At 40.3% G+C, this 125,761-nt stretch overlaps 2 protein-coding genes across 3 annotated transcripts; one reads left to right on the top strand and one right to left on the bottom strand.

Annotated features, from left to right (window-relative positions):
- Positions 1 to 6,518: 6,518 nt before the first annotated feature.
- tmem218 (transmembrane protein 218) lies at positions 6,519 to 12,995 on the bottom strand. Of its 2 annotated transcripts, XM_044222000.1 has the most exons (4): positions 12,820 to 12,995; positions 12,434 to 12,535; positions 11,288 to 11,390; positions 6,519 to 7,449 (listed from the first exon to the last, which is right to left on the bottom strand). In XM_044222000.1, exons 1-4 carry the CDS (start codon positions 12,855 to 12,857, stop codon positions 7,315 to 7,317), a joined length of 378 nt encoding a protein of 125 aa, XP_044077935.1. In that variant the 5' UTR covers positions 12,858 to 12,995; the 3' UTR covers positions 6,519 to 7,314. The 2 variants fall into 2 exon arrangements, with proteins under 2 accessions (XP_044077935.1, XP_044077937.1); XM_044222002.1 differs by having other exon boundaries at positions 12,434 to 12,937.
- A 1,301-nt stretch (positions 12,996 to 14,296) lies between these two features.
- pknox2 (pbx/knotted 1 homeobox 2) lies at positions 14,297 to 120,011 on the top strand. Its single transcript, XM_044223575.1, has 20 exons — positions 14,297 to 15,062; positions 39,254 to 39,332; positions 73,770 to 73,876; positions 76,672 to 76,808; positions 77,625 to 77,636; positions 94,724 to 94,895; positions 97,998 to 98,183; positions 98,363 to 98,498; positions 102,199 to 102,296; positions 106,102 to 106,221; positions 106,532 to 106,608; positions 107,248 to 107,426; positions 107,945 to 108,206; positions 112,437 to 112,492; positions 112,594 to 112,629; positions 112,963 to 113,057; positions 113,344 to 113,536; positions 116,462 to 116,604; positions 117,351 to 117,565; positions 118,151 to 120,011. The coding sequence occupies exons 3-20, from the start codon at positions 73,790 to 73,792 to the stop codon at positions 118,992 to 118,994; spliced, it is 3,048 nt and encodes a 1,015-aa protein (XP_044079510.1). The 5' UTR covers positions 14,297 to 15,062; positions 39,254 to 39,332; positions 73,770 to 73,789; the 3' UTR covers positions 118,995 to 120,011.
- The last annotated feature ends 5,750 nt before the right edge of the window (positions 120,012 to 125,761 follow it).

The following is a 125,761-nucleotide window of genomic DNA, read 5'->3' as shown; positions in this document are numbered from 1 at the left end:
CAAACAAAAGTACCAAGTCAACCTTGTCAGAATGTTCTGCTTTAATTTCACACACAGTCACTTTGTCTGGTTGGAGTGGACTCCCAGAGTGCACAGAGATCTCACTGCTTCGGGCTGCGTTTTATCTGCCCGGAAACAGAAACAAATGGGCTTCCATACAGAGTCTACAACAGTAGACAGGTCGAGGCTTTGGCCATTTTTCTCCGTCGCATCAATTCCTGTATACCCTCACTTACAGACAAAAGAGACGGTACCTCATTGCAACTGAAACCAGGGTCACTTGGTCGTGTTCATGTAATCAGTCTTTTAAAATAAGATTATGATCGGACTTCCTTCTAACAATATATTTAAAAACACTCTTTTGCACTTCATGTACAACGTTTCACGGTTTCACTACGTTGATCTGTTTAGTTGACGGAGGAGGACAGATTTGTATATCAAACACAGAGTCTATAGACTACAAAGCAGCAGCGCTTTGAGTAGTCAGAAGGACTAGAAAGTACAGTCCATTTACAAATATGCACTTCATCTTAGGCCTAGGCCAGTGGTAGGCAATTAGTGGCCCATGGCTCAAATCCGGCCCTCCAACAAAAATATTTGGCCCCCTGACAAAATTTCTCTTTCATAGTTTACATGATAAAAAAACGTACTGTAGATCATAAAGTTAATACGTGGCTCATGTAAAGCCCAATAAATACAACCTCATAACATCTAAAACTGGCATGCAAACCACGGATACTGTGTCTCATTCCGTGCCAGGCTGTTTGAACAGTGGATGGTGCTGAAATGAAGTCTAATAATTCAAACCCAGTTTAAATTCCACAACTTTAGCCTGTTTCATGCGACCACGAATAAACCAGCCAATCAATTATCATCTCTTGTCTCATAGAGTGCAACACAGAACATGTGTCTGCATATAAGAGTTATTTTTTGCCCAATGAATATTAACATAAGCAGCTGTAACTCTAGCCCAAACTTAGTCAATCCAAACAGAAATGTTTTATATCTCAAATGTATTCTTAAATGAATTAAAAGAAACTAAACATATTGAAAAATAGAGGCCTGTGTTTCTACTGCACCTCTAAAACATAAACCTAATTGCTGACCCGGCCTATGTTAATAGCTGATAACTGAATTGCATACTTAACTGTTTGTACTGGAACAGTTCCAATCAACTGCTCGATAGGTTATTAATAGAGTTACAGCATCCATTAAAATTATTCCCTAATAAAAAATACATTGTTTAAAGAGAGGTGGCATTATTTATTTATTATTACCATAAAAAGGAAATGCCTCTAAAGGGATCGATGCAGTGAGGTGCTGCTTATTCACTGTTCACTGCAGTCTGTCTGCAACAGAGCAGGCAATTTAACTCAGAATAGCAGGAAAAGCACAGGTTTAACTAATAACCATGATGACGGCGCTGTTCTGTGTAGGTGTATTAGTAAGCCACGTCAGTGAGACGGCATACACAACAGGCCCTTTTCACAGCGCACATTATGATGTCATAGCGGGAAAAGCGCAGGTGTTACTAATAACATTAACAATACCTCTGTTCTATTCAAGTGTCCTAGTAAGCCATGGCACTGTGACAGGGAGCCAGTGTGCACAATACCACGACCGTGAAACTGAGGCAGCTAAATGGAATTTAGCCATCACTCATTGTATTATTTATACCTGTGCTTTTCCTGTGTGACATGTTAAAATGTCTGCTGTGAAAAAGGTCTATACCAGGCACACCTAAATTGAATGGAAGCATTATTCATGTTATTAATTACATTATTATTATTATATAATATTAATTACATCTTGACAAGTTAAAATGTCTCCTGTGAGAAAGGTGTATGCTCTCCTGGAACCTGCAACTTGAAGCTATGTCCTATGATACTGCAGTACCAGGATGTTAAGAATCAGCAGTGGCCAGAAACATGACTCCAAACGAAGGACGTTGCTCTGTAACTGCAGGATTTGTAAATAAGCTTTGCTTTAAGTTTGACATATCAACTTAAAAGGTGATGATAAAGAGATCCCTTCTTAAAGTGATTTTAGTGTAAGTGATGGGGAGCAAAATCCACAGTCCGTGTTCTGTGCAAAAATGCATTTTATCTGAAGCTAATATGAGGCTTCAGCAGTGTGAGTCAGACAAATCAAGTCTTCCAAAGTCAGTGTTTTTAGTGCAAAATTCCCTCTTTGTTACTCTCCCTCCACTGCAGCGCAACTAGGAGACATAAAGAGGGAATTTGGTACCAAATAGACCTTAACTTTGGAAGATAAACACTTGATTAACTAACAGAGAATGCTGAAGCCTCATATTTGCTTCAGATAAACCTTTGAATATATTTTTCCACGAAACAAGAACTGTGGATTTCGTCCCCCATCACTTACAATGGAAGCGCATTATGGGTCTCTTAATGTCCAGTATGAACAGGGGGAATGGTTACAGCAAGCAAAATCTATTGCAGTGTTCATATGTGCACCTGACTATTGTTGTAAGACAGACATGAAAAACTGTGAACCTATTCTTCAGTGTTGCTGGTGGTGACGATGATGAGGTACCGGCATATTTCTATAGTGATACTCAAAGCTCTTAACATTTTCATCTAATATTTATAAGCATCGTCATTGCATATTTTTTGAATCACTTCACTTTTGCTACTGTTGCTCTTCTGTGCCAAACTGTAGCTAGAGGTAGGCCAATCCAAAAGCTAAATTCTGTGGACCGCCATGTTCTGTGGACCGCTGTGGCCACCCATGTTCAACTATTGTGAACATTTTCTTTGATCAGTGTAGCCACTGCCTTTCTATGCCTGGCAAATATTCAATCATGTCTTCAGCACTGTCAAAATGGAACCCCCCCATAGAGCCGAGCTTCGGCCCGCGATGGGGTGTCGTGTCCAAGCAGCAGAGGGCTATTGGTGAGCGACCTGACCTCTAATCCGGGCCTTCATCGTCCCCCCGAGAGGCACAGCTTTAGGGTAATTCCTTCCCGAGAGAGAGGTAAAAGGCGAAGGCGACACCAGGATCTCAGTTTGAGGATTTTGCCCCCCTAGTTTGTGTTGCAAGCATAGCATAGCATCCCTTGACTACATACAAGTGCATAATAGAGCACGACCAGGCAGTGCTGAGAAAAAACTCTTCTTGGCCCCCAAACTGCATAGTTTGTTGCTGGGGCAACAAGGCCCCGGTTCATTTTCACGTTCTATCGCCAGCTCTTTCCCAGCTTAGTGAACTACCAGCCAGAGAACTCTGATGTCTTCAGGTTTGTCAAACATCCACTTGTTGGCTAATAAACAACTTTTATTTAATCCAAGCCTGTATAAGGATTTAAAATGATCTTGTTCATTTTTAGTTTTACCCCACTGAGCCCTCATCAAGTTTTATTTACCAAACGTTTTGAAAGGATGGCAAACATTGCCATCTGCTTGATTTAACATGAACTGAATCACATTCTTTTGGGATAAGTGCACCAACTTTGCCCGAAACCCTCAATGGATTTTCAGAGTTGTGAGCGCTGGGCGGGGCGGTGACGGGATCCATATCACAAACAGGGGGGCGAGATGGCCGAGGATGTGAACGGCAAGCCAGAAGTTCTGCTTGAGTGCATCTGAATGCACGATCTACCAGAGAGGAGCACACCCCGTCCCCTCGGCAGTTTCAAAACCAAGCACCCTGAGCTTTCTGCTCACACCTCTTTGCCCTTGCATTGCTCCCCCTTTCTCTACCTCGCCCGCCCCCATCTCTTTATATGTCCAGCTGGCTGCGCCACAAAGACTCTGTCTCACAGTTCCAAATGATCCTCAAACCCCCACATGCTTTGTTCTGCTCATTTTCCCACTCCCCAGAGACGGAGTTTAGTCTCGAAAATTAAAATGAGGAAAGGATAGAGAGAGAGAGAGAGAGAGAAAGATTAAAAAGGTGAGGTAGAGTGAGAGATCGTGTGAGAATGAGAGAGTAAGCCAAGGAATACTGTCAGATCTTCTAGACCCACACTTCAGGGATTGCAAAGACCTTGAATTTGCATACTTCAAGACAGCGAGGAATTGATGTAAACATCGTTTGCATTGTGACCTTGAAATATAAACTGCATCCGAATGTTCTCAAGAAGGCCATTTTGTCAACAAGTCGAAGTGATCGAACCAAAACGTTGCTGTTGAAGTTAAAGGGAACATCTTTGCCAGCTCTCCTTCAGTTTCAGTGCACTTTTCACTCGTTTCTCAGTGTCACTTTCTGCGGGGGCTAAGATCATGTTTTGGGGTAATCATGCGGTCAATTACAGGCAACAAGTCCCTCTAGTTTGAAAGGTTTTAGATCCCCTATCCCAGCCTGCTGAAGCCCCCCAGTTCCCCAGCTTGTGTGAAATCATGCTGTGGATTGTTGTGCAGAAAAAGGGCCACAGTATGGAGATGTGGGCCAGAACTAATAGGATTGGTTTTGATTCATTAGATTCTTTTTCATCATCCTGGTTGGAATTCCACTCCACGTCTCCTCGGGCTTCACACTTTTAAAATGGAGGTGGGAGGGGGGCAAGTGTTTATAATTGAGCCTCTAGACGGCAAAAGCTCATTACTCTCTATGGAATCATTTGCTTATTTATACAGCATGGAATCAGCATCATAACCATGTGAATGCTGCACTGTGTTTGTCAAAGAACTGACAACACAGTACAGCATGTGATTCAATGGTTGGCAAAATGTGTAGCCAGAACGTAGAATCCCAACGCACAACAGCAAAACCCAAACTGCTGGTGACATGTGGCATCTGTTCTGTGAAGGAAAGTGAGATGTTCGACAAAAGTGCAGCCCAAAGCATGCTTGGCCTTAGAAGCAGGTATTTTCCTTCTTTATAAATCGCCTGGCCGATCCTCACTTAAACCTCTGACTACACACCTTCCTACCAGCAGAACCAGCTGGCGCCTTGTTTCCTGATGAGCTTAAAGGAGTAGTTTGACATTTTGGTACGACTCTCATGTCTGAGTGATAAATACGAAGCTACAGCCAGCAGCTGGCTAACTTAGCTTAGCATAAAGATGGGAAGCAGAGGGAAACAGCTCGCCTGGCTCTGTCCAAAGGTCAAATCTACCTACCAGCACCTCTAACATGCCCTCTCACATAACCCACTGTAAAATGGCAAATTGTCATGTTTTAGTTTAGTTTAGGTTTTGTATGGACTAAACAAACAATATAAAACGTGTTAATTGGTGAGCTTTATACTGTTAGGTGGATGTTGTAACGTTTGGACAGAGCCAGGCGAGCCGTTTCCCTGTTTCCAGTGTTTATGCTAAGTCAGCTGGCTGCTGCTGGTAACTTCAGCCTTAGCGTACAAATACGAGAGTGGTATCAATCTTCTCATCTAACTCTTGTCAAGAAAGCAAATAAGCGTACTTCCCAAAATGTGGGATTATTCCATTAAAACATGCAACTGCTCCGACCCTCTCAGATTCTACCCAGACAGCAATATGCACCTGCAAAAGGTGCCATGACATCCATTTGGCAAAGCTCACAAAAGAACACAGGAATGCCTGTCAAGCAAACAACAAAATCTAAAACAAGGCGCTAAAAACATTTCTCCTAAGAGAGCTCAAGACTTAACAGATGCAGATTCAACAGAGACATTTCTCTACATAGGAAGTGGTTTCATGCGGCAGTGTTGTCGGATACTTAATAGGACTATCAGACACCACTATCACCCTTTTTCATGAGACAAGGAACAAGAGTGTGTGTGAAGTGTGGAGAACTGAAGGCTAGCCCATGAATTAAAACTGAACTGTCACCAGGAGTTGAGCATAAACAGCCACACATCATCCCCCTCACCAAGGGGATGGTAATGAACCACACTAATGTAGACGGTTGCACACACAGGTTTAACTGTTGGCTGGAGAGCAGTGACGCTAAAAAAGATTTATATACTTTGCATTATAAAGCACATCCACATTGTCAGAAAACTGTGAATAATTCAACAGGATAAAGGGACTAATCAAAATGCTAAAATATAAATAATGTACCAAACATATGAACCAACTGCAAAGCACATGAGCCTTAATATTTAAATTAACAGGCCAACACAAAACACAATAAAACATACTCTCCCTCTTACCCAGAGAGCTATTTATCCATTCAGATAGTTTCACATAGTTTCACAGAAATGAGGATGTGCTCACTCCTCCCCGTGTTTTATAGCAGTTGGAGGCAGAGCCTTCTCGTAGTTTAATGAGTGGTTCATTTTTTGACTAGTTGAGTCTGCTTGTACATGTCCATTCAATATTCATATGACATTCTGATATCAAAATGAATGTGTGGAATTAGAATGTTTTTCAGGCACCATGAATTTGAGCCATATGGGCCATTATTTAAGGCTAAAAGACAGAAGACACAGATGAGGTAAGTTAAAGGTAAAATGTGAGTAAAAATTAAAACTTGGAAAACCCCTGTGGCCCTTTTTTGATTCCCATTTGTTGGCATTAGTCAGAATGAAATTGCATGACAATGTCAGACAAACTACACACTTGTTTGACCACTCAGTCGACAAAAAAAATGAATTTAATGGAAATGCCTCTAAAATATCTAATAACACCCAGCACCAACTGCAACATTAGTGTTCTTTAGTCAGTTTTCAGCATTTCAGTGCAGAACAATCTGGGGAACCAGAAACATCTAGTTGTCATTTCGTTACCAGTGCTGCATATTAATAATGCATTTATGCATACTAATAAAACACTAATAAATAGGTTCAGTGATACAAATACTGTATGTCAACTGCTTTGATGTGTCATATTATATGATGTCATGTTTTTCTACGTGAGTGCGCACTGGGTCATCCTGACTTACTGTAAATGTGTGCCATGTACTGTCACTAACACTGTAACTCGTTCCGTCACCTTGATAGTACTTCAGGAATCCACATATTAGGAGGTCAAGCGACAAAAACAAGACAATTCAGTGTGGCAATGTAAATATTTCTCTCTTTCTAAAGGTGGAGGGAGTGTTTCAATGCTGGCTGACTAGCAATTGCTGTAGTGCTGTACACATATCAAATAAAAAACTATTTATTCATCTCAGGTATTAAATGATACAAAATAAAAACACAACGACCTGGGTACTGTTGGATATCTCATTCCTGTTGGTTGTACATAAACAGCAAACAACCTGCAAAGAGTTGGCCATGAAGAGAACACTGGCTCTCCTGCTGTTTCTGTTTGGGATGCATTCTGTAGTCTGTTTCCACATGAAGGAGAGGGGGGCCTCTCATTGGCCCTGCTTGTCTTAAGTTGTGTAGATCAGCGATGTGATCCTGGTGCCAGCTCTGACCTTGGCAGCTCTAGTGTGTTCTTAAGGCCTTGGCATAGACTGGCTCCAGGAAATGAAAGGGGAGCAGCATAAAGAACGCCCCCAGAAAGACTGCACTCACCACCGCCAGCAGTACGTAGCGGCCGATGAACAAAGTGTCCACTATCTGTAGAGAGAAAGAGAGTGAATCCGCTCACTGTTAGGAGTTCTTAATAATTACACACTAGGTATTTTTAACTTAGCAAATAGTATCTAATGCATGGGGAAAGCGGCTGTTCATAAATTCAGTATTTCCTCTATTAGCCACCAGATGTCAGGAGAGGGCTTTCACAAAAGGCTTTGTGTAGAAGCAGAGTGATAGTGTGGCACTGTGTGAGGCCCTGAATGGGCATTCTGCATACAGACAGACAAACACACACACACGCATGCACAAGAAAATCTAAACAACATGTTGCCTTGAACGTTTCAATTAAAATTATAACAAAATATGTTAATTGGGCTTCGGGAAAGGAGTGCATGTTTGGCTACAAGGATGCACAGTTAGATTTAATTTGAGATAATCCTGAATGATGAATTGCCTAACTCTGTGCTGCATTTGGCCGGTTTGACAGTTCCGTCTGTTGTGAAAGTGACTAACTCAAACATACTATGAATGATACATTTTGGGTCCTAAATGGTAGAAAGATGGCAGATAAATAAGCAAATTCCCAACTGTCCACTCACTCTAACTTCAATCTGCATTTGAGATCATAGTTTATTATTTACTGCTAGTTTACTATTTGGTGACATTAACATTTACGATAAGTAGTGATGCATTAATTCAGTGTACAAGATCTGTATCTGCGCTGATACTGACAGCCAGACATGACTTGATCCACATTAAATACTGTCTCTTACTGCCTGTTGTTACAAAATTGGAATTTTATAACTTTAGGGAATGTAATTAAAATTTGCAAACGCCAAAACATAATAAATTCCATGTATTAACATCTCCACAAAGTTAAGAAGTAATGTGTAGTTACAGCCTCCTGTCATCTTACACACAGAAAAATGATCCCAGCCAATTCCCACAGGGAGAAAAACAGGCTCTGACACGTGCAGGTTATTGATTCATACAGGAAGGAGACCTGTATCAGGGAATAACTTGTGCAGAAGAGTATTTGAAGACATAGCATGTTTGTTGTGTCACTGTTCTCAACTGCTGAACACTAAATACTGATTCTGGGGTGCTGGTTAATTTCTTTATCTAGATGGATAATCAGTGGGACAACAAACCGCACAACACTGCAGCTCGCCTGAGTAATACGTCGATTAACAGATCCAAAGCAAACAAGGCGCAGGAAAAACAGAGCCTATAGACTGGTATTGGTGTTGCTTAAGTTAGGAGAAGTTTAGAGTTCATAAAGTTGCAATTGATGGATTTAATCAACACTTCACTGATAGCTCTGGGTCTGTGTTAATATTTAGATCACGAGCCACCCGTGAATACGTGAATACAAACTGAGAAAACGCCCTTAAGCCAGATAATACCAGAAAAGCATCAGCCCTACTGCTGCCTAAAGAGAGATTTCACAGGGACTGTTGTGGAATGAGAGTAGGTGTGTGTGTGTGTGTGTGCGCATAAATCTGCTGGTGTCTAGGAGAGGTGGGGATGATGTATACCGTCTCTTATGGATGCATTTAACACATCTCACTTTTTAATTTGCCAATTACACAGCAAGCAGGATCCCAAAGTGTGGGCCATGTTTTATTAATGTGCCACTGAGCGCACGGGTGGGAGCAGGCAGGCAGGTGGGTGGAGGGGGGAGGATGTCTAGTATAAACCACCCCCACCACTAGTCTGGGACTGGCCTAATTGGCACTATGATATTTTACTTTTGTTTAACAGCGAGAGGTTAGACATGTCTTACACAGTCTGCACACACACGTGCACAGTGACAAACACACTCAGCCATATACAGTACCTCTCTGCTTGCAAGTAACATTTCAGGCGTTTGTGTGTGTTCACTGCAAATGAGTCTACAACAAAACATGTCATGGACTGTCCCCAGTGAAGCAGTTTTTCACCTTCACATGCATTTTTAGGTTTGATTAAATACTGTTTATATGATCATATAGGTGAGGATTTTTAATATTTATAAAATCTGTTTTTCTAGTACTGTATGAAAACTGTCTATTGACATTGATTTATGTCAGTTTGAAATAGATGAGTCAAAGAGGAACCTTCACATTCTCTGTTTTCCAGATTAGAGAAGCTGAACTGTGGTAGGTACTGCAGGAGGCCTCTGGCTTGTCAGTTATCCCACAGTTACTCAGTTCTTACACACTCAATTTTAACCGTTTTTCTTAAACGTATTGTATTTTATTACTTGGAGGATTCATACTGTCAGTGTTGTTGTTATGTGGTGTGTGTGTTTTGATGTTTTAATGAAATGCTGGATGGGCCAAAGGCCCTTTTCCACCTTTGTGAACAATAAAAGTTGTATTTTATTCTAAAAACTGCCCTTTAAAATAAGCCAAAGATGAATATATTCAATTCATGAACTAAACAAAGACACCACTGTGAGAAGACACCTTAACATTGTTACATTCTACAATCATGTGAGCTCATCTTCGAATAAAATATTTTATTATATACCCTTCAAATTTAAAGAAATAACAGGCCACTTGATAATTAGGCTGATAATAAGGCTGAGAACTCTATAAAAAGCAAACCAATGGGTGACTTTTTGCTAGCATTATAAGGTTTCATTATGATGATTTTATATGTGACCTCTTTTAAACATTGGAATACATTTCTGAAGTAGCCATTTACGCATAAGCCTTGTACAGAAATCCAGGAAGTCATATTTTGCTGCCTCCCTCTGTTGCTGGTCTGGTATCTGCCTTTGCACAGCAGCTATAAAATGTGAGCTAGCCAGGCTCTGCTCTGCTATTTCTATGGGGTGGCAGCTTGCTTGGCAGATCTGGCCGGCTTATTGGCATGACCCGGAGGCAACATGGGGGAGTGTTTGTTCTGCGCTGCTGTTGGACTAAGATAAAGTAGAACAGGTCTTTATGACAAGCACATACACAGAAGTGCACACACAATGACACAGGTATACAGTACTGTGGATACTGGCTTATATCAGAGTTAAGGTTTTATACGGGATATGTTGATTATATTCACCTACCTCAAACCTACAGAGAGCCTACGGTATATGCTCAATCAGTACAAATAAAAAGGAAAATAATTCTGCTCTTAGTTAAAACCACACATGATCAAGCACACACACACACACAAAATAAGAATTACCCTTTAAGATGTTAAGACCATACATCTGTGATAAAAATACATATTGGTTCTACTGTAGTGACTGATACGCATTAAACAATAAGAGACCACTTATATTTAATTTACTGTTCGTAAATGTTTCATAACGCATCAAGAAAACAGATGCTATATGTGATTAAATATAACACAACAGTGAGCACGAGATGACCATTCAGCTAAAGTAAGCTGTTTGTTTTTGAGCTCTGAATCCTCATTTTCACTCAGCGGTCTCAGTACCCAAACATTTGGTGGCACTGAAAGCCAAATGGCCGTACACCAAAACTGATAACATCCCAGGCCTGCCTTTATTTCCAACTAAAGTACATTATGCTGTCATCATGCATGAGCCACAATAACAGATGATAATAAGACAAGTCTGTGTTTTTTAATGCAATAAATGGTCTGATTTAATACTGATTTGGAATATGTGCTTGTCATGGATCGGGCAGCAATATAAGTTTAAATTTCCTCTTTATGTAGTGACATATTCAGCGTGTTAACGTTTTTCAAACCAAATTATTCACATTTCTAAAACTCTCAAGTAAAAACATTTCTCTGTGGTATTTGCATTTTAATATAGTACAACATACTCATTCATACTCTATGCAGGACATGAAATATGAATATAAGTTTATTTAGCTAACAATGCAAACCAATAGCCAATAGGTGTGTGAGAGTTCATATAGCTCACCTCTATCTCTTTGAAAGGGGGCGTTGTCTCTGGGCTGCGCGGGAAAAACACCAGCGCCAAAGTGATGGTGAGAGCCAGGAGGAAAACGGGGATAACTCCTAACCTGGCAACACACACACACACACACATACATACACACATACACACAGTTAAAACAAAGAGGACAACATGAGGACTCCCACTGCTGATTTGCTAAAACCTGCTGTAAAAGCAGGGTTATCTCAGGATAATGTCATTAGAAAGTACCAATCAAAAACAATGGCATTCGTTATTGTGATTTTAAAAAGTTAACTTCCCAATCAAGTAAATAGCACCATGTTTCACCCCATTTAAACTTTACTGTAATTGTTCCTTACACAAGTGCACAGTGTTTGGTGTCATTGTGCATTCTACACAAAAGTAAACATTTACCAACTTCAGTAGTATTAGGGTCTGATGTAAAGTAATTGCACAAGTAAGCCTATCAATCAGAAGGGACTGGGAGGTGCATGGTCCCTGCCGTCAATTAGCATAGCAGCATGTGGGTATAATGAATTGCTGCATAGAGTTGAAGAGCCAGGAAACTAGTTATTTTTGTTGATCTCTCTGGGTAGACAAAATATTTAGGTGGAAAAAAATATATAATAAGTTATATAAACAATATGAGAGAGTTACAACCTTTCTGTGTGAAAATCCTACCTGCTAAAACACCTAAAGGTGTGAATCTGAGTCCGGTCTTCAATTTGACACCTAATTCGACTATATTTCGGCTTTGAGTTTCTTGATATTCCTACATTTTTTTCCTCCCTTAAACACACCGCTGTGTTCAATAGTGAGATCCTGTAGGCAATATGAACCATTCACTTTTTTTTTTTTTTTTGGGCGTTTCATTGGAATAACGGGCTGCCTGATAAGTCAAACATGTGCCGAATTTACGAAAAACCCTTACTAATGCCACTGTTTACGTTATTCATGTTCCAGATGTGTGCTTTGGCCGACAACCAAACCCACATTAAAGTGGCGGAATTTCCAAAGGAGTTTGGCATGGAGTGAAACAGATATGGGATAAATTGTCTCATATCTGGGCTATACTTCATCAAAAAATATTTTCTAACCGTGCTTGTGTAAGGAGTGTGTGTAGGTGCTATTGTCCGTGTTTTCACTCACTTTGCTGATCCAGAGGCTCTCAGCAGCAGCATCCCAAACACAAGAGCCACAATCCACACGACAGCAATGACGAAAACGCCCGTACCGACTTCCAACACGGTACTTGCCATTTTTGTTAAGCAACTTTACATGGTAGTTTACTCGACAGACAAAAGAGTTAATCAGTGAAGTACGGTTTTACGTGCGACGTTCGTGACATTATTAGTTAAGCAATACTGTAGTTGAACAAGTTAACCAAACGTTAGTCTATATGCCTTAAATTACATTAGCTAGAGGTAAGTTCCACCGTTGTGAGGGTATGTTAGTTGTCACTGCTAGCTCTGCTATTCTGAGACCGACAGTCGCACGCTTAACTAGGTAAACATGTCATTTATGATGTTCGATACGTAATTTTCTTCCGTAAAAATGTATCTTTGCTGTCCATTAACCTGTCAATCCTCAAGGCGTAACGTTTATCAGTTCAAGGGCTATATTACGCGCTCTCCAGCGTCTCCTGCTTCCTGGTAACAGCAAACTGGAGTTTGATTGGATAAATGAAGGCAAGGCGGGCCAATCATATTCGTCGTTACTGAAAATACCAACAACGTACGGGAAGTTCACCTAGCTCGTCTGACTTTTTACCATTCATACGATACCCATACGCTCGTACCCTTCCGCTGTAGGCTGTACTTACAACAGCACGATGCACTTCTTATAGGCTTGAGGTCAAACTCACCATACATCACCATACAGGTCGATTAGTAATAAATACATGAACTGCCCATTCACACACCCACTACTAAACTACACACATGATCCAGATTGTGAGAATCTGGATCGGTAGGCTACTTTAGCAACCCCAACAAAACAGTGTTGTGGTTGCTAATGGACGGAGTGTGTTATCGCTGCAGCGGCCTCAGTTTGGAAGTTGCAGTGCGCCCCCGGGACCAGGTGGGTCAGACGGCTGGTTCAGGCTTCAGCAGGGGATGGGAAACGCTTCCCAGTGTATGAGACCACCGTGGTGGCCTTCTGACGACTCCAAGAAAGCTGGACAGGGGTAGACACAGGTTTAGGTCACTCAGTGCGTGAAATCCCTATCCAATCCTCAGTTCCTCCTATCTTGGACCACGTCAGATCTGGGGATGTCTGCAAAGTTCTGTTCTTTTGATATCCACTCAGTTCTTCAGTGTTTTAGCGGGGACATCCAGACGGGACAGAGGGACGCCCCTGGTCTCATTAGAAACCTCGGCCTGTTGGGGCTCTTACTTGCAGCAGTGGTTCTTGATCCCATCATCCCACCTGTATTTTTGAAGCATGTGGTTATTAATGCGGACAGACAGGGGGCTCCGCGATTCAAAGGCACGTGTGTTTCTGCGCGTGCGTGCGTGCGTGCGTGCGCTCCGGTCCCACTCGAAGTGGTGGTGGGTCTGCGTGCTCCCTGGGAGAAGACATGTGGCCTTTAAGTGACCCTCCACGCATCCAGCGCGCATTAATGGTTTGGATACTTAAGGAGTCCGATGGTAGAGGACTGCATCCTTGATTTACAACAGTTTAGAGCAATCGGTACTAAGAGTAAAAAAAGAGAACCTTAGCAGGCCTAATCTACAGCAAGCTACCAAACTGAGCTGAGTTTGGGGGAGCAAGCACCCGGCCTACAAGCATGTTTCCCTGATTCTCATGGACCCTGACTGGCAACCTCATGTCCAGAGCTTGACAGGCTCAGTCACTGGTAAACCTTTATATAAGTGAATGAAGCGATCACACAGCCTAGGCTATATTAGATGGCTAAATAAATAAACAAATTTTGAAGTGGAGTTTATAGTTTATACCCACACATGGATTTCGTAGGCCCTACATCAACAGTTTCTCTGGTGTCTTTAATTCAGCAGCCTAGTTTAGACCAGGATGATTCAGGGGCCCTTTGCCCACATTAGCATATCATTGGAAAATTGACAAGGGATTCATCTGGTTTCTTGCAACAAATATGACAAAACCCGAAACCTATCATGTAGTTGAAGGTTGTAGACACCTTTTCTCACTCTCACGGCATGTAGCTGTCACTCTTTCCCCTTCAGAGATGCTGCTGCCTCTCACAACAAATTTGGAAGCAAATGGGATATTTGAATAAGATGAAATAATAGGCCTACTTTTCAATTTTATTGCCATGTTAATCTTTTGTTTATTTGTGTTTACGGCGAGAGAACACAATGGAGACATTTCTTGTGCCTTTGTGGTTGCTATTGAAAGTTCTGGTGATTGACCATAAATCTTTTCATTTAAATCTGTCGTTCAAGCTGTTCAGGAACAGCCACATGATACAGGAAGAACAGGCCAAACACATGCGGTGTTTTGCTGCTTCATCATCTCCAAGTCATTGCCTTGAATTAGGCCTAGTTCATACAACCTGAACACAAACTCTTTGTCCGGATTGATGTGTTTGCGGGGGTTAGGGTTCTCGTGAAGCCCCACACGCGATTGCCGTATTTCCCACGGACACTGGAAGGCATCAGCAGCCCGGTGTTGGGAAAACGGGGAGCGGAGATGGAGATGGAGGTGGGAGGGGCCTGGCATGGCTGACGTCACCGGCTGTGTGGAGGAGTATAGGCTGTGCTGTCAGCCCAGTGTCAGTCTGATGAAGATTGGCATGCAGGTAAGCTGTCATTCATTTTCAATGTCAGTGCATGGGAGCAGGGCTTTACCACTTCTGCGTCCTTTTTCCCCTTTACCCCCCCTTCATTACAAAAGGCAGGACATTATTCATACAGCCAGACAGCCAGCCAGGCCAGAGTGAGGGAGAGAGGGAGGGAAAGAGAGAGAGAGAGAGTGAGGGAGGGAGAGAGAGCGAGAGAGAGAGAGGGAGGGGGAGAGTGGAGGTGGGGGAGAAAAAGAGAGAGGGGGAAGGAGAGGAGATGCATTTTTGTGCTGAACTGAAAGACCAGTGGATTTTTTTCCCCTTTGCTTGATGCGGCGTTTGGATTAAAAAAAAAATGTGTCGGTAATGTTTGTGATGCAAGTGTCTAGGATGTGTTGTATTTTGCTGCGGATGCTTTTGTGCCAAAGGTTGGAATTTAGAGAATAATAATGCTAACAGTGGCTGGATTGGACAGAATGAGCGCATAGCTGCAGGAAGCTGGTATTTTATTTATACGGCTTTGTCAGTTAGCACCGGACTGCCACATCCATTCTGTTTAGGCCTGTTTGTAAATTTCCAGTGAATATCCGATGGTGTGAATCCTCCGTGCAAAAAAAAAAAAAAAACATATCAAGTTGTCTTTTCAGTGCTACTGCAATTTCCCTAATGTTAAGAAGTTACGTGCTGTGTTTTATTCTGCTAGAAAGGCTTTTATTTTGACTGGCAAAGTTGATGTTCGTGTGAAAAAAAAAAAAAGGATTTTCAGTGTAAAATAACTTAATTAACTTAGTTAATTAAGCATTTTTATTGTTCATAATAAATTTTATTATAGACAGTAGCATCTGTGTGTGTGTGTGGCTGTTTTTGTTTGTTAGGAAACAAAATAAACAAATATCCACAGCATACTAATGTTAAACTGAAACTAATGTGTGTGTATATATGTGTGTATATATATATATATATATATATATATATATATATATATATATATATATATATATATATATTTCTTGATAGTTTAATAGCTCAGGTTTAGCTGTGAATTTAGGGTTTCTTTATATGTGTAACTTGTGGCATGTCTTCATTTTCTGTTTGCAGTTTCTAAACAACATAGGTTTTTATACAAAACTAATTTCTTGCGTTTATTTCAGAAAAATCCCTAAAGTAAGCCACAAATATTTTCCTCACGTGTTTGTGTTTTCAAAGGTCCAACAGGGAGTCTCTTTGCACTTCTTGGTGAATTCATCTTTGATTGAAGTGTTTCTAATGCTAAAACTGTCTGCATCTCAGTGAGGTCTAATGTTTACTCTCAGCCTCCCCTGCCCTGCAGAACCTCTCCAGACTGAACACTGGCCTTCTTTGTGCGCCACTCACCACTTTCTATTTCAGATGACTAGTTTATTCCACAATTGCTTGAATGACTATTTCACTCATAGGAGACGTTTAGTGAAATGCTGTCAGTGGGATTTGTTTCTCAGACAGCTTATCTCCATCACTGGGGCCCTGCTCGATTTGATTTGAATGGCCGTGCAGTTAAAAGGCACAGATCTGCAGGTCGTTTGCTGTGTTTTGGTAGTTTTGCGATTCGAGCCAAGTCGGCTCATCTGTACAGTAGCTGATGCTTTGATCTCTGTCCCTCAAATATCACATAAATAAAAACATTTAAAAAAATCACACGCTGCTAAACGTAAAGTTCAGGAAATATAACTCCAGTGTCACTTAACTGTTATAGTTTCTTTGTTGTCATCTGTTGTCAGTGGTGAAATTGTTACAACTGTATATTGCAAAGTAAAGGCCCCTCACAGCAAAGACTATAGTCTGAGCACTGGGACTACATTTGTAAACTAATCATCTGCTTCCCTGAGAAATCACAATGGCGATTCAGACCACTTTTGCTCCCTCCGTCAGACACATTCGGCAGGTGCAGAGTGCTGAGCATAAAATCCCATGAGGAGCTAACGTCGCACCCCCTGTGAAAGTAAATGCTTTGAAAGACGCTGTTGTTGCTGCTGCGAGTCGCTGTTGAAAGACCAAAAGAAGGTCTGTTACCTTTAACATGATTCAAATGAACGTGTACCTTTGTCAGTGTCTCAAAGTGGATGATTCAGCTGGGAATGAATTTCGAAAGTGCACGCACGCACGCACACACACACACACACGCACACTAAAACACATGAGTGGAAACACATCACTACCAGCCACCCTCAGTGATGCTTGTTCTTTGTTGTGTCTTGTCAGATAATAATAATGCCAATTTAGTTCATACCCAAACCCTGCTGAGATCTTAATTGATGATTTGTGTCATTGGACAAGCAGCCCGGGGGCATATTTGGTGCTGCGAAATACTCCGACACTATTTGCATATTCCCATTCCTACTATATGGGTAAATTACATGATGAGGTGTGATGCTGTGCATTTCTGCAGCTTTTGGGGGGATAATCACTAATAAAGTGATTCAGTCACACTAAATGAAGGAAGTAAACAGAGCGAGGAGAGCATATGTTACAAACCAATTTAAGCATTTATGTATGGCCATAAAGCAATTGAGAAAATTAAACCACAAGCAAATGTCTTGTCATTTCCTTCGCCTTTGCCACTAATTCCACCCTGCATGGCGCCAAAGAAACCAATAGACTACATAATTTTTTGAGAAGATTTTTTTTTTGACAGTCTTGTAAGACTAATAGGCCTTACTTTGCAGGATTCCTTTTCTTAGCAATCAGATTGTGAGATGTCTGATTTGTTTTTGAGTGCCTCACTTTCTTAAATCAGGCAGGAAAAAGAGAGAGGATGTTCAGAATTATTCATAAAGCTTTAGTCTGCTGGGCATCCTCAGCAGAGTGCATCTAGGTCCTGTTCCGGGCCCGTGAGCAATGTGATGTAGGGTCGTTTTCTCATGTTCAATAGAGCAGCAATCCTTAAGACAATTGTGTTGTGATGCATGTTTTGGCCCTGTCTGGGCCCTCACAGGTCATGCCCACTAAGCCCACTTGATCCCTATTGCTCTCAAGAGGAGGCAGAGGCCTGTTTATACCATCAGACAGCTCAGCTTAAGGACAGGCCTTGCATGCTTACCCTTGCTCATTCCACAGCCAGTGCTGCATTGGCATGGCTCTAAGTAAGCCACCAGGGAGCGGGGTCGGAGAGAGACGGATTGGCTTGATTTATGCTCCAAGAGGAGCAGCAGGCAAATTTAATGATTCTCCGTACTGTCAACATCACAAAGCTTTCTGGAAGGACATGAAGATGTCATGAAAATACCTCCAGCATAGAACTGTGGTGTGGTTAATACTTTTGAAAACTGCAGTCAGAAAATACATTTCCTCAGTTTCAAACTGATCTAACAACAACGTTAACCCCTCACATCTGCAAGAAAAAAAAAAAAAGATCATTACCATTTGGTTTTCATGAATTCATTTCACATTATTTGTCATTATCTAGCTAATAAAAATCTAAAAGCAATGTGGTTTCGTTCCCACATTTTCTGCAAATGAAGAATTGTATTGCCACAGCTCTAGCTTTGGTGACACAGAGATCCCTCATCAAAACATCTGCTGAAAAAAGAATAGGCTTAGCACATTTTATTCAGTTGGCCCTGCAGACAGTCCTCAAACAAACTTTTAGAAATGCTCTCCTCCTCACAGTAATATGTGATGTGTGCTTGAACAGTGAACGCCACAGCATGGAAGAAGTCATACAAAAGCTTTAGTCATTAGGTAATGATTTTAGCATCAGTACTCTGATTGCATTCCTTTTTTCAGACAGGGGAAATGAAAACCCAGCAGGGACACATTCCATAAACAAAGTCGAAGTCATGGCATCGAATGGAGGACTCCAATAAGGCTTAGGTTTTGCATCAGCAGGATGCACACATAGATACAGTGTTTACTGTGAGTGAAAGATGTGTGAGAAGTAGGCTATTTCCACTCTCCAATGTCTTCAGTATGCAGTGTTAGTATAAATTGCTTTTGATGTCATTATTTTTGCAGTAAAAACAATTAAAACATATTATTTTTAGACATCAGTGGTTATTATTCAAGGATCAAGCACAAAATCAAATTAGCAGCAGCTTATTATATATTCTGCATTTAAAGACCTTTAACAAGACTCTGAACCTCATTGTGCCTTTGGTTCTTATCTCTGGTGGAATGTAGATAATCCTAATAAATGAGTAAGGCTTCACACAGAGAAATATGAAGCCTGCCAGTAAATCCAGAATTTATTATATTTGAGAGTCCTGGTAACAGCTGAGCTGGGTGAGGTTCAAAATATTTGATTTGAATTCAACAGCAGATCATAGCAGAGAAAATCCCACCAAGCACTGTGTGGCTGCATATTTGTGCTTCCCTCGAAAATGAATAAATGCATGGGCCAAAATGGTGTCACTACCAGTGAAAATCTCCCCCAGTACAATACACTTTAAAACTTAGTTAAGAGTGAAATGTCAGTGCTGGTTTTCCATGCTAATAGCACCGACTTAACACCGTGCATTAATATCTTCGCACAATAAATACCGTAAAAGCGGCTTTCTCTTGCCAAATGCAAATGTATGTTACCTTTAGCAAAATTGCTATTGTACTGTTAGTGTGTTTTTCTTTGACTTAAACGTGTGCCGTTCCGTACTGCAGGTACAGCTCCGGCTGTTTTCAGCACTGCAGTGCCGTTCCCAGCAGGAAAGCTCGTTCCTCCTCTGTGAGTCAGAGTGAATTTATAACAAAGTTGAAGACAAACAGACAAAGTTTTACAACCAAGTACACATCAAAAGAAGCTATTTTTGTGAACACTGAGCTAACTTATATCACTGTAGTGAAGCGCTTTTGCATCTCTGACCACCTCCTGAAGTTTGTTTTCACTCTTGGGCACGTTTACAGCTAAATGGTAATGGCCTTTCTGGTCTTCCGACCACTCAGAGCGCCTCGCAGCTGTATTAATACACAGATGAGCTGCAGAGACATGCTGGGTGCCCAAGACACAAGACGACATGTGAAAAGTGTGCAATAGAGATGAAAAATTAGCCTCTTTGAAATGGTGGTAGGGCGCCTTTTGAAATCACCCTCCTTCGATTATTGGAAGCGCAGCCCATTGAAACCTGCTGCACTTTGAATAGAAATGCAACAGCGCTAAAGTTGTGACCTCCAAAAGGCTATTTACTGGAGCACTGTTCTATTTTTCAGAATCCTCTCCAAAGATAATATTCAAGTGTGTTGCTCTTTCTGCCACTCACGCCTCATCTGAATGGTTCGTCCTATTGCACTCCAGGACACCATTGATCTGAAGGACAATATTTTCACTCAGTCCATAGCTGCTCCTTTATTTTGACATTAGACTTGAACAAAAGCAGCTTACTCTTCAGATCCATTTGTATACCTTGCTGTTAATCTCCAAGTGGTCTTTGCAGATGCCTGATGGAACACTTGTTATTGTACAGGCTCTTGGGTGAAACAGCAGCTTATCAACAGACTTCAGTAAAAGCATTGTACAGTGGCAAGGACAGAATAAATTGCCCTAATGCATTTTAGTGATCGCTCTTATTAGCTGCAAATTACTTTTTTTATGTAGTTCTGTCCCCTACTATAAAAGTGCCATGATTTTATGACAGCACAGGCTTCAGTCGAAGTGCATTTCATTTTCCGTGGGAAGGCTACATCTTTTATGGTGTTTCATAAGACTTGTCGCTCTTAAAATATTAAAGAAGGACTACACTGTTTTATTCCTGTATTATATTTCATTAAGGCTCTCGGCATCCTGGATGCCTCAGTGCTTCTGGATTCATATCAGTTCATATCAGTGCCCAAAGGATCTAAATGCCTCCGACACTGTAATACAAAGTCACGTGTTACTTTAAGTGCTGCTAATGCTACGTAACAAGTCACATTTTATGAATATGGTATAATACAAAATAACAAAATACATGTATGTATAGTAACTAGACACAGCAACCCAGTCTCCTAGAAATCATGCTCATACAGTACAGTATCCAACTGATTTTCAACAGCAAATACCTTATTAGAGAAATGTAATGCCACACCAGTTGCTTTTTTTAAATCAACATAATGAGGAAACATTTTTAATGAAAGTATCTGCCGAGTCTCAAAATGTAACTGAACGCATCTGCAAGACGTTGACAGCGTATTTCACTGGTTTTCCTACAACTTACCCTTTCAGTACAGTAGCCTCTCATAGCAATACAAGCATGATTAATGATTGCTATGGTTGTGTTTGGGCAACAGGAGCACTTAGGTAGGTTAGGTAGAGATCATGGTCTTGGTTACATATTGAAAAAGTCAGCAGTAACTTGAAGCCCGAGACAGGACGTGTTTACTTTATTATTATTTACTTTATTTAACCAAAACCACAATCTTTCCCTAACCTTAACCAAAGTGCTTCTGTTGCCCAAAACAACAGGTGCACTGGATTCAGGATATGATCTCTGGTCTGTGGTGTCAAAGTCCTGCACTTTGTACCCCCCCCCCATTTATGACTGCCTTGTGCTGAAAGAACACTTTGTTACCTTGAAAAATGCCTGAACAGAATTCTGGCAGACGTAATGTTTCCCTCAAAACATAACTGGCAAAACAAATAACAAGTAGAAGATAAAAGCAGTTTCTATAGGAGACAAAGCTGGACACACAATACACTCTAAATCATGCTATTAAGTGTAATCTGTGATTATCAAGTAGAAACACACTGCTTGTGTGCCTGTTTAACATTTTTAATTCAGGTATGATGCATCACACGTAAAGTATTTACAAACACAGTATATGTTACTAGTTTTATAGATACACCATCACATTGTTTGCAACACCAGGTACACCCATTGCATTTCAGCGACATCTACCTTATGCTTTAATGATATCCAGTTCATCTGTGCTGTTGGCTTACCTTTAAGCAATGCTCAAGTTAAAATGGCACTAACACTTTCACGTCTTTCACGTTGTTTTTGTCCGGCCGGGCAGTGCATTGTGGATGTGAAATCCCTAAAACAATTTCCACATTTACAAGTAAAATAAATGAAAGAAAATATTTTTTATTTTTTTCCCAATGATGTGAGAGGCTCTGAGGTAATCTTGTGAGTTAACATTCTTGAATGCAACCATGCTGTGACACGGCTGGAGGTCTGAACAAACACGTCTGTGAAAAAGTCATTTCTGCAGAATCATACAGTACAGCTGTCCGTATGAAACACGGGCAATGCGGCAATTGTCGTCTTGGCCGTGTTCTTCGTCCTTGCTTTCTCCTCTCCTCACTTCATTACATTCAGAACATTATGACTTTGCTGAGAGTGTAAGGAAACATGAGTGCCACTGACATTAAACCTCGAGTTTAAAGCTACAGAGCACACGGAGAAATGACGGTTCGTCTAGCGTCTGATCTTTTATTTCCCGTTTTAAAATGACTGCAGGGTCAACACTTACATAAAGAACACGCTCCCCATTGTGCTGATGTTTGGTGTGAATTTGAAAATCTTGTTAGAAGTGATTTGGTATTGTTTGTGAGAGCTGTCTTTTGGACAACACTGAGCTTTGTTGACTCATCTCAGAGTATCGTGTTTGGCCTGAAGCTTAGACTCTGCAAGTAATCATGAGTCAACTACAGCAGACCAAGCGAGTCTTGGACTGGCTAATGGGTGACAGAGATTTCCGGAGAAGTGTGAAGATGACGTGTGTGCTCCTGAGTCAGATAAATGTGGTTTTAGTTAGAGGTCAGTAAGACAATCCTCCTTCAGATAATGTCTGTTTATATTGGAGATATTGTGCATTAGTACTGTGCATTAGTACGCACATTTTTTGCTTATAGGTGGTTATATAACCCCCATTTGCTCTATTTATTAATTATGTTTTACAGTTTCTCTCTTGTGCGGCAGTGACTCAGTCATCAAGTTTGCATGTTAGCCAAAGAATCCAACAGCAGCCGTGAAACATTTCCTTTCCTTCACTACAAGCAAAATGCATGCCGACATATTAAACCCTGTTTAACTGTTTCCAGGCTGCCACATTCCATCACATAAAAGTTTGATTTATAACACAATTCAAGCCAAAACAGTCGCAGAAAAATTAAATTACTGTAGAGTCTGTGTTTCCTGTGATTTGCGGTGGCAGGCACGTAATTTGTCAAAGAAAGCTGTGCTGTGTTAAGTATGTTTGCACAGTGGTGCGGGCAAACCGCACGCCAGCTCTGATTTTAGAAGTGGTAATATTTAAAGACTCTGCAACACGCGTCTCATTTGCAATCGCTCGACTTTAAGCACCACTCCTTCATTTTCGTGTCCTTTCCGATTTGCTGCTGCTGACGAGACCCAAGGTATCGTGTCATGTTGCCTTTCAAGTCGTAATGTAAACATGTCTTTTTCTGGAGTTTGTGAAGCGTCTCAGGGAGCAAGCGTGCAAAATGATCATAACAGACACATTGCTGTAAATGAATCTAAGCAGAAAGCAGTTTACCTCCGCAGCTGTTTCAGAAACTGTTCCCAAACAGGTCTTATTAATGGTTAATGGTTCATTTTCACAATTGTGTCACTCTGTGAAAAGCTTATACATTCTTAAATGCTTACAACAACAAGGCATATCTTTGTTACTGTATGCTTAATCAAGAAAATATCCCTTAAACATTATCAGGGAGTGCAGACATGATTCCACATGTTAATTGCAGCACTGTGAAGTGAATGAAAAAAGCAGACTGAACCCCTTTTTTTCCAGCCGAGATTTCTTTCCACTACAAAGAATAATTACTTTTCCCAACTCCCGTGCCATAATTGGTTACTACTCTTTTATCTTATCTATGTGCGCATAATTATCACAGTCATCATATTAGATTATTTCATGCATAATAAATGAACTCAAACTGTGTGTGGGGTAATTAGCATGTTAGGATATGTGCCACGATAAGAGGTTTGCTCTTGTATTGTTCAAGACATTCCTGAAAAGTGAGAAATGCAGAAAAAATGTTTTACCATCACTCTAGTGTCTTAAGAAATGTGGTGACTGGTGTTTTAAGTAATATTCTTCTTTTAAATTTATTTTGTAGTGTGTGTGCATTTGCATGCATGTTTACTTCCCCTGTCTGTTTTGAGGACATTTCTCATATACAGTAATGCACCTTGTACATGTGCATGTAATGTATTTTACTTTGGATTTGGGTTCTAGAGCAGACAGTAGTTTATATGCAGAAGACATAATACAAAGGAGCATAACGGAGACCATTGTGGAAGACAGACCGATATGCTACATGACTTTGGCAGCTGTCTGCTGCATAGATCTTGTCAAATCCAAATGACCGATGTGCATCACTTAAGCTGAGTTTTCAGTCATAAGTAAGCAGGTTTTGATGGTGGTGATGTAATAGGTTAAGTGTTCCTTTTTACATATTAGGTATATACTGTAGGTATTTTAGGTATTTACAGGTTGTCCTCTAACCTTCTTAAAGGAACCATATTACGGTTTCTCCTTTCCAATATACAATAACTTGAGAAATGAGAAACATTTATTTTATTGCATTTTACAAATAAATGAAGTTCAGTCAGACGCTGATTTGACCTACTTAAACTATGGTGAAGGCAGAGCAGTCCTAATATGGCTGTTACTGTCTGACAACAGGAGCTCTTCCAGTTGAAATTGGGTAAACCTGCTGCTGGATGCTTTTCCAGTTTAATGCTGCCCGGCATGGAAACAGTTCCGTGGTTATTTAATGAGGGGAGCCAATCCGGACCAAGTCCAGTTGTGATGCCTTGCCTGGAGTTAGTCTGTACTGCCTATAAAGACATTTTTGAACTTGCAATAACTTCCAATTTTACTACTTAATTAAAGTCCAATTTTGACTGTGTATTAAACAGCAGTGAAAAATGATGTATGCAAATAGAGGGACATGTGAACCAGCAGCGACGTAGAATTCACGGTCTGCTTGTCCACAGATTAACGTAAAAGGCCTTCAAAAGTTGTATATTTAACTTGAGGAAACTTGGAGCCACCCTGATTCAAACAGATTTGTAAACCAAACAGATTTTTATGCCTTAGTGCGTCTTAAACATTTGTCTGTAAGTCAGACCTCTCAGATTATAGATGTATGAAAAAGGCTGGCAAAATACAAGTTTGGTCATACTGTAAAATCTTCACTCAGCGGAGACAGTGATTTTTTTTCTTCCTTTCGCTTTTTTTTTTCACCACTAAATAACAAGAACAACTTCTTTGACACCAAATGTTTCAGTTGCAGTTTTTTGGCCCTGCAGCATTTTTGGCAGTGACACCTTTCACTAACCTGTGCCAGAAGCCTGGAACTCAGACATAATGAGCTATTTTCAGCATTGAGATGCCTTTTTTTCCATTCAGTTCAGTTCAGGAGAAAATAAGAAAAAGGTTGTCAGATTTTATACAATTAAATTCAATGTGATTCCTGCTATTATCAATAAATGGAACTGGCATACGCCACTGTGATTACCACCGAGTAAGAAAGAGATGTTTTGCAGAAGTTTTCACGTCTTTTGGGGGTTTTTTTTGTGTTGACTGAAGGGTTTTAAGCAAGATCTCCACTGCAACCTTTTCCTTACAGCATGACAATGTAAGGGCACATTATTCCCACTGAGTCTCCGTATATACATTAGTTATTCATATAACCCACACAATTCCTATAAAAAAAATAACAATAGAATCTGAAAATGATCAAAACCCCACTGAGATTCATCCAAATACAAAAGTTTGCAGCCAAAGAGGTGACGGATTCAAAACAAAGTTTAGACGACTTTAATTATCACAGACTAAACAATATTGAATAAAAGAGTAAAAAATGACACCATCACGCACCAACACACACCTCCCACTCCCTGTGTAACTTCATAAAGGTTCGTCGCTAAGGAGCGATGAGGCTTCTGTGCTAAAAGGGAGTTATAAACAGCTGCCGAGCCAGTGTGTGGGTAAAAAAGGCAGCTTGGAGGTGGTACAGTCACGTCTGCTGCTACATGACAAGGCTTTCGCTGGGTGACGAGAGAAAGCTTTTCAACTGCCCCTCCCTGCGGCCGCTTTCCTCCGGTCAAGGTCTTGATACCCCTGTGCTATGTCTGTACCCGTCTCCCTGCTGGCACCGCTTTGGCATTGCTGCAGTGTCAGTGTGGTGTAAATGGGAGTTTGCAATGTGATAGTGCTGATTGCGGGAGCCTGCAGAGCCTTGAGGTCACATTTGTTTGTTTAGCTTTAAAGGAACTGTTTTTGGGGTGTAGACCAGTCGGTCAGCCTCTCCTCTATGTGAAGATTATTGTACGTTAAGTGACGGCAGAGTCCATGCTAACACTTTAGCATACACTACAGTTATACGTGATTAGCGCTCCAAATATGACCGGTAATTAATAAAATGTCATACTTTTATATTAAAAAGGAATTATTGAAAAAAAAAGTATAGCTAACTCTGCTTATTATCATTAAGGGTACACACCCATGTGTTCTTCTTCGTCTCCAATTATTTGCCACATTAATCAGTCAGTTGTTTCCAGTGGTTGTCATTTCATATATACACATCCGATTTGTTTTCAGTTTAAAGCCCCTGTGAGTAGGATTTGACAATGTGTCAGTTTGGTGACTCTCATTCTTAGTACCAATCACATTAAAGATGCCATAATTCCATAATAATTGTACACACAGTCACTTTGCCAATCTCTACATATAAACTGTGACACATCAAAAGCAAGACATTAAAAGCAAGATGCCAGCAGCGCTGCTGAAGCCGTCCGTCCGTATCCGTCCGTTCAGCCCACAGTGCCGTCGACCTCCGCCCGGCCGTCTCTGTCCTCAGAAGCTGCTGTCCTCACTAGTAACAGGACAAACAGGACGAAACGTTTTCAAGTCCGCTACATGAGCAGTAAACAGGAAGAAAACGACATTATTTTATTTATTCATTGAGTCACTAAAGGCATTGAGAAATATGCCATTTTCGATACAGTTATTAAGTTCACAACATATACATGGTGGGAGATATGTGTGATTTGAACAGCTGCCTGTGGAGATTATGCTTCACTTCGTGCGCTATAGAAGAAATATGGACTCAGAGCTTAAAAAAACATGCGGGCTCCTGTAGTGACGCATGTCATTTGACTTAGTCCGATTTTTTTCATGTCCCTGGGACTCTGCCGGACACACAGGGGGAGGGAGGGATGTCGGTGGGGCCCGCGCCCACGGCCGGGCTGACTTTCAACAGATCGCAGCGAGGGAGCTGCTCTGCTACGTATGAAATATCTAGTCAAACAGATATTTGAAATCAAGTTCAGTTTCTTCCTTTTGAATTAGGCCTTATGCCAGCTGGCTTCTATCATGTAACATAGCGCATGCTGAGGATTTAACATTAAACACCATGGAAAAAGATCCATAGGGGCGACATGGATGATTTTAGTTTTTATGTTTCCATCTCTTTTGGCCTAAGTTGGCAAATAGGCCAATCTTCCATAAACTTGGTGTACTTCTTTAACAGATGTCAATATGGAGGCGGGGAGATGCTTCTCTGAGAGTAGTGGCTTGGAGAGTGCTGTCAGTCGGACTATGAAGGTGAGACGTACCATGGCAAGAGATTAGGATTACTTGCACCACCCTTCTTGAAGCCCACTTCAAAACAGGCCTATTTATGTGTGTGTGTGTGTGTGTGTGTGTGTGTGTGTGTGCACGAATAGGGATAGAGAAAGAGGAGGGAGAAACTGAGAATGTGCTGTCTGAGTTTTTTTTTTGTCTCTTTTACTTTTTTCCACAAGCCTGTGTGTTTGTGTGAATCCGTCTTTCTCTCCTCATCTCAGTGAACATGCTGCTGTGGTCAGTGGTATTTATAAAGCGCCATAGATATTTAATACAGATGGCAGAGCACCTTAAATTACAACACAACACCATTTTCTTTCCTGGGAAATGGACAGAAAGTACTTTGTATTTAACTACCTGGATATGGAGCTGAGGGGGGCTGTGAAATAAGTGGTGCATTTCTAATGTGTGGAAAGGCATAGTGGAGATTACAGAGAATTCCAGACCGTCAGGAAATTCTGCAGGCTCAGTCCGTAGGAATGTAGTGCTTTATTATGAGGAACTGTGCACACCGAACAAACAACTGAAGCAGACAACCAGCGCGTCAGTGAAAGAGTTAACTTTCTTCCTTTGGACTCTCACCAGGAGGGAAGAGTCAGAAAGAAAAAAGAGAGGTTAGCTCACTTCAGACACTGATGGGGAATTCCTCACTGTCTGTTCTGCCTCGGCCGTCTCTGCCAAGTCCATTGTGTTTCTGTCTTCCCTGCCTACCCTGTCTGTTTCATCCCAGACAATGAAAGAGTGCTCGCTTCAAAAACAATAATCACCATTGCATTTTTACATCTCAAGTGTTACCTGTAAATAAATAAAGAGACCATAGTTGAAATGATTGTAGACCGTTGCTGTTTAAATTCATATCACAAACAGAAAAGGGCATCACCCAGCTTTTCTTCTGCGTGTTGGAAGGGATTTTTTTTGAAAGAACTGAAAGCTTCGACTGTGTGTCGTTCACTCATTCACTCCTCCCTGTATAACAGACAGCAGTTTACTCTATAGTGAGCAGTAAATTGAGATTTTGGACGCTTACATATGAACCGCACAATGTTTTTTTGTATGAAATTCTTAGCAGAAAGTAGTGCACATGCCATGGACACTACATTTTTTGTTCCACTGTGAGAATTTGAGAACTACTGTATATATATATATATATATATATATATATATATATATATATATATATATATATCTAGTCCTGCTCTATCCTGCTCTAAAAGAGCAATGAGATAACTTCTGTTATGAAGTGGCGCTATATAAATAACATTGAATTGAATTGAATTATATTATGGTGGATACATTTCACACTCACAGAATTTGATCACTCAAATAATATAGTGCAATACATAGGGAGTAACTTCAGCCAAAGCCCCCATCTTCATTTGAAGAACAGCTTCCCGCTTTGTGCCATAAATCAAGTAATCCGGCATGTTTTCCCGCTATATCTGATCTGGTTGCTCAGAATGCATATGGAGTCTTCTGATGGGTTTGTGTATTATGATTACACAATATGTCACAATTAATGTGGTAATGATTTATAGCTGTTAAAATCTCCCCTTGTCTTGACCTCTGTAGTCGCCCACTGTAGCACGATCAGTGCAATACTGAATCCAATCAGACAAACTTACAAAATAAACAGGCGTAGAAACATTTTTGGTGTCCCTTCCACCATGCCCTACAATTTCACCGTTTCATCATGGAGGCCATAACGATGCCAAAAGGGCTGATTCATTTCACTCACTTCCATTGCACATCAATTTATATTAGGAAGATTCAAATGTCATTTTCTTGATGATGGGGCTGTATTTTCCAAGATAGTTGAGGTCACTTGGAAAAAACGTCCTCATTGACAGATTGTTTATTTGATTAATGGAAGATTTGAACACTACACTGAAAGACCTGAGGTGGATATTACATCATGTGGTAGATAACTGGCCTACACCTGTCTGTCTGGATTGTTTTCTTTTTGTTTTTGAGAAACACAGGAGGATTCCACCAGGGATGTTTCTGCAGTGTTCGATTTGACAGTCTAGACATCTGGTGTAAAGTGTGAAGACACTCTTCAGTTTTTCTGTGTATTTCAGGATTACTGTGTCTTTTACCTGCTGTTTACCTCATACCATACAGCAGTGTAGACATACATTTTACATAAAGTTTGCATGCACATGAGATGTATGCATTAGTGTGCATATATGAGCCTGTTTTGGCATTGACAGTAGGGCTGTGTCTTGGATTGGGGATAACTGAATCCTAGAGTATACACTGTAAAATATCCATCACAGCAAGTCATGTAAGGTTGAAAATGTTGTCTTAAAATCGTAAAACTTTGTTCAGTGGATTGTCATTTTGTAAATTAAAACCCTAACCCTTTTAGAACTGAACACCGAATTAAATGATAGAGTTTGAGTCTTGAGTCTACCTGCTAGCGTGATAGAAATCTGTAATGGAAAACTATTTTAAATGCTGAATTAAAAAAGACTGACTTCCCCATACCTGTTACTCTCTTCCTTCCCACTCGCCCTCCACATGTCACAACAGCAGCCTCATCCTGCCTGTTATGTCAGTCGTGGCAGTAAGAACCAGAGCTTCTTCTCTTAAGTCTAAAATCCAGCAGGTCTTGTGTCAAGCAGCATGACAGCCAGCCGCCCTCCTGGACCAACACAGCTTGTTTACTCTGGAGCCAGAGAAAGGATTCTGTTCCTATCAGAATCAGTTTCATCTTCTTCTGTTCAGATACACTACTGGCTGTTGTGTTTGCTTAGAACAAGTAAAAATATCTGCCACTGGGGTGATATCATTTATCCTGTTTCCATTTTCCATTGTGCCAATATTTCTAAAATCAAATACAATCATCGACATACTAAGTGATCCCATTTACTTCAATGTGTTTTCACTAGTTAAGTCTTTTCAATTATTTTGAGACATAAGATACTGCTATTTGTTAAATGATTTGTCAAGATGGATATTTTTTACTGTGTGAGGTGAGAGTTGGTCTGCATAGGCGCAAGATCAAGAACTTTGTATTATTTTCAAATCAAATCGGCTTTATATCCACCATTTTGAAGAACAATACTGTTGTGTTCCAAACATGGATGAAAAACAGTTGATGGTCATAACAAAAAAAATATTTTTTCAGTACTTCGCGGTACTATTCAAAACATATAACAGTGTTACACAAAAAAAAAAGAGTAGCATGCTTTAAAACCAAAAAGAACTTCCCAGAAACACTGGACAGAGTGTTTGCTGAGGCCCACCTGAATCCAGATCCTGGCCTTTGTGTAAGTGAAAAAGCATATGAGTGCAAGAGTCTCACCAGAGCCTGAGGGGGTTTGAGAAGCATGGTTCAGATGCTATGTGCAGTAGCTCACTACTTACCTTACTTTTATTGCATTTGGGAAGTTGGGCTGAAATATAATAAGTGTACTGCACAGTGATAAATATGCAATATTGAAAATCATAGGTTGATATATGGAGCATTAGATGTTGGCATGAGCAAACAGGCTTCACTTGACATGTCAGTGATGAACTACATGTGTGGAGCCCCGAAACCGTCATGAATTAGTAAAATGTTATCAAACGAGTCAAAGTTATAACCGAATACAGTCAATAAAAAAACAGTAAATAATGATGTATGCATTTAATAATGGCAAAAGAAGTACAAAGCTTTTATTTTTTCCCTTTCTGTTGAAAAATGTAATTAAACTATTTATTTTTCTCTTCTGTTTAACTTTCACTAGCTCATTTTATTTTTCAGTTCTTTGGTTTGCCACTTCTTTGGTCTTAGCACAAATGTAGTCACCTGACATTTGTAGAGAGGCAAAGTCCCTCCCCTTCCGGTGTCGCCCGTGGGACCTTATTTCGGAAGAAATATGTTCGGTAGTCAGCAGCGAGAGACAAATAATTTTTCGATCCTGTCTGAATTGTGCTATTAATTACACATGTGTTTGTCAATTTAAAAGATCATTTTGCCAATCAAGAAAGTCGCCGTTTATCGTAGGTTTGTCGTAGTACCATTTACCGTTTTGAGTGAAACTGCTCACATCTGTCACTGGCACAATACAAGTCACCAACACAACATGGCCGTCCCTTGTAACGCTGGCTTACCTGTTGGGTTTTATCAAGCAACTCCTGGTCCGTTTATCAGCCGGGAAGTGAAAGAACGAGCAAGACACGTCGCTTGTGTGACTAAATTCGGTACTTTATACATCCGAATACGAAACACACAGGAATCGTAGTTTCAGCGGCTCTGGCCGCTGGTGTAGAGAGAACGTCAGGACGCCACTTGCGTGACTTTTGGGTGTGTAGTCTTTCTAATTCCGTATTTTCACAGTCTTATACTTCGACAGTTTTACGACAAACTGCGACTTTCTTGACATGCAAAATTATCTTTTTAAATTGGCAAACATCATATGTATAATTAATGGCACAATTCAAACGGGATCAAAAAATGATTTGTCTCTCGCCGCTGACTACCCTACATATTTCTTCCGAAATAAGGTCGATGGCGGTCACCGGATGGGGAGGGACTTCACCTCTTTATATTCAGCTACTCCCTATTTTTTCCATTTTCCTCACCACATTTCAGCTAGCTACCTATCTACTGCTAACTTTCTTCGTATAACTACATCAGCCAGTGTAGGTAATGTTGATCATACATATAGGTTAGCTATTGCATACACTGTATAAACTCTTGTAACAGTAGCTAAAGCATTTTAGCCAGCAAGCTAACAAGTTAAATAGAATATGTTTTATTTTATCAACTGATTGGAGGTAATGGAAAATGTTATTTCTATTTTATTAAGTGTTTAAACAAAAGTATAAATCTTTACATTTCTTTTTATTCTCCATTTTAATGATTTAACTAACAATATTATTTATTTTTAGCGTTTTACTAACTTATGTTGATTTTGGGCCTCCATACACCTAATTGTGTAAAATATGTTGTGTGAAGTATATACATCTTTAATATAGGCTATTAGACGTATATATCCCTGGATGTTTTAGTCAGTATTAGCAATTCACTGTCACCGAGCACCCCCAAACATCTCAGTACAAAACACTTTTATGTTCCTGCACCTTTATTCTCTTTAAGGCTGTGATTCTTTTTCACATCATTAGCCTCCGTTTGGATAATCTCTTTTTATCCCACTAGTCTGCAGATTATTTTTCCCTCTTCTTGATGCAGCTCGATTCATTAAATAGAGGAATCCACTGGTGGCACTGATGACTGGAACTTCTTTTCTGAAAGTCTTTACACAAAGCCCAGACTGGAGGAAATTAGACTGGTCTCTTTTTGTTTGCTCAGTCCATCCTGACTCATCACGACATGGGTATTTTTAGCAGTGGATTCCTGTTTGGCTTTCCCCCCACTGTTCACAAGAGGCTATCATATTCTGTGAGACAGGGAGGAATAATCAATGTCAAATATCAGCCAAGAGTCGATTAGTGGCAAAGTTTGAGAACCTTGTGTCATGCCAGAAGTTAGATATAGTGTGCGTAGCAGCTGGATAGAGTGCCCATGTCGTCGTGTGTGTGTAGACTAAATGTGTGTGTTTGTGCTGTGTTTTGTCTGGCACAGCGGCCTGTATCAGCTGTATGCTCGTTAAACGTTGGGTTTATACCTGTGCTGACGCCGCACCGGCTCTGATTACTCCTGTGGGAAAACCTGCCATTGTCATCATGAGCCCCTTATAATTCCCTGGAATTAGCCTCAGATGTTTGAAGTTTGGCTGGCTAGATAAAAGCTGCAAGAACAGAGCTTTGACTAAATGTTAGATCCATAAAATGGAATAGTTAGTGCAAAGTTTCTGGTAATAAAGAGTTTTGCAATTGACTGGACAATAGTGTAACCCCTCCATAGTGTCTGAGTCCTCACTGTTAAGGGAACCAAGTGACCTGATATCCTGTTTGTCAGGAGAACAAAAATATTTCTGATTGTTGCACATCCTGCCGGTCAGTGATCTGTGGCACATACAGCTGCCGGGCACGAAGACTTATTTAGCTTCTATTGTATGAGCATGGAAACAATCACACTGTGTACTCACTTAATCTTCACTGCCAGGGAATAATTGTGAAGAGCGAGGTTGCTGGGTTGGTTGTCAATATGCGTGGGAGATTCCTGCGAGTTTTGGGCGCACGAGCCACGGGCATTATCATGCAAAATTAATTATTTGCCTCTTTTTTATGTCCCCCTGAATCTTGCAGTAAAAAACCTGCCTGTGTTTTATTGATATTAAATTATGGTATAATGTCACTTTTGCTATTAGCACAGAGAGTCTGTGCATGCCAGTTGATCCTGCTGTTGTCATAGCAACATGAACCACTAAACCTCCGCGCAGCTGTTGTTATGGAAGCCCTTGAACAGCTGGGGGGCTATAGCTGCTGAGGGATTGTGGGAAACTGGTCTTTTGGTCCTCCCTTCACACCTTGACCCCAAAACTCCTGCTAGTGAAGAGAGGAGGATTTGGGAATCTTAAAGATGTCCATCTGGAGTTTTCTCTCCGCTGTACAGAGCCTCCGTATGATTAGAGAGAAAGTTGAGGCAGGAAGTTGTGAATATTTAATCATGTCTGTGTCTTCTCCAAACCTGCTTTGCCACGAATGCGAGCAGTGAAATCAAATGAGTCAAATGAAGCTAGATTCTCTCCCAGGGTTTGCCTGATGCATTGGAGCATATCCCATTATTGATATGAGCAAATGTTGTACACAGTGCAACAAGAAAACAATCATTTCACAAGAAGCACAACTTGTCCGGGGAGTAGCTCTCTCTGAGTCCAATTCCTTCAGCCATAATAATGCCGAAACGCAACCCAAGAGCAAGATCTCATCCTCCCACTGTTGGATTTCATGCAGACTTTACTGACTGTGGATGTGTGTATCAGGATCATCAGTATTGTTGATACTGCCTTTTTGTGACTCATACACTGTATAAGAAGTATTCTGTATATACTGTTTGTGGAAGAAGTACTTAGATTCACTTAAGTAAAAGTTGGAATATTATAATGTAAAATATATTGTATTACATATGAATGCAGTATATACAGTAAAGTCTTACATACTTACGTATTATCATCTAAATGCCCTTAAAGGGACGTCAGCTCACCCCATCTAGAGTGCCATACAGTCCCATTATATTCAGAAAAGGCAGACATCTCTGCAGCCGAAATCTCCCAAACTCTGCAGCTCACACCAAAACCATCTGGATGGATAAACAGCACTACGGGAAAGAGGAAAAATATGTATTTTTGATTTTGTGTGACGTGTCCCTTTCTCGTTCTCGTTAAGCAGAATGGTATATACTGGTATATTGTTACTTACTTACTTAATTACTGGTGCCATAAAATGAAAGCAGTATTTAAATGTTGCAGTTGGTTGGGATGGAGCACATTTTTAGGGCTGCAACCAATTATAATTTTCATTATTGATTATTCTGCTGATTATTTTCTCAGTTCATTTATTGGTCTATAATATGTCAGAAAATAGTTAAAAATGGGCGTCCTGATAGCCAAATGGTTTAGACGCATACCATGTACCCACATAACCTACTGTCTGCTAACTAATAAAGGCAAAATGCCTAAAAAGAGAGACAGAAATAGTTAAAAATGCCCATTACTATTTCTCAGAGCCCAGGGTGATGTCTTCAGATGTCTCCAAAGAGACTGAATTTTCAATTATATAAAACAGAGAAAAGCAAGAAATCCTCATGGTTGAGATGCTTGAACTCGGGAATATTTGCCATTTTTGCTTTAAAAACGATTAGCCATTTATCTGCTGATGAATTTTCTGTTGATCAACTAATCGACTAAATGGCTAATTGATTAGGATCTAGATGGATGAATAGCACTACAGGGAAGAGGAAAAATAAGTATTTTTGATTTTGGGGTTAACTCTCCCTTTAACAATACTGAATATTTTAGAAGTTGGCCATACGTTTTGCATGTAAATCTGCAAAGTAACTAGTAACTCTAGCTGTCAGATTAACCTAGTGGAGTAAGATGTACAATATTTCCCTCTCAGTGGAGTAGAAAGTGGCAGAAAATGGAAATGGTAATTAAAATACAAGTTTACGAGTTACTTTCCTCCACTGACTGTATGTGTACCTGTGTACACATGTGAGTGATGGTGGGCAGATTCAGGAATGCTAATGTTTCCTCTGTGGCTTTTGTGAGACATGGTGATTAGACCTCCAGCCCCCTGGGTGGAGCCCCTTGCTGCAGCGGCTCCCGCTCTGATTTACTTTGACGTCAACAGGAAGGTCAGCTGGGTCCCAGAGGGGTCATGGAGAGATGGTGAATGGTGTGTGTGCTGGGCTTCAGTGTACAGAGACGCTCCTCTAGGATCCCAGACGGGGCCGGAGGGATGACCGAGGGAGGAAGAGCCTCTTGGAGCTTAGGGAGGGCTTCGGGAAGGATTACTGAGAGCCTAAAATGTTTTCTTTGTGGCTGAAAGAAACCTAAGAAATGCTCTCACCCAAATCTCCCGTGGTCTGAGAGGGCTGTTTGGCAGTGAAACTCAAGCTACATCCTAAAGACTTTCTCGTTTTCTTGGAGCTTGTCTTTGCTATCATTAGTGAGTTTTGTGAGCTCCAAATTTTTGTTAAGAAAGGGCCTAGCGGATATAAAGCCAGGTTCAACCAATACTATAGCTGGATTCCCCTCCAAATACAGAACATTTATTTGAATTATGATGGGAGGAATTGAAGGGACAATATGGGAATGGAAAGGTTTTTTGTTCATAAACGCACTGTGAGATACATTGCACTGGATCATTTGTTCAGTAAATCTGTTTCCAAAACACCATGACATCAGTGTCACATGTTCTGTAGCTCTCATGAATAAGTATTTTAACATTATTGTATTAGAACACCATCAGGCACATTCCTTCTTTTTGTCTTCATTTGAAAGCATGAAAAATGGCGGACACCAAAGAGCAATAACAACTTGGACAAATTCTTGAAAACAATCTTCAAAAAATGGTTCTGCAGTTTTCTCATAAAACTTGCTGATGTTTAACTATTCTATGTTCAATGAACCACTTAATTTGCTACATCTCAGATGATGCAAACACTCCTAATTGAGTTTCCTCAAAAGTCGCATGACAGTGAGATAGAATAAGAATTTTTATTGTTTTTTCACTGGCCCTACCTTTAGGGAGATTCTCTAAAAAAAGAGAAATGTTTGGGCTATTCTCGCTAAATCTCCACAGCTTTCATTCCACTCCCCCCCCATCCACTCGGGGCCTCTGGTACTACCTACCTACCACACACACAGTGGTCCCCACTGAGCTGTGCAGGACTGGATAAATACCATCCCTTCAGAGGCTCTGTGTTAGCAGATTGCTGGAAGTAGGCGGCCTGCTGTGAGGCCTGACCACACTCCCACTGTTCTGGAGGAGCTTTAAGCGAAAGATCAGGTGTCCAGCCCTGAATGCTTGATTGAACTTAAATCTTTTGCATGTGCGCCATAACTCTCTCTGCGCCGCTGTGCGCCGTGTGGCTCAGACATGGCCAGCCAGTCAATTGCTCAACGGAATTTGAGCCGCAGCGTGTCTCTGACCTCGCTGTTTTCACCTGTGTCATTCAAAATTCTAATCATATGCATTTTGATGGAGTGGCCCATAAAAATGATTAACCGTAAATTTAAGTTAATGGTCATAAGGCAGTAACAACCTCATATAAACAAATATAGCACTAATGTTTATATTTATGCCTTAAAAAGCTCCTATTTTCATATACAAGTACTTTGATACTATAATTTATTTATTTATTTTTTTTACAAGATGAATTATTCCTGCTGGTAATGTAACAATTACAATTACTCACAAATTATAACATTTTAGTCACCAAATGTATAATTTATTATTATTCACTTATTTTATTGTATTTATTATTATCCATGTATTCATTTAGTTCATTTATAATGTTTTTAATTGAATTCACTTTCTTTTTGAAAAAAAAAAGGCAGGTGTGAAAGTTCATTGTTGACCTTGGAAACAGTCAATTTTTACATTTCTTTAAGAAAGTCCACCAACTAGCTTTTTCCCGAGCTTCCTCCGAGGAAGACCGTGAGAAGTGGTTGAAAAACGTATTTTGTCAAAAGTGGTCTATGTGGCCTTGGTCTCAGATGCATACCACGTTACCATAACATCCCCGGGTTGAATCCAGCAGGGGTCTTTGTTGCATGTCATCCCCTTGTTTCCAGTCGGTCTTTACTGTCTATTATCAAATGAAGGCAAGACACCAAAAAGTAGTTTATTGACTTATTGAGTTACTTGAACCTGGCAGCTGTGGCTCAGGGGTGGAGCGGGTCGTCCATTAATCACAGGTTGGTGGTTCGATCCCCATGGTGCAAGGCTGGTGTGTGAGTGTGTGTTTGAATGGGTGAATGAGAGGAAAATTGTAAAGCGCTTTGTCCGTTAAGGCAGAAATTGCCATTTACTTGGGGACTTGTTCAAAACCTGTCTGCTTGTTTTGCTTTGGCTGCTGCTTTTGCTATGACTCTAGATCTAGGCAATCAAACTGGAAAGTAGCATTTTCTCATAATGGGAGGGAATGATGGCAAACAGTACAAAAACAAGACCCTGGTTGTATATTAAATACTTTTTGAATTGACACCGTTGTGATTAGAATACAATCACACTAACATGAATGTGTGTGTCAATGGCATTTAGTTATACAGTAGGTTATCCTTAATTTAACATTGTTAAATAACATACTGGAACTGGAATACTGTGTAAATGGCATACTTTCAAATAATACTATATACATACTTTCTGGGTCATGATTGGCATTTAGGCTCTACTCCGCAGGATGTTTACTGCTCCAAAGTGCATTTTTATTAAAGGATAAGGCTGGTGTTATTCTATATATTTTTATCATCAACAAATCCCATGAAAAGACCAAAACCAAGTATTGTGTGTGTATCTAAAGCCGGATATATCTTCTTCCTCTGAGCCACAGAGCTCCACTGTTGTCCAGAAACTATTAAAAACACATCAGTGAGCCGCACTGTTGCACTGGGTGACATGTTCCTTCATTACCATGAACACACACACTGTAGTTTATTTTCAGTCAGTCCCACACACACCGTCCTGCTGCCCCAAATACTCACTAGAGCACCAAATGTGGATTAATCTGCACCTGAAAACAGTCCCCAACAAATGCACTATTTCCTGCTGTTTGAGTAACATTTGCAAAAAACTGCAGTGGGCAGTTGTTTTAAGAAATGACTGAGTCTTTAAAAAAAAAAGAAACTATATATCTGTGAGTTGCTTTTAAAGAGTAGGGAAGTCATTAAGTATTGACAGATGGACTCACACAGTGTTGGTTTTGGTCTTTCCATGGGATTTGTTGATGGTACATAAAATATAGAATAACACCAACTTTATCCTTTATACATATCAGTAGTGGAATGTGGAACAGACTGATTCATTAACCACTGCCACTGTATCAGCACTGATACTGATGCTGCACTTGTGACTATAAGGTGAAGATGATGATGTTCTATCCTTCGAGTAAAGAAAGTGGAGTTGACCATATACAGCATCCCTGCTTGCGTGGACAACGTTGAATATTTTCACTGATCGTCTGCATATCGCCATTTTTAATGACCTTTTCAGTAATAATGATGACTTAGTGGTGATGGCATAGTTTAAACGTTGTCATCTGTCAACAGGCTTTGTGTGGAGAGTTGGATACCGGACCAAGGAGCAGAGAACACTGAAAGCTGCTGCGTTGCTGTGGGCAAGCTAACTGTAAGTTGTCAGTTGCCTTCCTGTAAACCTTATGAGCTAAGATAAGCTTGTGCTTGTTTATACATGTCATTAACAAAGCTGTGTGCAATTTTCAAATATGTGTTTCATGAACAGAACGTTCATTCTATCTTGATAGACTTTCAGTAACAACATGTCTATCAGAGCTAATCTGTTTCTACAGAGGCCAGCACCAGTCTGTGATTTAATTTAGCACACAATCAAATGTAATTCATGCTATAAACACATTGGCATGCCAGAGTACACGGCTAATGATTACCCTGCTGCAGTTCACTCAAGCCGATTGAAACCAAACGATCATTTCAGTCCCATGAGCATATTTTCTCGACTTTTCTTCAACCCCTAAATGAGAATTTCAATGTCTGTGCTCAGTCCTTGCTAGAACTTCAATCTATACCTGTGTTTTTTTTAATGATTGATTATTCACTATCCAACAAACACTATTTGCTATCTTGGACGAGGATGAAAATGAATGCGACCTGGTGGGAATTGGGGATGTTGGTGCTGTCTTCTACAAGGGTGATTTTATTTTATTTCTGACATTTGCAACTTAGTGCTGTCCTACCACTTACTGTACATAGTTTAAATTTTAACTGGTTGACTATTGTTATGTTTTCCACAAATGTTCTATTCCTGAACAATACCCATACAACCATTTGAGGAGAAAAGGGCACCCCAAACACTCAACATATGTCTGCTTGTTTGTGGTCTTAACAAGAAATGGTGGGGCAATGGGAACCAAAAGCAAAGGTAAAAGGAAAGATGACAACTATTCCTTGCCAATGGTACCTGGTGCTTCCAGAGTAGGGCAGTGTACTGGTTTCTAACAAGCAATAGTCTGGCTATTCAATCTTGCTGTAGAATGGATCGTGGTTCTATATTGTATTGCCATTACAGAAGGGGCTATAAGCCAAATGGTTTTTGGATGCCCATGACTAGAACTTGAGTTCTCCCCACAAAAACACTGCAAGTTTGCTGCTGAGTCACTGAACCACATAGTAATTTACTTTTAAGTAAGTTATAGCTGCCCATTAGTGTACATTTAGTTTACCTGGCTTGAAAAGTGGAGGTTTAATGGTAATGTTGTGTTCAGGTTTTGCGTACACGGACAGGCAGGTGCACAAAACTATTTTCACATCGTCAAGCTAAAGCCGCACAAATTAGCTTGGTGTGTCAGACAACTTGGTTATTCCATGAACTTTTACCATTTTAGGAAACTAACTGCTGCAATAGACGTCATCTTAGCTCTCTATTGTTTCTCTATTAAGTGTTCATGTTGCTGTAGCTGGGATAACTACCAGTGTGTAGTGTGCTGTGATGACTTTAGCTAACGCAGCAGCTAACAATGCTGTCACAATACAAGCTCTATTTAGAATAGCACAAAAACAGTTATGATTATGAGACAAATAACTATTTCTAGGGATCACAACTAGCTATTATTACTACTGCTGTTGTGATTTAAAGACAGTAATATGGTGATTAGAAGGGTTAGATCATGCACAAGGAATTTCTTGCCAGAATTGTCTTGTTGTTGTTGCCCATGTCCACCTCCACCTTAGTCGTTCCAGAAAGAATGCTATTAGAAATTAGGTGGAAATTGCTGTCTTGGAGCATTTGAATATTACTGCCTGTCCCTGTGGTTCAGATTGAAATAAACCAAAGGACTTTAATGTCTTCTGCTCCCCCATGTCTGCAACTAATTACAAATTGATTTGAAGAGCTGAAAAAGTTGTGGTTGTTCCTGCTGAATTGAAAATGATTTATATTTTTTCACCTCAAGGCTTAATGAAAACCCCTATCTCGGTTTTTAAAATTATTTATTTGTTTGAGCTTGAATCAAGGTTCTCTTCGTTATTAAACTACTCGTGTTTGTGCTCTCATGTAGTTACCATTTTGCAACTACTGTACACCTGGCTGTCTTGACGTTTATCTATCTACGGAAAGTCACCATATATTTTTTTTCCTAGTAATAATAATGATAATAAACATAATTTATACAGCAAAATAAAGTTACAAAGTGCTTTACATGGTTGAACAGGATTTAAACATTTCAGGACTGCAATGGGGCAAATAAAACCAGACAATTAAAATAATCCAAAAATAATATGGAATGGAATACCCAACAATAATCTAAGATAAAAACAATAACAATTATAATTTAACAGATAAGGCATGTTGGAAATAAAACAATGTGCTAGTATTAATGAAAAGCTTTTTAAATAAGATACATTTTGAGAAGAGATTTAAAAGATGTCACTGATTCAGCAGCCTCAGATCCTCGGGCAGGGAGTTCAGAGCTGAGGGCCCTGACCGCAAAAGCACGGTCACCTTTAGTCTTGAGCCGGGACGCAGGAACAGCCAGCAGAGCCCTGCCCGAGGATCTGAGGCTGCGTCCTGGCTCACAGGGGAGCAGCACTTCAGCAATGTAGTTGGGAGCTAAACCATGAAGTGCTTTAAAGGTGATCAGGAAAATCTTAAAATCAATTCTAAAACTAACTGGTAACCAGTGAAGAGAAACTGAAATAGGTCTGATATGATCTTCTAGTGCCTGTTAAAAGCCGAGCAGCTGCGTTTGTAGCTGAAGGCATGAGATACCCTGAATTCAATGAAATATAATAATCTAACCAAGATGAAATATAAGTATGTGTGACCTTGAGATCAGGGTGAGAAAGGAAAGACCTGATTTTTGATTAAAGGTTTTTCACAGTTCCACTTTGGATCGAATGAAGTTTGCGTCTCATCACAGACCTGCATTAGTGTTTATTAAGCGTAACTATGATCTTTCCCTAAGCTTCACAAAGTGTTTTAGTTGCCTAACCATAGCAATAGTTAGCCTTTGCCATAACCACATTCTTTCCCTAATCGTAACCATGGCTACCATGCGCAGATATTGTATATGAAGCAAGAATAAAAAAAAACACAACGTTAAAAAAACGTTTGTGTAGAACATAATCCAAGGTTTTACAGAATCGTCCATTGACATTCTTGTTTAGTTAGAGGGTTGTTCTACAACAACAGCATTTTTCCTGCTGGCTCTAGGATTGAAACTTGCTATCCTCTGTCATTCGCCTACTCTTGTAACATCAACCCCTTCATGTTAAGTGTTGTTTTTGTCAAATGTTGAAAATATGCTTCTAAATCCTAATTAGCCTTTGTAGTCAAATTCTGTAAATGTCCTTCTATTGGGAAGGAGCCGTAGACAAAATAAGAGCTTGGACAATGGGGGATCTGTACACACATGGCTGTTTCTAGTTGATTGCCAGAGGAGGTCTGGTTATACTAAGCCATTTGTCTCTTCCTACACACAGGCCAGACTAATCGCACAGCCAGTCTCCATGTCCTCTTAGCCCCTAAGTGTTCCCCACTCCTGCCCTCCCTCTCCCCACCCAAAACCTCCAGCATGATTCCCCACCAAGGATTGTTTTACGCTTAATTTTGTTAGAGTTAATGAGATTTCACTAATTAAATCTCCTCCTGGTTGGAGACCCCCCAACCCCCCCTTACACTGCCCCCCTTCCACTTACAATCCAGCCCATGGAGTGATTGCTTGTAGAGCTATTTTAGACAAATAAACTTTTTCATGAAGAACAGGGACAGTGGATTGCACAAGGACTGGCCTGTGTTACTCTGTGGATTTCCAATTTCGCGCCAAGATGCTCCACTGCACTTGTGACAGCCAATAGATTTTCAAATCTGATTTGGTTTATAAGGGCGGGAAGTGGTTATCGAGTACATCAAGATGTTTTTGCTGAAGAGTATGTCAGTAGATGCTAGTGAACAGAGTAGTGGTTTATGGTCCTTTTCATGGGTGAAGAATATTTTGTTACAGCTCAAGGAACCCATGGGAATGCAGGGTTTCCTTCAAAACAATGATATCCTATGCTAGACTCCTCATGCTGTATATTCATTCACTGCTGTTAACCACTCATATATTGTAGCACAGTAGCCAAAGCTCAAATCCAAGTGACAGGACTTCACTGACAAAATGCACACATGTTCCAGATACATGTCCCTAATAATAATCCCTGCATTAGCTGTATGGCAGCGCTGAAAGGGAAGTGCTGAAGGGTGGGACCATCTCAGTTCAAGCAGTGAGGCCTTGGAGGTCATTGTTGACAGCAGCCGCTTGCCCTGCTATTATGGACGACCCTCTGGGACTCTCACACTGACAATTGTGGGAGCCAACCTCCTGTTTCCCAATTGAGCCCTGGACACCCGGTGCCAGCTCCACCACTCGGTTCTTCAGCCAAAATGTCCATTACATCCCTTACCCCCCTCTCCCACCTATGCCTCTGTGTCCATTGTAGCCCAGCTCCCCAATCCCCTGCCTCATTTATGCACACACACATACACACACAGCCCATCCAGCCTCAGAAGCCCCTGTGCTGTGGGTAATATGCCTGTTTCAGATGGGAGTGCTTCCTTGATGAAGGCCCGTGCTGATCGGGTTTCTGCCACCTGTCATTCAGCTTAGGAGGCAGGAAAGGGGGCAACAGTGGTTGTGGTCGGGGGGGTGGGACGGGGTTAACAGGAGAGATGCCATGGCAATCTGGCACCAAGCCTGCAGCCTGCTGTTGTTTCAGTATAGCCTCCCAGACTTCTCAAGTAGTCCTTTTAGTTAATGCAGTGGTGAGTTCAATGTTTGATCTAATAATAAAGAAATCCAATTTCACACATTTTTTTCCTAAATTTACTAAACAATATATTATATTTCACATGACATGTCATTCATTGAAAAGACAAGACATTAAGTGTAGTTCAGTGCACTTCATGGCCTTGCAGATCAAACCCTTTTTGTTGAGTACTGAACATTCCTTTAAAAAGTGAATACATGTAGGTCATAGCCTACATTTATTACTGTTGTCTGTTACATTGAATTTACTACGAATGAAGGTCAATAGGCTAAAGGCCAAAACACACCGCCGCCAAACGGAGTGCGTCAAAACAGCTGCCCCTATTATTTTCTATGTACAGCCCTCACACCAGTGGGGGCTTTACACCGCTGTCCTTTTTCCAGCGTCGCCGCCCTTGAAAAAACGTTTTTTTTCCAGAGAAAAAGCTGTTTTGTACTTCAATACGATGTTGGCCCAACTACAGATGTTACTTACTACTTTGTTGCTTGCTTACTCCCTGCTTGTAGGCTACATCCCTGCTCCTATGGCAGCTCGACTTCCTGTCCTCACCTCTTGCTGTCGCTGTCTCTCGTGTGTAGATCACTGAATATAAAATATATACATAAACAGTCTACGGTGTAGATCAGTGGATGAGCAGAGACAGTTGTTGACGCGCAATTGGTGCTAGGGGCTGCACTTGACGCGCGTCATATGCCACACCGCGGTGTGTTTTCCACTTAAGTCTCAGGTTTTCTTAAACTTCATTTTCATTGAGTCATACTACATCTGCTTACATCTTTTTCAGACACAGTTTTACAATCTATGTAGATTAGATTTTATTACTTTATTTACTGGTCATATCCACTCTAGAAAGTACTGAGAGAGCATATATTGTACATCTGAAAAAGCTTTTAATCTGCACCTTGGTCTATACACATAATGATGGACAATCATGCTGATGTCTGGACAATACCTAAATCATGGGATGTTTGTACAATGATCAATTATGCAGAATTTCAAGTTAGTCAAACTAATTACTACTGACCTTTTCATTAGTTGTAATGTTGCTGTAGCGCCACCTGCCATTAAATGTTGCATTACAGCAGTTTTTGTCAGATAGTCCATGCCCACAAGAATTTAGCAATCATAACAGAAGTTATCTTAGGGCACTTATATATAGAGCAGGTCTAGACCATACTCTATCATATTATTTACAGAGACCCAACAATTCCCACCATGAGCAAGCACTTGGCGACAGTGGCAAGGAAAAACTCTTTTAACAGGCAGAAACCTCGAGCAGGACCAGGCGCTGGGTGGCCGCCCATCTGCCTCGACCGGTTGGGTTGAGAGGGAAAGAGCGAGAGGGGAGGGAGAGAGAGCAGGAGGTAAGAGAGCATACAAACACATACAAACATATTTAAATTAAAGAAAATATTGGTATTGGACAGTAGGAAAAAGGTTTTTGCAAAACATTCAAAATGGTGAAAAATCTAGTGGTAAATATAGGTAGATGCATGTTGGACCAAAGACCCCCTGGAAAAAAAAAAAGTTTTGCTTTTATTACTTACAGTTCAGCACAAAACTCATGAAACCTCCAAAATACACATGTAGGTGCATGCTATACTCACCAAAAGTAATCAGTTTACTTACCTTACTTTCCACCAAATCTATTATTTATTAAGAATTAAGAATCTATTTAGAATCTGCTTAGTAACTGTTGTCCTGATATTCTGCTAACACACAAGCAGACAAATAAACCAGAACAAAAGAATCCTTGGTGGGGGTAACAAAATAATATAACCTCCTGTAATTCATCACAGGTCTTCGTCACACAAACACAGCATGTTATTATGGATTGCTGGCAGTAAAATGTTTAGGGCCTCATTTAGCCTTGCTCATGGAGAGAAATTCGTCTGCCTTTCCTCCTGAGTTAGAGTAGCATGTTTCCTCAGTTGTGAATTTAGCCCTGCCAGGTTTATGTGAGATTTTAGTTAAATCAAGATGTCTGGAAGTGCATATTAATCGTAAGCACTTCATAACTTCAGGAATTGAGCTAGAAGTAGTTGTTACTGATAAAATAATGTTGAAAATGCTATACCCAGTGTAGGCATAGTGTTTTAGGTTATGGTCTTGAAATCATGTAGGTTGCCGTTTTATATTCCACACGGGACAGCAGCTGAACCCATTGTGGTACTCCTTTAGCCTCTTCTGCTTAGATAAATATCACACCATCTTCAGCAAAGAATTTGTCAGAGTCTAAGGTCTGCAATCTGGCCTTGGGTTAGGGGGATTTTCTGAGGGAATGAAATTATTTTAGGTTCTATTTTGGCTACAGAATGGAAAATCTACCTTTAATCAAAAAAAATTGGTAGGCAAACTGGCATGCTCCGTCATACTCTCTCTGACCTCTCTGTTACATGAATTTGAGGTCACGCTTATGCTCTACATTATTAGTTTCACTGTGTGATCCCACATTTCCCTCCATCACACTTGCTACCTCTATGCTTAACCACCATCCTCCAATCTATCTATATCCATTTCTGCCTCACCCGGGCTCTTTACCCTACCAACCCTAATTGTAATTATGTTGATTTAACTTAGACACATGCGGCTCCCTCCCCGCCATCTGAATGGAAGCTTATTAGTTTGAATATTTTTTTATATTTATTTTTTCCCATTTCTCAGGGTCCCTGTCGGCATTTCCAATTACTCTTGTCGTGCGGCTGTAATTGCCTCCATGCTAATGGCCGCCAGACAATCGTGCTAAATGAGGTGAGGCCGAGAGGCTAGGAGCCCGACTTCATTAAGAGCTAATGGGATTTTATAAGGGGGACTGAAGACCCAGCTCATCAAAAAGAGGGAGATGGAAGGAAAACAAAACAGATGGAGGGGGAGAGCCAAATCACCGCTATTCTAACTTAGCCTGCTCCTTTTCCTGGCATGAAAAAAAGAACAGGTTACTCTTCCTCTAGAAGACTACTAGCAGAGAAAGCCATACTGAAAGACTCTAAAGTGACTTACCGTGGAAAAATAGACACACTGATAAACAGATAACATAATGTGCATAATTCCTCTGGCTGTCTAGTTTAACATGAAAAGCAGCTATTTTTATGTGCCTCATGCTCTTGGAAGCTGTCTCAAGGCAACTATTTCATTTTGGCAAAGTAACAGCAATAGATATGAATAAATTATATATTTTAGAAGTGAGTGGACAGTCTAGTATAAGTCCTCCCACAGCTTTCATACCTCATTTAGACAGAGAGAGACTTAGATGGGTGCAAACATGGCTTGACCAGAATAGGATATTATGAGACTACTGCATACAGTACATCTGCATATAGGGTGAAGGCCAACCAACACCACCAGAAGCCCAATGGATCAGAAAATAATTCAGTGAGAATCTTTTTTTTTTGGTCTTTCTTTTTAGTTTTGATGTGTAACAGAACAAAGCAGAATCCATTCTTACACGCATTTCATTACGTCTGTGCTTAAAACACTATATGTCTGTTTTTCCTCTTTCACAAAATGCACAGTACAGTCGCGTTAACAAAGTTCTCCCTTCAGACCACTAAACCAACCTTTCACAGAAGTAATGATCCCGTACTGATCTGTCTGCCCTTGAAATGCATTGAAAGGCGGCCATCCATCTTGGTGAAATCACTCTGTTCCCCATTGGAATATAGTTACATTGTGCGCTCTGCAGTTGCATCTATACTTTCATTTGCCGCGCCATCTCAAAGCTGACACGGTTTGTCTGCCGTTGATTTCAGCTCAATGGCCTTTTTGGCTCCTGCAGATGAGGGGTCTGCCAAATGCTATTACACGCTGAATAAATCAACGTGTTCACCTTTGAGAAGCAAGCATTATAGAGTCAGTGGGGTAATGGATACTGTAAAGTGGGTGTACTACTACCACAACCCTGACTCGGGTTCATTCGTTATGTTTCTGCTAGTTTGTTTATAGGAGTATGGGAGAGAGTCAGCCTGTCACAGTTTTATGTGTGTGTAACTACTGGTTATCGAGTTATAACATTACCAGGAAATATTTGTTGACTTTTTTGACTTGCAACATTGGCGGTGGTTTGTGTATATTACAGAACCTACATGTACTACTGTACGTTCAACAGTATATAGTTTATGCAAACCAAAAGCCTATCTGAATATCATATGAAAATGGCAGAATTCTCCTTTAATTTAACTATTAGTTAATTAATTTTACTATCAGTCTGTCCAAAAGTTTAGGCTCTTCTTCCCAGTGAACCCAAATGGGAGGTTATTATATCTTTTGGGGACAACATGCAAATAGGAATCAGAGTCGGTATCGAGGGAAATTCAGTGATATAACCAACTGGGAAGCATGCTACAGCCTGTCTGGACACACAGTGGAAATTAGGCCAATTATCCACAGGCTATATCTGTTGTGGGCAGTGAGCAGAGGTAAAACTATTGTCACGGAAAGATGGTGCAGTCTGATGTTATGATTAGCTAAAAAAATCAATTACATCACAAATAAAACCACAGACCAACTTATTTAAAGCTGTACATGTCCAAACTACCACAAAGCAGCCATGGTGTGCCCTTAAAATGCCACTGAATTACCATGTAATGAAAATGTGAATATGCTTTTACTAAAGTTATAAAATTAGAAGACATTGGACTGTCAACCAGACAGGATGAGCACCCACAAACCCAGTCAACATTTCTAATAGCTAAATATGAAAAGTATTTGTTTACCTTATAGTCTCACCATACAGATGGTTATATGACATACAGTGGCAGTGCTAACCAGCCATGAGCAGCTGCTGTCAGCCTCCTCAGTCCGCACTGGAAACACAGAGTCACTAGAAGCACATTCACGGCCGTTTGTAAAAGTTTCTGTCTGGTACCTGTGTTGTATCTGAGCTAACGTTAGCGACTCGGCGGCTGAGCGGCTCTCCGGTGAGTGTGTGTGTCTGTGGGGGCGTGTCAGTACGTGCCACCAAAAGCTGCCACCATATACTGTAAGTCACCTGCCTCCAGATCAGCCAATGGCAAAATTCAAATGCAATAGCTGGGTTCCAACCTATAGAGGGCAGTCGCTGTGCATATTTATAACACAATATGTAGAATTCAAATATTTTGCATTAAAATGTCAACATTTGGACCCGAATCCATAAACAACACTACTAAATACCCATATCCATTGGTTTTCAGCTGAAAAAAAGTTTGGGGGTTTAGTTACTCTTTAACAAAACATCTTCATCAAAAACACATGTGCAGCATTTAGAAAACACGCTGCCAATACACAAATGTGCTGTAAATACAGAAAACACAACCAAATACGGAAACGCACTGCAAGTAGCACAGACGACAGAAACAGTATTAATATAAATCCAGACTTGAACAGCCAAGCTTAAACTATGTTAAACATGTTTCAATCAAACCTGAGGGCCACAACTCTCCATAAGATAGTACTGATAATAAAATACAAGATTTCTTAAACATCTGTGTTCTTCCTTTGCTAATAATACTACTAATAAAGTACCACTAAGTTGTCTTCAAACTACAGAGCAGTGTGTGAAAGACACTTTTAAATAAGAGAATGGGTATATCCCCCAGGTTCAATCCTTGGTCCGCTGCTTTTCAGTCTGTTTATACCTGCCTACAAGTTGTCCAGAGGCCGGCTGCCAGCTTAATGCAGGTGACGCGGTCATATATACACCAGCTAAGTCACCTGGCAAGGCAGTGGAGATCCTGACTGCCTACTTGGATGATGTCCATCAGCGGCTGCAACATAATCATCTTGTATTGAATTTGAAAACAGTTTCAATGTGTTTCTCCATTAGAAAACAGCGCTCACTTGAACATTTTCAAATCAAGATATGGAATGAAAAAATAAAGGAGGTCACTGATCTCAAGTTCTTAGCATAATCTTAGATCCACAACTCAAATTTGATAAACATGTAAAGACATTTTCAAAAACAGTAAAGACCAACCTTAATTGTTTCAAATTAATCAGGCACTACATACCCACTCAGGCAGCCCAGTTATTTAAGCATTTTTCTCTCATTTTTCATATTGTATGTCAGCATGGGCTCAAGCATCACCATCACATCCTAATACAATCAGGCACTGAAAATAATGGACAAAAAGAGTCTGGTAGCATCACTGTCACATACTAAAAAGATACAGTCTACTTAGGTTTGAGAGCTTTATTCATTTATGTTTTCTCAAATTAGTTTTCAATAACTGTAAAATACCACATGGTAGACAATCAGTTTTCTCCATAATGGCTGTCAACTCTGGAACACATTAACAACTGAAATCAAATTAATTCCAGATATAAAACCAACAACAACAAATTGCTGGCTAAAAGTAAACCAAAACTGTACCCATTTTTAGCTAATTGTACTCTAAATCACCAAGGTAAATTATATGGTGTATGTGTATTGTGGTATGTGTATTTTATTGTATTTCCATATCTGTAGTGTATTGTGGTTTTATGATACTGAAAGCTGTATATTTGAACTACACTGTAGGCCTACATGTAAAAGCCCAACTAGGGACAGGAGTTGAAAATTAGCAATAGCTATAAACTCTCTGTGCTGCACAGCAGCTTCATGCTCTGCATTAACTCTGTTAAATTGCATCGTCCCTATCAAATCAGAATCCGAATCACAATCAGAAATACTTTATTGATCCCCGAGGGATCGTTACAGCTGCTCACTAACACGTCAATGCACGCTTGAGAATGGAAGGAATAGAAGTACTAAACAAATCAAAATAGAATACGCTATAATACAGGTAAGATAAATGAAGTACACAGTGGATATAAAGTATAAAAGCTAAAATAAGTGTAAGTACCAAAGTGGATTTACCGGTTGATAAGTATGTATGGTATAATAATACTATGTAATTATATAAGTAATAAAAAATAAATTTAAAATTTAAAATGCACAGTCTTAAAGATCCATATTCAGCTGAGCTATAATGTAACATTAGGTATGGTAACACTGAGTTGCTAAAGCTAACAAAGGAAACAAACCCAACATGACTGTGTACATAGAAGAAATGGAAGCAGCCCAGTAACTGGTATGGAAATATGTAAACTCAGTCAGGTCTTATTATTATTGCGCAGTCTCCTGTTCTTTTCCACAGACTTTTCTGAAGAATCTACTAAGTAAGGCGTCATCATTTGGGCTGCAGGCTGTTTTTGTCCCCTAAAATGCTGTCCAGGCTGCACTGATGGTGGGATGATGGTTGTGGTTTAAGGCTTGGGAGGAACAGCTGTCCTACAGCTGCCATCTCTCCTGCTTTTGAGGGGGAGGGTGGGGGGTTGAAAAACAGTCCCAAACCTCCTGGGTCAGAGCCCTGGTATGGCGGTCTCCCTGGCAACTGGAGCTGAGACTGTGGTGGTGTGTATGTGTGTACTGAATGTGTGTGACTGTGTGCGCGAGTGGGGAGAACAATCTGGCCAGTGAGAAGCAGAGCACTGGGGGTTAAGGTTACAGAGTCGATCCTCACTTTATCTGTATCTCTTTTAATTCAAACACTGTTTGCATTGACTGTTACCCTGAGATAATGGGACATGGCCAAAGCAGTGCACAAAGTGTCATTTTTCCTAAAACCAACAAACAACCAAATTCAAACCACAATGGGATACTTAATATTCTGTTTCTCCCTTTTTTTCTCTAACTACTCTCTAAGCTCAACACAAGGGAATGTGAAGTTCCCTGAGCAGGCCAAGACGTTGAGAAAGGGGAAAAAAGAAAAGGGAAAGGGGGGGGGAGAGAGAAGGAAGATCAGTGAAAAGAGGAGAATGGGAGTTTAGGAAGAAAGTAGAGAGCAATGTTGAGAATGAGAAAGAAGACGGGGGATGGAGAGGAGAGGGAAGGAGAGGGAGGGCTCTAGAGGCAGAAAGCAGGGAGGACAGGGGATGAATAGGAGAGGGAAAGTAGATATCTGGAGATACTTGGCTTTGGCCCCATCAAAATAGTGGTTGTCATGCTAACTCAACCTTCTTTCCTCTCTCTCTGCCTTACACATACACACACACACACACACACACACACACACACACACACACACACACACACACACACACACACACACACACAGACTCTCTCTTTCAGCTTCAGACTCCAAACCTCTCAGATAGTGTCCAATCAAACACAATACATATTAGAAAACTGATTTTACTAACATCAAAAACCAGTGTGTGTGTGTGTGTGTGTGTGTGTGTGTGTGTGTGTGTGAGAGACAGAAAGAGAGAGATGAGTTATGTACAGTTTGTTTTAAGAAGTAAAAGTGATTTCTTCCTCTACTTACTAAAATGTCATGTTTTGCAATGACTTGAAAATGCATTAGCTGTTACGCAAATGCACCAACAGGTCATTTCAAAGTTTTAATCATTTTCTTTTTACTTTGATTTATATCCAAGCTGCCTTTGGCCACTTTTTCCAGCCAATGTATTGATATGTATTGATACAGTGGTTGCTCAATCCTGGCAATTTTTGTATACAGTGTGTTCTCACACTTAAACTTCAAATTATAGCGCCCACCAACCTTCTGTGCGAACACATTTGGTGAAAAAGCCTGAGTTTGTGTTGTGTTTAGTGAGAAATACTGTACAGTCTATTACAATAAGCTCACAAGACAAAAGCACAGTAACAGGCGTTAGCTGTGACACATGAGCAGTTACTGTGTATTAACTGATCAAGGTGTGAGGGGAGTGTGTGTTTGTTTGAGTGTAAGTGTGGGTGTGTTTATGGAGAAGAGCTTTTTTGTGGACTAAAACTATTTGGAAAGTACCACATTTTAGATCTAATTTGGCTCTATGCTCATATTTAGATGTAAATGTATACACATATTTTAAATCAGGAGAGAGGGAGGCACAATTGCAAATACCACCTAGAATTTTTAAAATAGTAGACATGTAATTGTTGTGTTAATATTAATAAATTAATAATAACAGGAATAACAGCTATTGGAAAAATAATGTCAGTATTAGTAACAGAGCCAATAACAACAACTGTAGTAGCAGTTGTCGAGCAGGAACATGGGGGCAGCGTGGCCCACAACCACAGATCCAGTCTCTGCAGCTAATATTGGAGAAATATGATCTCTTTTCCTAGTTCTTTTCAGTACACGTGCCATAGCATTCTGGATCAACTGGAGAGTCTTAAGAGACTTATTCGGGCAGCCTGATAATAAGGAATTGCAGTAGTCCAGCTCAGAAGTAACAAATGCATGCATTCGTTTTTCGGCATCATTTTGAGACAGGATGTGCCTGATTTTTGCAATGTTACGTAGGTGAAAGAAGGCAGTCCTTGAAGTTTGTTTCATGTGGGAGTTAAAGGAGAAATCCTGATCAAAGATAACTCAGAGGTTCCTTACGATGCTGCTGGAGGCCAGGGCAATGCCATCTGGAGTAACTATATCTTTAGATAATGTGTCTCAGAGGTGTTTGGGACCAAGTACAATAACTTCAGTTTTGTCAGAGTTTAACATCAGAAAGTTGCAGGTCATCCAGGTCTTTATGTCCTTAAGGCATGCTTGAAATTTAGCTAACTGGTTAGTTTCATCTGGCTTGATCAATAGATATAATTGGGTATCATCCACATAACAATGACAGTTTATGGAGTGTTTCTTAATAATATTGCCTAGAGGAAGCATATATAAGGTGAATAGAATCAGTCCAAGCACAGAACCTTGTGGAACTCCGTGACTAACTTGGGCGTGCACGGAGGACTCACCGTTAACATGTACAAACTGAGATCGATCTGATAGATAGGATTTAAAGCAGCTTAGTGCGGCTCCTGTAATGCCAATTACATGTTCCAGTCTCAGTAATAATAGGATGTGATGGTCAATGGTGTCGAACGCAGCACTAAGATCTAACAAGACAAGTACAGAGACAAGTCCACTGTCTTTAAACATTCATTAACACCACCTGAACCTTATTGCACTATTCTTTAACCTCTAGTATAACATATACTGCTTGTAATGTTGTGATATTTGATATTTGTGATACTTGATAAACTTTATTATAATATTATTGTTCTTTTTCATAGCAGACATATTCAATCCTAATATGAGCTTTGTCAAACTGTGATATTGTTGTTAGCAAAGACACTGAATATGAATCCCATTTTTTTTAGATAAATGGCAAAATACTGTAAATCCTGCCATTTGATAACTGGACAGCAGAAAAATAATTTGGATTTGCAGTGACTTCTGAAAATAAAAGCCTTGTGACACGTTTTGAAAACAAATACAAAGCACCAGAATTTTTCACTCTCAACTGGATTAGAATGAGCTTTCATCCAAGGAACACCAGCCCAACATGAGTGTTACATGCAATGTGAAACTTCAAATTGATTTGTAACATTTCCAATAAATGTTGAGATAAGACGTGCATCAAGAAAAATACTTTTCCCCTCAGAATCTACTCAGAGATGTGTTTTGCTTATATTTACTTCCTTGTGATGTTTGAGCTTCACTGTGCAGAATGACGTATGTGCCGAGTTTGACACTAGAAGCCTGATTTCACATTCATCTTCTGAAGGAAAGTTTCTCTGTGCTCACCTTAACTCTCAGTTTAACACCTGATGTTCCAGCAGGATTTTGTGACATCACAGTCACAGGAAGCCAATCATGGTCCAGTATGCAACTTACACAAGTGTGATGTGGAAACGCAAAGCCTCCAGAGCACACACACTGACAAGGGACTTTTGAATGAAGAAGGAGACCTCTTGTATACAGCAGTTAAACTTGAAAATGAACAATATTTGCATACTTATAGATTCTTTGTTTATTTAATGAGGTAGAGGGAATAGATGTAATTTTAGTAATTTTTAACAATGTAATTGAACTTTTTTGGAGAAAATATCAGACACAAATCAAATCATGTCTGGAGAGGGTTTTTAAATAGTAAATAATAATAATAAAAAAGGGTTTTTGAATGTAGAGTATATTTCTTTTTTTTTAATTATACTTATTGTTTTTTGACAAGGCAATAATCAACATAAGAGCACACAACAATCAACAAAGCAAGTAAATACACAACAACATTTGGATTGTTTACAAACCCAAAATATATAAAAATAATATACAATAAAACACCAAAGAATCTCACATCACATCCAGCGGTATATGACTGTAGCTATAGGGTGGCAGAAGTGGGAGAGTGTAGAATGGGAAAAAAAATAAATATATAAAAGGCTCACTGGGTGACATCCTCAAAGTAGGCCTAGAATGGAGACGAGGTCACATAAAAACATTCAGGTTTTCCACGGGAGCTGAATTTAGTTTCTCCAGTTCAAGGCAGCCTAATAAGTCTCTGGCTCAATGATTGTAAGAGAGCAGAAGGATAAGTTTCCCATTGACCCATCTAGCCAAAAGAGTGGCATATGCTCCTGTATCAGATTGGGCACGGGTTAATGGACAGCCCACCGGTAGAATCCCAAAGATAGCCATAAGGGGGCAAGATTCAAAATCAAATTCAAGACCTCAGAAAATTTTTTAAAATAGATCTCCAGAAATGTGACAGTTTAGGACATGACCAGAATCTGTGAAATAAAGTTCCTGGTTCCAGTTTACAGTGAGGGCAGGTAGGTTCAGTATTAGGGAATATCTTTCCTAGACCAGTGAATGCGGTGAACTACTTTATACTGAATAAGACAATGCCTTGCACTAAAAGAGGAGGAGTGGATCCTATTTAGAATAAAGTTCCATGTCTCCTCATCATTCTTCCCTCAGGTCATTCTCCCATAGTGCCTTAAAGGGGGTTGGTGGGTTCAGGAGGTTAGAATGTATATATGAGTATAATGCAAACTGAGAATGAGAGTTTTGTTCCAAATTGAGATACCAACTTGGTTGCCAAAGTAAATTAATATAAACAAATTAATCATAAAAATCTTAGGTACTGTTAATAATAGTGGGTAACCTATAGTTGCTTTTGGTTAAGGATTTAAAATTTGTATATTGAATTTGTCTATGTACTTTTTTTTTTTAGTGATACTGTTAATGTCTGGTTCTGACTTATCTGTCTGCATGATTTCATGTCTTTACAGCGGTGGAAGCTCTCTGCTTCTTCCCAGGCCTGCACATGCACACGAGTGGAAACATGAAACAAAAGACACACAGACAAATCTTTAAATGTGATTCATTCTTCCTCTTAGTCACAAGTGGGCAAGTTTTGGCCGCCCGATGACAGGAAAACACCAAACATAGAGGGGCTGGACGTTGTTTCCATAGAAACAGACCTCATGCGAAAAGGTCACTGTCAGAGGTTTTTCTCAGAAAAAGGCAGAAGGATTATGGGGAGTCAGAGAAGAACAAAAAAAGCAGTTTTATTATCCATTTTTATACATTCCTCTTTCCCCCAACGAATATTCTTACAATGATAAAAATGTAGGATTTAAATCGTGCAATTACATGGCTGTGAATGGTGAGAGCCACCTCTCTTTTTATTATTATTTCTTTATTCTCTTTTGAAGTCGGGAATTGAAAAGGGAGAGTGGTCGACAGCCTGCAAGATGCCTGAGCTTTGTGTTTCGGTGCAGATACGTCGCCCGCCTGCCCCCTCAATCACTGGCAGTTCCTTCCTCTCTCCCCTCCCTCTCAAGTCATTTTAATTAAGTCAGTCTCACTGGCATGGTAGGCAAAGATAATTGGAGAGGGTTTTTGGATGCCATTTACTCTAAATGGCGCCTGTTTCTTCCCATTCTCTCGCCTTTTCTCCACTCCCACAGCTTCTCCCGCCACCCCTCCCCTCCCACTCCTCATCTCCTGGCAAGGAGTTACCTATCTTCCCTTTCCTTCCCTTTTTCTCTGCTTCCATCTTATATTCAAACGTGAAATATGGATTAACTTCTTCTGTGTGGCTGAGGGGACGACTTCCTGTGAATTGCAAATTTTGGCCAACACTGCAATTTATTTGAAATGGCAAATCAGGCAAAGCAATTTACTGGAAATGAGGAGGTTCTTTGAACTTTCGTCCTTTGAAAAAGTTTGTGTTTTGTCATTGCATGGCGAGCATCTGGTGAAAAAATCTTATAGAAACGTCTATTTCATGCTTTAATGAAAAAGTACAATTCTGAGAAACAAGGTGGGCTTTGATTCGCATCTTTATTTGTGTGAATGAGGTGTCGGGGAATGCTTTGAAAGTGCAGTTCAGAGTTGCATTCATGTTCCTTTATTACTTTTATATGTCTGGAGTTGTTACTTACACTAAAACAAGCCAGTTTGTGTTTATTGATTACAACATTGTACAGCACATAAAGTAGACTATATCAAGTACCCAATTCATGATTGATAGGCCCAACTAAGGCTTACACAGTGAAAGGTGGAAGTACATGTGTCCATACTAATCCATGTTAGCAGCACCACCAGTGTTTCAATGGTCCACACTGTCAACCATGTGGGATTTGTCAGTGTGTGTGAGTGTTAAGTGTTTGTGTGGGGCTCCCTCTATCAATCAGGTAGGGCCGGGCCCTGCTGCTGAAAGGGGGCTACAGTGGGCCACCCATCCAGTCAGGCGCTCTGGGGAGATCCAATGTCCTTAGTGCCTTAATGCGCTCCAGATGTCCCTTCAGCCGAGAGAGAGGGGAACGGAGAGGGAGAATGTGAGGCTGTAGTACCTCAAAGCAGATCTCGATCTGGCTCACACACTGTAGCTCTGGTTTGTCAAACGTTCTCCTCAAGGGGTTGTTGTTGATGCACCTGCAGTTTTGTGTTTTTGATAGCTGAAGAGAATTATTTCCCCATTTAAAACATGACGCATAGCATTTGTTTTTGTCTCTCGAATAAGTGTGTGTACATGTTTGTGCGTTCCTTTCAGTCTGGTGTGGCTTTGTCTTCTTTGCCGCTGCCTTCCTCCCCTCCTTTAAAGAGTAACTGCACCCAGAAACCTTTTTTAGCAGTAAACTTCTGTTTATTACTTGTCTCACATAGAATAAAGCAATACTAGTCATTTTGTCAACAGTTAATCACATAGATGTATTTACTTCAAGAAAATCAGGAAGAAACAAGTAGAAGCCACTCATTTTAAAATGCTTCTGTGTACAAGAACGCTTGTCCTAAGACACGTCATCAGAGCAAGAAAAAATGAAATGCTCAGTACTGACCTCACTGTGGCCCACCCAATTTTTTGGCTCAAAGTTACCTACAGTGTTAACTAGCTTAACTAGCTCATCTAGCTTACTGTGTGTTACATTAGCTCGATGTTTCTATGGTGAAAAACTGCAAGAGCACTGATGCTTAAGTTATCAGTATGGTGATGCAGGTTATTGTTAATAACATTATTTGTAGTTGCCAAAAAACATCACCAAACCTGCAGATTTTTGCTTTGTTGGTCTGGAATCTGATTTATAAATATTAATTAAAATTCACCCAACTATGCAATATGCAGTATATATTATACTGATGATATAATTTAGAATAATTAGGTGGTTACACGATAATATGCCAACCTGTTCTCATCCTCAGGATGTCAAATACTGATGTTTTGTCACGCCCCTCGGCGTTGTATACAGACGCACAGGGTACCATGTGCATCTGTAGGAGACGCCTTCAGAAACTTCTTGGTTAGGTAGTGGGAAGTCAGTGACGTGAGTGACGTGACTTGTAATGTAAGGTATAACTCATTACACCCTCCTGGGTGAAAGTCCTGTGTTTGTTTGACCCATCCATCCACCCCACCACAGGCGGACTCTTTATGTCGCTCATTAAACTACGTCACCTGACTTCCTCGAGGCTTTCTGGCAGCCCTGTGCGTCCCATACAAAGGTTAAAGGGGGTACGTTGTGCGTCTGTATACAACGCCCCGGGGCGTGACAAAGCATCAGTATCTGACGCCCTGGGAAGGAGAACGGGTTGGCATATGCCCAAGTCATAGAAAGCTGGACTGTGTGTTATAGTGTAACTAACCAGATGAGTCTCCACTGTGACTCTGTGTTTTGGATGAAGAAATACCTGTTTTGAATGGCCATGATCAGACAACTTCTATTAAGATATCATATTGTTATAAACACTTATACCAACACATTCTGACCAGTCACCAAGACAACATGACCAGCTGATCCTGGTGCTGCGTGGGCCGACTGATCTGTTTGCACTGCTATGTAAAAAGCATTCTCTTCTAGCTGTGGCAGTCCTTCACGCTGTACATTATCTTATAAAACTGGTCAGATGTTTACCAAAATGTAGGCTCAAGGTGACAGCACTATAGCAGCTGGGCTATGTACTGACACACCCCCACAAACACCAGGAGAGCCTCTCGAGAGACGCTGGCCGAACTACACACAGGTACCCACGCAGACACTCTCTCAAAGGGGCATTAACATGCTTCTTGTGGCTCCACCAGACTCCCTGTCTTTCCAGCAGAGAAACAGATAGCAGCTGCTCATGGCTGCTGGCTTTGACGGCCGCCATGTCGTCACACACTGCGTAGCCAAGAGGCAGTGCCTCATACAGATATTACCCTCTACTCGTCTGTTGCATTTTTGAATTTTTCTGAAAGAAATGCAGAAATGCAATTTTCTCATGCTTGGTTGATATGTCCTACCACTCTTACTTTCTTTTCTCCTCTAACAGCTTCTTCTTTACCTCCAGCATGACCTTTCACTCTCCATTGCCCTCTCGACTTTTCCCATGTCCACCATACAGCCTACAAACCTCATCTTCCTACCCCTTTCTCTCCCACTTTGCTTTTCATTTTGCGCTGTCTACCCACCCGTCTCTTCACAGTGTGCAAACTCCTCTCCCTCCTTTGCCTGTTTGTGTCTCTATACCTTTGCTGTCCACCTCTCTGTCCATCCTCCCCCTACCACGCATGCTCAATGTCTCTCCCCGTGGCATTACAGAGGAAATTTAATATGGGTTTGTTTGGTGTTTCCAAGAATTTCATTCGGCTGCTGGCTCTCTTTGCCCCCCCCCGACACTAAGACAAACAGAGGCCGTCCAGCCAAGAGCAGCAAACACCACTGCTTTTGGCCTCATTATTTGGTCTTCGCATTTCAGACGACTCCAGCTCCACTTCATTTTCTGTTTGTTCCCCTCTGCCTGACTTCTTTTCTTCACAGCTTTAGTTTTGTGCAGCGATATGTGAGCTCATCTGTAAAAAATCCATTCAGTATCATACAGTTAATAGATTGTATCTAAAGAGCAGTTGGTTACCAGTAGCATTCGGCAGCTTCTTATGTTGCCTACTGGGGATGTAAACAAATATGAATATATATCATTCAGATAAGAACAGATATATGCTCTGAACAGATACCAACAGCATCCAAATGTTTGCAGTATATTATACTGTATATTTTTCCGCCCACTGTCCTACCAGATTGACACAACTGGCCAGAAACGTCACACCACTTCTCTGAGTCAGAGCTCAGTGAAATTTAAATACAGACATCATACACACACTACTATAATCAATGGAACTCACTCTTTATACTGGTGAAAGGATCCCCCAGATCAAAGAAAGAAGATGCTTTTAAAACTTCAGATCTTGTCTCATAATCATGAGATTCAGACTTTTCTTCAGGATCAGAGTAATCCAGGTGACGTCGTCTGCACACTGTGAACAGGAACTGCTAGCAGCCAAAGCAGCAGGACTTTCCATGATGCAGATTTGATAAACTGTAAACTTACAGGCTGCAGGCTAAAAACATGGAGCTTGTCTGATACTCAGACATTCAGCAGGTTCATCCTCGATAACTTTTCATCAGTTTCCACCAGATTAGTTGTGCGGTGCAGGATAAAGCTTCACTGATGTTACTCAGCCGTTATTTTTACCCTGTGATCTGATGTAGAAGCCAGACACCTTGTGCAATCTAGATGGAAACTGAAGAGCTTAAGTTAGGGTCTCAAAAGTGCATGCAAAATGGCAAAAATAGCTTTTCAGATTTTAGCAGATCTGAAAATGAGATTTCTCAATAAAAAATAAAAAATAGAAACTTTATTTTCATCTGGGCGCCTCCATTGTATTGTCCCATCTTCCTTTTTTCTCTCTTTTTGTTTTTGTTTTTTGCAGTATGACCCAATGAACTTCTATTGAATTCTTCATCTTGTTATTTGCTATTTATTTAACCTCCTCTTCTATTTCCACCTGGACATTAACAGTCAAACAGCTTTTTGTAGACTTTTTTGAAAGTAGGGTTCAAATACAAATCATGCTTTATTATTTGATCACTTTAGGTATTATAGTTTAAATATTGTTGGCAGCAAAAGTTTTACATATACATATGAGTAGTAGAGACGAGAGTAGAAAACAATTTAACACAGAAAATGAAGCAGTCAAAGACAAAGACAATTCATAACAACGTCCAATGTTCTCCATCCATGTCCGGTATAAATCTGAATACAGGCGTATTTATGAAATAAACAGATACAGATATTAGCTTTGTGTTACACCCTTATTACCATACCTACACAGTGTTTCTCAGTTTTGATGGAATCTTGTGACATCTAAACAACATGAGAGACCTTAAGAAGTATCTTAACAGCAGCTTTTTATGAAATACAAACAGTATTTCAGTTTTTATGATATACAAATATAGCTTCTAGTGGCAAATGACCTTGGACAGCTTTTTGTGCAAGTGACATAGCCATACCTCCACCAAACCAAGTTGCCAGATGTCCCCTCTTTACTCCCTGCTTTGCATGCTCAAAGAGTCATACCTGTCATGACCCTGGCTGGGATCCTCAATGCAGACTTGTCGTACATGCCAGTCTGCTCAGTCATCCTCTGGTTCTGTGTGGCCTGCTCTTTGCCTGCCTGCCTTGTCCCTCCCAGACAAACTCACCACCCTCCCCTCCCAACCAGAGGTCTGCTGACACTCAAGTGGCTAACACTGCCGACACACACATACAGACATGCACAAGCACACATGCACATACATAGAGAGAGTGCCACCCACCTGCTAATCCCACTCTCATTAATCCCCCACCACTCTTCAAATATTCCCTTCTGCTGATCTCATTGTGAGGGAGTGTGTATGTGTGTGTATTGTATGTGGTGGTGACGGGGGTAGTGCAACAGAGCCTTCTGCAGATGCCCGGGTCCATTTATAGTGATATTTCACTTTCAGTTTGGTAGAACATTTCCAGCATATGCACACCTACACAGGAGTTCAGGAGAGTTCAACCTCAAACACAGGCCGTGCAGCCCAGGGGGATGTGCTGCCAGTAACACTGTTCAGGATTTCCTCCTCAGCTCTTAATGGACCAAACATAATTGCATGTTCAACTACCTGTTTAAAAGGTCCAAGACAAATAGAAAACATGATTACAATAGGGGGTCATTTTCCTTTTGTAACTGTTTGTAACTGTGCTGGAGATACAGATTTCCTAAATGAAATAAAGAAATTAGTGCTGGACATGGAACCAAATTGCAGCCAGTTTTGGTTGATGAAAATCTTTTAACTCCCACAGAAGTGTGTGCATTTAAAAAGGCAATTTTCCGTTGAACCTCATACTTCTAGGTTTAGCATGTTGCAGTCTCCCTGGAGATGGAAGGTAAATAACCAATTCATCTTGAGTAGTGTTCCTCCTAATATTATCTGGAGTTTCTTTCCCTGAGATATGTATTAGCATACTAATAAGCAAACATGCTAAACTTTACATACTAAATGCTAGCATCTTTATGAGGTTACAGTAGACACATAAACCTTATTTAGCTCAAAGCATAGCTGTACAAAAAGTACAAATTAGTTGAAGATAAGCAAAGTCTGACATAGAAAACTTGTCCGCAAGAAATCGTGTTTATAATTTGTAACAGCAAAAACCTTTTGAGAGAAATGTGAAACATTCTTTACCAACATAATGGGGAAATATTTTAATGAGCATATCAACCAAGTCGCAACATGTACTGTGTACTGCTATGACGTCAAATTCCTTTACAAAATTCGTTATCACTCCGTGTCTGGAAAAAAGCTAGCCAACTAGTTTGTTTAAACTACTAACTGATGTAGAACATTATCGTGGCAGACGGTGGCTTCGTCTCTGTGGCTCAGAGGCGCTCTGGTCATGGAGCTGTTCCAACAAGATAATGTAACTGGCTAAAGAGTGAAACGTTTGCTAACTGCTGATCAGAACAGAATACAATACCAGAGGGATTTATGAATGGTTGGAAATAATAACAGACATGATGCATCGATGCTATCCTTATTAGCAGCTGCTAATTTTGCTTTGTCTGTCTCGTAAGTCGCTGCTAAGCTGTTGTATTACAAACCCTCTTTGCTGTTATGTTAGTGTTGGTTAGCAAAAACCAGTCGTTGGGGCAGCTCGGTCCGAATACGCTCTCAACAGCTCTGACTCAATATTTATTACAACCTTCTATGCTAACTTAACAGCTGCCACTCATATTGTCATATGGATGGCATTCCTGATTTTTATTATTAGTATCATTATTTGGGCTTTTTGACAACCTTTATTTGATAGGAACAGCTGAACAGCTGATGGGACAGGAAATGTGGCAGAGAAGGGCCGCGGGTTGGATTTGAACCCGGGCCGCTGCACAGCTTGTACATGGTGCACGCGTGCTACCAGGTGAGCTACCGTTAATAATAAATAGTCAGTGGTTGCGCAGCCACCGCCTCACAGTATGTGCAGACAGCCAGGAGGAACTGTTTCTTTGTATAAATAATTTAGCGTTATTAAAAGTTAGGCGTTGGGCCAAACAACACCCCTTAGCTGTGATATAATCACAATATGCCATGGCTTGTTTAATTATTACACTGGATTGTATTATATTGTATAGGTCTTCATGTTTTAGTTTCCAAACCCTGTCTGGCTTAAGCAACTAGCTAGAGAAGTACCAGCTGATGGTGTGCTTACATTGTACTCTATTGGTGTACTGTGCAAATAAGCCACTTTGCTTCATCAATTCAATTGAGCAAGGAAAAAGTGAATTAGTGTTACTCATATCACTTTTAGTTGAAATGCTTTTGAGTTTGAGTTGTTACACTTGGTACACACACTGGACTGTATCATTTATTCTGTATAGAGTTAAATGTTAAAGCGAATAAGCAACCCTGCATCCTGTATCATTCACTTGTCAGTCACGTCGCCCCGCCACTAGCTGAAGTTGTTCCAGAGTGACACGGATGGCACTCACCCCCTTGTGATAAGGAGGTATCCTTTTAAAAGAAGGAACCTCACAGATGCAGCGGCAGATAAGCTGCACAATGTATGTGCTTGCAAACATGACAGCGGAGGAATAGGAGGACTGAAGTGGTGGTGGAAAGAGATGGAAAGAGAAGGAGAGCAAAGTGTCTGGAAAGGATTCAGCGGGAAACGCTTGTAGATTACATTTCCTCTCCATGAGCTTGGCCGTTCCAATTTCAGCTTGGATTTTTCTACCTTCAGTGTTCTGATGGTTATCAGCTCCTGCTGTGTGTGTGTCGACCGCAGGACGCAGACACTCTGCCCAGCACCGCCTTTCAACATCAAAATGCCTTAGCTGCTGTTCTTGGAGTTGGCTGAACACAGCTGAATGGATCTCAAGGTGCATGCTGGACTATATGTGTATGTGTACATATTTCATACTAAGACATCCATGAATCTCTTTGGCAGAGAAAACAGGATGGCTTGAATAAAACATCAGTTCACCGTTCTGTTCTCCTAATCTTCATGTTGGATTTCAGTAGAAGGGACCGGTGACACTATTAATCAAGACGTAATTAATGAGGCTGTACATCCCAAATGTGCTGATGAAAATTTCTCTTATTATCTCGGTGAGGATGTGAAGGAAACCTGACAGGTCGTTCACTCCAACCGTAAAGGATAAGGCTGCCAATATTTTATATTTTTCTTATTTACAACAAATCTCATGAAAAGACCCAAACCAACAATGTGTCAGTCTGTGCTCAATACTCTCTGACTACTCTACCTACTCTGTGGCTCTCAGCCGCAGGTCCATTGGTTCCTACTGAAAACCTGGTCACAAATATGTGGTTTCAGCATTAGCTCTGTCAGTAGGTTGGTCCACCACTTTAGTCCACACTGAAACTATTGGATAGATAGGCATTCATCAGAGGATGAATCCTACTTTGGTGATCTCCTGACTTTTCCTCCATCTGTTGGAAGTTGGAAATTTGGTTCAGACATTCATGTTCCCCTCAGGATGAACCGTAATCACTTTGTTGATCCTCTGACTTTTCATCTAACTCCATCATCAGCTCAAAATTGAAATGTGTCCAATCGTTTGGTTCATGACCAAATACCTGCAAAACTATTCCCATCAGCCTCAGCTGCACTTTGTGTTTAGTGGTAATTAGCAAATGTTAGCATGCTACCATGATAAACTAAGATTGTGAACATGGTAAACATTACCTGCTAAACCTCAGCATTTAGCAGTTAGTAGTGTCATTGTATGTCAGCATGTTGACATAAGCATTTAGCTCAGAGCACCGCTGTACCTGTAGACTCCTAGTATTGTTAATAAAGGCTCAGTAATTTCCTGGAACAGCTGGGCACTGTAGTTTTTAGCAAACACTACTCAAACAGGACTAAAAAGGACATTTGTTGTGCTACTGAGTATGTACGGCATCTGGACGATTCATGTGGGACTGAATCAAAATAAACTACAGTGCCCATGCCCATGTTCATAATAATGAATGAATGTGTCACCCAGTGTGGTGTAGCTCACGGATGTGTTTTTGCTCTATGGCACAGAGGAAGAAGATATATCAGGCTTTAGATACACACACAATACTTGCTAATAGTATACAGTCATTGTTGGTTTTGGTCAAGAAAAATATAGAATATCACTTTAATGAATATGGCTTGAGATGCATGTTTCACTGAGCCTTTTGCACCATACAGACGCTGTTGCAGTGCTATTTTTGTTGGTGGAGGGGAGTGCAATGTTGGCACTCTCCACCCACCCCACCCACCCGCTTCCCAGGAATGTGTGTTCATGTGCCTGTATGAGCGTGTGTGTGTTTGTTTTAGGAAATGATGCAGCGCCAGTTTGTGTAAATTTATCCACGACAGAGCTGAAACAAAAATAAGTTCAGTGAAGCAGGTCCGACAACCATTTGGTCGCCACGCGCCATGTTTGCCATGTGTGCGTCGTATATACAGTGGAGCATGTCCGTGTTCTTATTATCATTTTTTATGTAGGAGGATTGAGGAGTGTGCTGCAGCCTACTGGGAGGAAACAAACCTCCATGCTGGGATATTTGAGCTGTAGCCAATGGGAAGCTGGTTTCACATTAATGAGTGCTCACTCGGATGTTTTGGCATTTTACTTTACAGTAAAGAGGATCTCTGTTCTAACTGATGAGATTATTGATTATTGTGATGATCATGTAACACAGTAATCGATCATATAATCACTCTTCTATGCATTGATTTAATTTTTGGGTTGAAACTTATACATCAATTCCCCAATATTCATCTGATATACAGTGCTACATTTAAGACACATGATCCCTTTTATTTACCCACCTCTAACTGTAACTGATGCTGTCAACTTCCTAGAAACACTCCTCATGTATGATGATGAATAGTTATCAATACAATCATTAAAACACAATGCAAAAGACACAGTTTTGTATTTTATGCCATATGCATTGTTAAACATTTTTGTTAAAAAATAATTACAGTGGATGAAAAGTCAATATTTAAATGTATGAAAAAGGAAAACAATTAAAATGAAGCATCACTGTATTGCAGAATCATGTAAAGATAAAAACTAATCGTTAGTTAAATCCCATGTTTTTGTGGGTTTGTTAGTTTTGACACATGATTTGCATTGATTGAACTGAAGAAGCATGAATAGAATAGATACATGAATATGAACTTCTTTGCTTTTCTTTCTTAACTTTTTTTTAGTAAAGTAAAAAAAAGAAGGTTAAAAATCAGGTACCTCTTGATACAGATGATTAAAGATGGTACAATCATTTACCTGCAGCCTGAATATTCTTTTCATCTTTGTCTTGTATGTGTAGCCTCTTCAGAAAAAACTCCCTTCATTATAAAAAGGGCTTTTAGCTATGCTAATAAGGTTATTTGCATGCAAACCACCTGTCCTTGGGGAATTACAAAAATTTCCCACTGTACTGTAGTTTTACCACTATCCATTTTACTTGAGACTTTAATCCAATTTTTAAAAGCAGGAAGGAACACAATCAAACTGGAATCTGTAATATCCAAACAAACATTTGCATAAATACAAAGAAAACAAGAATTGTAGTCAGATTGGAGCACTGACGCCATTGTCAGCAGTTAGAAAGAAAGCGATGAATCTTGCAAACTGTCGTACCCGAGGGAAATCCTTGTGTCTTCATTATGGCTGTAGGGCATATTTGAATATGTGAAGGACGTTCATTAAGAAGTTCAGTACGAAAGAATAAACTGGAAAGCTTATAGATTTATATTCAAGCATAAAATGTCATTGGAAATTGATAAGGACGAGTCAGAGGATCCGTTTGAGTGAAGTCAACCCAGTGAGTGACAAGAGGGAAACGGCAAAGGACTCTCTCTGTTCTACATGAAGTAGCATCATGTTGACAATGATGATGAAAAAAAGTTTCCTTCCACTGAGCTGCTGAAGGGTAAAGCTGCCCTGTGCAGATTTAACCTTGTGAGACTGTAACAAATTCTGAGCATTCCAATTTGTTTCTAGCTGACTATAGCTTGTGATCATTTAATTGATTTCGCCTTGCTCAATGGCCAACTCAGCAGCAAGTCTCCTCACCGAGTGTTTGTGGGTGACAGGCTTTCTGCTTTTTGTGTTTTTATTCACATCTAAACCATAACATGCTCGGGCAAGCGGTAACAAGAGAAGCACTCACTTCTTCTTTGTGTGTTATTTCAACAACATCTTTCTCTGTATCCCTCGCTGCAGTGTTTGCAATAACGTAACACTGAGGTACTTCAAGAACACTGAAGACACAACACTGAGATATGAAATCACATACAGACTTCTCTCCTTCAACCTTTGAGACGAAACCTTTCAAAAACTGCCACTTTTGCCGTCACCTCCCTGAACCTGGAGTTAACAATGTCCACAACAATGTTGAAATGTCCTTCACCGAGCTTCAAATCCATGCCTTGTCCGTCTTGTGGGCGAGGATGAATCCAATCAACAAGAGCAGATGAATAAATGATACTAGTATGAATTGTAAGTGTGGGCTGCTGAGGAGCAGGGTGTTGCGAGGCTGGGTGGAGGGAGGGCTGCTGGCTCAGGTTAATGAGGTGGTCTGGGAGTGTAGACTGGGTCCTGACTGCGGTATGTGTGGAGCTCACTTTAGCCTGGGGGAGATTTGTAGCCTTAAGACCACTGGTGAGACTATCTTCGCCTCCGGCTGTGTATGCACTTGCACCTTTGAGTTTGTGTGTAGGGATGTATGTGTGCTTGTGCGTTAGGGCGAGAGTGTGATATTGCCCTCAGGATGACACTGGCTGAAGCTTTGCGATGCTCTGTGTGTTCAATGTTGGCATTTGTGCATTAATATACATGTTTGCATGCATGCCCGTGTGTGTGGGGTGATCTGTGTGTTTTCTGATTTCTCTGCTGAGTCTGACCGCAAATGTGTACACAGCCGCCCACAATCCCCCCACCCCCCCCCCCACCCCCCCCCACCCCACCCCACCCAATCTCATTACCATTCCACCCTTCCCTCTACCATTTGATTCAACGCCATCAAGGCCTCGCCTCCTGGTGTTTGCATTGTAAATCAGGCCTGACAATAAGGCGATGATTAGATCCTACTCATATTCAAAAACACCTGATTTATTTATTCATCTTCCTCTCTTGCAGGGCATCAAGATGCATAATATCTGACCAAGGTGACATACCCACTTCCAAATGTTATTCATTGCATTTGCAGGTCAACCTCTTAACCAACAAACTCAAACAGGAAAGATTAAATGAGATTTTGATGGGAGGATGTGCAAATGACAGCTCCCCAGCTCCTTACATCCGCAGAAAGGCCATTCAGCTGGTTCTCTCCTTCATGCATGCACATGTGATATCACATCCGGTTTCAGAATGCTTTAAAGTGCTGCAATCGGTCATGGTTTCAACATTTGGAGACTGGATTGGAATCTAGCCTTGAGTGTAAAACTGCGATACACTGTCTCTGTTTTCATGAATAAGTGCAAGATATTATTAATGGAAAGCTTCAGGATTCTAGAAGCAGATCCAATTGATCTCTAGTTAAGTTAGACAAGCCTTTGCATTGTTGTTGCTCTGTTTTTAAGAAATTGGCATCATGTTGATTGGGCTATATTTTTTCAGAATTGCAGACTGCCCTTGATAAGAGGATTTCATTATTTTTTTAAGTATTTCTTTGGGTAATGAAAGCAAAAGGACTGCCTCTCATGTGATTTTGAGAGGCTTTCACTAGTTTTTTGAAAACAGCATGGAGAATTTTGAATGCAAGAGCTTGGTTGGTAATCAATACTAAGTGAAGTAAATAAATGTATACATAAATATCAACGATTTATTTTAAGGTCTATTTGTTGGATCAGTACTTTAATGAGAGTCAAATGAAATGAGAATCCACAGGGTTCAGATGAGCTATCGATGCTTCATTCTCTGTCCGTGCACCCCCAAAACAGATATGTATATTATATGATTGACATATATGTAAATTAAGGTACAAAAATGAAAGCACAAGATTAAATTTAAAAAAAGTAAAACACCTAAAACACAAAGGTATGTTCCGATTCAACATCAAACCTCCACTTACACATTTTTAAGATGAAGTCCAGTTGTAAGCCTTGCAAGTGGCGTGGCTCGAGGGATGGCAAAGTTGGTCTGTTGTTCTGTCCACTACTTTGGTCCAGTCTGAAATATATCTTCTATATATATATTAAAAAATATATATTAACTATTAGATGGATTGACACAACATGTTATATAAATGTTCATGCCTCCCAGACAATGAATCCTAGTGACTAAGGTGATCCCCTGACTTTCAGCACCAGCATGAGGTTGACGTTTGTGGTTTTGAATAAAATGTCTTGACAACTGCGGGAAGGATTTACATGAAATGTGGTGCAGACATTCATGTTCCCCTCAGGATGAATTTGGTGATCCCTAAACTTACCCTCTAGCGCCACCATCAGGCCAAACTTTGACGAATGACATTCTCCTCAATCTCAGCTGTATGCTAATATGCTAAACTAAGATGTGACAATGGTAAACATTATACATTAACATGTTAACATTGTCATTCTGAGCATGTTAGCATGCTGACATTAGCATTTAGCTCAAAGCACCACTGTGCCCAAGCATAGCCTCACAGAGCCGCTAGGATGGCTAGTTCATTCTAGCACGCAGGGATGTAAACACTCATCATACTACATTCCAATCATCACCCAGAGCTGAGTTCTGCTCAGGAGCGCTATAAAAATCAGAACATCACAGTGTCAGTCGCATCAAACAGCCAACTCACCGACGTGGATGTTTTCCATTTCACGTGAGGACTGAATGTACCTGTGCTCTACAACTTGTGTGTCTCTGTCACCTGTGTTCGCTGCTGATTTTGCAGAATGTGAAGTATCGATAATTCAACACGAGAGAGTCACATCTTTGTCTACCACAACTTTGCTTTTAATGAACTGGTGCAAAACCCCTGGCAGGTCACAATTTGGAGTGCAAAAATGTTCTCCATGTTTCTGTGTTTAAATCACAAGGAGGCTCCGTTTTCTTTTTATCACCTTGGTTTGTAGCAGGAAGCATTTCCATTCACATGTACTGTAAAAGAAGTTCAACAATTGCACAATAAATTCACCTTCAAACCAAAGCAGACAAGAAAAAGCTTTGGACATGGTTGAAGTGTGAAGGCCAGAGGCAGTGATCACATCATATGTGACCAGATAAGGATTTTCATTTCAATGCTGGTGGTAAACGGGGTGAAACTGCAGCTATGCCACTGACTAACCTTACATCAATACAGCAGAGGCTCATTCTGTGCCTGAGAATTGTTGGAAAATTGAATGCTGAATAGAAGTGTTTCTTACTGCACAGAATCCGATGAAAGAGTACGACTGCCTCCAATCCAAATTCACAGAACCCTTTGATGTTTGTTGGAATAATTTTATGCCTACTTCTCATTTTCCATTTTATGCTTGCTTTTGAATTTTGATTGCGACTACAGGCACTTTTCAATTGATATGCATTATGAACTCTGTAATAATTCAAAGGCCTTTGTTGAGGAACAAACATGTCATTTGTCCTCAAAATGAATTTTACGACTTATTGTGTAACCGTACACCTTTGGCGAGTTCAGAGTGAGTGGTTGTCAGACAGTTATTGTTTCCCTTTTCTGGAAGAGATTTGTACTTAGTGCTTTGTACTTAGTTTCACGAGGCAAGTTTTTTTGTGTGTGTTTAATTTCACTGTTGAAATTAAATGTCTTGTTTGTTGGTGTTTTTGCAGTGTTCTTGTCTGTTCTTGTATGTACATTCACGCTTCAGCAGCCGTGGTATGGCACGTGTTTGTGCGCATATTATATCTCTGTGTATATTTATGGATGCACGGTTGCCTGCTCAAATTTGGTGTTTGGTGGCTTGTTCCTTCGAGGGATGGCGAAACTTGAGAGGCTGCCTAAAATACTGTGCTGTAATTGGAATTGCTTTATCTTCAGTCTCATCAATTAATGTGCAATTTTCCATTTAATCACTAACACGCTCACTGCATTTGCAATTAAAATGAGGACTGATAACAGAGAAGATGCCTTTCAGCTGATACCAGTTGGAATGAGAACAGAAACCAGAAGACGCAATCAGTACACAAAATGACTCGCAGAGACATAACATGGCACACAAACAAGTGTGAACACACACAGTGCAAACAGTCATGCTCATATAGTGCTGCACTGAATACACACACACACTCATGCATACGCAGCACACACAAGCACAGTATGGCATGATAGCACATGCAGATTTGCAGCTAAAACCCCAAATTAACTCGTCAATGGAACTAAACCATCATTTAACATCAAAATGTTGGCAGCAGTGCTGGATTCAGATGCCACTCAAAGCGAGAAGGGTCTGAGCCAGTTGTCTTGTCTCTGACTTTCCACTCAGAGAAGTTGCCAGGGTCGGGGTCTCAGTGGGGGATGAGCTCACTGGCGGGGAACGTCTGTTATGTATTGTCCTGATTATGAAGAGAAGGATGAAATGGTCGCATCACTTCCTGCCTGGCAGCAGGAACCTGAAAACTACCCAAAGCTGAAAACTACCCACAGATGTGTGAAACTATAGGAGGAGCATACAGCAGGGGTTTTATAGCGCTGAGTGCTGTGTAATACTTCTGTAATAGTGTTAATTCTCGCCAGAATTAAACACACAATCTCATTAATGTTCCTGTAATATTCCTACTTAGTGTGTCTGTGATATGAATGTATGCTATTCCTTTTATAGTATTTCCACATATATTGTATTTCTTGCATTGCATTCTTGTAAAAAAACATTTGATTATTAAAGTTCTTTTTTAATCAGGCCGTAGCATCACAGCTCAGAGTCACATACTGCAAATCCTCAGCTTTAGTGGTCAGGTGGATTTACTGCACATTTTTCTTTCCTGAGGCGTCAGCTCTGAACGGATGTTGCAACTGGTGCAGAGATTTTGCTCAGATGTTCCAGTTCCATTTCACTAGCACAGAATCAAGCGTTTTCCTCCAGGTCAATACCATTCAGCCCAAGTGCACCAGTCCACTGTAATTGCTGCCCGTCGTTCATGACCACACAAGGCTGTATGTGACATTAAAAGGCTTTTTTCTAATAAGCCCAGTGGCTCAAGGTATCCAGCAAACATTTGGACTTTGAAGAAATGTTGATTTGACAGTCTGCATAAGTGTATAAAGCACCAAACTGAACCTTGTAGTGTCAGTAGCCTATACTGTGCATCGATTAGTGAGATCAGGGCTTACATTTATGTTTTATAATGGTTAAAAACAGTACAGTTTGATAAATAAAAGGTTTGGTAAAGTTTACTCTCACATCTATCAAAACACCCTTTTCCCCCCTCAGGTCAAATAGTTAATTTACAGGATATTTTCACACAGCGTACACACATATATAGGTTATATGTAGCTTCAGGATGGAGCACCTGCTGTGCTGGCCTATAGTAAGTTTCAGCGATGGTAGGGGGTCTGTGTGTGTGTGTGTGTGTGTGTTTGTGTGTGTAACGTACCCCTGAACCAATTAGCTCCGTCAGTGGGGGTGGCGGCGATGGTTACAGCGGTGTTCCGCAGGGTACAGCCCTCAGCCCCGTGGGGTCCCGGCCAGTAGCAATTAGCCCACCAACAAGAGCCCTAATTAGCCCTCTTGATTGGCTTGGTAACAGCGCAACAACAACACCAGCAGCCAACACATAGAGCCGACCAAGGTGACTCCACCATGATGCGTTGCTTTAAAGCCAGCTGTACTGTAATTAGTAAACAAGCATAGCTGTCTGTAATTGGTAAACACGTAGTCAGGTTTGTTTGCGGTGTCATTATGAACCTGCTGATATGTAAAGTATTTCTGTAAAGGACTCCATGATTGACTCTGTGTGGCTTTGTTTTCTTTCTGCTTGGTAGCATTTTTAGATCACTCAGTATTAATACATCATCCCGGCTGGTCTGTCAGCTCTATGCAATACATGCAGTGGGAGACTGAGGGGAAATAGAGCAAAGAAATAAATTAGTAAATGGAGACGGAGAAAAGGAAGTGTGCAAGGGAAGAGTGAGATGCTGCGTGAGAATCTCATCTCCTATTATTTAATCATAGCAGCACCTGCTGGCTGCTGCTGTAATAGAATGTACAATCACTACTTGCACTTGATTTATGTCTCTATGTTTGTTTCTGTCATTTCCCAGTCTCAATGTGAAGCTATCCCATGATGCAACATGTGTCCCCAGCACCTGCAGTGACAATGATGGCCACCCAGAGCGTTCCTCCACCATCGTACCAGGAGAGCCAACAGGTCAGAGGTTTCCAACTCGTACACTTAACACACCTTAAGAAGGAATGTTACAGGCCCTAAAAAACCCATTTTTCTCAGCTTCTTGCTATGAGCAATGGGGTCCTACACAAATACATTGTTTTCTGTCAAAGTTACAGATGTGATTGTTTAGATATATTTTTGTATTTGTGTTATCTGTGCTCTTCTTACTGGTTTGAACTGGGCGAGGCTGTTGGAAAAAGGTGATGTCGTGTATTTCTGTGCACCAATTAGAATTTAGCAATCTCAAAGTATGAATCATTATCTGATGAAAGTTAATTCCTTTAAGCAGATTAGCTTGAGAAATAAATAATGACTTAGGATGTTTTTCCCACAAACTTGAACTAAATTGTTGCTTAGTCATGATTACTTATTGCTAAGTCAGTACTTCAAATTTAAAAGTTTTCAGGTGATTTAAATGACCTTTTTAAAACAGTCAGAACATGAATATATGGAAATGTATTGAAGGCACATTTTGATGAAAGTGACATACAGAAATACAGAAATGACCATAAGGCATTGTTATCACATCAAACTAGGAAATATTTAATGCCTATACTGTATATGTGTATATGGCCTATGTATAAACAACTATATCTTTGTTTTTTTCCCAAAAAGTTAATTCCTGACAAAATATACAGTATGCTGTCTTACATAGTGACGTCACAAATGTTTTGGGTCAGTTAAAGCACAGAGAGGTTTAACGTTCTGTTAGAGCTCTTGTGAGCAAACTCCAATAACAGAAATCCAAATAGACTACACACATTAGTTGGGATTTGGGAGGGGAAGTGCTGCGTAAAAACTCCAATCACAGATACAGATGGACATCCATTGTATATAACCATATTTTACAGCTGGGGTCATTTCTTGAGTCATTTTCTGAAGCAGACTAGTGAAACATGTCATCGGTTTAAAATCATGTTTAGAAGCAATTCTCATAAAAATAGGGAAAGGTAACAAAGTGTCAAGGTGATAAAATGATATTAAGTACTGTATGTTTGGGTCTCCAGGACTCCAAACAGAACATTAGGGTTAACTACAGTAAAGTTACAGTGTTGTCACTATGGAGAACATCAAAGTGAAAGTGAATGCAGGAATATTATAGTAATATCATGAGATAAAACATCTTGAAAGGTCACTATAAACTGTAAGTGACAGTACAAATACAATATAAGTCTATAAAAATGTTATAGCAATAACACAGGAATGTTATAGTGATACCTTAAGAGAAGAAATGTCATACGGCACAGTAATATAAACCAAGTATTGAGCAACAAACATGGTGTAGCGTCTACAGGAATGTTACAATGATTTTTCATGAGGTTGAATTGCATTTTATAATTAAGACATGAGTGAGACGAGAGTGATACCTACTGTATGTTTAAGTGTAAGAACAAGAGGTCAAGCCAGCCTGCACTGTTCCACACAACACGTGATGCCACCAACAGGTCAGTGTAATTAATGTAGCCCAACTGTGGCTGGACCCAGGCTTTGTCTAACACTGCAGACCAGGGAGGTAGAGCAGGTTCATCTGACCGCCTAACCCTCGTCCACACCACCTCTGTCTGCTTTTGCCCAGAGGATTAGTGCCAGGGGAGAGCTCCCAAGCTGCAGTCTGCGTGCTCGGCAAATGCAAATGAGAGCTAGTTAAGTGTGAAGAAGCTAATTTATTTCCCATTTGGTGCTGGGATTAAGACTTGAAGCTTCCTCCCACCCCACCTGACTCAAAAAAAAAAAAAAGGCAGCGGGGGGGGGCAGGAATGGGGGTTGTTAGTCTCATTTCCTCAGAGAGAACGAATGAGAGAGGAAAGTGGGGTAGAGGATGAAGAAGACAACAGATCATGTTCATAAAGCATGTCACGCTCCTGCTCACCCTACAGCACAAATAACATCAAGAGAAGTTAACAGATTCTCTAATGATTCCATGTTGAACCACCAATGGTGCTGTGCTTCTTCAGAGCAAAGGAATACAGCATGTATGTTTCAGCAGTATGGCCAGTTGTGAGCACACTGTTCAGTTACTGAATACTAATGGAGTATTTATCATTTAACAGGAAAACAGGAATCTATATATGACCTGAGCATGCCTTGTTCAGTTACTGAATCCATCCTACCCCATTCATTTTGCTTAACAGCTTCATTACAAGGCTACTGACCTGTCAAGCAACAATGATTCCTTCCAGCTACATCCTCATTTGTAGTCTGTCAGCATGTTGAAACTGAAACTTTTTTTAGCCATGCTAGTGGCATGGCTCTAGGGATGGCAATGTCGGTTTGTTAGTTGGTCCACTATTTTGGTCCAGATGGAAATATCTCAACAACTATTAGATGGGTTGCCATAAAATTTAGTAGACATCCATGGTGCCCCCTTTGGTTTACTGGTTTATGATCCAATACCTGCTATGCTAATTCCCATCAGCCTCAGCTGTACTGTGTGTTTAGTACTCAGTAGCAAACGGTAGCATGCTAACATGCTAAACTAAGATGGGAAACATAGTAAACATTATACGTGCTAAACAATAACATGCTAGCATGTTGGCATGCTAATGTGAGCGTTTATTTCAAAGCATCGCAGTGGCTAAGTAAAGCCTCGCAGAGCTGCTAGCGTGCTGTAGATTTTTAGTCTTGTTTATTGTTAGCTGGGAACCAACGTGTCCATTTCACTCTCTCCTGCTTCAGCTCTTAAGCTAAAGAAGCAACCTGAAAACCACCTGAACAGTAACAAAATCATTTAAATGTAAAGTCATTTTGTGACATTTGGTTTTATGTGTTCCCAGATGACGGGCACAACTCAGCAGAACACCAAGACCCCACAGGTTCATATCCCAGCAGCCTCTGCAGCAGGAAATACCTCTGTCAGCGTGACCCTTGACCCCCAGGCCCAGCTTGAGTCTGACAAGAGGGCCGTTTACAGGTTGGTTCAATATCCCATGTGAAGTTCATGGCTCACGTCTATCTTGGGTAAATTATGCAGAATCAGAATCATCACAGTTAACATGACCATAGTCAACCAGCAGTGAAACACCATTTTGTTTCTGTTAATCACTTTTGGTGCAGCCTTTTGGTGAATAAATGTGGCTATTTGTTAAACTAGTTTTGGCACTGCGCCATTCTACCCTTGAATTTCCCTTCATTTGTTCTTCCTGAAATAATTATTGCATTTTCTCTCTAGCCCCATGCTGGCTTTAAGAAATTGTACTAAACTGACTTTTGCCAATGAAGGCCACATGCACTAGTGTTGTTTTTAATATGTTCTCTTAAACTAGCCATGACATAAAAGCTTTTGAAAATAGCATTTGAAGGGTGCCTCCTTCAATTTTCACTTAGTGTCGTTCATAAACCAAAGAGCACCTTCAGTAAATGCTTTCACTCATCAAAGGCGAACAGAAGCAGCCTCAATTTCCTTCTCTTTGAACTTAATAAATTGACTTTAAAATAAGCATTTGATATACTGACAATAGTCAGGCTGTTTCTCTGACTTCTGTACAGTGTATATTGGGATAGGCTCTAGCCTTTTATGATTCTGATTATTAGGGTGAGACAATGAATGAATGTGTAAATTAATTAATGCTTTCCAGTCATTGTATTGGGTTATAAACACCCAAGAGGGCTAAAGGAAACCAAAACACATATTTAAACTAAACATATTCATCGGGCAGACAGAGTTGTTTTGTGTAAGGCTCCAGACTTAAATTGTAAAACATCATTTATTTCTCTTTCACGCCAACAGTCATTTTCAAAGGTAAGCATCACTCTTCAAGTGGTAGAGACCTTATTTTGGAATTAATAGTTTGATAATACTACTTACAAATATAGAAATTAACCATACTGAGGGGGGCACTGCACTTTTGTGAAAACAGATTTCAGTGTGTGTCAGAATGAATACATCGAATCCCTGTTTATCGAAGGTGGTGTGGAATTTTTGAAATTATATTTTTCATTGATATAAGTATTAATGCACTTTCTGTAAGTTGACTTTAAGATGAATTTGCAGTAAGCCCTGTGTAAAAGCATTGTGAAGTGTTGTCTGACAATTAACACTGAAGTGTATGTAAGCTTTTTGCCTTTTTTTCTTTTTCGTCACCCTTATTTTAGGATGTTTACAGATCATCCTACAGACATTTATTCCAAATTTGATTCTTTTATTTACCATGTAGAAGCCCTCGAAGGCACCACCTTGTTAGGTGTAGAAAATAAGGAAGAAAGTCACTGCTGGGTAAAACCCAAAACTCTAGTAAAAAAATAAAAAAGAACCTTACTCCTCTTTCAGCTTATCACTAGAATATTGATGCACCCTTATAATGAGCTTGTATTATCTATTTATGAAGTAAATTATTCAAAATACAGCCATTTTTAATCGAGCTGGGCAATCTCCCGGTGTAGGCAGCAAACCAGCAACTTACTAGATTTGTTGAGTCGAATGAGACACAAGATGCCCTGCACCGTCTGGCGCAGTGCGTCCTGTACCGATGACACTGCAGACTAAGTTGGGCCGTCTGTCCCGGCTCCTCGGGTCCCACCTGCGGGCACCACCACTGCTGTCTGAGGAGGTGCGAACCCCCGCTCAGGCCTGAGGCGAGCTGCTGTAAAGTCCTTAGCAGCTCCTCTGAGATACAAGGCTGCCTTTGATGTTAGCAGCCCTGTTTGGAGCAGCTCCCGGTGGTGGTGGTGGTGCATTCAGTCCACATGGTTTTTTTGGATCTCCACTTTCCTCCTCTTCCTTCCCTAAACCACATACACAGGAAAGCAAAACAGGGCAAGCTCACAGTAGCAGCTATAGACAGCAAGAATGTGTGTAACAATATAGACCTTATTATTTATAAGTTTATTTAAGTATGGTCCTAGCTTTCCAGCTCTCTTGTTGTTTTCTATAGAGAATACATTAATGCTAATAATGCTAATGTGCTTTATTAGCTGCTTGATTGGAGTGCCTCTATAAGAGCTGGGAATAGGATCTGTGCATCCATTCTTGGGTGCATTCATTAGTGTAAAACAGTTTTAAACATGCACAGTAGAAGAGGACTTGCAGCAGTGTTGTTTGTTTGTTTATTGTTTGTGTGGTGGTAAAAGCACTGGAAACTACAGTGAGCTGTAACAAACAGGGGACAGTGCACATGCACACACATGTAAGTCACACTGTACATGTGTGTGCATGTGCACTGTTCTGGCAATGCAGGGATTAAAGGAATAGTTCGACATGTTGGGAACAACACTTTTTTTTCATTCTGAGAGATGAGAAGGATAGATATCAACCGCATGTCTGTGTGTTAAGTATGTAGCCAGATTCAGGACATGGTTAGCTTAGCTTAGCATAAAAACTGAAACAAGAAAAAATAGCTAGCCTGGTTCTGTCCAAAGTCATTCAGTACCTCTAAAGCTGATCAGTTAACACATATCTTCTTTATGTACCTGTACACAAAGAGAAATGTAAAAATAACTTTTATGGCAGTGGTAAGCAAATAGTAGCCTGCCTGGGAGCCAAATCCAATAAAAATATTAAAACTTAAGATGACGAAAGAAACTTTTCCCTATTGTAGTCTGCACGAAAATGTTTACATGATTTTTTACAAATCAACTATAGATAAAAATATAAATACAAGGCTCTAGTAAATACCAATAAATGTGACCCTGTATCTAGTAAAAATCAATGCCTCCACATTAGGAGAGCAATGCAAACCAAGGCAACTGTGCCTCATTTGATGCCAGGCTATTTCAGTCATTCAGTGTATGGGGCTAGAATGGAGTTTAATGCTAAATAAATAACAGATGCATGATATAATCAATTTAATTTAAATGAAACAAGTACTCCTTGAATTCAAACACAGTGTTAATCACTCACAAACCCAAATAGGTGGAAACAGAAATGACCTGGTGTTAACCTTTTTTTTTCTTAGGCAACATAACAGCAGCAGCAGTTTAATTCAACCATAAATGAAGCAAGCCTCTATTCATTGTGGCTGGACACCCTGTCAATTAAATCATCTGTGTGAAATATACATTTTACATTTGTGTACTTGATTCATTTTTTGCCAAATGAGTTTAAAGTACCATAAGTGGCTGTAAGTTTGTTAGCACTAATCTGTTAATGGGAACAGTGACACCTGCACTCAGATGCAATCCTAACCCTAACCATAACCCTGTCCTTTTATAAATAAATGTTATTCTTAAAAGAATGAAAATAACAGTCAAACAAAAATATTGAAAGCATATAGGGCTGCATCTACGTCACACCTGCAAAACTACTATGCCCCCCTTATGAACAATGCTAGAAAAAAGTGGCCCATGGTTGAACTTTTTTGCCAACCCCTGATTTATGGTTTCTGGAGAGTATGAGCTGGACCAGTTTTTTGGACGATGTACCCCAAAGTCCTGTCATCACACTGAGGTCACTAGATTTGACCATTTCTGTTTGTGTACAAGCTAAGCATATGAGATCCAACATGTTAATTAGTGGGCTACAGGAAGTTGGTAGGTGTATTTTTTGCACCTTTGACAGAGCCAGGCTTGCTGTTACCCCCTGCCTCCAGTCTTTATGCTAAGCTAGGCTAACCACATCCTGATTCCAGCTTTGTACTTAATACACACATGAGATTTATATCCATCTTCTCACCTTACTCACAAATAAGCATATTTCCCAAAATGCTGAACTATTCCTTATAAACTTTCTTTCAGTGATTCTGTTGGTAAAACAACACTGTGCTAACACAGCTCTTTGATGTCAAGCAGTGAAACTACTTAAATACACACACCCAACATGGTATATTTGCAAATGTAGCTTAATGTACAATGTGTTTAATGTGTTTAATTTAACTACCTTAACACAAAGATGGATTTCTTTATTTGTCCAGGTATGAGATTTTGCATGGACAGAGAAATTAAGTACTCAATAGAGTACTTAACAGTGTGGATTATTGTTGGGCTCATCTCCTCTAAAGCATTATCAGTTAGTAAGATGAGTCATTATCCTATCTTACTCATTATTGTAGTTTAAAGGGGTTCTCCAGTAATCAGTATTAGCACTTCCACGAAATCCCTTTTAAGATATACCGTACCGTACATTATCAGTCTCTGGCTTCACAGCCAGAAGGCTCTGGGTTCGAACCTGCCAGCCAGCTGGGGCCTTTCTGTGTGGAGTTTGCTCTGCCCATGCAGGTTATGTTAATTGGTGACTCTAACTTGCCTGTAGGGGTGAATGTGAGCGTGAATGGTTGTCCATCTCTAGGTGACCTGTCCTGTCCTGTACCCCGCCTCTCGCCCAATGTCACCCCCCCCCTCGACTCTCCAAAGGATAAGCAGCTAATGGATGGATGGATGAATGGATGGATTATCAGCGTCTGTAGGATGAGAATAAAATAACTTCAGGTACTTACCAGTTAAATGGTGCTGTGAAGAATATAGAGCCAGCGGAGTCTGTAACTGTGTATGATGGCCAATTAAAATGTTGTGATCAACAGTGATGAGACGCAGCGCTGAGCTCAGGGAGCAACAAAAGCTCAGGATTCATCAGCATGTGCTGTTAAAATATGATTATTTGTAGCTCTTAAGTGAAATCCTTGCTGTTCTGTATTCAGAGGAGGCAGAGCAGATTAGAATTTTTGGAATTATTTTTGCCCATGCAAGGAGCTAATGACTAAACGCACCTTGTTACCTTGTTATAAACGCAATTAAATTTGACTTCACAAGTCACCGTCTCCCACAGTGAGTCAAATTATGCAAAAAGACACAAATAGCACTCTTATTTTAATAGAAGTCTGATCCGCCACTGTTCCTGCCTCTATACAGTGCTCATATGGGGGCTGTAGACTCTGAAAAGAGAAAAGCATAGAGAATCAACATCTCTGCCATTTTTCTATAATTATTTTGCTCAGGAAGTCTGCGTGGGCTTTAATGTTTCTTTTCACTAATTGCTAGAATGCCAACTTTACGAGGAGATGTGTGGTTTCCTCTCTCCCTCTCTCTGTCTCTCTGCCTACTTTGTTATTAGCAGCGGAGTAAATGTGTGATACGGTAATTAGCCTAATGAGTTGTGGCATTTACTATAAAGATCCTTCTGGATTCTCTGCATCTTATTAAAAAGCCGGTAAGGCTTTTGTTTTTCAGGTTGCGGATGTAGGAGCTGATGGAAGCTGGTTCGGCTCAGAGATGGAAACATGCACTTCATTTGAAAGAGACATCATAATAGTCCTTTTTTTAAAAAACAGAAATGTCCTTGTGATGCTTAGAAACAACTCGGGTAGAAGAGCTGTGTTTACACTTTAATGAGTTTGTTTGAGTTAACTGCTCGCTTGCTTTACATGTAGAGAACTTAAGGAATCAATGATAAGCAGTAAGTCAGAAGTCCTCACAGGCAGTATTACACATCTGCTGTATACAGTAAGAGTCATCTTCACTACATTTCCATGGTCTACACACTATTCCAGAAAGAGAGCTCTTACCCAAATTGCCTAAAATAAAAGACACAATCTGTTCTTTAGATTTATTTCTTGCAAGAATCTATTCATCAAACATATTGAACTCTACTTAGCTTAAGAAACAGTTGTTCATGATATGTAACACATTTTATTTGCATCAGAAAGTGACAGAAAACAGGAATAAAATTGGATTTATTCTGTGTTTTGACAGTGGCAGGATCCTTTTACAAAGATCCCAGTGTTGCAGTGCAGAGCCCTGTATGGTGCATATTATCATTCACTCCCCTCCATAGAGGGTCTTTGCTGAAAGCCTCTCTCATGCTGGTCAGCCTGGGTGTTTTGCATTGAAACTGGATTTGAGGGTTTGTGTGTGTATTTGTGGGAAGGTTAACATGCCGTCATGCTGACAGTCACCAAACTCCAAGAGATATAGGAATGTATTCAGCCTCGGGTGTGTTTATACTTGTATATGCACTTGTTGTTAATGGCATAAAAGAAGTGAAGATTTGACGACCTCTCATGTCGAACACAACAGGAGGGAGTGCGTTTAATTTGACACGTCCAAGGACGGCGTTATCCACATTTGCGCTCGCCTGTGTGTTTGTCTGCCTCTGTAATGCACCATAAAGTCTGTTTATCCTCATTGCCACAATGCATCAATGCATGCTCGACCACTGTGCTGCTTTTCCAGCAGTGCCAAGACTCGCTGTCTGACGGGCTTAAAACAGGCTGTGCTTCCTCCATTTAGCAGGTCAGCATGTGCTGGTGCTCAGCCGCTGCTGAATGCAGGAAACTGTGTCAAAGCTCAAGTAGTTTTATTGGCTGTTTCTTTCAGATACCGGTTTTTATGAGTTTCCTCACCGCTTGACTTTAGATGAGAAAGGAAGTCCACAATTCCAGGTCTAATGTCTTCTGAAACCTCCATTCATTCAGACTGCCTTTTCTTAGTTTCACCAATGATAAGAACTACTGCTAGATGCACAATCTCTATATATGATTGTGTATTTTTTATAACATCTTAACATCCTTCACTGATGAGGTTATGTCTGCCCCCCCCCCCTCACACACACACACACACGCTGTTATTGTTTCAGGTTAATTTTCTGACTGTCCAGCCACCACAGTGGTGCAAACTTACAGATTATTTTTGCCCTGGGTTTTGGTTCTTAGGCTACATACCGGCTGCCCTATCTTATTGGTGAAGGTTGTATGCAGCCTGAAAGGGACACCTGCAGACACTATTCAGGGTTAAAATGATGCACTACCTACTTCTTTTTCTGGCAATATTTGTATTTACAGTTAATAATATCCTAAAATGATTATATATATATACACATATATATTCATTTTGAATATGAATATATATATACACATATATTCATTTTGGACAAACATTTTTGGTGGACAAAATAACAGACAGACCTGTCAGTATAACGTGGTATAATCCAACAGCAACTGAATCAACCCCTTTCTCACCTAAAACCTTCATGAAGGTAGAATTTATTGCAGGATGTTATTATTATTATTATTATTATTATTGTACTCGGTCAGGAGAAAAACAGCAGGTTACTCATGTTCCATCTGTATACATCTGCTGTGGACTTTAGCCAGAATTCCACACAGGCAACTGTAGACTCAGCCTGCATTGCTGGTTATGGTTGGTGTTGGGTGAGATGTTGTACAAACCAAAGACTGGATGGAGCTTTTTGGTTCAGAACGTTCTCGGAGAAACAAAACCCCAAGTGAAGTTCAGGACCAGACATGAGAATGAAAAGAAGGGTTTGAAAAGTAGAGGAGGAGACAGGATTTATTCAGATACTGCCGGGGTTCTTTGTGTGTGTGTATGTATGCGTGTGTGTGCACATGTGTACAGTATATGTGTGTGTGCCCCAACCCCCCACACACACCCTTACACAGGGTGTGCATCAGACATGTAGCCGGGGGAAACGGGGGCCTTGTCGGGAGCAAACGCAGCAGGACTCCACCACAAACTGGCTTCTAATATACGGGAGTACAGCAGGCCTGATTAGGCTGGCAAACAGTGGGGAGCAGAGAGAGAGAGAGAGAGACCTTCATCTCTCTCTCTCTCTCTCCAACTCACACACACACATTCACATAAACACATACCTTCAACCCCCACCCCCACCTCTTTCTGTACCCCCTTGGTGGCCTGCCAGATTTTTGCAAAAGCAGGCAAACACGACTTGTTCCATAGATGACTATGCTGCTTGGATTTAAGCTTGTTTTCATGCACAGCTCTGCATCTGCAGGTTTAACGTTTTTCATTGTCAGGAGAAGACCTGATAACTCCAATTTTGGTGACAAACTTAAAGAATAAATCCTGTTGAGACTGGAAGTTCATTCATGACCTTGGAAACACTAGTTGACAAATCCTCTCACCACGAGGTCCATTCAGTAACTGTTCTGGAGCCTTTGACTGTATAACTCTCAGCAGATTGAGTTGCATATGTGATGAATTGTAGATGTTCAAATGAATTTTTCTGAGCTCTCGGTCCTGAGTCCGAGTGCTGTGTTCTTGCCCTTCTTCCATTCATCAGCCTCTTAAAGTCTCTTATTTTGCTTCAAATATGGACGTATTATACTTTTTTTTTTTCAGTCACCAGCACAATTTGAAAATGAAGTGAAATATAAGATGTGAATAATTGCATTCAAGATTTGTGATGGATTACATATATGTAGAATTTAAGTTTGCCCTGAATACATTTGTTCCAAAATGCATTTTATTAGAATTCTGAGGGTGTCAAATGTGACAGCTCATTACAGAACAGTAATCCAACTACTCAGTAAAATATTTGAAGTCTTTGGTGAAACTGACAACAAGTATGAGCTTACAACACCCTCATAACCAATATATAACACAACAAACATTTACTTAAAGCGGCTATAATCAATATTTTTATAATAACAATGTACGATTGACATTGTGAAAGGGGTCGCTCGTGGTGATGAACCTACAGAGAACTATCACCTGAATCTGCTGCTCCACTCCGCTTTACAGCGCTTACAGTGAGTTTCAGCTCACTGTTTAGCTGTCTGGCTAAAACTATAGTGTTTTGGTTCACTCTCACCGCTCTCATAGCGTTGTTTTCAGCCGCAGCAGGCAGCTGTTTTCAGAAAAAAGCTCTAAAAACCCACTGTACACTACCTGCTCAGCACCAAACAGCAGGCAGACACAGTTAGCTCGAGCTAAAAATGAGTGAATATTGGTTATTTCATTCTTCAGGTGGCCAGAAACACGACTCCAAATAAATGATGTTGTTCCTGTTGGCTAACAAGTTTGCCACATCAACTTTAAAGGTGATGACATGTCAGTGTGTTCACAATATGTTTCCGCTGCCACCAAGTGGCCAAATAAAATCTGTAAATGCAGGTTTAAAATAACTTTTAATCAGACTTTACTCAAGTCAAACCATGTCATAAACATTTCTGACTTCATAAGAGTCACCTAGAATGTGAATAGTTTACTAAAGCATCATGACCAATAAATAAATAACACAGGTACAGCCTCTTCTCCTCTTCTGTTGCACACATATTGCTTGCTTATATAACAAGACAGGGGTTACAACCAAGCACGAGAGCTCATTTTGCTCGTAAGGACCGGGGCTACTGATATGTTGATTGACATTGAGATAGAACTGTTGGTTCATGTGCAAACCACACAGCTGGGACTGATGTGATGGTGGCTTCTTGCCATGTTGGCTTGAATGTGGAGATTTAAAGTTCAGTCTTAACCTTGGAAATCGCCATTTATTTTATTTATTCAGCTCCAGCAGCTATTACATTTTGGCCACTTTCACCTAACAACAGCACCTACATTGTTACACTAGTTTTCTACATCTAAGGCATGTCATGTTTGACCTTTTTAAAGTGTACTTCCCTCTAATCAAACATCAAAATCAAGTGGCACCTTATATTCTTCTTCAGCCTCTGACTCACCCACCATAAAGCAGATGCTACTAGAACTGCCACGTCCCTCACCTTCATGTTTAAGTCATCACGTTTCCCCACTGGCCTCTGATTCTCCGTTTTGGGCTTTTCGCTGGTGACCCAGCACGGTGCAGTGCTGGAGGGTGGGGACTGTGCTGACTCCACTCACTGGCCATCCTGTAAATCGCTCTTTTATGGCCCTTGTAATGATCCCCCAGCCGGCAATCTCCACTCCGTCGCACTGCAGATAGAACCTGCCGCTTCTGGCAGCCGACATGGGGGGGCTCAGGATGGTTGCAGGAGGTAGTGGGAGACTGGAAAACACACATCGCGTGACCATGCACTCACTCAAACACACACACACACAAGCAGACACATGCGGCTATGTTCACGTTCATAAAAATGCGTGCCTTTTCACACCCCATCTACCTTAATCCCAACTTCCTGTGTAAAGGTCATAGAAAGCGCCGAAGGGTAGTGTTTTTACCTCGCTCCAAGTTGGCGAGGTCCAGCTGTGTGCAATGGTTGTCAAGGATAGACGTTTCCTCATGCAAACCCTGATTGCCTTGATAGCTTTAGCCTTTTACAACATTTATTCCAAATCTGGCTGCAGAGCACTAATGAAAAGGTAGATCTTATAATTTCTATAGAGCACCAACACTAACGCTAATCTCAAAAACACATAATAATCTTAAACATATCATGTCAAATTTGAAGGATGTTTGTTCCTCCACAATATTTCCATCAAGGCTAAATATCATCAGTTTTGCAAAACACACCAAACCTAAAAAAAGAATTTTTTGCCCAGTTAAACAGCAAAATGGCAGATTGAAAACATGTATTTTAATGTGTTTAATTATAGCACTTTTGTTTTAGTGGCAACATGTTTAAGAAATGTTTGTTGACACATCTAAAAATGTGCAAAGAAAAGAAATGAATTGCAGCAACAAGAAGTAACATTAAATGCAAATATAATATATTATTTGCAAATGGTTCTACATCAAGCTTTTACAAAGCTGTTGTTGTCTAGATAAAATTCTCACCACATTAACAAGTTGTTTACAGATTTCAGTAACATTTCAGCTCAACAAAGTCTTTTGAACAAATGCAGTTTCAGTTTAATGTACTTTACTGTTTCTGAATGTTAATCAGTGTCATTAAATAAGACATGCTTTATTGTTTCTGTTTAAGAATAGGAGCAACAGAAAGAGCAGCTGATAAATGGGATGGCTCACTTGGTAGCTGTATTGTTAGCTGTAAAAGCTATGAAAACTAAGAATTTGGCTCAATTTGGACAAAATTAATGATGCATAATGTGAAACGTAACTACAAATTTGGCAGTTTGGATTCAGTGGAGAGGGTTGTGCATTAGCATACCAATCTACAATTATAATAAAATACAGATTCAAAGTCACTTGCTTCACTGTCAGATCTCAGATCACATAAATGTCACATGAAATTACAATAAATGACAATAAACATCAGAGCAGGATATGTTGAGTTAAAAACAAATCATTCTTATAGTAGGTTGCCTTTACAAGCTGTACTGTAAAAATAATAATTCAGATTCATATTCAGTTGTAGAGTGGCAAAAAAAAGTGGTACTATTATCCAACTATAGTCCTCTGATATATGTATTTTACACAATATGGCAGCTGCCACCATGAAAAAAAATTGCTTTTCACGTTAGACCAAGATATTTTTAACGTTATTATGACATATTTGTCATGTTATTGCTAGATACAATAGCAAATTATTCCATTTTGACCAGAATTATTTCTTGTTATAACAACTTATCAATTTATCTTGTTACAAAACATTCTTGGTATTAAACAATATCACCATATCTCGTTAAAGCAAGAAATATTATCGTTATAACATAACAAGTTGGTATGTTGTTATAACAAGAAACTTTCATATATTGTTAAAACAAGAAAAACGGATCCTGTCAGTCCCTAAAGAGACATCGTAGCCTTTTGATCAAGCTTAATATGATCATCTAGACATGTGGTGGGATGTCTTTTATCTGTAATGGCTATGAGCTGCTTTTGTATTGTTTTTTGTGCCTATGATTAATTATTGTTGGTTGGATGTGGTGTCATATTAGATTATCTATCTAACTATCTATAGATTAGGTTTGCTGTGGTCCACGATTGGGCTACGATTTGGTAGAGGTCCATGCACAAGAACAGACATCTCCTACCCTCTTGCTGCCCCCCCCCTCGCGACAGCACAAGGCCAGATGGCATTAGGAAAGACACCTTGCCTCAGTTATTGTCAAATATTCTAGCCCATGTAGGCTACAATGTCTTCTCTTTAGGCATCGACTGGACTTTTTTCTCGTTATAACAACATATAAAGGTTTTCTCGTTATATCAGCATAACTTATCATCTTATAATGGTTTTCTTGTTTTAATGAGATATGATTTTGTGAATTAATGAGAAAGTTACCAAGAAAGAGTCATATGATGTTATAACAAGAAATGTTTCTTATTAAAAGAGAATCATTTGGTATGTAGTAATAACAAAAAAACTATCATAATAACATGAAACATCTCGTTAAAACAAGAACATTTTCTCATTATAACAAGAAACAGAGAAAATATTTTGTTAGATTGCAGCAATATGTATAATAATGTTTTTCTAGTAATATTTTATTTTGAAATCTGCTGTGAAATTATATAAACATTATGTGTGTATTAATTAATCTGTGACAAAACTGTCTTTTAAGGGTTGTGTGAGGCGCCAGCTTGATGCACAGTGTATCAGCATCTTCATGACACAGTTTTTCTTACTGAGACATTTTTTTCTTTGACATACTTTGCTATCATATGGACTGTCACCGTTAATTTCTGTATTTGCTTTGTTTTTAGCTTGGCTATTGGTGTTCTTTCTGTAATGCACACACAGGAGCTTATGTATTTACCAGCCAATAAAGGTGTTGTATATTCTGTAGCTCTACCCACAATGCCCCTGGGTCTTCAGGCCCTGCAGCGCCACACCTATGTGTTTCTATGTATGTGTGATGTTTAAAAAGAAACTCACGACATAAAGAAACTCACGACTCAAAGTGTCATATCATTGACACTAGTGGGCTGACATGTCTTATTCTTCCTTGTTTATAGATTTAACACTCTAGAAAAAAAGACACATTTAAATGATCTCACCCCACTGGCAGAATTAACCAAATTTTGTAATAAAAATAACACAGAGTCTGAATGTGAGAGTAAATATCTTGTTAAGACACCATCTGCAGTGTTGAGAGTCACCCTGTTTGCTCTCAGTTATAGTCCCCCCTCTCCTTCACCCCCACCCAGATTATTCTCCACCCCACCACAAGCAGACATTAAACAGACAAGGCAGAGGCTCTCCACTCTGCACGTGACCCACCTGTTTAGTATTCCTGCCACGTCTGGCTGGGGGAGCGGCATTAAATTGGGATCAGGCAGATTAGAGTATAATATAGACGACTATTAAAGGCTGCAAATGAGAGCCATGGGTTAGAGCCTGAGCAGGGGCCCAGTCTGCCTTCATGTCAGTGCAGTCCGCTGCAATATACACTCACCAATTCAATTCAATTTATTTTATTTATATAGCACCAATTCATAACAGAAGTTATCTCATTGCATTTTTCCTATAGAGCAGGTCTAGACCGTACTCTTTATAATATTATTTACAGAGACCCAACAAATCCCACCATGAGCAAGCATTTGGCGACAGGGCAAGAAAAAACTTCCTTTAAGGGGCAGAAACCTTGGACAGAACCAGACTCAATGGTGGGCGGCCATCCACCGCTGCTGTGTTAGGTTTTGAGAGAGAGTGAGAGCAAGAGAGAGGTTTTGTGGGAGGGGGGATGGGGGAGAGGGAGGCACAATGCAAATACCACCTAGAATTATTATTATTATTAATATTTTTTTAAATAGTAGAATAGTAATTGTAGTGTTAATATTAATAATAATAGGAATGACAGATATAGAAAAAAATATTGTCAGCATCAGTAACAGAGCCAATAACAACAACTGTAGTAGCAGTTGTCGAGCAGGAACACGGGGGCAGCAGGTGGCCTACAACCACAGATCCAGTATCTGCGGCACCAGCCTCCGGATCATTCTGGATCAACTGGAGAGTCTTAAGGGACTTATTCGGGCAGCTGGATAATAAGGAATTGCAGTAGTCCAACCTAGAAGTAACAAATGCATGCACAGATTTTTATGGCATCATTTTAAGACAGGATGTGCCTGATTTTTGCAATGTTACTTAGGTGAAAAAAGGCAGTCCTTGAAGTTTGTTTCATGTGGGAGTTAAAGGAGAAATCCTGATCAAAGATAACTCAGAGGTTCCTTACGGTGCTGCTGGAGGCCAGGACAATGCCATCTAGAGTAACTATATCTTTAGATAATGTGTCTCAGAGGTGTTTGGGACCAAGTACAATAACTTCAGTTTTGTCAGAGTTTAACATCAGAATGTTGCAGGTCATCCAGGTCTTTATGTCCTTAAGGCATGCTTAAAGTTTAGTTAACTGGTTAGTTTCATCTGGCTTGATTGATAGATATAATTAGGTATCATCTGCATAGCAATGAAAGTTTATGGAGTGTTTCCTAATAATATTGCGTAAAGGAAGCATATATAAGGTGAATAGAATCAGTCCAAGCACAGAACCTTGTGGAACTCCGTGACTAACTTGGGCATGCGCAGAGGACTCACTGTTAACATGTACAAATTGAGATCGATCTGATAGATAGGATTTAAACCAGCTTAGTGCGGTTCCTTTAATGCCAATTACATGTTCCAGTCTCTGTAATACGATGTGATGATCAATGGTGTCGAACACAGCACTAAGATCTAACAAGACAAGTACAGAGACAAGTACATTGTCTGATGCAATTAAAAGGTCATTTGTAATTCTCACCAGTGCTGTCTCTGTGCTATGATGCACTCTAAACCCTGACTGAAAATCCTCAAATAAACTATTGTTATTTAGAAAGTCACACAACTGATTGGTGACTGCTTTCTCAAGGATCTTAGAGAGAAAGGGAAGGTTAGATATAGATCCATAGTTGGCTAATACCCCAGGATCAAGAGTGGGCTTTTTAAGAAGCGGTTTAATTACAGCTACTTTAAAGGATTGTGGTACATAGCCTGTTAATAAAGACAGATTGATCATATCCAGTAAAGAGGTGCTAACTAAGGGTAAAATGTCTTTAAGCAGCCTAGTTGGAATGGGGTCTAAGAGACAGGTTGATGGCTTAAATGAATTAATCGTCGAAGTCAGCTGAAGAAGATCGACAGGAGCAAAGCAGCCAAAACACACATCAGGCTCTAAAGCTGTTTCCAAGGTTCCTGTGTTTGAAGACAAGTCGGCACCAGTTGAAGGCAGGACTTTGTGAATTTTTTCTTTAATAGTTAAAATGTTGCCGGACTAAACGAGATTATTCCAGGTTGTTGGAACGCCATTTCCTTTCAAGTTTTTGTGATGTTTGCTTTACATGACACAGTGTGAAATAAAAATGTGAGGAAAAATATGACTTCCAGTAGAAAATCATCATTAAGCAAACAAACCACCAATAAGTGCAAAAAATCAATTGTGTATACATGTATTCTATTCAGCTCGTTTAGCCTTTATTTATCCAAGGTTTATTGGTCTAGCTTTAATGCCCTTTTTTAGCGTCACCCTCCTCATTACATATTCACACCTGGATTTGGTTTGGACCAGGGAAAAAAAAATAGTTCTGGTATTTAGTTCTGGTCCAATTTGTGTTCAAAGTCACTTATTACAAGCAAACCAAAATCCGAAACCAAAATCAAATTCTGTGACTGACTTTACCGAGCCTTGTGTTTATGTAGCTTCTCTGCTGTCACAGAGAGCTCACTAAGAAATGGCTGGTTGTGAAAAATAATAGTCAAGACTGCAACTGGACCTCCTAAATCATAAATAGTTACAATCAGGTAGAAACTTATAGAACAAATAAAAATGCGTGTTACTAACGCTTAACGCTAGCGCTTGTTATTTAGAGAATACAGTACTGTAGTAGAATACAGTACTCTACTACAGTACGCTACTCACATCGCTTTCTTGACAGTTGATGTTCAGCAGATGGATTTAATAGTAGTTTAGCTTTGCTTTCACACCCCTAACGAACCGCACCAGAGTCTGCTTGGTAGCGGACTGAGACCCTCCTTTTCATGCTGTCTCAATCTGGATGTTTAGTTCACACCAGAGTTTGATTGACAGCTTTCACACTAGCCTAAACAAACTGAAACAAACATGCCAGAGCTCATTTGAACCGAACCAAAGAGGTTAGGTGTGAAAGCACCTTATTATTGCAATCTCTCATAGGTGAAAAAAATCTTTAAAAACTTAAATTTTACTCAGGCAGAAAACCACCCAAGACAACGGGCTGTTTTGATCCCATAATATACAAATAAAACCAACACTGGGTCAAAACAACCCATTGGTACTGGGTAACGTTAATCAGTACCAAACTGACCCCATGCTAGGTCAATTTTGAACCCAGTGATTTTTAGTTGTTTGTGGTAGTATTAAAATGCACACTGTGACAACAATGCACATAGACTGCACCAGTTTTCACCATGATTTGAAAGATGCTACAATCACATTAAAATTCCACATGTAGGGGCTTTCATGTAACCCAGATTCAGATTAGGAAATGCTTGAAGCTTTAAATAATATGAAGACACAATCCTGGATATGCCTTTAAGCTCTGAGTAGCTTGAAGTGTCTTAAAATTCAATCCTGAATCCTGAATTTACTATATGTATAGAATAATTCATTCTTACATCATTGCTTTTTGCTGTTTTAAATGGAACGAGCATCACTAATAAATTTGGCTTCATTCCTTGAAGAAGTCTTCCTGTATCCCCTGTACAGCTAAAGCCACTGGATGTAGAAATAGTAAAATATGCCAGTAGTAAGCAGCTTACAGGGGTTATATAACATAATGCCAAGAGTCCTTATCATAATTAATTTGACGGGAACATATACTGTAAGTTCCCTCTGGGTTTCCTATAAGTCAAAGGTAACACAAAGGACGGTGTGTGAGAGAATGGAAGAGGCAAAGTGCAGAAAAGGAGTTGGGATGGAATAAGCACATGGGGAGAACAGAGATCACCACTATAAAATAAAGTTCTTTGGGGCACAAAGATTCATCTGTGCCAAAACTTTCCTCCTGTTGTCTCCTGTTCAAGTTCTTCTCAGATTGTATTGCTTTGTAGTATTCTGTCATCCTGACCATTAGGACAGCAGCTTTCTTCCAAGTGGAAATGCTCAATAATTTGGCAGGGACTACATACAGCAGCACAGTATGGCCCATTGCACAGTGTATCTGGGGGATCTTATGTGAGTGACATTTCCTATAAAAGGCACATGGTAACAATGTAGGTGACACTGTGAAGCTTAGTGCTGTCACTGGACCATATCCTATCCACTTAAAGATATTTTTTTGATCTCCAGCTGAACCTTGTCCATATGTTCAGCATGTCCTTTAGGGAATGTCATGGAGCTGCCACACTATTAACAGTACAGCGAGGGAGGGAGAAGGGTTTTGGAGTGGAGCTCGTATTATATCTTGAATTCTAGTCTCTTGGATTCTTCTGTGTAGTCACTCCGTTTAGAGTCCATTAATGTGTCTTTGCATATGTATGGTAAAAAGACCTTAGACAAAGTATTGCATGGGCAACTGGACATGCACCCAGGGCCCTGTAGTCAAGGGGGGTGTTTAACCATAAGGATTACTGGGTAGAAATATGTGCAAAAGGAATCTTTTTATATCAGAGCATTTTTATTCACCTGTAAATAAACATGTTGTATAAGCATTATGCTTGTATGGGTATTTTGTAACATAACCAATTAAATTGCTTGCTGAGTGGAAATAAAGTAACACTAATGTCAAGTGTCAAAAGGGAAAATCACATTCGTAAAGTGTAAACTTAAAAAGAAAAAAAGAAGCTTGAGATGCAGCTAGAGACAAGAGAATCAGTCAGTGTTGTAACTGAGAGAGCAGGCACTGATCCCTCGGATTTGGACGTCTCGCCTATGAACTGATCATCAGACCCGATGGACAGAACTACTGAAAACATTTCCTAACATGTTCATTAATGCTGTATCTGACACTTTTCTGGGGTTTTCTGGGAAATGTAGGAAATCACCAACTGAGGTAAAAACTAGTGACTGCACCAGTAGTCACCACGACTGAAACCTTTTCTACGATAGAACACTCCTGGACGAATGAGGGGCTACACCGTGCACCAGTAGAATTAAATGCAACACACAAAATTCCCAAAACTCCTACAATGCATTAATTACCCTCTCATGAAACTTTGGAAATGCACCAGCATTTACTACTAATACACAATCAATAATATAGACATGAATTAAGATCGAAGTCTAATAAAAGACAACATCTATACAAACTGACACATACTGTGCCTCTCTCTCTCTCTTTCTCCTCAGACATCCGTTGTTCCCCCTGCTGGCATTGCTGTTTGAGAAATGTGAGCAGGCCACACAGGGATCTGAATGCATCACGTCAGCCAGCTTTGATGTGGACATTGAAAACTTTGTGCACCAGCAGGAGCGAGAACACAAGCCCTTCTTTAGTGAAGATCCTGAGTTGGATAACTTGGTAAGCCAACTGCTGTAACATACATGGTAATCATTAGCACAACATGGTCACTTTTTCAGCCACTTTGATTTCAGAGAGTCATTTGTGTTGTGGTGCTTCTTCGATTAAACATTTTAACCAATGCTGCAATATTAGTTAGTTAGTTAAGGGAACCTGCTCAATTCAAACTAAAACTAAAAAATAAAGCTGTAGAAATGCCTGTTTGTCTGTTTGCAGTGCATCCCATCATTACTACTCTTAATCATTCCCTCCTATTTCATGTAATCTTTCCCACCCTCCCCCTGAACTTCCCCTTGCACAACAGCTACCTGTAATTGCAAATTAAGACAAGAATGATGCTGATCATGTTCACTGAGAAAAGAGGGGGAGGAGTTGAAGCCAGACAAAGACAAAGACAGAGACAAGAATAAAAAAGTGCACTCTTGCCATTATAGTACTTGGAACGCCAGGCCGACAAGTCCTGAACAGTCAATTAACCCTGCATCTGTGTGTTTTATGAGGCACTGGGTGCGGGCATCCCTCCCAGAGGGCACTAACTCTTCCACAGGGCAGTAATGTTACACTGGGCCTGACTGGCTGCGATTGGCAAAGAGTTACTGGTGCCTTGATTAAGTGAGCGGAGTTTAATTAGCTGATTTATCTCCTCCTTGGCCAAGCACTTTTCTGTCCATTCTGTTGACCTTGAGTGGTGACTTTGAGTGCACTACAGTGTGCCGCACAGAGTGGAGAAAAGCCAGGCTGTTGATGGTCAGATAACCGCTGAAGAGAAGAAAATACAGAATTATATGGATACTGCACATTAACTGAATGATTCCAGTTAAAAAAACATATTATCACTACAACCAAAACCCCTAGATTATAATCTTTTCATAGTTTCAAACAACATTCTTAATATGTTCAACATGTTTTTTCTGTAGTACTTGCCATTATGAATAGCTGTTAGGAAGTAAACCTGGACCCAAGCAGTTTCCTAGCAACACAACTCCAATTAAATGGTCTGTTAAATATCCATATATATTGTCCATCATTGTCATGTACCTCCAATATGACAGAAGTTCCTTTCTGACCTCTGCTATTGCATTCATTTAGATTATTTGAAAATGTCTGGTCAGCGCAATAATTCCATTATGGTAGTCTGTAAAACCTGCATTGAAACTTGCCTCATCAGCCTTAAGAAACTACTACAAGAGTTCCTTTAGGCCATGTTTCAGTAGAGATTCTTAATGCCTCATGATGGTCTGAATGATGGTGGTGGGAAATACTGAAACACAAAACTCAGTAATTGGCATGACAACAATGAAACTCCTAACCTTACATTAATACAATGACAGCTTAGAAAATAGCTATACAGTTTGAGTTTGACTTTTATTTAAACTTGTTTTTGATGGAAGTTCATTCTTGACATTTGGAAACAGTATAACAAAATATCTAAGCTTAAAGGTACACTTACTAGCTTTTCAGAGCTTTCAACTGCATAGTCTCACAGTCTACATTCGCTGAAGAAGACCCTGAGATGCAGTTGAAAGTTCCAAAAGGGTAGTAAGTGTACATTTGAGCTTAGATTATTTCGTTACTGTGAGCAATACAATCCAACATGCCAATCTCTTCAAGCCCCTTATAAAACCGATTCCATTCTACAGTAAAGGGGGAGGTTACTGTATGTGACTGTATGGTTTTGAAGATCAAACCATACATGTTGTTCATGTATTTGGCCATAAGAAGAGAGAAAATATGCTTTCTGATGTAAATTTAACATGAGTTTGAATAATATTTTTCTGGTGAAGCTAGTTAAAAGAAATGTCAAATATATCAAATCAAATAGACAAAACGTCAAACATAACATTTAATAAACATTATTATTATGTTATGATGAAAATAAGCTATTTTATTTGTTTAAATGTTGTAGCCCACAAAGCCAGCCAAACAGACAGACAGTTTCCATCTCAGCATTGCATATTAGAAGCTCGATCTGTTTATTTCTGGCTTTGGGAGCGTGAAGGATGAAAGGATTACAGCCCCCCCTGTATACTTGCAATCTATATGAACCTCTGGAATGAACATTAAAATTGAATGTCGCTCCCTGCTCATTAGTAAAATAAATCGCTGCATGTCACTTCCTCTCGTCACATATCACCCTTTAAAACTGGACTGTAAACACCTCATTTCACTTGTTCCACATCTAATGTCCTGACAATCTGGTTTTTGAGTCATCCCATTTTAAACAGAAAAACCTGCATTACAAACTGGAGGTGTTGCATTTGAAAGAACTGGGCATTTAGGAGGCAGGAGAGGTAAAATATACACTATTGAGGTGTTTTTTTGCATATATTTTTACGCTACGCTAGGGATAACAATGTTGATTGGTCGCTCAGTCCACCACTTTGGTCCAGACTGAAATATCTCAACAGCTATTGGATGGATTGCCATGAAATTTGGTAGACATTTGTGGTGACCAGAAGATGAATCCTAATAACCTAAGGACTTATCTAGCACTACCAGGAGGTCAAAATTTTACTTTGTCCAATACTTTGGTGTATGACTAAATACCTGCAAATCTAATTCCCCATCAGCCTCAGCTGTACATTGTGTTTAGTGCTAATTAGCAAATGTTGCTACATGCTACAACACTAAACTAAGATGGTTAACAGTGTAAACATTATCTGCTACTGTAATCATCAACATGTTAAGACTGATCATTTAGCTCAAAGCAGCGGTATTCCTAAGTACAGCCTCACAAGGCCTTTAGCATGGCTGTAGAATAGTCTTCTTTCCCTTTAAACCCCTTAAAGTTTACCAAATAGCATTTAAGCTATGCCTGAATGTTTTTGAAAAACTTAAGTTTCATTTAATCATTCACTTAATGCTATTTGGTCAATTTTAACAGATCTTTCCCCCTAAAAATCCCTTAAACTGTGCAGAAAATCAAAAAGCATTAATTAATCCATGATCCCCTCAAAGTCCACATAATACTTTAGCACCTCAATAACACTATTATTTATGGATAAATTAATGGTATTAAAAAAACAAAAATGAATAAAGGGATTCAGTTTGGTGGAATGTTGTGAAGGTGATCTGTTCATGGTTTGTCTCTGTTTCCTTCAGATGGTAAAGGCCATTCAGGTGTTGCGGATCCACCTATTGGAGTTAGAGAAGGTCAATGAGCTCTGTAAAGATTTCTGCAACCGTTATATCACCTGCCTCAAGACCAAGATGCACAGTGACAACCTCCTCCGTAACGACCTCGGAGGACCATATTCTCCATCACACACCAGTCTCAACATGCAGCAGGTCAGTCATGGACTCTATGTGGATCTTACAGTTCTATGATGGTATCCCTCTCTTAGTGGCACTTCCCAAGATACAACTGTAATTTATCACTAGGTAGATTTTGATGTTGGGAATTTTTCAGTCACAAAAAGAGCTACCTCTTTACATTTGCTCACTAGTGTCTCTCTGTGATCCCCCAGGAACTAATTCAGACCTCCTCTCCATCCATGACCTCTGTCTCCAGCTCTGTTAACTCTTCAGGGATTGTGGTGCCCGCCGGGGGTCTGCAACAAGGCAATGTCACCATGACTACTATCAACTCTCAAGTGGTATCGGGTAAGCATGTGATTACACACAGACATTAAAACACTAGGACCCTGACACATACACATTCAAAAAACAAACTTGTATTAGCTGTCTAGTGCAATGTCACATTTAAAAGTTGGGGTAGGGATTATTTGAACTATTAATTGAAATTCTGTCCGCTAATAACTTTAATATCCATGAGACTTGTGGTTAGACAAATAGTTAAATTTCATACAGACTGTGGAGCTTCCACATTAAATGACATATTATGATTTTTCAAGTTTCCATGGCCACACTTGCTTTTACAACACACCTATTTTATTTTTCTAAAATCTCTGAACCCGTAATTTTTCCAATGGACAACATTTTCTAATTGCATTTCCCAGCACTGAATGCGTAGTGGAAACATTTTATAATTCTGATATTCAAATATATATATATATATAAATATATGCCAGGCTAAAGAAGCTCACTGCACTCCACGAGTGCCTAGCAGCACAAATGAACCAGCTGCTAAGAGATGGGACGCACCCTGAATGGCTTACCGAAAGGCCTACAATCCTGATCCTGAAGGATCCTGCAAAGGGTACAGTCCCATCCAACTATCGGCCAATAACCTGACTCTCCACAACATGGAAGCGCATGTCAGGCATCATCGTGGCTAAGATAAGTGGACACATGGATCAATACATGAGCAAAGCACAGAAGGGCATTGGCAAAGGAACTAGAGGAGTCAAACACCAACTCCTGGTTGACAGAACAGTCACCCAAGACTGCAGAACCCGACACACCAACCTGTGCACTGCCTGGATTGATTACAAGAAAGCATATGGCTCAATGCCACACACATGGATCACTGAATGCTTGGAGATGTACAACATCAATAGGACTCTAAGAGACTTCGTTGCAAACTCGATGAGGCTGTGGAAAACCACCCTTGAGGCCAATGGCAAGCCACTTGCACAAGTACCCATCAAATGTGGCATATACCAAGGAGATGCTCTGTCCCCACTGCTGTTCTGCATAGGTCTGAACCCCCTCAGCTAAATAATCAACAAGACTGGCTATGGATGAATGGGGCCACCATCAGTCACCTCCTCTACATGGATGACATCAAGCTATACGCTAAGAGCGAGCGGGACATCGACTCACTGATCCACACCACCAGGATCTACTGCTCTGACATTGGGATGTCATTCGGGCTTGAGAAGTGCAGTCGAATGGTGACAAAGAGAGGGAAGGTAGTCCACACAGAAGGGGTCTCACTCCCAGAAGGAACAATAGCAGACATTGAGGATGGTTACAAGTACCTTGGAATACCACAGGCAAATGGCAACCTCGAAGAGGTAACAAGGAAAACAGCAACTGCCAAATACCTCCAACGAGTAAGGCAAGTCCTAAGAAGTCAGCTCAATGGCAAGAACAAGGCCCAGGCAATAAACAGCTACGACCTGTCAGTGATCAGATACCCTGTGGGAATAATAAGGTGGCCAAAGGAAGAGATGCAGACCACAGACATTAAGACGCAAAAGCTCCTCACCATGCACGGAGGGTTCTATCCCAAATCCAGCACCCTGAGACTGTACGCTAGCCGTAAGGAAGGCGGCCGTGGACTAGTGAGTGTGAGAGCCACTATCCAGGATGAAACATCCAAGATCCACAAGTACATCAAAGATAAGGCCCCAACAGATGACGTGCTCAGTGACCCCTACATGGGATGTACCACCGGAACATAACTGAAGTGGCTGATATCAAGAAATCCTACCAATGGCTAGAGTGAGCCGGACTGAATGATAGCACAGAGGCACTCATCATGGCTGCACAAGAGCAGGCCCTGAGCACCAGAGCAATAGAGGCCCAGATCTACCACACCAGACAAGACCCAAGGTGTAGGCTGTGCAAAGAGGCCCCTGAGACAATCCAGCACATAACTGCAGGGTGTAAGATGCTGGCAGGAAAAGCATACATGGAGCGCCATAACCAAGTAGCTGGCATAGTGTACAGGAACATCTGCACTGAGTATGGACTGGAAACCCCAAGGTCAAAGTGGGAAACCCCTCCAAAGGTGGTAGAGAATGACCGAGCCAAGATCCTGTGGGACTTCCAGATTCAGACTGACAGAATGGTAATGGCGAACCAACCAGACATTGTGGTGGTGGACAAACAGCAGAGGAAAGCCATTGTGGTTGACGTGGCAATACCAAGTGATGGCAACATCAGGAAAAAGGAACATGAGAAACTAGAGAAATACCAAGGGCTCAGAGAAGAGCTGGAGAAGGCCTGGAAGGTGAAGGCAACAGTGGTACCAGTGGTCATTGGAGCACTCGGGGCAGTGACCCCCAAACTGGAGGAGTGGCTACAGCAGATCCCTGGAAGAACACCAGACATCTCGGTCCAGAAAAGTGCAGTACTAGGAACAGCAAAGATACTGCGCAGAACCCTCAAGCTCCCAGGCCTCTGGTAGAGGACCTGAGCTCGAAGTATGAGACCACCCACGGAGGGTGAAGGACGAAGTTTTTTTGTTTTTTGTTTTTTTTTATGCTGCAACTGGGTCACATTTTACAGAGATTTGACATTAAATTCCACCTCTATGCTGATGACACACAGCTATATGTCCCCCTTAGACACAGCAAATGTAACCCAGATGTTGTCATGTCTGTTGGAAATGAAGAGCTAGATGTCACAAATCCTTTTACAACTTAACCAATCTAAATTGGAGATCCCTCTATTTGGCTCACGGTCTTTCACCCTTCCTGTCCAGTCACAGAGTCATCTGTCTTTTAAAATAAAGGACAGTGCATGTAACTTGTGAGTGATATTTGACTCCAGTCCTTTGTTTGAAAATTAAGTGACAAGTATAATTTTCAACTCTGTCAGATTTTGAGGAAGTATTCCATGCTTGTATCTCTTCTAATTTGGACAACTGCAATTACCTTTATTAAGACATTAGCCATAAGACACCATCGTTGCTTGCTCCAGCTTATCCAAAATGTTGCTGCCCTGCTCAAATACCTAAATAAAGGTTATTATTATAATATTTAATATTCTTCAAGTCTTGTGTTGCGATGACTGACATTTGACAAAATGCTGTTGTCTAAACATATTATAACGAGCTGTTGTAAATGTAGATACAAGCTGACACTCACACATTTTGCATTAATAATCCATATTGTCAAATAAGCATATAATGAAAATAATCAACATGTTTTTTACTTCAACCATATCTCTCAGCACAAGCACATACATTACACACCTTTCTACAATGATTATTTTAATGTTATCTTTCAATATACATCTGTAATAACTAAGTTTTGTGTATATGTATAGAGTCATGATAGTATCCTTCACAGGGTGCTTGGCTGATACATTCTTATAATGACATGCTTGTACAGTGAAATGTCAATCCTGCCCTCTGGAAATCCCTTTTAACCCAAAATAAATCAATGTCTCTGCCTTTGATCACCACACATTGAAGAGCTCAAACAGACTGTGATGAGAGTGTCTTGATCAAGGCTAATTAAGCCAGCAGCAAAAACACACTCCCCTCTTCTTTTTTTCTGGGTTAAAGGACATTGATGCACCTTGAATTTAATCATTTCATCTCTTGTTTGCTGTGTTTTTGTTTGCGGGGCTGACAAGAAGTTAATAAGGCTCTAGTGGTAGTGCAGGATGTGGCTGCCAGTAGCTGCTGAAGCCACTTGATACTCATGACGGCAAATTATCCCCTCAGGTGGGACCCTGTACCAGCCGGTTGCTATGGTGACATCGCAAGGGCAAGTGTTAACGCAGGCACTGCCGCCAGGAACCATCCAAATCCAGAACTCACAGGTAAAGCCGTCCGACCGATGATGCTTTGGCCGACACATTTGCTCCCTGTGCCCTAACCACCAACTCTAAATTTGTTATTATTAAAAGGGCCTCTTTACATCTCACAGAAATCCCCCTGGGTGCCTTTTCATAGTCTCTGTTTGAACACATCGCCCCCGCTGACAGACAAAATGGAAATTGTTTATTCCCATGATGTTTAGGGTGCTTACATGAAGTCTTGCAAGGACATGCACTTAAGACTAACTTAATTTATACTGTAGATCAAATATTTTTGATGATGTGATTTACACAGATGCAGGAAATAAAACTCCAAGTTCTCTCTCAACTCACTCAACCTTTTGACAAACTTGGACTTAGAAAATATTATTACCACAAATGTTTTATCTACTTTTCATCAAAGGCTTTGGAACAGTCAAACCCACATGAATGCCTGGAATAGTTTTTTTATGACACAAGGACGCATTTGTGGTTTTAATATTTCCTTTTTTTCCAGCTCAAAAGGCTTCTGCATCTCTAGTTTCAAAGAATATGGATTCAAACAATAGTAATGAAAAGGGAAAAAACATCATCTAGAATATTAGTGTTGTCAACAGCTCAGTAATGCTGGTCAGAGTGAATGTTTTACATTTCTTAGCTGAGCTGCATAGTTGAAGGCCAAAAGCAATGCTATTGACAACTAAGAGCTACAGCGGTTTCCCTGAAGTTGTGCTTAAGCTATTGTAAGGCAAACAGCTAAAGTAGAGAACCACTATTTAGCCACATATTAATACAGTGTGTTTTCATTTTTTTAAATCATTCACTCTGTTTTATCTCTGAATGATGAGTCAGAGTTGATTTGACACTTGCTTACTTGTCCCGATTTAGTTGAGCTCCACCCTTGACATGTCAACACAGCTGAATATAGACTCTAACCATAACATATTAAACATTTTTGCAAAAGGACATTCTGTAACAAACGTATGATGCAATGTTTGTTGCCTTCGTGTTTTTCAGGCAAGCATTAAGCCATCAGAAAGCTATTTCTAATGGATTTCAAAAGTGTAAATGAAGGAAGCACAAGGAATCTGACCTGGAAGTCCTGACTCATTAAAAGACAGTCACAACACAGGACTGAGACACCAGACTGAGGGCAAAAATAATAGACCAACAAATGTTGAGCAGACAAAATATTCTAAATGAAAGTTGGCTTAACATAAAAACACACAATAACTCTATTTCCAAGCAAAAGGTCTGTCATTGACAGTAAAATTGGCAATGTCTTTACTATAGTTAGTGTCACTGATGTAAAAAGTTAAGAAACAGTTGTTGACTACAAACATAAAGTACAACTCATTTATAGGCAGTGTCAGTTGTGCATATAAGATGGCCTGAGTATGTAGTATGAATGTGTGCGTGGACTTTAGCAGGGTATAGTGTAAAGTTTTTTTGTTGTTTTGTTTTTATAAGAAACCACGTTTTTATTGAGTCACAAGTTAGATTGACAATGCAATATTGAAATATGCAACAGAAGACAATCGAATTGTTGAAAGTTATTTTCCTTTTACATTTAATTCTGCTCTTAAGACGGGGAGACTATGAGTAAATTAACGTGTAACTAGTTTTTGAGCCACAAAACTGCAATCCAAGTGGGTGGGTAATTAGAATTATAGATTACATTTAGTTGGAATTTAAATAATTTTTTTTGATTACATTTTATAATCACATGACTCAGAAACGCAACAGGCTAGGTAGATTTATGTATCACTGGTGAGGCCCGTCTTTGGCTTTGACAGTCTCAACCCTTGCCTATAGATATAAATAAAAACTGGGAGCAGTGGAGTTTAAACAGTGCTTCATGTGCAGCAGCAGTGGCCTGAAGAGCTCAGTTTCAGGCAGGTAATTCTGTGCTTGACAGTCAGAGGAGGCCTCGGTGAATAGTCGCGACCCAGCTGAGCCAGAGTGCTACATGTGGGCTGGGAATTGAACACAGCCCCGTCGCTACTTTGCAGACAAGCCCAGAGTAATCACACTCTCGAGCATGGTGCCGCCAATTAATTCAACCTCGCTTTCCCCCGGAACACACACGCTCCCAGGGCTGAGGGGGGATAAGAGGAGGGTTATCCACGTGACACCCAGCTGCAACTGTAATGAGTCTTGTTTTGTGTGGGGAGTATGAGGGGGGATCTGAGTGTGTGTGAATGTGTATTTATGGACATTGTGTGGGTTTGTCTGTTATTTATCTCCAAGACAGCCGGGGTTCTTTCCAATACTACACTCTGCATAAAATTGATCAATTTTATATTCTTTAGCAGACTTGTATTTTTTATTTATTCATGCATTCTTTCCTGCATGCTTATGCATATGACATTTTCATATGTATGCTCCCCTCTTAAGTATTTTAGCCTTCACAAATGGGCACCTCATTCAAAAAAAAAAAACATTACAAAAAGTCTGGTACTGCTTGGTAGCTTGATTAAACAGATTTGTATCATAATATATATTATATATATAATTTATATATAATATATAGCATATATATAGCCGCATTTTGTCCCCAGATGGGATGTGAGTCTCCACATGTGACTGTGTGAATAGATTTTACTACACACACAACAAATATGGGCTGTTTTGCTGAAGTTAAGAAGACATCACATTAACTGGCATTAAAAAAAATCAGTCTGATGCTATTCTATATTGTTACTGTCAACAAATCCCATGAAAAGAACAAAACCAACAATGTGTTAGTCCAACTCTCAATACTTTCTGATTTCCCTGCCCTCTTTCTACTGAGCCCCAATCCCACTGGTTCGTACTGAAGACATAAATGTTCACTGTAAATAGTTTATTTAAAAAAAAAGCTCATTCATTTCCTAAACAGCTGGTTTTTAGCAAATGTTATGCAAACAGGAGGAAATAGTTCATGTGTTGGGGACTATTTTCAGTGGTGAATTAATCCTCTTAGTTAGTTTGTAAGATCATTTCATTGTTGGTTTGAGTCTTTTATGGGATTTGTTGAGAATAGAAAAAATATAGAACATCACCAGACTTCTCCTTTAACACCCTGGAGCCTTACCCGTACCTAATATGTTCCTTTAACTAGAACTTCCAAACCACTTACTAACCTTGACTTAACTTCAACTGCAACCACAGAAATAATCTGAACATGTTGGCCAAAATTCACTTGATGACCATCACAGCCCTAAATGTCCTCACAACAATAGTGGACTCTCAAGAGTCAGTCCTCACAAGTACAACAGCTTTGCTAGACCCTCCACATGGACTCACACACATACACACACACACATCCATATGGACACTGCAGGCTGTCAAAGACTGTCAATACTCTGAGAGCATCTCGTCCTTCAGCACTCGTACTCCAAACAATAACATCTGAATAATGATTTCTCACTGAACACAAAGACAGGCTTAGATCAACACAAATGAAAAACTAAGCCAAACACAGTCACACTTCATAGCAGATCCTCACTAATTTAGCACCAAACTGTGAAATCCAGACTTTTGACGGAAGGCGAAGGCCTGATCCTCCGCACTTTAAACTTGTCATCGAAGCACCAAACAGACTACTGACCCTCTGTGTTTCCACATAGTCAAGGGCGCTGCTTTTTTATATTTTAAGTATCATTACTCAAATTCAGTTACTATGGTGATACTTGAGGAGGTGTTTCTGGCCTTGCCACTGAAAAAAAGATAGGTAATTGGTAGTCTCCCTTTGTTTCCGTGGCAACAATAACTAAGCCCTACCATCCGCTCCTTTTTTCCTTTTCTTTTCTTCCTTTCTCTTCCCTTCCTGGTATTTATTGTAAAGGTAAACGTGGACCTGTCGTCCCTGTTGGACAGCGAAGACAAGAAGTCCAAGAATAAGAGGGGGGTCTTGCCCAAACATGCCACCAACATCATGCGCTCCTGGCTCTTTCAGCATCTCATGGTGAGGCAGAGAAGGAGGTCTAGTGTGTATGGGTGTGTACATTCATCTGAAATGGTCATTTGTTGGCCTTTTCAAGGGAAGCGGTAGCTATGGATGCAGAGAAGAAAAGGATGATGTATGGGCTGCATATGGAAAATGGAGACTAAACTAATTGAAGGAGGAGGTTTACTGAATGATTAGAGAGTATGAAATTTCAGCGTTTAGAGGTTTCATTTTGTTGGTTTTAACATGAGAAGTCAATATTAAGTCAAACGAAATTAATTAGAGCAAACTGTTTGAAAACTGAGCTGGTGCTTCTTCCTTCTTTCAGCACCCGTACCCAACAGAAGACGAGAAAAGGCAGATTGCAGCACAAACTAATCTAACCCTTTTGCAAGTGAACAACTGGTAAGATGCTGTTCTCATGTGCGCATGTAGACAAAAATACACCACTTCATATTATTGTAGTGGAAATATGACTGGAGGCTTTGCTTGAATTTAACTTGTATATACTGGAGTTCCTCAGCACATTGCTGGCACTATGGCGCCATCTCCTGGATCTATGAATCAAGTACACCTGAGACCAAAATTGTGTCTCACTTCTTGTCATTGACATTTCTGTATTCACTAGGGCTAAATATTTTAAAATGACGACAGTAATGCTGTTTTGTATACTTGGTATCTATGGTGATATATAAGTCACATGACTGATCAATGGACTGTATATAAGGAAACCAGAAACAACCTCAGACACCACTCTGATAAAGACAAGATATCCAAAAGATCTGGTGAATAATTTTGGATGGACTGGAAGTGAAGCTCACACTGTTGTTATGCATTCACTCTTCCCCAAATTTCTTCTGGTGTTGTGTCCTATAACAAAATATTTTACCCACAAAGCCTTTTAATGACATTGAAAATCTATATCAATAATATTACACTGTAAGTGCAGATTTTACTTTTCTAAAATGGCGGGGAATCTTGAGGGTATGTCTATCCCCTAGATCAACCTTCCCCCCAACGCTAGTCCCTCTGTTGTTCTCACAGGTTCATCAACGCTCGTCGGCGTATCCTCCAGCCTATGTTGGACGCCAGTAACCCAGACCCAGCTCCGAAAGCAAAGAAGATGAAGTCCCAGCACCGTCCGACACAGCGCTTCTGGCCTGACTCCATTGTGGCTGGAGTTCTGCAGACGCACAGATCTCAAACAGGAAACAACTCAGACAGTATGCCAGCACTAACATTTCCAGAAAAAGAAAAAATACAAACACACCCCAAGTTCCTAAATTGTACATGTTATTTAAACATGTGCATGAAATGTTAAGTAAAAAGTAATCTTCTGTGTTTAAATCTTAAGTAGGTACCACTATTGACTCTTTTCTTTCATTTATGTGAGAAGATGTGAAGGCAAAAGTAAAAACCAATAGTATCTTTCTTGAATAAAATCAGCATTTTTCCTACAGGAATCAGAAGTTCCATCTGAGTGTGTATTTAAAACTATGTGGAGTTTTTCATGTCAAGGCTCATTTTCAGTCCTAGATTCTACAGTCTAGTTTTCATTCTGGAGCTAATTTATACCTTGGTTGCCTGAAAGCAAATTTTGATTAATACCACCTAGGCGCACAGGTGAATGTAGAAATCCGACTGATTATATAGCCTTTTGTTGGAATGGATTTGGTCTGTTTTGGGTTTATAATTGCATGCAACCTCCTAACCCCTGCGATGTTTCCCTGCCTCCCCTCAGACCCACTGAGTATGGACAGCCTGCAGTCGCTGTCGTCAGACTCAGCCACCCTGGCCATGCAGCAAGCCATGCTGGGAGCCGACGACTCCATGGATGGCACTGAGGAGGAGGACGAAGAGGAAGAGGAGGAGGAAGAGGAGGAAGGAATGGAGGAGGAAGAGGAGGAGGAGGATGGAGAGGAGGAAAACGACAGGGGGAGGCAAATGTCCAGCGTAGGAGGAGGAAGGAGAGATCTGAGCATGGACCACAGAGAGGAACTGGAGTAGTCGAATAGAGGAAAAGACTATATGAACTTTGACCTCAGTTGTCCCCTCAATACGGCCTCATACAAACTCGACTAGGACGGCTCTAATACGAAGTGACTCTTTGAGAGCATTTAAGGCCATATTAGGTTTTCTCCAAATTCATCAGAGACTCTTCTGCATAGCCACCATGGAGTCTAATCAGACAATGAGCATTGTGAAAATGATTATAGAGGGCGAATATTAGTTTAAAGCTAGGGTAGGTAATGTATTTCAGAAGCATTTTTTGTTAAATTTGTTGAAATTCTCTTTACGTCCCGACAGCAGTCAGTAAATCAAAGGTTTACCTGCCTGCCTACCTGCATGCTCTCTGCCCGAGCACTCATCGCGCATGAAAATGTGTTCTGGGAGGGGCTTTGGAGGGAGGCCTGAAGGGAGGGGGTGGGATTTTTTCAGTTGGATACTTGCTAGTTTCTCCAACGTTACCTACCCTAACTTTAATGATGAATATGTGTTGTTGCATCTTAATATAGTATATTCTCATGCAGTGAGCTCTTGAAATATTTGGATAGTAGCACATTTTTTACTCTATAACTTGTTATTTGTGGAAACAAATGGTGCAGGAACTAAAAGGCTGAACAGATCAATGCCAGTTTTAAATTGAAGACATGCTGATGCTTGATGCTTTCAGAGAGCCATGACATTTTGAGGTTGTTTTGAATTCAGGTTACAGTGAACTAAAAAAGGAAATGCTGGACAGGAGAATGAGGAATCTTGAGTAGCTAAAAAACTAAACTAAAAAACTAAAAATCTTTGCACAGTGAGAATATTTGACTTTAATGTGTAAAACAACTACTTAATTGAATGTAATCTGTCCAAATATTTTGGCACCATGAAATGAGTTACAAATGAGCGCTGCAGCTTTTTTTAACTGTTAATTTCATGTGACTGAAAGTACTTTCAATTTTCAACTGACAGTCCACGCTTTAACTTTACAGTTAATGTGTCATTTTGTTTCCTAAAATAAGAGCGAGGAGCGAAAAAAAAGGTGTAACGCTGTCCAAATATCTGCAGGAGTGACTGTATATGTTGGCTTCCACTGCTGGGATATCATTCACGCCTTTTAAATGACTCATAGGTTCTCAGGTCGAACAACACTCTCATTCGGCATGTCTCTCCCTCATGAGCGAAACACTTGACTCATTGCTGCAGCAAACCTTTTCGAGCATGACTTTTGAAACAATCTTATTTTATTTTTTTCTTATCCCATGAGCAAAAAAAAAAAAAAAACTGTAGTAAACTGGTGTATACTGACTGCACATATAGTATGTATATTGGATTTTTCAAATGTTTGCATTCTGGTGTTGAAGGTTTGCATATTTATTCTATTATTTTTGTGTGGCCTCAGAGGGTAGCTCAAGGAACAACATGACAATGACTATTGTATTAGCTGGTGGCCATGCACATACTTGACTTCAACCATCAACTCTTAGAAAACTGCTTGTGTATTTTTGTGTCCTTGGGTGATGACTGCCAGTCACTACAAACTGTCTCACTCACATCTCAACATTGAGAGAAATCACAAGAGACAGCCCATGACTTTGGGGTCCCCACCTGACAGAGCCAATGTCATTTATGACAAACTTTTTCAAGGAAGAAGACAATTTTGAGGAAAATGAGAACAAGAAAGAGAAAAAAAATCATCAGTAGTAACGTCTCTTTAAATTTTATGTGAAGGATTTTGAAGAAACTGTGAAACAATTTCAGCTCTCTGTTTTGTACTAAAACACACAAATGGAGTTGCTCGTTTCTAATGTGAAGATGTCTAGAAAAAGAAAAACCATGTTATATTGAATGTTCTGATTGTTCATTGTGAAGTATGTTGCTCATTAATATTCTTTTCTCGATTGCTTTTTTAAATGGATCTTCCAGAGCAAGTGACAGACAATAGGGAATATTTCTATTCATTTGTACTCTTTGTTGTCATAATCTATTGTGTTTCAATAGACCAATTTTAATAATTAAAACATGTAAAGGTAATGATTTTGACTTTGTGAAATGAAAGTTCTGCATACGTTTCTAGTGAACAAACAAATCTGGGGCCACAAACTCCCAAACAAGAAGCTGGCAGTTTGATTCATGAGAATATTTAAAGAAGAAAAGCACCAAACAAAAAGAACAAAACAATAGACAATTAACACAAGCATTGTTTCCTGCTACACATATCTAAGCCAGGATCACAATAGAGCCTTATGTTTAAAGACTTATGTTTGTGTGACGCTTCCGAACCCTCTCAGGTCCTGCTTAATTGTAACGTATTTCAAGATTACAGAGTTAGTAGTCTAAATATTGGTTGAACTTCCCCCATTTTCCTGTCACACGTGTTGTCTCCCACCCACTGGTTACTGCTGTAGCCTGTGATTTAACTTGCTGGAAGACGCCCACCCAAATGCTCTCCCATCTTTTCAGCTGGCTACCATAAAAGAACCCAACAGAGCGCTTGAACACAGGGTTTCAACTTCTGAAATGTGGATTGCGCTCCCTCACTCCTGTGGGTGTTCGCTGCACGAGCCACATTGTGTCGTTTTTACACAGCTTGCACACTTGTGTATAATCCTTGCATTGTTTTCTGTCCCCCTAAAAAAGTCAATCTTTAATTGCAGCAACACTTATAAAATATACTTATTAAATATCTGTTATTCTCTACCTCTGCTACTTTTCTCCTCCTTCAGCCACATTTTATAGAAGGAATTGCAGTGGTCATGCAGGGCTTCAAATTAAAATTGTATCTTAGGGGTACACAACATGTGATGAGGTGATTAGGTACTTGATTATCATGAGGAAGCAATGCTCGAAAGTTCTCTCATGTTGGAGGGAAGTCACCCATATGATGACAAGTGATCTAATTGTGTGAGAGTATGGGCATCACACAATTTCATCAATAATTATTCCACCCCGGACGCTCTGAGGAGCAGAGAAGCCACTGGCCCAGTCTGAACAGTAAAAATACCAGTTGGAGAGCAAGTGGGATAAAATGTAAATATGATAATCTCTCACATACAGCAGCTAAGGTAGGTGTTTTAATTTATCATGGGATGGCATTGGCTACAGCAGCAGAACTGGCCATAAATCCTTTACTAGTGGGTTTTTTTTATTAATACAGTCATGTTGTATACTGTAGTTTACTTCGGCCCAGCAGGGCTCAATGTTCTATAAATACAATACTTAAGAATTCAAGAATGGTCAGCTAAACTATTTTTTTTTCATATGAATATGTGGAAATGTGATGTATAAGATTTTAGGGTTAGGGAAAAAAACCAAAACATAAAGCAGGGTATTTTGGCAAAAGATTTGAACCTCGCTCAACTTGCGGCAACGCAATGCACCGACATCTGGCAAAACCTGTGGTGGCCAATGAAATACATGCCTTTGCACATTCCTGGTAGATTACCAGATTTTGCTGTTTACCCGGCAATCTTTGGGACAAAACAAAATTATTGTCACTGGTGTAACTTTCAAACCTCATTGTACCTGGAACAAGCCCCTTACATTTTTTGAACACAGAGCTGCCTACGGTCTAAATGCCAACTTACAAGACAAAGTGTCATATACCTAAGTGTGATCCAACAGCTCCTCCTACCTTAAACAAAAACCCTGTTACAAAAACAATTCAATCGTTTTCACCCTTCTATGATTAAAGCTGCAATAATCAATATTATTTTATTAAGAATGGATGGACATACATACTTGTATGTGAAAGGAGTCGCTCATAGTGGAAAACAGACTTATCACCTGACTGCAGACACTCAGCTTTACGGAACATTTTAGCATCGTTCAGCTCGTTGTTTTGGTTTTCAGCTGCATTTAAAAAGAGCTCTGACTGTGGATTGTCTCCCCATTCCCGTCAGGTCAGAAAGGTATCGCTTCACAAGCCAGTATGGACAGGAGGAATGATTACAGCAATCAAAAACAGTTTTAATGTAGCTACATATGAACCCATGACTACTGTTTTCTAACAGATTTGAAAAAATGTGAACCTATCTTTTAAGCATTTCAACAAATTACTAATGCTATTTTCTGGTGAAAACAATTTTGTTTGTAGAGACCCAATCCAACAAGCCATCTGTGTCGCTGAACTCCACTTGACAAATCTGATGACATACTGTGGCTCTTCTCGATTTTTAGCACACAATGTAATACAGATCCTATGCAGTTTTTTGGTTTGTTTCATTTGTGCTCCACGTTTTCAGCTTCAGAAACACCACAGTGGAGTTCTTCCCATCCACAGAGGTCCTGTATGTCAGATGTATGTCACTCAGTCAAATAGAATTTTTACACACTAGTTTTTCTCTTAAACACATGTACTGCAAAGGTCAAAAACATGACAATCCCTGTTGTATGGTACAGTATCTCAGCTAGCAGTAGCTCTGAGGCTGAAGTGCAGTAAAAAATAGTCTCAGAATGACAGAGGCTGAAAAAGCCACTGGCGATGGTTCATTTGTTTGAAGTGGGCCGCAGCCACCGTGCCTCACAGTGTAGACAGACCAGAGAAACACACACACACACATATATATATATAAATACACACACACACACACACACACACACACAACTGCATGGCCCAGTGTTGGGTACTGGAGGTCTGCTGCAGTCAGTGCCATCTGGGCGCCTACACACTCTCAGATGTCCTCTCTGTAATTAGAGCCAGGCCCGGCTCGGCCTGGTCCAGCCCAGATCCAACCTCTCATTTACAGAGGCCCTCCCTGACTACTTAAGGAGCTTTCCAACACCGTGCAGGCCTTGAGAAGAACTCTTTGGCTCTGCAAACATATTTTCTAATAGTATCACCAAAGAAAGCTGGAAGACTTAAGGTAAGTTGGTTATAGCTTTCATCATATGTGGAAGACATTTCCTTGGAATATTTGTTTATTTTCTCCTAATTGGAAAAAGTAATCCACTACTCTAGACGTTTTCCTATTACTGTAGATTTATAGGCATTTCTGCTTTATTATATCACACAGAGGGGATATGAAGGCAAGTAGTGTCATGTGACAAAGGTCATGAGTCTGATTTGTACTTACAGCACTAGAGCACACAATATCTTCCTTTCCTACTTGACTGTGTCAAAAAATAAACCTATTTCTTATCACTGGGTAGGTGTTCAAAATGTCAATCGCCCAGGTGGCGGCCAAGGCCATGCTATCTGATGCCCTGCTGCAGGACGGCCCTGGGATAAACCGGATCAACCACCTGGAGCTGGAGCTTCCTCTGGACAAGGTCATCAAGTTTGTGTCTGTCGGCCTTCCGCTGATGCTGGTGTGCATGGCCTTCGCCCGCGAGATCTCCCTGGGTGAGCAACTCCTTTCCTTTCTCCTATCCTTTTTTCAAAACTATGTTAGGACATTTGTTTTGTATTCCACTTGCTTTTGCCCCTAATTATACCCTATATTCATGAGTGCTTATTTCTTATTCCATGGTTGTGTTCTGGCTTTGTGGTCTTTCTGTGTACTGTTTGTCCTTGAATTGCTTATTTTACTCATTTAATTGCTAAACTGCATCTAGCTGAACTTGTGATAAGGAATATCATACATACTGATACAAAGATACTCATTATTCCTGTGGCCCATGGTATTTAATTCTTAACACTGGGGTCTAGACAAAAATCTAATTTTTCATGTACCGAAGAAATGACAGTAATACATCTCCTCATCCCTTACTCATCCCTTACAATTCCTACTTGAGGAAACTAAATATTAAGAGCAAGAACAATGAGAACTGTAATTACACTGCACTTCCCTTAACAAAATGAGTGTGCTGTGAAGCAAGAGGGAGAAAACACTTAAACAACACCTATCATGAAAGGAAGACATTAACTGCTGATGCCATTAAGACCTCCTCAGCATAATAGATGCCACAGTAGCAATAATGATATGACAACACAAAATTACTGAAAACACATAATCACAAATCGGCTCCAACTCCATTCATCAGTTCATTGACTGTTCTGCTGTTTCTGTCACTGCCAAATGTGTTTTAGACTAGGGGGGAAACATGTTTTAAATAAAATGTGGTGTTTTTTTCACATGAAACATGTTCACAAGCTGTCTGTCCATGGTCATTCAAAGAATACAAAAACACAGCTAACAATCCACAGTATACGTGGCAAGTCTACAGCATAAGTCTATTGCTGAAGAGGCTGACTCCCTTGACTTTGAACTAAACGTTGTCTCTCCAGAGCTGGTCTGCAATCAGCCTGGTGCTCCTGATGCTAATCGCCATGGGGGATGATTGAGAGCAGCGTTCACTAACGCTGGCATGCTGTAATTACAAGGCGAAGTTCTTCTGTGGCATCTCCCCCCTTTTTGAGTCAAATGAGAGGATATGTTGATTAACCAGAGGGGGGGTGTAGAACATGATGCAGTGCAGAGGTTTGCAGCTCAACTGATGGATCTTGGCTGCCTATCTGCTGGGATGTCAGTTTCACAACAGTGCTTGATTGCGCTGCTGTGTGGAGTCTGGTTTACTTGCACCTGGACTCTCAGCCAAGAATTCTTGTACAAAGCACAGATGTGGGGATGATCTGCAAATGTTAATTGGGGAGTGGGAGTAGAAAATAGAAGCAGTGGCATAAATTGGGGGAGACTTGTCAACACATGCGCCCACACATGCACTCACAAGCAAAGTGGAAAAATAGATACTCACAGTGAGCTGCATGGGAACATACTGTGGAGTCAGTTAGTATTATAACTACAGCACTCACCTTAACTTAAACCTAAGCAAGTACCGATGTAGCTCCCATCATTACAGTGTTCAGCAGATTTAACTCTTGGGAAGCCCTAAAAGCATAAGTCCATTCAGTAACACTGTGTTCTCTTGGTTCATTTGGTAATGTACAAATAGGTACTAATCACATTCAAATCTGTGTATTTCACTGATCTGTTTGCACAGTTGGAAGCAGATTATGTGAACTGCTCCACCATGATGCCTTTAGGGGTTTGTGAAGTGACAACTTTGGGGACAGGGAACGTAATAGACAGCTTTCCAGCAAAACCTTTTTAGAAATGATATGCTGTAACATTATTTCATTATGTGGCTGCCAATAATTGATGATGATGAACCAACCACTGTTTTGCTCACTTCTTAGACCATCTGTCCTTACCATTAGCCTCACCAATAAAATCTACTTTTAATTCAGAATAGGGTTTCAATGTAAGTCATTACAAATTGGCCCAAATGTATTATAAATGAACAGTGCATTGTTTTGAAAAATGTTTTAAATGACCAATTTATACTTTTTAAATCTCAAATCAAATGCATCACGTACATGTACACATACTCTTCTTACCGTCTTCATGAGTAGGTGGCAGTTGAAGAATGATATGGCTAGTGTTGCTAGTACCATTTTGCTTTCACCTACTGTATATGTTCAGTTTGAGTTTAGTGTCAGTTTGAAAATATAAGCTATAACCTCTTCGTTCTGTAAATATCTATACAAGGTCATTTTTAAAATGAATATGCTCCATCATAACCTCAGCTGCCATAATTATATTTTAGGTGTCACTATCAATATGTTCAAATGTGGCTGATTAATTACACACACACATACATGCCTGTAGTATAATTGGACCATGGTTGCCTATAATGAGGTGGACTGGCAGGAGGAATCACATCTTGACAGTAAATTAGTGGCAGTATGTTTCTACTTACAGAAAGCTTGGCAGATGTAGAGGTTGCTTGTAAAAAATAGAAACTCCATGTTTCTGTTTAAGGCTCTGACTTAGGTGGGGCACACCCTTGGTGTGTTCCCTCCCAAGCTCTCTGTTTAAGGGTGGAGCACCCTTGGGAAATGACAGATGGGTGTGGAGCGTGGATTTAAGTGGTTGGTATATATGCTGTTATATCAAGGTGAACTAAATATAAGGTGGAGGAGCCCGATTTTTGGATGGAGTCTCCCAGGGTTTTTAAATGCCATGTTGCCATTTGGAAACATATGATTTCTCCAGTGAAATTCTGTACTACTGAAAAGAAAAGGGCATGCAGAAGCTCACATGTACGTGTCTGGTAGTGGACCTCCACACTGTGTGTGTGTGTGTATGTGTGTGTGTGTGTGTGTGTGTGTGTGTGTGTGTGTGTGTGTGTGAGAGAGAGAGAGAAATATCAAGTGCTTAGAGATTGCTTACAGGCTAATTGATAAACCAGGATCAAAGGAGGCTGTAAAAAGTAATTCCCCATATTAGCAGATAATGTTATAGATCAACATTTGTTTATTCTACAGGGCCTCAGATCAGCTGTTTCCCTCCCAACAATTTCACCATCAAGCAGGCCAGCTATATAGACACATACTGCTGGGACTCTCTCATGCATCATGAGTTTGACAGCGACGGCAACTTTGAGGAGCGTTCGCTCTGGGTACACAAAGTAAGTTGAGATATTCTTGCTTGACTTGTAATTCCCACCTAGAGTGGCTGACGATGTTAAACTGCTGAAACCTTTTTTCTCCTTACTGTAACTTGCAAAACTTGAGTTGAAAATGTCAGTGTACCAATGTAATAATGAGCAGAACCTTTTCTGCTACTAAAACCATTTGCAAAGTATTTGGGCCCAGTGCAGTTTAAAGGGACAGTTCACCTCAAAATCAAAGATACATATTTTTCCTCTTACCTCTAGTGCTATGTATCCATCTAGATGGTTTTGGTGTGAGTTGCCGAGTTTTGGAGATATCGGACATAGAGATGTCTGCATTTTTTGAATATAATGGGACGATATGGTACTCGGCTTGTGGTGCTCAAAGTGCCAAAAAATACATTACTCATACATGTCTCTTTCCAGAAATCATGCCCCGGTTAATCAAGATAATCCACAGATTTGTTGTGAGCAGTTTCATGTAGGAACTATTTTCTTTCTATCAATAGTTCCTACATGACACTGCTCACAACAAATCTGTGGATTATTTTGAGTAATCCGGTAAGAGGTAAGGGGGTGAACTGTCCCTTTAAAGTCCAGTCACAAACAGGAAAGTAGTTCTAAACCAGGACTTGTGGTTGTTCATTTGTAATACTAGGTTGTGAAGCCATCGTTTATTATGTGACTCATCTGCTTCTTTCAACTCTTTTCTTTCTCTCCTTCTTCATCTCTGTCACCCTTTTCTCTCATTGTCTGTCCAGATGTTCCCTTACTCTCTTCTGGCCATGGCGGTGTTGATGTACCTGCCGGCTCTGTTCTGGCGCCAGCTCGTCATGCCCACACTGAGCTCAGACCTGCTCTTTATAATTGACGAACTGGACAAGTCGTACAACCGCTCGATCCGACTGGCCCAGAGAATTCTGGATATGCGCCAGAACACTAAGAACCCCCTCACATTTCAGGCTGAACTGCAAAGGTAAGAGACCAGTGACTGTTAGCTTGTATGTTTATGTTTTGAGTAGCACTATTGTATGAGTGTTGATTTGGCCCCAAACTAGAATATGCCTTGTTGAATTCAACTTTAATGATTCTCGTAGAGAAATTGGATCATTGCAGCAGCAAATAAAGATGATCTGCCAGTGAGAATGTAGCTCAAAGGTTACAGAAGTGATTTAATAACAAGTACGGTCTAGACCTGCTCTACAGGAAAAGTGCCCTGAGATAACTTCTGTTATGATTTAGTGCTATATTAATAAAATTTAATTGAATTGAATCATATGCTGTCATTTGGAATTTCTTGATAAACTGGGAAAATGTGATTTGGGGATGAGTACTGCTTTCCTCTCCCTCAGCAACTACTATTGATATACCCTTGTGCAAGGCTGTTAACTTCCAACAGGAGGATGAAGAAGTGGAGGACTGCTGTGGGTGTGGGCAGCTCCTAGTAGCCAAAAGTAGAAGATTGTGGTTGGGTTAGGACACTCCCAGCTGGGAATGCGTGCAGCTGTATGAACATGAAAGAGAACATGGTGCTGAGTTTCTTCTCTTTGTCTAATTGCAGGGCCAAGAAGAAGCGATACTTTGAGTACCCTCTACTGGAAAGATACATGCAGTGCAAACAAAACTCCTACTTCCTTGTTAGCATGCTTTTCTTGCGGGGCTTCCTCCTCCTGACCTTCATGACTGCTGCCTGTCTCTACCTGGCCTACTTCCACCTCTCTGCCTTCCTGCAGGACGAGTTCAGCTGCTTTGTCCGCACAGGCATGCTGCGTGATCAGAATTGGGTTCCTGAACTGGTTCAGTGTAAAATGATTGGCCAGTTGGTTTTTCAGGTAATAAGCGTAGCCAACGGTGCCATCTACGTCCTGTTGGCTCCAATCATTCTCTTTAGCCTGATCCGGCTCTTTGTTTGGGACACCACCTTCATCTCTGTCTACGAGGTCCTACCAGCCCTGGATCTCATCAACCACCGTAGGCTAGGCTGCCCACTGAACGACCTCAATGTCCTCTTGCTCTTTTTGCGTGCCAACGTATCACACCTGAAGTCCTACGGGCAGGTGAGGGCGTTGTGCTCACTGGCGCCACCACAGGTGGGCAACACCGCTGTAGGGCAGGGCTTGAACGCAATGCTGACCCAAGAGGAGATGGAAGAGCGTGAAGAGGCTGCGATGGAGCTGGCAGAGGAGGTGGAGGAGGCCAAGGAGGAAGGGAAGCTCAACCTAGTGGATATCATGACTATTCTGGGAGCGGCACAAGGAAGAGTGGTAAACTGCAGTGAGAAGAGGCCTCTGGTGGAGGAGAATATGAGTCTTGGTACCGTAACACTTATCTACACACTCAAACGTATTTTGCTAGTGGCTATTTTCGTCTATATCATTTGGGATGTACAGAAAATTATTAAGTGACCTCCAGACTACAGATACAGGCTCTGAAAATGAGTAGCAAGTGCTTTAAATATAAGGTAGCATAGGCAGTTCGCACTGAACAGACACTGATACAGATTAAGGTCATATCCAAGTGGACCTGAGGAAGCAGTTTGAGAAACATTTGCAACTGTAGGCAGTAACTTCAAATAATATTGTTTAGTAATTTTCTTTTCTCTTTATTGTCTGTAACTGGATTGCTTTTGTTATGTCTTTTTGAAACCAAACTGAACTACCTATACTTCTAAAAGAGTCTTTTAAAAGCACTGGCTGATGTAGAAGAGATAGATTTGTGGTACTTCCTAGCCCTAACTGCCCTCTCTATCTCTTCACAGAGCCAAACCACCAGGGGTACCATGAGTTGAAGGAGACTGCACCATTTAGTCATTACTAGGCCTCTATGGACTGAATCAGTGTGATAACAATGGGGCGGTTGGGGCACTCTCTACAGTAGATTTTCAAGAGTACTGTACCCACAAAGACTGTGGACACATGAAGGGTTTCTGCGGCCAGAAGACATAAAAAAAACTCTTTTAGAATTACAGGGTAAATTGTTCTGGCTGGAAATGTCAATGGATTTGAATTTGTCCATTTTCAGCATCTGTGCAGCTGCCGCATACATTCTTTCTGTCTCTTAGTTTGGTCCCACTAGTCAAAGGAGTGCATGCAAGTGTAAGTGGCTGTTGTATGATCATATACCAAAACATATTTGTCATTATGATTTGGTTAAATTGTGGATTTGTGAGAAATAGAAGTTCTGAGAGAATACTGTATTTATGTCAATTGAGAGAAAAAACATTTTCAGTGGCAACTATAGATTCCAGGATCAGTCATTTTCTGTTCATGAACTTAATAAGAGGTAAGGTATAGAATATTGTATTTGTTGTACTCGCTTTCTTTTTTGCATCCTTCTATTGTTATCAGCGAGTAAAATGAGTTTTGTCTTTCTGTGAATCAAAGTGTATTCTGTGTAATTCTAAATAAATTAAGTTTGTGTAATTACTGTTTTTTCCCTCATCAGTATCCTTGATAATCCATTATTACATTAAACCCAGAAGTTTACATTTCTGAAGTTGTACAATTAACATTTATAATGTGGATTTTTGGACAAACAAGCTTCCAATGTAATACATCAGAAAGTCAGACTGAACCATCCATTTAAGGACAGCAGAGAGCCACTCGCCTTTTTAGTGCTTTTATTTTTAGTACACGCAATTTCAGAGTTGGAGGGACTTAAGCACTCTGCTGTTTCTGTGCACAAATGTCAGATACCCATCTACAGAAGGTTAGGGACACTGAATAGACAAAATGTCCTCATTAAGGTCTTAATGAATTACTTTAAAAGTCTTAAAATGTTATTAGTTGATACATTATGCTGTATGCTGTTTTCATTATTTTATGAGTTGTCACTGGCATCACAGTTGTATTTACAAGCATGAAATATCTTTGTTAAAGTTATTACATTCATTAGAATGAGGCATGGAGGGCGTGGACGAAAAGCAGTTGTACAAATTTCAGCATTTCACCACAGGGTTTAGTTGTTAGAGAGTTGTTTTTGGTCAAAGTGTTTTTAATTCATGTTTAACTATTAACTAACCAAATGATACAGCAAGCAACCAATATGTAGTAAACTGTGTTCTCCAGAGTGACCAAAAGAGGGCCATCAGAGGGAAGGTCACGAATTAGAGACCCACTGCCTCTCTTCCATGAAACAGCCTTGGCAAAAAAGTAGTAAAAAGAAAAAGTAAAATGTAGCAAACTGTTGCGCTTGTGTCACCATGTGAGACTGTTCTTTTGAATGAGCCCAGACTACCTGCTGCACAGCAAGAGTAAATTATCCACAGGGTAAAGAATGCAATTCTTTTGATGTAGTCGAAGACACAAAGGCATGCAAGTTGCTCGGTGGGTAATAGGGGCCATTTGTGTACAGCAAGAATGCAATGTAGATCTGACACTTATAATGAACAAATGCCCCCTTTGGAAGTCCAATTACAAAGGATATATGTGTGTGTTTTTTTCAGAATTTCAGGTCACTGCAAAAATGTAATGTACTGTATTTTATTAGTGGAACAGGAAGTCACACTCCATGGACTACTTTATAGTCAAGGCATTTTCAGTTCTTGGATATTCTCTTTCATATTCGCTTTAATGCGGCTCCACTCTAAAACTTTAAAGAATATCGGATGATTCTTCTTGTCATCAACAGTCACACATGTCCTATCCTCCATCATCCATCTGGCACAGAGCAAGAAAAAGCCAGACAGATGGTGATAATGGATGTTCTCAACTGTGTATTTTTAATAAGAGCAAGCTTAATTCAGAACACAACACAAAGCAAAACATAAGTATCTGCTTTCCTATTCTTCTTGTATTGGCTGCTGCTGGCTGGCTCAGGCCACTTGAGGGCATCATTGAGTCATGCTGAAACTAGACTGCCCCCCTTGTTTTGATCTCTGCAACATATTAATTTAGGGCTGCATCACAAGTGGGGGTCACTGTTGATATTTATAATTCCTGTAATCAAAACAAAAGAGAATGCAGTCTCATTCAAATCAGCCTTATCAGGCGTTCACCAGGTCCAGACTCCTCTGCCAGAGTCTGTAAAAGCTTCTGTGTCGCAGCCAATTTCCCAGAGTCAGTAAGTGTGAGGAGGCTGGTGTTGCTGTGATTGGATCACTGCCTTTTGGAATCAAGAAATTGCTGGCAATCTTCAATGAGTTCAGCTATGTCAGCAGGCTGGACACCAACTACCACTGTTTGCACTCAGTGTTTCCCAAAATGTTGGGCATAATGCTCACGCTTTAAAGCGGGATTTGAGTGAGTGAAATGAGAGATCAAAGGCTTTCTTAGCTTGCTCTACACTGTCATTCCTGCCTGCCTGGATAATGGTGATGACTCTGTTACATCCAAACAATGCTGAGGCGATATCATCGTAGGGTTTACATAACTCTTATGCAGCTCACAGCACAGCAGCAAGCTCTGTGCAGGATCCGAGTGATTGAAGTTCTACTTTTATACAGACTGACAACTCTCTGTGCCCCAACCTTTTCCCTCAACTCTGCATGAAACATCTACTGGTGGGAATAGATAGAAACATCCAATTACTTTGTATTCACCCTGTTTGTTTCCATTGTGTATGGCAATGACGACACACACCCGTGTCTACGCCAGTGGAGCTGAGGTGAAGCGGGTGAACAGTTTAGGTTTCATGTTTAGGAATCAGCATCATGGATATCACACATATCCACCCTGATAAAGAAAGCTCAGCAACATCTATACTTCTTAAGGAAACTTAAGAAGACAAAATTCCTGTGCCTTAGAAAGTTCTTAGAAAGCATCCTGACTGAAAACATAAACTGGCATGGGATGCGCACGGCCCAGGACCGGAAAGATGGTGCAGGTGGTTGGTGATTAAAACTGCTTAGAAGATCGTTGGTACCAACCTACCGAGCATCAGTAATATCAGTGAGGTGCATGTGCAGAAGCCGAAGCATACTAAAGGACAGCCACAGCCTGTTCTCCCTGCCGCCGTCTGGAAAGAGATACACAAGTATCGACTGTCGTACCACCAGATAGCAGAGCAGCTTCTTCCCTCAGGCTGAGAGACTCCTCAACTCCACCTCATCCTCTGCACACCACTGTAAATATATGACTCTTCTCACAAACCTCAACTCTACATGTTATACACGTTCTAGATTGGACACTGTTCTATACATTTCACTGCACCTGTGAACTATTTTGTTATGTTGGTCTTCTTGTGCACATATCATTACCTTCGCACTACCCTCATTCTCACCTATAGTTTTGCACTATAACTTGCATATTACGCTGATATTGCACATATACATATATATAGAGTATATAAATATATATATGTATATACATGTATAAACACACACATACTGTATCTGTATATATTCCCTGTTTATTTCTTTAGTTCTTTTAGTGCTACTTTCATATACTTTGTTCAATTGTATTGCCTATTTTATTGTTTTATTCTATTGTAATAAAAATATGTGAATATTTATTTATTCATTCTATGTGTGTGTGTGTGTGTGTGTGTGTGTGTGTAGCATGGAAGGGGCTACAACTGCAGTTCATTGTGCAATCCTGTATTGTATAATGACAAAAAAGCTAAACCTTGAACCTTGAGCCGGTGAGAGAAGAGGGATTGGATTGCTTTAAGACTGGCCACACCATTGTCTCATTAGGACTGATGTAGGAGGAAAATGATGACTTTTAGTGATTACGGATGCTGTGTTCATGTTAAGTAATAGCTACCTGAAATACAACTAGCTTCTTCTGTGCTGTGGTTTACAAATACCCTGTTTTGCCATTTAGATTTCTGACTGTAAAGGCTGTCAAGGTTAGTTGTCTACAGATCAGATTCTTGCAGTATTTAAAGTGAGTTTAAAGTGGTGACAGCATGCAAAACAGGAGCTGATAGTACAGTAACTACAAAATTCAATTTCTTAGAGATTTTAGCAACATCTTTAATACTTTCAGCAGTCATTGCTTCAGTGCTTTTACACAGTACCTTCAATAATATAGTGACTCACTGTAGACTGTGGCTAATTAGAGAAACTTGTACAAAAAGAAAAAGGAGCCAAATCTGCAGTAGTCCTCATTGACCCCTCTCAGCATGGAGAGCTCTTCATCATCAGAGGGTGGAATAAATGTTCACTCTACATTTGACTCACAGGTTTCCTTTTAAGCATGCTTCCCTTCCTCAGTGATTAATCTGTGTCTCTTTTCCTGGGGTTTTCTGTTCATCAAGTTCAAATTGAGTGGCCTTCTTTTCTTTGTTTAACCATGTCGGCTAACACTGCCAATGCTAAGTGCCCTGGTCTTCCTTTTCACACAAAGCACTGTTGCTGCTGCAGGAAATGCAAAACAGTGGAACTGAGTTATGTTCATGAAAATAACTACCTGACACCTGCTGTGTGGCTTTCATGAACTGGCTATAGCTTAAATTACCCATGTACTCTTTCACTAGTTATTATGGATTCAGTCCTCAAAATCTCTGACATTTGTTTAAAATATCTATAATTGCTTGCACCCTCTCTATGAAGCTCAACTCTAATCATAAAACATATGCAAGAGAAAGCAGTAATATAATGATCTGAAATCATCTGAGGCTGAATAAATTAAGAAGAAACATCAAGCACAAGATGGATAATCTTGATTATTTTGTGTTTATGAAGCTCAGTGTAGAAGCTGATAATATAATAATGCAGGAGTTTATTACTAACTATATCCAAGGCTCAGTTGTACGGTGGCCGACAAGGGAAAACGCACCGTAACTTAAGAAAACACATGCAAATAGACAAAACACAAGCAAATTAAGAAAACATCTTCATTAATGTGACAACACATGCGCAGCATTTAGTAAACGCGCTGCAAATACACACAACACAACCAAATGCACAAATGCCCTGCAAATAAACAAAACGCCAACGGAAGTGTTTCCAGAGGACACTAAAAAGGTTTGTGACTCATGAAGTCGGGTCCGTGTCATCTGTTCATTGTTTTCCTTTAGTTTTGTATTGTTTCTCCACATTGCGCACGTTGGCACGTTGTCTGATCTGCAGCATGCACTTACCTTGCGGGAGCACGCAGATTCAAAAAAAAAGTTTGTAAAGCATTTTTGAAACTCAAAATTATGGTAAATTTGAAGGAATTTGAAGAAGAAAATGTTGGAAAACTACTGTCAGTCAGAGATAATAATAATAATGCCTTTATGATTATCATGCAGGCTACATGCCGTCTGTCAACACTGGTGGTGGGATAGTAAAGGTTAATATATGTAATAAACACTAAATCTCCTCACAAATCATTAAAATTACTGATAGAATTTCACTCTTTCACTCTGCAAGGACTTGCGAGGTGCATGCAGCAGCCACTTTCAGTGCATGCGCAGCGTAACGCAGCAGCAGTCAGAAACCCACAGCATAAATATAAACAGATGATACTCGGACCTGACTTCAATAACCTCACGAGTCTCAAACCGTGGTAACAAACCTGACAAGTGTCCAAGCCGTGTGTATTTGAAGTTTGTTGTCTAAATGCTGCGCATGTGTTGTCAAATTAATGAAGATGTTTTCTTAATTTGCTTGTTTTGTCTATTTGCATGTGTTTTCTTAAACTGCAGTGTATTTGCCCTTGTCGGCCACCGTACAGTTGGCCTTGGAAGAAAAAGCAGGTAAAACACACATTTAGAAAATAATTTTGATTAAACAAGTGAAGTGAAGTGAGGCTGAACAAATTAAATGAATTGCTCAGGAACATAAACCTTGTCACTTGTCATTCTTAAATCCAAACAACCATAGACCTTTCATATCCTTTAGCTCAATATTACGAATTTCTTCACACACATTTACTGTATGATTGTACCTGAGCTGCTCCCATCAACTCCAGCAGCCAGCCAAGCCCAGAAAATAAGGCCTTGATAAAAAAGCCTTGACAATCGAGTGGCTAACAATAATATAATAGTCAAGCATTTTGCAAGCTAAAGACCCAGATATGTTTCTCAGGAGTTGGTGAGGGCCAGAAAATACCTAAAATAATTATAATATTGGACTTACAGTCTTTGGGTGGACAGAGATGTGACTCCAAATGAATGCTAACGTTGACCCATGTCTGCTGAATGTGTAAGTAGGCAACTGTTTGCTAACATGCTAGCCTTAACTTTATATAAAGCTAAATTCCTGACGTCGCTTCTGAGCTAGCTGCTGTAGCTTCTGTAACTC

This window comes from Siniperca chuatsi, linkage group LG14 (assembly GCF_020085105.1).
Source record: "Siniperca chuatsi isolate FFG_IHB_CAS linkage group LG14, ASM2008510v1, whole genome shotgun sequence".
Lineage (NCBI taxonomy): Eukaryota > Metazoa > Chordata > Actinopteri > Centrarchiformes > Sinipercidae > Siniperca > Siniperca chuatsi.
This window is presented reverse-complemented; position numbering and strand designations above follow the sequence as displayed.

Coding starts and splice junctions, on each gene's coding strand:
- tmem218 (XM_044222000.1), bottom strand. CDS start 12,857: ATGGACAGCAAAGATACATTTTTACGGAAGAAAATTAC. Junction 11,391..12,433: donor AGAGCCTCTGGATCAGCAAA/GTGAGTGAAAAC, acceptor GTGTGTTGCCAG/GTTAGGAGTTATCCCCGTTT. Junction 7,450..11,287: donor CCCCTTTCAAAGAGATAGAG/GTGAGCTATATG, acceptor TTCTCTCTACAG/ATAGTGGACACTTTGTTCAT.
- pknox2 (XM_044223575.1), top strand. CDS start 73,790: ATGATGCAACATGTGTCCCCAGCACCTGCAGTGACAATGATGGCCACC. Junction 102,297..106,101: donor TCCAAATCCAGAACTCACAG/GTAAAGCCGTCC, acceptor TTTATTGTAAAG/GTAAACGTGGACCTGTCGTC. Junction 108,207..112,436: donor GACCACAGAGAGGAACTGGA/GTAGTCGAATAG, acceptor CCACGTTTTCAG/CTTCAGAAACACCACAGTGG.